The sequence below is a fragment of the Panthera tigris genome, chromosome A3 (assembly GCF_018350195.1).
Source record: "Panthera tigris isolate Pti1 chromosome A3, P.tigris_Pti1_mat1.1, whole genome shotgun sequence".
Taxonomy (NCBI): Eukaryota; Metazoa; Chordata; class Mammalia; order Carnivora; family Felidae; genus Panthera; species Panthera tigris.
The window spans coordinates 85,097,776-85,241,954 of NC_056662.1; the positions used below are offsets into that span (position 1 = coordinate 85,097,776).

General features: G+C 38.3%; 3 protein-coding genes and 1 non-coding gene across 7 annotated transcripts in view; 2 read left to right on the forward strand and 2 right to left on the reverse strand.

Moving 5' to 3' along the window:
• Positions 1–15,901: 15,901 nt before the first annotated feature.
• FBXO48 (F-box protein 48) lies at positions 15,902–20,058 on the reverse strand. Of its 2 annotated transcripts, none has more exons than XM_007083383.3 (3): positions 19,971–20,058; positions 17,543–17,884; positions 15,902–17,062 (listed from the first exon to the last, which is right to left on the reverse strand). In XM_007083383.3, exons 2-3 carry the CDS (start codon positions 17,846–17,848, stop codon positions 16,901–16,903), a joined length of 468 nt encoding a protein of 155 aa, XP_007083445.1. In that variant the 5' UTR covers positions 17,849–17,884; positions 19,971–20,058; the 3' UTR covers positions 15,902–16,900. The 2 variants fall into 2 exon arrangements, with proteins under 2 accessions (XP_007083445.1, XP_042837539.1); XM_042981605.1 differs by lacking the exon at positions 19,971–20,058 and adding an exon at positions 19,182–19,952.
• Positions 20,059–20,276: 218 nt separating this feature from the next.
• APLF (aprataxin and PNKP like factor) lies at positions 20,277–105,371 on the forward strand. Of its 3 annotated transcripts, none has more exons than XR_006215785.1 (10): positions 20,278–20,596; positions 34,407–34,478; positions 45,071–45,243; positions 54,761–54,908; positions 55,233–55,365; positions 62,864–63,009; positions 74,633–74,991; positions 75,645–75,770; positions 87,578–87,746; positions 93,752–93,798. XR_006215785.1 is itself a non-coding variant. In XM_042981603.1 (10 exons), the coding sequence occupies exons 1-10, from the start codon at positions 20,501–20,503 to the stop codon at positions 103,456–103,458; spliced, it is 1,506 nt and encodes a 501-aa protein (XP_042837537.1). In that variant the 5' UTR covers positions 20,284–20,500; the 3' UTR covers positions 103,459–105,371. The 3 variants fall into 3 exon arrangements, 2 of the variants coding, with proteins under 2 accessions (XP_042837538.1, XP_042837537.1); XM_042981603.1 differs by lacking the exon at positions 87,578–87,746 and adding an exon at positions 103,253–105,371 and having other exon boundaries at positions 20,284–20,596; XM_042981604.1 differs by lacking the exons at positions 87,578–87,746; positions 93,752–93,798 and adding an exon at positions 77,276–77,373 and having other exon boundaries at positions 20,277–20,596.
• Positions 52,989–53,112, reverse strand: LOC122237524. Its single transcript, XR_006216126.1, has one exon. It is a non-coding gene; the product is annotated as a small nucleolar RNA SNORA28 (small nucleolar RNA).
• A 23,108-nt stretch (positions 105,372–128,479) lies between the features above and the next one.
• PROKR1 (prokineticin receptor 1) overlaps positions 128,480–144,179 on the forward strand; it is an 18,071-nt gene continuing 2,371 nt past the window's right edge. The window contains exons 1-2 of the mRNA XM_042979768.1: positions 128,480–128,611; positions 135,900–136,542. Coding sequence (XP_042835702.1) covers positions 136,058–136,542 — 485 coding nt within the window. The 5' untranslated portion in view covers positions 128,480–128,611; positions 135,900–136,057. The remainder of the gene's footprint in view (positions 128,612–135,899; positions 136,543–144,179) is intronic.

The following is a 144,179-nucleotide window of genomic DNA, read 5'->3' on the forward strand; positions in this document are numbered from 1 at the left end:
AAGTCGGACGCTTAACCGACTGAGCCACCCAGGCGCCCCGGTTTTTAATATATTTTGATGATTGCATTTCAATATAATTGATATCCTTTGTAATCTTATGTATTTTATTTTTGACATTTTAAACCAATATTGTGAAAAAAGGCTGGTTCACCACCTTTCCCCAGACTGCTGAAGGGGTTCATGGCATGAAAAAAAGTTAAGAGCTTTCTGTATGTGTATAGACACATATACCAGAGCAAAAATACAATAATAATAAATAATTTAACCTTATTAAATTAAATCCAACAATGATCACTGCATTACTAAAGAGTAGCATATGTCTCGTTGTATATTTTTTACATTGATATAAAGCCTTTTTAGACACCATTTACATGCATACGTGTATACACAAACACACACAAACACCCCTTACACCACACACACACACACACACACACACACACACACACACAGTAGTCTTCTATAATTCCAGCTAGTGAACATAGACCTCTAGTTTGGTGAAATTATATAATGTTAATTTGATCTTATAATTTCACGACCTTTTCAAAGTGAGGAAATTCCACAGATGTTGAAAAATTCAATAAAAATGTTATCTACGTGAGGTAGTTTCTACTGTGCCCTTTAAAATCTAGATATCACATTGAAAGGCTATTAAAAGTGATTTTTTCCCCAAATTTGGATTTGCTTCTTTCTCAATTCTTACTAGTTAGAAACATTTGAACAATTATCTACATTTTATTACAGAATTATACTTCATATGAACATGGCTCTATATTGTTTTTAGATATCCCTGACTTATTTTTAAAAATCTACATTATATGATTAATTGTTATCTGGTAAAACACATACATAGGTGTTTGTGTTTATGTGTGTATGTATATGTGTGTGCCTTTTAATTATGGTATTATTCAACCCACCTTTTTTTAATATTCTCCTATCATGTTAAAATGTATTACGCATATTACTGTGATATTTGCAGGATATCTTTGGAACATTTGTATGCTCAGAAACTAATATGAAAATCAATACAATCTCATTCAAATGAAAACAAAAAAAAGAAAAAGATCATAGACAAGAAAGTCTGGGGTAGTGGCATATGGACATAATGGGAGTGGGCCTGAAGTCTGAAGGTGTTTGTATCATTTGTTAATACCCCGCAAAAAGCATTCACCCCAAAATTAGTTGGCTATTTGATGTTAGCCAGTTCCTGGTCTACTCTAGAACTGGCAGAACAGGGACATGAATAGAGTGGTCACAGTGGCAGAGATGGAGGCTATGCCTAGTGCCAACAGTATAGACTTCCACTCTCCAAGGCTCATCTAGCTACTTCCTCCTGGGAATGCGAAACCTGTCAGTAACAGAGCATGATGCTCTGAGCTCTCTGTATGGCACTGTTCTTCAAGGAAGCTAACAAGTCATTTGGCAAGTTGACTACATTGAACACCTTCTATCCTGGAAGGGCCAATGATTTATTCTCATAGGAATAGATGTCAGTTTTGAGTGTGAATTTTCCTTTACTGTCCAGAGTCCTCAGCCAGAATCACTATCCAAGGGTTTATAGAGTGCCCGATCTAAGGCATGGGACCCTATACAGCATAGCATCCAAATAGCCGACTCATTTCACAATGAGGGAGGTGAGGAAATGAACCTGTTACCCTGGGGTCCATTAGTCCTATGACATATGGTACCATCTAGAAACTTCTAGAATGGTAGAACATTGGAATGGCCTACTGAAAGCACAGCTGAAGTGACAGTTCAGAGCAACACTCCACAAAGATGGAGACTACCACCAAGGACGTGGTGTTATCAACTGAATCAGAGACCTCTATGTGATACTGTGTCTGAGAACCAATGGGTAGATGCAGGAGTTAGCTTTACTTACCGTCATGCCCAATAACCCACCAGATGACTTTGGGCTACTGGTCCTTGCAACTCTGGACTCTGCAGGTTAGAGGTTCTCATCCCCAGGGAACACATTCTTGCTAGAAGGAGCAGCAAAGTTCCCACTAAACTGCAAGTTGTTGCTGCCACCTGGGCATTTGAATTCCTTGTGTCTTGGGACCAACAGGCAAGAAGTGGAGTCACTAACTTCAAGCAGAATTAGTATGTATTTTTTGAAAACAGCCTTTCCTGTATTTCAGGAAGTGTTCTTATATATATCTTACCCGTATATTTCCTTAGTGTCTAGTTAACTTTCAAATGAACTCTATCTGGTCCTATAGCTTTGGCTCAAGTGAACATAAAATTCCTTTCTTCTCTCAGTGAAACCTAGCACTTGCTAATTAAAACATCGATTGTCATAACTATTATCTCTAAAATAAGTATCAAAGCTTAGTTTGGAACTAAAATCTGAACACTGTTTCCTTTTTTGGTGGCTGGGTTTTGTTCACCCCTCTGAAGAGGCTAAGGGGGCAATACAAATTACCAGGAATAAAAAGTGCTTCTGATAATATTTCAAATTATTACCCTGCATAGATTCATCTCATGGATGCCACATGAAAGAAACCAGCCCCCAAAGACTACATACTGCATGATTCCATTTATGTGGAGTTTAAGGCCTGGCAAAATTAATGTTTATAAAAGGGAGAATATATCGTTCACTTTTGGGGGCATAGTATAAAATCTGTAAAATTGCAGGAGAGAATCTTTAAAAAAATTTTTTTTTAACGTTTGTTTATTTTTTTGAGACAGACAGAGAGAGCATGAACAGGGGAGGGTCAGAGAAAGAGGGGGACACAGAATCTGAAACAGGCTCCAGGCTCTGAGCTGTCAGCACAGAGCCTGACTCAGGGCTCGAACCCACGGACTGCGAGATCATGACCTGAGCCAAAGTCGGACGCTTAACCGAGTGAGCCACCCAGGCGCCCCTGCAGGAGAGAATCTTGTAGGATGCTGGAATGTTCTATAACTTGACATAGGAACCGTGTATTAATATGTGGAATGCTATCCTGTTACCTGTACATTTTGCACACATTTGTGTGGCTATCGTTATGCGTTCATGCATCAGTACTGAATGTTCTCTCTCTCTCTATGTGGATGCTACTTCAGGGCCCCCAGTCTTATAAAAAATTGGAAAAATACCTTTCCAGTTGATTCCCTCCCACCTTCTCTAGATAGTCACTCTTCATGTGCATTTGCCTTTGGGGACTGGTTTCTTGTTGTTGTCAGGTGAGTCAGCAAAGATGCAAATGTCCCCTTACTTGATTTGTTTCTTGTGTTTCAAAGGTGCCAGGAATGCTGTTCCAAAGTCCGTGGTGTCTGTGCATATGGCAAAGCGCACACAAGTGAAGGCATCCATTTATCTCCTCTACTCCATCTGGACACCTGGATGTCAGTTACAAATACTAATTGGTTGAATGGCTTGTGTACTTTCTCTTACAAAGCCTGAAGTTTTTTTAAAAAACTGAAATTTCTTTTTATTTTTTGAAATTATTTAAATTATTTTTATTTGAGAGAGAAAGAAAGAGAGCATGAGCAAGGAAGAGGGTTCAGGGGAGAGAGAGAGAGAGAGAGAGAGAATCCTAAACAGGCTCTATGTTCAGCAATGCCACAACCCTGAGATCATGACCTGAACTGAAATCAAGAGTCAGATGTTCAACCGACTGAGCTGCCCAGGTGCCTCAAAACTGAAATTTCTAAAATCAATAAAAGGGTTAGTTAAAAAGTGAAGCCTCGAAAGAAAATGTAGTAATTACAGTTTATTAAAGAGTTAACTTAGGCAAATGATTCAAACTGGAAGTAAATTTAAAGTAATATATAGGCATTATTGTGTGATTTTCTATTAACAAAAGCTTCTATAGTATATATTTTTCTTACTCATTCAAAGTGAAGTCAAAAACTTCAGAAGCAGTTGTTACTGAAGGGTACTCAGAGAATAGGAAAGAATACACTACTGCTTTAAAGAGAATGCTCTTATGTAGCCATTTATATCTTATTAGATAAAAGTATATGTGTGAGAGTATTTGTAAGACATTTGCCTTGTAGATTATAAAAATATGTCCCTTAACAAAAGTTCTCACCCTTCTTGGGAAGTAAATAATTATGCTGCAACTAGTTACTGTGAAAATATTCTGACCAATTGTTTTTCATTCATTTCATTTCATTTATTTATTTTATTATTATTATTTAAAAGTTTTAAAAAACTATTTATTTTTGAGAGGGCGAGACACAGAGAGAGAGACAGAGTGTGAGTGGGGCAGGGGAAGAGAGAGAGGGAGACACAGAATCCTAAGTAGGCTTCAGGCTCTGAGCTGTCAGCACAGAGCCTGATGTGGGGCTTGAACTCACAAACTACGAGATCATGACCTGAGCCAAAGTCAGAAGCTTAACTGACTAAGCTGAGTAAACAAGTTGCCCCTGTTTTTATTATTTTTTAAAAAATGTTTATTTATTTTGAAAGAAAGAGAGAGAGAGAGAGAGAGAGAGAGAGAGAGAGAGAGTGGGGGAGGGGCAGAGAGAGAGGGAGAGAGGGAATCCCAAGCCCGTTCCACATGGAGACCGTCACAGGGTCGATATCACTACGGTGAGATCACGACCTGAATTGAAATCAAGAATTGGACGTTCAACTGACTGAGCTACCCATGTGCCCCTCATTTCACTTATTTAATTAACATCCAATAGAAATATTTATTAATTAACTACTATGTTCCAGGCACTGTTTTAGCTGCTGATCTCATTGAGTTTATATTCTTGCAAAATAGATAAATTATAATGTGGTAATAGTTATTGCATAAAGGTTCAGCTAATAAGAATAAAGAGTTGAGGGTCAGTGGCTAGTAGTACTCTTTTAGTGAAGGTAGTTAGGGAAGCCTTCTCCAATAAGATGACACTGGAGCAGAGACCTAAAGGAAGAGGGCGAGCCATATTGATATCTGGAGGGAAAGCATTCCAGATAGAACAGCAAGTGCAAAGGTCCTGAGGTGGCAGTATGCTTGAGGAACATCAAGGATGCCAGAATGGCAAAAGCAGAGTATGAGTGGGAGGTAGAAAAAGGTACTGAAGGTAAGATAAAAGCATCAGCGGAGTCCAGGTCATATAGGACCATTTAAGATAATACCACATATGAGTAAAAATTTCTATGGAATGTGTTCTATAAGTTCTCTGGCATTTTTTAAATGCCTGAGCAACAGTATCTCCAGTTAGATTTATATATGCAATGAATTGCATCTGTCAGCCTATTGGATACTTAGATGACCTCCACATAGTTCAAACCAATGGTCACAATCACCCTATTATTTCACCTATCAGTGGCATCTGATGTCATCGATCCCCCAACCTCCTTAAAGCATTTCACTTTACTCCCTAGTTTTCCCTCTACTTCACTTCTCAGATTCTGGCTCCTTTTCATCCTCTTCAGCCTCTGAATGATGGAGTGTCTCAGGGCTTAATTCGTGGATCTCTTCCTTATCTAGTTAACCCTGTGCTGTGAGAAGTCTTGAATTTTTTAATGTAAGATGATCAAAATGATTATGCTCCTGTATGGTTGGTGTTAATGCTGAACTTGTTATGAAACTTAAATTAAAAGGCAAAATACTTTGCAAGGTTACAATGCATGCAGATATTCATTAAAGAGTCATCAAGAATACTCTGTCCTTAAAATCAAATATGGAAAAGACTATGGATGTATTGCTGTGAACTTAATATGGCCCCATTGCTTAACACCCAGACAGTCCTATGCTCTGCTTAATAAATTGGCCGCATGATGTGGTAGCAGCAATTGAATGGGTTAGTTCTGCAAAATGTTGAAGAGATTGTTTGAAATGTGAAAATGAAACAAAACAACCAACTTGTTTTATGCCATAAAAAAAATCCCTGCCTTAGATAACCAGCAAGCTCAGATCAAAGACTTGGTCATTTGGTTGACATTTCCACTCATCACACTGAATATAACCTTGAATGGGCATTCATAGGTGGTGACATAAACATATCATGTAATCTACTCATTCTTCATGAAATAGTGTCTTGAGGAAATTCAACTGGTGGAAAATAATCTGACCCACTTTGCTACATTGAAGTCAGTTTCCAAAAATAGAAATCATAGAATAAGGCGTAATTGTGAAGCTAAGAACTACATTTCAAAAAGTTCTCTGGTTTCAAATTTATGAAAACGAGCTAAGTTTATTATTTTTGCCATCTAACTGAGTACTGATACTGTGGAAAATTGCTACAAAGGAAAGTTACCAAATTCAGTTCATTAAGAGCATTAAAAAAAAAAGAAATAAAATGATTTCACAAGAGCAGAATTTTACAAGTATCTTAAGAATGGTAAGTCTAGGTATAAAAACCATGGTGCAAAGACTGTATCCATATTTGCAAGTACCTATATTTGTGATCAGTTGATTTCACTATGAATAAAAATAAATCTCTTTCTTACCTAAATGATTTAAGGCTAAATTCTGCATTGCAAACTATAACAAGAAATGCAAACCTGACAAGGACAGCTTAGTGAGGAAGAAAATCCATGATATTTTAGTTCCAAATTAAAGAAGTAACCAATTAAGGGGCACCTGGGTGGCTCAGTCAGTTGAACGTCTGACCTCGGCTCAGGTCATGATCTAATGGTTGATGAGTTTGGGCCTTGCGTCCGGCTCCGTGCTGATAGCTCGGAGCCTGGATCCTGCTTCAGATTCTGTGTCTCCCTTGCTCTCTGCCCCTCCCCCGCTCATGCTCTGTCTTTTTCTGTCTCAAAAATCAATATAACCATTAAAAAAATTAAAAAAAAGAAGTAACCAATTAAAAAAGGAAAATGTAATTTAACAGTGGTGATATTTAAAGAAAAGTTATTGTTGTGCCTTTCCAAGTACATGACCATTTTCCCGGTTAGCCTTGGAGGAGATTTGGATCTGTTACGGAAGCAATGTGAGAGCAAGAATAAGGTAATACTCCTTTCTCGGCATTCTTTGGGATTTACAGAAAGACAATATGCTTAAAATTCAGTTAATGGGAGACTGAGAGGGCTTAGGTTTTTCTAAGTTTTGAAAACTGAGGTCATAGTGTTTATGTAAAGGAGAGACTCTGCTGGGACAGCCAGCTGGGGAGGCTAGAGCACAGAAAGGGATGGTGGTGGTCAAAACCTGCCCATTCTACTTCTGGGGTTGTGGGACAAGGCAGAGAGAGAGAATCAGAAGGAGTAGAAGTATGTTGTGGTTGTCCATCTTTGGCCCTTGGTGTAGAGAATGGGAAGTCAGATAAACGGAAGGGAGAGTGGCTTTCCCTGCGCTCAGGTCAAGATTCTGGAGGAGACTCCTGTGTAGAGGCTCCGTGCCAATATGGGTGAACCAACACAGCCTAGAGAGCTGTTGGGTGTGGCCAGGAAGAGAGCAGCTCTCACTTAGACACCAAGCCTCTCTTGGTTCCATACTGAGAGCCAGGGGGCTTCTCATCAGGCCTGCCATTGGTAGGAGTAGGTTGCCCCACAGCAGATATTGAAGGGGGAGCTACTTGGCTGTGAGACTGCATGGGACACCTGGGGGGGGGGGGGGGTCAGGTCTACAGCCAGGCAATATCCAAAGGCAGGCCTGGTTAGCATGACACAGTGGAGAAAAGCCCATGTGTGCATAGATGTAAGTCAGCAGTAGAGGCCAGTAGAAAGCCTAGGACAGTACCAGCCAACTATGCTTCAGCAGCCACAAGATCACATGATGGTAGAAGAATAAATGTCATATGACTTCTGGTGCAAAACCACATGAATCCTCCGCCCCCAGTGTCTTCACCATTTTGAAGGAGAACAGGGCAGAGAGCAATGGAAACACAAGATAATGAGCATTTTTCTCAAAAGTTTGATATTTAATAATTCTTTATGTTACTGGGTTGGTCTAAGGCTTGAAATGGATTGAACGGTAAACCTTCTTTCCTCTGCTGCAGGAGGAAGGTTGTAAGGGACACCTGGTCAGGTACACGAGTTAAATAAAGGAAAAACACTTTTCTATGTGTATGCAAGTTGTATCAGAATAGCTATGACAATATTCAGGATAATTCAGTATCTATATTTTTCAATTTGTATTCCATTTCATTTTCAAAATAAAACCTCCAGTATTATATGAATGTGTTTGAGATTGTGTGCTTAAGCCACAGTTCTGTAAAAATAAGGCAAGGTAGGGGGCGTCTGGGTGCCTCAGTTGGTGAACTGCCTGACCTCAGCTCAGGTCATGATCTCACGGTTTGTGCATTTGAGACGAGCTTCAGGCTCTGCGCTGACAGTGAGAAGCCTGCTTCAGATCCTCTGTCTCCCTCTCTGCCCCTCCCCAGTATGTGCTCTCTCTCTCTCAGTGTAAATAAATGAACATTTTTAAAAAATAAGGCATGTTTGGTTATCTTTCTTCACTTGACTTTTCTTATATTCAGCTTGCTACATTCCTGTTTATTGCCAGCTTGGGCCTTGAAGGCATTTGCAGTTTAGGTATTTTTGTATTTAAAGAAATCAAATGACTCTTTAGGAACTCCTTGGCCCTAAAAGGAACACAAAGGGAGGAGAGAAAAGAAAATTCACACACTAAACTCACACATTGAAAGGAGCTTTTAGTAATTCCATGAAAAATGAACACAAATCCAATTAAAAATACACAGAAGTAGGTTTTTGAAGAATGAGTTTGCCTTATTCCATTTGGGGTTTAGGGGAAGGCTAAACACTATATGGATCCTTAAAAAGTAAGACTTTTTTTTTTTTTTTAAACCAGGATGGAGCCAAGAATAATTCAGAAAATTAAAGTAAGAGATTTGGTTTAAAAAAGAAAAAGAAAAGAGTAAAAGGGCTATAACTAAAAAATTAAAGAAACAAGGATTACAGATAAATATTAGAGCTAAATAAAAAAAGGATGGAAAAAGGGTAAAATATACACTGTGAAGTCAAGAATAGATAGGGTGAAAAGTAAAAATGAAGCTAAAATAAATAAGCTGAAGGATAAATACAGAGAATAAAAATAGAGAGGTGACAAAAGACTAAAGGGGGAAGTGCACAAAATCAAAATGTTAAACCTTACTAAATTTAACTCCAAATCCCAGGGTATTTGTGGAATTAAGTTCTGGAAAAATAAGCTCCCATTACTTAAAAAGAAACAAAGCTGACAAGTCACATGAGTAACTCAGAGTGACCTCTGGGCTAAAGTAACTCCTAGGGGTTGGGGTCCTCAGCAGAACTTCTTAAGGGCAGAGATGGCCCGAATTTCCAGGGTCTGCAGTCTCTCAAGTGTCTCTTTAATGCCAACAGCAGGCCTGTTCATCAACAGGAAGTAATCAGCCTGGAGCATCACCACTAACCAATATTAATATTTCTATTGCCTTATCTCTGTTCCTATTTGTTACTGTACAAATTTATTATTTATTAGATACTATTTATTATACTGTACTGTATAATACAGAAAATACCAGAGGAACAATATATCTTGACTATTAATGTATTATTAAATGCCTTCTGCTACTTTAGCTACAAAAGAGATAAACTCCATGCTGAAATTGGCAGAAAAGACAGCCCAATCGCCCAGAAGTATTTTTTTTTTCTGGGACAGTTTTCGCTCTCCTCCTTATGGAACACTCCCCCAGTTAAGGTAAGGTTAAAAAAAAAAAATTCTCCTGAGACTCAGAATAGGCAAAACAATCTTGAAAAAAGAACAAAGTTAGAGGACTTAGACTTCCCAACTGCACTTAATGCAAAGCTACAGTAATCAAGACAAAGGGGTACTGGAGTTAAGAGTAGATAGATCAGAGTCCAGAATGAATCCATGCATCTATGGTCAAGTGACTTTCAACAAGGGTGCCAAAACCATTCAATGAGGAAGGAACAGTTTTTTTCAACAAATAGTTCTGGGACAAGTAGAGAGCCACATGCAGAAGAATGAAGCCCTACCTCACAAATTTGTAAAAATTAACTTAAGTGAAAAGAATAGGCAAATTTATAGAGACAAAGTTGATAAGTAGTAGCTGAGGCAGAGAAAAGGATATGAGGAGATGGAACATGACTGCTGATCTTTGTAACAGTTCTATGAGATGAATCCTTTTGTAAACATATTACAGATAAAAACTAAGGCATTGATAACTTGCCCACACAGTTAATAAGGGGAAGATGCAGGAATGGACTGTCCCTAATGGTTGTTGGAAAGGTATCTTGTACATGGTAAGCACTTACCTTAGCGTAGCAATTATTATCCATAGGCATTAATCTTGAGTGGTGACTCTAATATCATAAATATACCATACTTTAGGCAGGGCCAGTAAAATAGAATCCAAAACAAGTGATATGAAATTATACATTGTACTTGAGCACATTTTCCTTTCCATTTTGAGATGTAGATATTGTATATATAATAAGATGTGTAATCCAGGAGATGTATTTCAAAATGTACATGTGACAGGTTTATTTTTAAGTGAAATGGGATCTTGCACATGAATTTTGATTACCTTGCTCAACTCCTCAAGGCCCCTGACCCATTCTTTCTGCCCAAATGAGTTTCAAATGGAAAGAATAAAAACATAATTCTAGAAAAGTCTTCACCTCTGGGTGAATTCTTTTTATAGTCTCTTCATATAAGGGCATAGAATTTACCCACAAGGTTGGTAAAAGGGTGAGAAATTTCTTGACACCTAAAGATTGTTTAACCATAAATGTCTAATTCTAAGCTGTTGAAGTCAACTTCAGAGCTCACATCCGTTACTTCAGAAGAATATACTCACACTAACAGCTCAACCTCATAGAACTATAGCATCCATGGACACTGAGCTGAAAATTTGGAGAGCAAACCTGTGGACAATGAAATAATACCCTCACGTAAAAACATCTGCACAGAATAATGATGTGGACATATTTTTTGGGGAAAAAAACTGCAAAACTGAATTCATATGTTCTTTATTGTGCCTTTGGAAACATAGATAGAACTCTATTGGGTGGTGGAGACAAGAATGAAAGACAGAGTGGGATAAGAATTCTCTTCATTGGAGGGTTATATTCCCTGACATCTTAACATTCTAGCTAAAAAGGCTGATTGTGATTTTTAAGTTATATCCAGTCTTCTCTTCTTGGAAAGGCCCAGAAGATGGGCAGGACTAGTTTCAGTTCTGTCATTTACAACAAAAGGGTTTGTACAAATTCTGACTCAGTCTGAGATTTTCCAATCAGCTAACATGGCTGAAATGTGGAACTCCCACACGCAAGCTCTTGTCAGTTTCAATAGAAGTATTGCTCCCTCTCCTGGCAGTTTATTAGCATTTACTAGGTCTCAAGGATGGTGTAGCAGAAACAGCTTCCTGAACCAGTCCTGAGGTCAGGGTCCTTTCCTCCAGGTACAAGCTGCTTGACCTTACTCAACTTACTTTGCTTCCATGAATCTCAATTTTTGCATTTCAAAAAATTAGTGATAAAAAACTAACTTTCAAGATTATATGATTCAAGTACATGTAAAATGTACTCAATCATCGGAAGATATTATTACTATTATTATTATTATAAGACAATTTGAAGGGAGAAAGCTAGCCTGTTCATCAAATTTTTCAATGTAGTAAAATATGATTTTCAATATTGTTGGTTTTCTGGATGTGAGAAAAAATGCACATGTTATAGCAACCTAAGAAGCTATTGTCACAGCATGTAGAATAATAACAAAATATTTGTAAAGTTCTTAAAAATTCTTAGGTGTATAACTTAAGTCGCAGGTGCCAAACACTCCTTTTATAGAGTTCAATATCCATTGTTAATAAAAGTATTAGAAAAAAATTGAAATTAATGGATATTCCTTTGATGTGATTAATCTAATCTAAATTGCATAATTATTATATATTGTCCTATAACTATATACATAGTTATATATATTTTGTAGCCTGCTGACTACTGAATTATTTTGTTCATATTAGTGTTATCATTGATTCTATTGGGTTTTGCAGATATATTATCATACCACCTGCAAGTGGAATTTTACTTCTTTTCCAATTCTTATGCCTCTATTTTTTTTCGCCCTTGAATGAATACAGCGACTAATGCATCCAGTATGGTGTGAAATAGTAATGGAGATGGAGATTGTGGACATTTGTGCCTTGTTCCTTACATGGGGATGCTTTCACTGGAGGAGAATGTTGAAATAAAGAAACACTGAAAGTATCCCATGAAGGTAAGGAACAAGGCAAAAATGTATTCATCTCTCAGTTGGTCTTGCAGAAATTGGCAAATGCTCCATGGCAAGATTAACCTCAATCATGGACTTACCTCTCTGGTTCTCTTTCTTTTCCCAGACACTGGTCCAATATTTTTTTTTTTCTCAATATATGAAGTTTATTGTCAAATTGGTTTCCATACAACACCCAGTGTTCATCCCAAAAGGTGAAATATTTCTTTACTATTTGTTAGCTCTATCTACAGGGAATTAATTTTTGTTGCCCCAAGTTTTCAAGTTGTCCTAAGTAGGAAGGCTTGTCAGAATTGCCTGATCTGCTATTAGCATAAATGTCAAGTTCTATACATCTCATACTGATTTCCTCTAGATATTGATTTTCTAGATATTTGTATTGGGAGGTGTTCCTTGTTAGTCTTAGTCCTTTATGTTGCCTTAATGTAAGGACTGTCAAAATTATAAAACGTGCTCTACTCTAGTGGTTAAAAACTTGGTCTCTGAAGTCAAAGAGAATTGGGTTTAAATAGTGATTTTGCATCTCCTTATGTTGATATGGAAAATAACTTGGAGATGATTTCCTGTGTTCTTTGAAAGTCTAATTATGAAGATGGAATATGAAAATGTTATAAAGCATTTATCATAGGGTTTAGTCAACAGGAAATACTCTAGAAATGGGTTCTTGAAAAAAGAAATCTTGACTCTATAAGAAAATATTCTTTAAATGGAGAGATTTGAGGATTACCACCTCAATCAAATAATCAGACTTACCTGGTCACACAGACATGTGCCTCTTAATGTGGTGCATTAAAAAGCATATTACATTTATCTATGTAGTATAATTGCTAAATATGTTTTACCTGAATCAAATCATGAAGAGATAATCAGACAAATCATTTACAGAACATTCTGTAAGAAAACCAACCAGAATTCTTAAAAAATCCAACAAATCAGGTTACCTGGGTGGCTCAGTTGGTTAAGCTCCCGATTCTTGGTTTTGGCTCAGGTCATGATCTCACAATTTGTGGGTCTGACTGAGCCCTGTGTCGGGCTCTGCAGCTGGAAGCATGGAGCCTGCTTGGGATTCTCTCTCTCTCCCTCTCTCCCTGCCCCCCATCCACTTGCGCTGTCTCTGTCTCTCTCAAATAAATAAATAAACTTAAAAAAAAAAAAAAAAGAAAACAAGTCAATATCCTGAAAAAGAAAACCAAGGGCAGAGGGATACTTCTGGTTCAGAGAGATTAAGGGGACATAAAAAAATGACATGCATTCGAAACCCTGTTTGGATCCTGAATTGGAAAAAAAAAAATCCACATATTTTTGAGGCCATTAAGGAAATTTAAATAGGGATTACAAATTATATTATTGAATCAATATAAAAATTTTATATGTGATAATGGTATTGCACATAGGAGAATGTACTTAAGAGATGCATGTTGAAATATGAGGGGTAAAGTATTATCGTGTCTGCAACTTAGTTTCAAATGCTTCAGTTAAAATAAGTAATAAATAAAACAAATGTGGAAATGTTAACAACTGGTCTAAGTGAAGTATATACATAAGAGTTTTTTGTCATGTAGTTTTACTTTTCTGTGTGTTTAAATCTTTTCAAAATAAAAAGTTGGAGGCTCAGTTGGTTAAGCGTCTGACTTCGGCTTGGGTCATGATCTCATGGCTCATTGAGTTTGAGCCCCACTTCGGGCTCTGTGCTGATAGCTCAGAGCCGAGAGCCTGCTTCGGATTCTATGTCTCCCCTACCCCGCTTGCCTCTGTCTCTCTCAAAATAAATTAACTTAAAAAATTTTTTTTTAAGTGAAAAATAAAAAATAAAAGTTGGAGGAACATTCTTGGCTTTTTTATTCCAGTTACTCATTCTCAGATAAGCTTTTAATTCATTCATTAAAAATGTATTGAGCACTTACTACATGTTACATACTCATAGAGGTGCTGGGGAGTGGTGATGAACCGATAGGTAAGATCATTCTCCAATTTTCAGTTTCCTCATCCATAAAATGGATATAGAGTAATAGTATCCCCCGCATTAGCACTGTGCTTGGTTCAGAGTAGGCACTCAACAAATGTTAGCTATTATAATTCACCAACTTTGTCCATTGTTGATCTAATTTAATCTATTTGATGATTTTGGTCTTTTAATTCTGCTCTTCCATCTATTCTTCCCAATCTACTTCCTGATGTTACTGCTCATTGTTAATATTATTAGGGTATTTGAAGTTTTGGAAAGATTATATGAAGTCAAAGCAAAGATGAAATTAAAGTGGTTAGGGTATATTTTTCAAATTAGGCTTTTATATACTTGAGTATTCTAAGATCTGAAGTTTATATTCATATAGATTTTTACTGATGATTATGTCCTGGCTTAAGTAAGATTGTGTTATAAACTAGAAGCAACTAAAGAAAAATTTCTAAATTAAAAAAGTATATATTAGATCTTGAACTGATTAAATAATAAACAACACTAGAAACTCAATATTCTATTCCAGTAATCTTGCCTTTTTTACAAACTGTGTATATGTAACATGTTATTTTATCTATGAGTAAGAGTACGTCTTCTCTCCATTCTACTCCACCCACTCATGTTCTCAGATGCTAATGGCTCGGTCTGATAAATGTACAGTTCATTCTAAGACCATACCATAAAAGTTATCATTAAGTTTCCAAACTTTCCTTTCTGTAGACTGTGATCATAGCTTATAGCTTATTATATAAAAAATTATTTTAATGTTACAGTACTAAAAACAACTAGATTGTTCATATAGCTTACAAAGTATTACTGAAAACTCATTGGAGTGACCCAATAATTACAATTAAGTGATATTTTTGGGTTGTTTATTTTCAAGTGTTTATTCAAAAACATAAAACAAAACATTTCTATTTCCTTATTTTTCCCTTATAGCTTTTGAGAAGACTAAAACAATCATTCATATATTAGCATTAATAGTAAGCATCCCATCTATCTTACAGGTTTATATTGCATTTCAATACAGTTTTGTCCACTAACGGTAATGTAAATTATTTTTATTATACATTCTGGGTAGGATTAAAATAAATAACATAGGAATAATTTAACAAATCATTAGGGAAAAACTACTATATTCCAGGTTTTGAGAACACATAAATAAATAAATGGTCCCTGCCTTTAAGAAGCTCACAGTCCTGGGGTGACTGGGTGGCTCAGTCAGTTGAGGATCTGACTCTTGATTTTGGCTCAGGTCATGATCTCACAGTTCATGAGATAGGGCCCCGCATTTGGCTTTGAGCTGACGGCATGGAGCCTGCTTGGGATTGTGTCTCTACCTCTCTCTCTCAAAATAAATAAACTAGGGAAAAAAAAAAAAAAAAAAAAAAAAAGAATCTCATAGTCCAAAGCGGCAGTGGGGGCAAGGGGGACAGACAAATAAGACTGACAATTTAATGCAGTAGACAGCTTTGAGAATGGTATGTACAAAGAACTATGGGAACCTTACTTAACGAGGGCCACTTAATCCAGAATGGTGTAATCTAGGGATGGTTTCCAGGTCCAGAGAATAAGTTTTACAAAAGAGTTTGCCAAGAAGAGAGTTAATGGTGGCTGAAAGGTATTCCTCTAAAAGGGATTGTCAACTAGTCCTAGAGAATGATGCCTGGTCTTTAAGGTTCCTTCCAACAGATCCTCACCTGCTTGATCCAACACAAGGAATCTGCATAGAGTAAGGCATCTTTCCAATATTGTGCCTATTTGTTAAATACTGGTTTCCCGGATTCTTATTTTTTGTGCCACAGAGCACAATTTAAGAAGAAAATGCCACACTGACTAAAATGTTTCACAGACACTTTTTACTATGGTGTTGACCACAGATTCAGAATGAACAATCTGGTATAGTGAGTACTATACCATCTACTTTTAAGAAAAAGAAAAACAAAAGTTAAAGATTCCTGGAAAGCTATAAATTTAAACAAGTCAGGTATATAGCGTACTCTAAAATAATACAGTTCTTCTCCTCCTCCTTTTTTTTTTTTTTTCCACATTTTCTTTTCTTTTAAATGTGGGAAAACAAAAAGGATCTAAGTCCCTTGCCTTGGTTATCTACAAGTAGTACACTAGATGGTGCTGTAAGGCTGTTGGAAAGCATTTGCCAAGAAAAACTGGCAGTGCTGATGGCTGTCCCTGAGAGCAGTTCCAGGTCTGCAGGCAAGTAATGAGTATCATGATCTCACAAGTTTCAGCCTTCCAGTCAGATTAATTTTAAACTAAACCACAAGTTTAGCACATTTTAAAATGGGCTCAGTGTTTGACAATTCAATCTGATGCCACTGAAATGGACATTTCAAAGTTATCAAAATATAAATTTATTATATTCTACATTTCAACATGTTACTATTAATTTCATTTTAGGTAGTCTTCCTAATTATGTCTACTTGTAGTTATAAGCCTGGTTATGTCTACTACTTAATGAATCACTAATCAGTTTCTTCATATGGTTTCCTGAATTTTTGAATTACCATTAAGCAGGAAATACCAATCAAACTCCTTTGTCATTAGAGTACTGCAATATACTAATATAAATACATGAAGCAATACATTTAAAACACTCTATCAGTATAGTATTTCTTACATAAATAACATATTATGATTTTTCTGCATTACAGTAAAGCCAGAATTTTTATGAAAGTGCAGAATAAAAACAAAGCTGGACTTTCACAATATTTTCTTTTGAATGTTAAACATTAAAAAGGCGAACAAAAAAACAAACCTAAGAGTCATTTTAGTTTTAAACTCTCAAAGTTACAAGATGTGTTTGTAATTTTTCAGCTTATCTTTCCAGTTCTGCTTCTAGAATTTCCCCCCATGTATCTACATCCATTGGGTACATGATTTTTTCTGGTAGGCTAAGAGGAGAACATATGTTGCTGTATCTGCCACTTAGCCATTCGTGTTTCACTTTACTCTTCTGGTAATTCCTCAGTAGTATTACCTGAAAGAGGTAAATCATCATTGTTAAAAAATGGAGTAGGTGGTTGGTCAGTGAGTTTGTTTAAAACTAGAGAAGCTGAATGACAGGGCTGAAAAGAAGATTAAATATTTACTTTGATATACACATCTACTATTACATTTGTGGTAAGCATATGTGTGTGGGTGGGTGGGTATGGGTGGGTGGGTGTATATGTGTATACACACAGAGTGAGCCACAGAGTTTGCTGTGAGTTGTGGAAAAGGTGGAATGAAGTAGCTAACAGAGGAATATGCCTGAATTTAGTATTTAAAAAATGTAAAAGGATGGATGGGATGATGTGGTTTGCAGGAAAGTACTAATTCAACTTCAAGGCCAAAAGCCAACACACTCTGTATGTCACTCTGTATATGAAATCCTACCTCCTCTGTGCAGAAGGCAGAGTTGGCTCAAACCTATCACCATATTGTCAAGAACACCACAGACTTCAAAGACTAAACTTACTCTCCAGGAATATCCACTTTCTAGATCATCGTCTACTTCTCTTTGGCACACAGCTCTTAAGGTCAAGCAATGAGGTTTCCATAAGGAGTCACTGTTTCTTACTGTGTAATTCCAGCTCCTGCAAGTTATGGAAGCCCTGCACAAACTCCGAATGTCCAGCTGACTGAAAATTTTAAAAGTGACTTCTGGAGGCAACAGTTCAACAAAGGTCTTTTGACTCTCTTTCTTTTCCTTCTCAGCATCCACAGAATTCAATTTTATGCCAGAAACTCTTGAATTATTGTTCCTCTTGAGGCTTTTCTGCATAGCTTGATGTTTTAGCAAATTATCCACATATGTAACCTAAAAGGCAAAGTTTAAACACGCTCAGTCTCTTCAGATCAGACTATAGAACCTACTCTGAGCCAGATATTTTCTGGGTATGATTACAAGAACCTTAACTTTCATGACTTGAGGTTTTCAATCTGTAAAATGGGGCCAATGATGCTCCTTTCCTGTGTGTTCTTACAAGGATTAACAGGGATAATGTGTAAACCATCTAGCTTCATCTAAATTGCACATAGGAGACACTCAACACATGTTAATTCCCTTTTAAAAAAAATTTTTTTTTAATTTTTGAGAGAGAGAGAGAGAGAGAGAGAGAGAGAGAGAGAAAACAGAGTGTGAGCAGGGGAGGGGCAGAGAGAGAGGGAGACACAGAATCAGAAGCAGGCTCCAGGCTCTGAGCTGCCAGCATATAGCCCGATGCGGGGCTCGAACCCACAAACCAGGAGATCGTGACCTGAGCCGAAGTTGTACACTTAACCGACTGAGCCATGCAGGCGCTCCCTGCTTCTCTTCTTTTTAAATGTTTTTGGTAAATGGGTTTGTTTCTAAACATTTATGTTTCTGCTCCCAAAGAACATTATCTAAAAAAGTGAAATGATACCTCACAAACGATACTTTGAGTTTAGTAGTAGAAATAACTATTGTGGGAACACGTTTGACTCCACGCATTTGCTGAAAATACTTTTGAAAATGTGTATGGTTCAATCTCTCGAACTCCTAAATACTTGTCTGTGGGAATTGATGACTTGTCATTAAGTTCTTCATCTACAGTTTGTGACTTAACCACAACCCTGATGGACTTTTGTAGTTTATATGATAATTGTTATCTACTTGTACCTAATGGGTAGGTGCTCACAGTTGACACAATGGAAAAGAGGTTGAAGTCCAGGTTATAACAACACAAAGCCTCACATTTTCAATTCAGTTATTAGATCAGTGTTTTAGAAATGGCCTCTTGAAGGTATCCTACATGCATAATTATGAATGAAGAACACTAGGTATTGAGGCCATAAAGCAACAGTAACCAGCAATTATAAACAATGTTTATAATTCAGTTAGGTATAGCATATAATTACAGACTGAAAGTCCAGTTTTGGCTAATTTACCTAAAGTGCATGGTCTAGGCTCCAAAATCAGTTGAAAGCATGAACTATTTTTGCATATAAAGACAGCTCAGATTACTCAAAATCAGTTTACTCCATGTTGCACTTCCTTTTATAATGGGGGGTGGGTTACAGTGCAGGAAGAAGGGTTTGCTAAATACTTCTTTTTAACTCAGCTAATGATTCCCCTTTCTAAACATGCTACTTACCTATGTTTCTGCACTTCTCAAGGCCACAATTGCTCCCATTCGTTTGATTGTTTATGATCCAAACTAGCTTTAGTAAGAATTTTAATGTCTGTGTTCAACAGACATTAGGACTTCCTCTCGAAGTTTTGGGGAAGTAAGAAAGCAAACTGATAGAAACAAGTTCATGAGTCAAGAGCAAATTTTTATCAGGAGCTCGTCTCTCTCAATATCAATACAAACCAAAGCCGAACTACTGTATTTCTGGGGGAAAAAAAATCTCACATTAATGTGGAGAACGTTACTGTTGCATTTAAACATTTGTTACTTCTCCCAGAATCTCATTGGGGAATAAAACGCGTCCTCTCGTTACAGTTCTTTCCCAGGAGGCAAACGAATTTTTGAGTTTAACAGTTGGGGGGTGCCTCGGTGAGGTTCCTAAATTCCCGCTAGGCATCTTCTTCTAAGGCCAGTTTTGCCTGGATACCTGGAAAACTATCCCTCTTCTGCCCCTTCTTTATGAACCAAACTTTGCTGAATTATCTCTCGAGTTAGGGAAGAGCTCGCCCCCCCTTTCAGGTGTCACAGGAAGGGAGGGATCGAGAGGCGGCGCAGACACACCCCGCAGGTAACTCCACATCCCATCTGAGTGCCCTCCTCGAGGATCTCGCGCAGTCTGCAGCTGCCCGAGTCCAAAGAACACGGAGCAATGACAAAAAAGCGACAATAACAACCGTCAGCACTGACTGTCACCGCAGCTCCAGGGGACTGAGCTGAGGCTGCGTAGTCCAGACGTCAGCGGGAACTCCCTACCTCCAGGGCCGCGGTAGCTTCTCCGGCAAATTAAATCCTCCGGAATTCGAATCCTTCGCCATAGTCCCTCCAGTTCCGCCCACTGTAGTCCCGCCTTGCTGACGGATTTCGCACAGGCGTAGAGAGGAGCGCGCGTTGCCTTTTGGGAGTGGTAGTTTTATCTGGGCGTCTCAACTCAGCAAGAGAGGAGAAGGAGGGCGCCACGGACTACAAGGCCCGACGTCCCCTGTGACGGGTGGGCGGTGAGAAAGCGGGGTGGTGGGGTGGTTAGCCGGGGCTTTTAAAAAATAATTTTGAGGCGGAGTGTTGGAGGAATCCCGGAGCGCGTCACTGGCCGGAGAGGAGAGGCGGGGCTCCTGCTGCGGCGCCAGAGCTCCTGCCGTGCCAGGCCTGGACACCCCCGAGCGGAGCTTGTGCTCCCCCTCCCCCTGCATTTTTCCGAGGGCCTGCCTAGGCCCTGTGCGTGTCCATGGAAGGCGGAAACGGCTGCGGGGACCGTCTCCTTGCCAAGGGGTGTAGTCTTCGCCGCCATGTCCGGGGGCTTCGAGCTGCAACCGCAGGACGGCGGCCCCCGGGTGGCCCTGGCGCCCGGGGAGACGGTGATCGGCCGCGGGCCGCTGCTGCGAGTAAGTGTGGCAGGGGGCTCGGCCGGACCCGGAGAGCCGTGCGAGATCCTGGCTGTCTCCTGAAGCCCCGTTTCTGGCTTCCCTACCACCCGGCCCTGCCTGCCTGGATTTTAGAAGCTAGGGAGCAGCACGGTTTTCAGTCAACTTTAAACAGCTCACAAACGTTTTATAGTGGTGCCCTTAATAAGCACTGATTTGTATGATCATTATAATCTTATCCAGGGGTCAGCAAACTATGGCCCTGGGTCCAAATCCAGGCTGTTTTTGTATGGAGCCATGTACTAAGGATGGTTCTTAAGTTTTAAAATGTGAAATGTAAACAAACAAACAAAAAACCTATTAGCCTTTTAGGAAGAACAGTTGGCGCAAGAGTTGAGGATATTGCCTCTTGGCCTGACAAGCCACAGTATTTACAGTAGAATTTGGCCCTTTACAGGAAAAGTTTGCCAACCCCTGATCTTCTTTCCTAGAATGATTTCTTTTAAGCTCTTGGCCTCTTGTGGGACTGTATGGGCCTTACTTTTATGGAATAGTCTTTTTCAGTAATATCAGCAGCTAACCCTTAAAGTAGAGTGTAGTGTTCCGGACATTGATCTAAGGACTTTACGTGTCCCAACTTTTTAATCACTTCAAAATCCTAGGAATTAGGTGCTCTTATTATCTTCATTGTTCAGAAGAGAAAATTGAGCCATAGAGCGGTTATTTGAAGGGTGCAAATAAGCTTTTGGACATGTAGTGCCACTAAGCTATATATTCTCCACCCTCTTTGGGATGTTTAGGAGTCAGGAAATTTTCCTGTTGCATTCTTAAATTTTATAGATCTCTACCTAAAACAGATATATTATTTTTTGTAACATTCAGCATATTTTGTTTAGTGCCCACTTTGCGCAGCACCTTTGCAGATGGTAGCACTGTGGGGTTACAAAGATGAATGAGATTTAGGTCTCTGCCCTCTAGGAGTTTTCTCTTGGCCTCTGGAGACAAACCTGTGTCAGTGAGCTAATGCCAGCAAGTGAGGAGTGTGGACTGTTATCCTGGCTAGCCTCCAGTGTCTACATGGAACCATTGATATTATTAGCCTTAGGCTCCCTCTTGGCGCAGGAAAAGGAGTGGTACTTGGGGGTTCTGATGCAGAGGTCAGTCCTAATCGATGTGCATGTGTGTGTGTACATATATGGATATGCAGTAAGGTTATTGAGACAGTTGAAGTTCACCTGGTATTTATTTTTTTTTACTGGACAAGTAATTACTTAAATGTTTAAATAACATTGTTACTTTTCCCCATAGTTTGTTAGTTTACACAAACATTTGAATTTGAGAGAACTACCTGAGAGATTTGTTTCCTTCTTCCCTCCCTTCCTCCTTTCTCCATATATATTTAAATATATGTGTGTGTGTATACATATATATACATATGTATATATATACATATGAAATTTAACAGAGTATGTGCTTCATCTAGAAACCTTATGTCTGTTGACAAGTGAATTTTGATTTGCTTAACAAATTGTGTCACCCATAGAGTACTGTGTTTCTGGTTAAGGGTCGATGAATTTTAGGCCTGTGTTTTATAAACATGGCAACAGGTTGCAGACTCTTTCATTACTTGAGCTTGATCTTTGTATTATAGGCTTGCTGATGTGAGATGAGCCTACTTGGTTCCTGTCTTCAAATAGTAAGGAGTAGAAAGTTAGTCTGTCTGGTCAGAATTTTGCTTCTCCTTTTCGAATAATCATTCTGTGATGACATTCTCTTGCCAAGTTTGGCAGATATTAGAAGTGGTTATGAACAGTGTCCTAAGTGTGTTAAAGGAAAAATTTGAAGAACAAATCAGCTTGTGGTTTTTTAAAAAAGATATTCTTTCTTTGCAGTGGTTAAAACTCAACATGAAGGTGCTATTTCAAACAGCAATTATTCCAGTGATGCTTTTTTTTGTAGTGTGAGAGAGCAAAGACTTACTTCAAGTGGGAAAACTCAGGATGTTCATTGTAAATTACTCATAATGTGATTATTAATCATTAATATTTAATGATTAATAATGATTTTTGAACTCATTTAACAGGTTATGTTTTTTTGGAGACAAGTTTCACAAGCGTTCATGGCCACACAAACATAAAGGTTTTTAATTCCAATGTGTAAAATGGGCTTGGTGGTGAAACAAATTGATGAGAATGTCTTTGTCTTTACAGTGGCAGGAGAGCACATATAAAGACCACTTATAGATAACAGAGTACAGTGAAATTTAATGTTCTTGTGACATTTACTTTAGTGGGAGTCATCAGGGAACCTGAGGTCTTGGTTACTTTACCAGGTTGTAATTGTGTTTTATGATCCCTACCAGTTAAAGGTTTTACACCAAGATGAATCTCCATGGAATTATACTGGCTGAAGTCAGCCAATCCCAAAGGTTACATATTGTATGAAATCACTTACATGACATTATTGCAATTACAAAATTGTAAACATGGAGAACAGATTAGTGGTTGCCAGGAGTTAAAAGAAGTGGCGAGGGGAGCAGAAGGAGACTGGTATGGCTATAACACAGCAACATGAGGATTTGTGTGGTGGTGGAAATATTCTGTATCTTGACTGTATCAATATTAGTATCCTGTTGTGATACTGGACTATAGTGTTACAAGATGTTACTGCTGGGCAAACTGGAGATATGGTACAAGAGATCTTTGTGTATTATATCTTCCAACTATATGTGAAACTATAATTTATCTTAAGTAAAAAATTTAACTTTAGTTAAGGTTTTACAGTATAGCATCTCAAGAGTACCTTTAGGCCAAATTATTTGCTTTATAGTTTTTCTCTAAAGCTGATTATATGCGCTTTTTAAAAAGCTGATTATACTCTTAAATGAAAACCACTGTTTCTAATTTCAAATTTCCCTTTTTCTATTTTGATGGGGATTATATGACACATTCGTTTCTAATCTGTTTCCTCCAAGGAAAAAGGACAATGCCAGCTATCTTAGTGAGTCTTAACGGCAGGTGTAATAAAATCTACTGCTTTAATTGAAAAGAGAAGAGGCCCTTGGTTGTGGGTGGGGATAGTCATGGACTCTAATATAGACCTTCCCTGGTATCAGTTCACCATTTCTAAGAATGCTATAAGTGTCCTACAAAGTTTATACAAAAGTAGCCAGTAACCACTCCCTGGCCTGGCAACTCTGTATTGTTTGTGCCTTTTGCAGAATCTCACTGGCCTTTCTGGAACCTAGTCCTATCTGGTCCCTAGGGATGTGCCAAGCACTCCTAGCTGCTGGGTATCCCCTCCATCTCCTGCACCTTTTTAGTCTAGTACAGTCTGGCACATAGTAGGCCTTCAAAGCACATGATGTCTTCCTTTTCTGTGTCTCTGCTTCTCATTCTTCCAACCCTCAAAAAGAGCCTACTTGTAACTTAGGTTTGAAAAGGATATAGAATTTTGAAGTGAATTTAAGCATAACAAAGAAGCAGTGCTACCAACTGCTAAAGCTTTCAGAGCAACATTCATGATGGATTGAATGTTAGCATTTTTTTCTATTTCATTTCCTATTTCATTTTCATTTAGTGAATTCAGAAAATAGTTCAATATATACTGTAGTCAGAATGGAAGGATGAAAGAGAAACAAGTCATTACTCTCAAGAAACTTAGTTTCCTAGGTATGAGAGTCAGAGAAACAAGTAACTAAATAGCATTTGCAACCTCAAATGGGAACTGGAACCAGGCAGGCACCTGAGTGAATGAAATGGGACTGTGTGGGAAAAACAGCGCAGGGATGATGGTAAATAAATCACAGCAGTGTCATAGATGACAGCTGCCTTAGTGTTGGGAAGGCCACAAGGAAAATGACCTGTGATGTGGTCCCTGCCACTCACCCCCATGCCCACCTGGTAACAAAGTCCTATGGTTATTTTCAAGATTAGTAAGAAACATGAAAAAAAAAAAAAAAAAGGAGAGTAGTAAGAAATCTGGATTTTTAGATATAACCTCCAACTTCTGAAAGGTCACATTTAATTAAAAATTTTGTTTCAGTACTATGAGCCAAACAGAAAAGGATGTTACATGATACAGAGAGGTATAGGAAGGAACCCACAGTTAAGATGAGGGGTTAGGGAAGGCTTCCTGACTCAGTGACATTGAGTTGTCTTTGGAGTGTCAGAACAGTTAGCTGTTTGGTAGGTGGAGAGTGGGTGGTAGAGAGGGAAAGGCCCTTCAGGCTCAGTGGATGTATGATTTCCCAGGTCCGAGACAGAAAGTGTATGACCGATTGGGTGATTGGGTAAGTGCTGACCAGGCTTGTGGGATAATCACATTACATCACTGATCCCCTTTTAACTTTTATGGACTTTGCTTTTACAGTATTTATTTTTCTTCTTTAAAATAGGCTTTATTTTTTTCAGCAGTCTTAGGTTCATGGCAGAATTGAGTACAAAATACAGAGAGTTTTCATCTCTGTTCCTCACCCCACCTTTCTTCGCTGTCGATATCTTGCACCACACTGGTATATCCAATGAACCTATATTGACTTGTCATTATCATTCAGAGTCCATGGTTTAGCACTAAGCTTCATTCCTGGTGCACATTGTGTGGGTTTTGACAAATGTGTAATGACACATATCAGGTATTGTAGTATTACACAGAATAGTTTCACTGCCTTAAAAATCCTCTATGCTCTTTCTGTTCTTTCTTCCTTTCCCAACCTACTGAACTTTTTACTGTCTCCATAATTTACCTTTTCCAGCATATCATATAGTTGGAATTATACAGTATGTAAATATAGACTTTTTTAGGCTGACTTCTTTCACTTAGTAATGGTATTTAAGGTTCCTCCATGTCTTCTCATGGCTTTTTAATGATGGGTAATATTGCAATATCTGAATGTTCCACAGTTTATCCATTTACCTGCTGAAGGATATCTTGGTTACTTCCAAGTTGTGGCGGTTATGAATAAAGCTGTTACAACCATCCATGTGCAAGTTTTTGTGTAGACATAAGTTTTCAGTTCATTTGGGTAAATACCAAGGAGCTCAATTGCTGGACCATATGTTAAGAGTGTGTTTAGTTTTGTAAAAAGCTGCCAACTGTCTTTCAATGTGGCTGTACCATTTTGCATCCCCACCATCCATGAATGATTTCCTGTTGTTCCGCAACTTCACCAGCATTTGGTGTTCTCAGTGCTTTGGGTTTTGGACATTATAATAGGTGCATAGTGAATTACTTTTCATATGTATGTATATTCCTGTATATTTTACATATATTTATTTCTAAATCAATCTCTCCAAATTATCTCCCACGTACTACTCAGCCTGAATATACCATCTTCTCACATGCTTTTGTACCTCTCTCTATGTTCCTTCCACTGGTATTTTGATTCTTGTAGGTAGCATTTGGGTATCTGTATTTTTATTTACTTATTATTATTTTTTTAATGTTTTTTATTTTTGAGAGAGAGAGACAGAGTGTGAACTAGGAAGGGGCAGAGAGAGGGAGGCAGAATCTGAAGCAGGCTCCCACGGCGGAGCTTGAACTCACGAACCGTGAGATCATGACCTGAGCCAAAGTCAGATGCTTAACCGACTGAGCCACCCAGGCGTCCCTGGGTATCTGTATTTTTAAAAGCTCTGAAGATGATTCTGTTGTGAAATCAGAGTTGAAAACCACTTCTGGACACACTAAGAATGCTTGGCACAGAATAAGTCTTTTAAGACATTTTTGCTGAACTGAATTTTATTGAGAAACTTTAATTTATCGAAGTCCCAAGTGGAGATTTCAACCCAGTTTTGTCTTCCTAAGCTCTGCTTATGTTTTTACTCATTGTATTGTCTCTATTATGATGCCATCTATCATATCATTGGTGAGGATAATGTTCTTATGTTTGTATAGCATTCACTTCACAAGTAGCATTGCAAGCCAAGCAGGTTGGGTGAGTTGAAACCTCAGTGGCATTAAGTCAGCCCAGTTTTATCATATTGGCTGGCTATTCAGCAACCTTGAATTAGGAGCTCAGCAGGTATTGCATTTTACTTTTTAAAATCTAAGTGATCCATATTTCATCAGTATTGTGGATTAAATAGATAGTTGTGAGGTAACCTGATAGCCTAACTACTATTATACCATTGGTCTTATGGGAAAGTGTTTCACAAGTTCAAAGACCATTTCACATCCAGTGTTTTAATAACCTTTTAAAGAGAGCTTACTGGAATCTCTCTAGAGAGCCTATGTTTGTTTCCTCAAACTTGCCCTTTGTTAATATCAGAAAAATGAACTTTGGTACATTCCAAGTATGGTAACATTAAACACCTTGTGTCAACTAACTTTTGCAATTTTGAGGAATAAGATTGACTTATCTAATGTTTTGACAGAGTCTCAAGGTAGATTGAGCTCTGGGGAGTGGATCTTGGATCTGGTAACTGGGAAGCACTCTAGATACGAAACTTTTATGCTTCATCAACAGGTTTGTCAACAATGAGTCTGTTTAATTTGGGTCTTAATTTTAGGTTTTATGTACTTGCCACATATACACACAAAAGTTTGAGGAAGATATTTTATGCAAACTATGCCTAAAGTAGAGCCTATGCTTCTTTAGGTTTATGCATTTTCTCATGATACAGATTCAAATCTCCTACCAGATGGGTTTTTTTTTTTTAATTTTTCTCTACCGTGGAAGTTTGAATTTGCCTATTTTTTATTTGTCTGTTGTTAATAGAGCAAACTAGACAATCTTGTGTGAAAGCACTGTAAGTTATTAAGTATTGTACAAGAAAAATTTTATTACCTTACCCTTTGGTGTCTTCTGTAATTCATATTGGAAAAAGCAAATCTTGCCTCTTCTCTGTTCTTGTGTTTATAGGAGCCAGGCTACATGGGGATATTATATTTACGAGATACATTATACTTGCCTGTGATATTCAGAAATTTCTGTAGGAAAACATTTTAAGAAAAATGGACTGTTGTTGGTTTTTTAGTAAATATATATAGGCAAAAATGAAATGAAAGGTACCAGTCTATTCTATTTCAGGGTCCAGTAACTTTTCTGCTTTTATTTTATTCAGGTTTGTTTTTTATTTTTAGAATTTTGGAAATAATAAACAAATAGGTCAGAGACCTTGAGTCAAAACATCCAAGCATTTCTGCTAGTAGCGTAAGAAAATCTTCATTCTGTGTGACTTCGGTAGATGTCAAAAATAAGTATTTGTCAAACAACTCACAAACAATTCTTTTATGTTTTCATGTCTTTATCTTTTCTTCTAGCACAAACTTCATGTCTTAAAAATGAGACATGAAGACAAGGCGAAAGGACTTGTCCTTATCAGGAAACATTCAATTCAGAACCAGAAAATCAAAGAGAAGGGATCCACATTGTATCAATACAAAAGACAGAGTCCTGTCCCCATTCAAGAAACAGTATGAAGAATTCAAGTAAAAAACATTTGTTCTGTAGTGTCTGAAGGAGAATTTCTGTCATTTCAGCTGTTGTTAACAAAGGATAGGAGTGATTTCAGCATTACCCTGTAGCCTGCGTATGCTTCAGCTCCTGCTGTATGCTGTGCAGTTTTTTTAATACTAAAAAAAATTCTTGTGCTTGAATGCACAGATTTGGTTAGCTTCTCTGTTTTCTACTATTCCTTCTCTGACTGGCTGAACATAAATAAATTTGTTATTAGATGTCCAGTATTGTTGAAGTAAAGGATATTAATCATAATTGCTTTTGGCTGCAGGTAACCGAGATGTGGCAAACCAAATTGATTTTTCTTTTGTAAGAGAATCTCAGGGGCAGTCAGCCCGGGGCTGTTGCAGATACTCAAGGAACCGGCTCTTCTGTGTTCCTCCTTGGTCATCCTTTGCACGTGATTCATGCCTGCAGTCGAGATGGCTGCTGTACTTTGAAGCGTCCCATTTAAGCAGGAAGAAAAGAGAAAGGCACAGGGCAAAAAAAGGTCCACTCCTTTCGAGCCTGTTCCTTGTTATCTTGAAGACAATAATCTTTCCAGAAGCTCCACTGTTTTAAAATGGAGATTTTGTTGTTTTGTTCAGGAATGGTGAAGCCAACAGATCATGAGATGATTGCCACTGAAAAGATAATTTATTACTCACAGTTCCCAAGAGAAAGAAAGGCACACCATGCCATGCAGGGCCACGTGAGATTGGTGGGAGGCAGAAGGCAGAGAGAGCTAGGGGAACTGCAGGAAAGCCTTTCTCACAACTTTCTTAGGAATGAATGGGCAAGGCAAGATAAACAGGTGTCGGGTGGTCTAGTTTTGAATAATTTTATGAGCTCTGAGCTGTATGGGCTGTCCCTAGTTGTCTGATGCCTAGTCCTGGGGTGATTAGCACAGCATAAGAGCGAGGTAAAGCCATAATTGGGGGTACAGACTTTAGATTGGTTATTTTGCATATGAAAGGTATACTTGCAGGTGAGTCATTTACTGTCTCTAAGAACCTGATAACCCTTGGGGTAGTCCTTCCTTAGTTCAAGGTGCCAGATATTAAAACATCAGATACAGAAACTAGAAAACGTCGTTAATACACACTCCCTCTCATATCCTTTCCTAGAACTTGTCGTTTGGCTATCCATAGCTATGAGGAGTTCTGGGCATTTGGATATTTTTAAATGGGTACCTTGTTGGCCTAAACAAAAGGAGAGTAGATATTAGTATGGACGAAGAAATGAATAGCTATTGATCAAGCGACTAGTAGCATCTGGTATACGATGTCACATGTGAAGAACTGGCATCTGAAAGCATAGGTGTAGTTTTGGGGCTGCCAAGCTGGTTAGCTGGGGGAACGTGCGTCTCTTGGATCTCAGGGTTATGATTTCGAGCCCCATGTTGGGTATAGAGATGACTTAAAATAATATCTAAAAAAAAAAAATTAAAATCTTAAAAAAGGTGTGCCTCAAATCATAAGTTGCAAATTCAAATGCCTGCAGAGGCCAGGCATACACTAAAGAGTGAAAGGTGTTCGGTGGGAGATTGTACGGGTGCTGAGCGCTGTGGTGCGATGGAGGGTGCATACACTTTTCAAAACTTGAGAGAAAAAAACCAGCCTGAATGATTTGTAGCCAATCGGCTACCAGTTTGTGGTACCCAGTCTCAAGCGAAGAAGTTAGAAAAATTTACTATAGAAAGAGTCTTATTAATTTTACTGAGATGGTGTATTTATGTCATTTAGCAATCATATACTACATTTTCTAGGTAATTTGATAATAAACCTTTTAGGCACCAACATATTTGAAAATTTAACTATTTTTCCCTCAACTTTTCATTTTGAAAGATTACAGACCTGCAGAAAAAGTTGAAAGAATAGTACAATGAACACTTAATATGTCTTTAGCAGATTAATGGTAACATTTTGCCATATGTTCTTTATCTGTCATATATACACACTCATATATATATATACATATACATATATAGATACATATATATATATATATATTTGTTTTTTTCTCATATATGTATTGTTTTCTGAACCCTTCTGAAGGTACATTGTATGGATTTTGGCTCTTCATCCTTAAATATGTCAACATGTATCACCTAAGAGCAAGAACATTTTTATATAAAATGTATATATACATACATAAGTATATATAAACTGTTATGTACATACATATAAACTTACCACACTTGAGAAATTTATAATTGGACAGTAAATTTTAATGGTCCTATATTTAATTTTACACAACTTTTCCAATAATGTCCATTTTTGGCATTTAAAAAAATTAGGATCCAATCAAACGTTATCTTCTTTAATCTAGAACTATTCTGTCTTTCATGGCATTCATGTTTTTAGGAGTCCAGGCCAGTTGTTTTAAAGAAGGCCCACAATTTTGATTGTCTGATTGTTTCTATATAATAGGATTCAGGTTAAACATTTTGGGCAAGAATATTACATATTCGATGTGAAATTGAAGCAGCTTATCACAAGGCCCAGCTAGGAGTTTGTGCTGTTGTTGGCGATGTTGGGTGGTCACTTGGGAAAGGTGGTGTCTATCAGACTTCCCCAAAAAAGACACAGTTCCCTTTGTGAGTAATCTGTGCAATGATGCTTTGAGACCTCAGGAATATTCTTTTTCTCATCAAGCTTTCACCTGAAAGTTAACATCCACTGGTCCGTTACTGAGTCAATTATTATATTTGTAGTTGCAAAATAGTGATTTTTCTGGTTCGATCATTTCTTCTTCATTAGCTGGGATTCTTTTATGAAGAAGGGCTTTTCCTCCCAGCCCTAGCCCCAGGCCCTTTTTTTGAGTTCATTGTGAACTCATGGATTATTTTTGTATTCAGTGTTTGTATTCCATTGTTACCATTATTCCTATTGATGCCCAAATTGTTTCCAGTTTTGCTGGACCACTGAACTGCTGGATGTGAGATGTGTTTTATTTCCTACTCAAGGCGTGACTATTTCTGAGAGTGATACTATCTGTGCCCCACCACCCCTAGGTTCTCATTCCCTCTCTTCTCTTCCTCCCAGTTATCACTTGCCTTGAAGCTTGATCTGCACTTGGTGTTTCTTTCCCCACCTATATGTAAAGTTTGTGGTAATCTCTGTCTCCTAGTTGTGCTTTACATATGGAATGTAGGTGGTTTTATGTGTTTATTTGTTGATCTCTGATTTTTTTGTATGGTATGATTAGTATTTAGGTGACTGCAGTTATTTGCTAGGAAATGGGAATTCCTCTATTTTAACTATTTTTATGGCTTTCTTAAGATGTGAAATGTCTGACTGTCAAATGAAATTTTCATTTAAATAGGGTAATCAATAAGTAGACCCTGGTAAGTGTAAGTAGTACTTTTTGAAGTATGCTGTGCCATTTGTCCCTATTCTCTGTAGCTTCTAGCCAGTACATTCTTTCTGAGTCTTTGGGTTTCTTTGCTTTTCCATAGCCTTTCTCTTTCTACTTACAGACCAATAGCAATCATTTTCCCCCAGTGTTAATGCACTGCCTGTTAAACCCTATCCACTTTATTGTTTGCTGTGAATAGAGAATTGCAAATTCATATAACACAGCTTGTTAGATTTGGGTATGACATTAGAATAAATGAATAAATGGAAACCTGAAGACCTTCTGGAATTTTTTTTTTTATTAATTTTTTACTGTTTATTTATTTTTGAGAGAAAGAGAGACAGGATGTCACCATGGGAGAGGCAGAGAGAGGGAGACACAGAATCCAAAGCAGGCTCCAGACTGTGATCTGTCAGCACAGAGCCTGATGTGGGGCTTGAACTCACAAACTGTGAGATCGTGACCTGAGCCGAAGTCAGACGCTTAATCGACTGAGCCACCCAGGTGTCCCAAGACCTTCTGGAATTTCATTTAGGGCTTGATTTTCTCAGAATGTCTACTTGCTTGTTAAATAGTCATTCTACCTTATTTCCAGTTCTTTGGTATGTTCTAGTTTAGATAGTTAAGCTGATGGTAAATAATCTAAAAAATTATATTTTATGTAATGATAATGAGGGAGGCAATACAGTGTTAAAAGCAAGAGTGTCCTGTCCCTAGAATCAGATTCCTTGGGTTCAAGTCCTGGTCCTGCTGCTTATTGGCTGTGTAACTATAAGTAGTTGCTTAGCCTCTCTGCACTTATATTTCTCACTTACAAAATGAAGGTAATAATGTCTTCTCCTCAGGTTTTGTGAAGACTTAAGATAATACATGGAGTGCCTGGGTGGCTTAGCTGGTTAAGGGTCTGACTCTTGATTTTGGCTCAGGTCATGATCTCATGGTTGATAGATAGGTTCAAGCCACGTGTCATGCTATGCACTGACACTGCGGAGCCTGCCTGGGATTCTGTCTTCCTCCCTTTCTTCTCCCACCCCCCATCTCTCAAAATAAATAAATAAACATTTAAAAACAAAAAAAAAAAACCCCACTTTTTTTGGTATACTATAGAAATGCACAGCTTGCCATGTAATTACACTGTTGTGGAATCATGTGTCCACTAGAGGTCATGTTAGGCTTTTATACATTTTTTTCATGCTGGGGTCTGGAAAGCCTCCTTCAAAGAAAGACTGGGATAGGAAAAGTCCATTATTGCTTCCTGCAAAAATATGGTTTGAAAAATAAAGAAACCCAAGCTAGACTATTACAGGAACCATCATTGCTTGCCATGATTTTATATTTGGCAGTCTGTTACTCAGTCGGTTAGAAAATCGATTTGTATTATTGCAGTTCACAATGAGATCTTACTACCCAAGTTAGAATTAGAAATTTCTTACTCCCTGACGCAGAGTAATTTTCATTTCTTGAAACTATTTCTGACTGATTATATGCAGATGTAGAGTCATATACGACTCTCTTTCTCACATATTTATTTTTATTAATGAATATGGATTTGTAGGCCACCTACTCGAGGAGTGGCCTACACAAGTTACTTAAATTCTCTAGACTTTCAATTCCCAAGTTCATAACATGTGAACAATAGCTATGACAGTATTGTGGTGAATCTTAAGATTTAAGGGAAAGTTCTATGCAAATGATAAATCATTTTTATAAATGGTAAAGTGCGTTATCACCTGATAATGTCCACAAGGCACATTATGGGAAAGAATACAGGAACCTCTGAGTTTCTTCTCCCCTCTCTGGTAGATTATTAGTTTAATAGTGTATATATTTTAAATGGGCTACCTTTAAGATACTTCATTTTAGAAAATGTTCTAAAAATCAACTGTAGCGATCAAAAATTCACATATGTGGGATTCATTCCACTGTGATGCTTGATGTTACTACTTTTATATAGTCATAGTCTTATATGTGAAACTGCTCTCTGGTTAAAAAAGATGACTACTGATTCCTGGCACTTTGACATTTTTGCAAGTTTTTGCGTAACTAAAGAGTTTAATTGAACTGGGCATGGCTGTAGTCTGTTTTTACTGATAATTTTGGTACTGATATGATTAATATCAGAGTTGAAGTGATACAGATACTAAGGTAATCAAAAGATGGGCCACATAATTATGATGTTAAGTAAAGTTGGTGCTTGAAACATTTTCATTATGTATCAACCACAAATAACAAAGGCAGTCTTAACCATCATGTTTATAGTTCTGCAGGGAAGACTCAGTTGGCAATTTCAAGATTTAAAGTACAAGCCATTTCTAAACTTTGGTATGCAGAAGTGCTTGTGTGTAACTAAAGCATGTTGACTCAAAAGGGGAAGCAAATATATGTATTTTACCTTTTAAAATTAACATGTGTATGTATTGTATTATACACACACACACATACACATAAATGATAATCTCTTATTCACTGTAAATATTTGGTTTACACCACTCCCCCTCCCACCTTCCTGTTCTCTTAACTACTGCTGATGGCCCCAGAGCTCCAGTGCAGGTGGGCCTGACCCCAAACCTGGTCGTCACACCTTTATATTTAACCAGACTGCTGCTCTTTAAAACCTTTGTCATTGTAACATGCTACATATTTCTTGTACTTGAGAAGTTTCCTAATAAGTACACATTGTATACATTTTTTTCTCATTTTATGAGTTTTATTGATGAGAATCTCCACTAAATGTCTATCTTGAATGGAAGCCATCATGAAAATTTTGGGATGTGTTAGATCTCAAGCTTGAGTCTCTGGTCTGCTATTTATTCTTCCTGTTATCTTGGGCAGGTCCCTTAATCTCTTGAGTTGTTTTGTTATCTGTTCAATGAGGACAATCATTTTAATATACAGTTGCTGAATGAGTATTTGATATGTAGCCTACTAATATCAGAAACATTGCTGTGGGTTTTTGTTGTTGTTGTTACTGTTTTTTTTTTTTTTTTTATGGAGGTAGCTGCATTAGAAATGTTTATTTTTTTCCCCCTGTAGATAACAGACAAGAGAGTGTCCAGAAGACATGCAATTCTTGAGGTGGTCGGTGGCCAGCTTCGAATCAAACCGGTAAATATGTTATTCATGACTCATTTAAAAAAAAAAAAATTTTTTTTTACCATTTATCCATTTTTGAGAGACAGAGTGTGAGTGAGGGTGGGGGCAGAGAGAGAGGGAGACACAGAATCTGAAGCAGGCTCCAGGCTCCGAGCTGTCAACACAGAGCCCAATGCAGGGCTTGAACCCATGGGCCTCAGGAGATCATGACCTGAGCCGAAGCTAGACGCTCAACCTACTGAGCCACCCAGGTGCCCCTATTCATGACTCATTTTAACTCTTTGTCTCTCACCTTTTTCCAGCTCCTGGTTAGAGGGCTTATTTTCTAAGGTTATGCAAATAGAGAATCAATTTCAGAATATATCCTTCTTATTTCCAGAGGATAATTGGGAGATAAAATCTAAACTATTTAAAGTATTTTTTTTCCCATAAGACAGTGCTACATTTACATAGTTAGAATTTTAGCGAAAGATGACCACCAGTTCATGTATAAATTAGGATTTTGTTCATAACTGGATATTACAAATAAGATCCTATAAGGAAGCCTGTAACTATGTAATGGTTTATTTTTGGGGAGTGGGGTAGTGACCAGAGTTACTTAAATGTTACCGGATTGGGGGTGCCAGGATGACTCAGTTGGTTAAGCATCTGACTCTTGATTTTGACTCAGGTCATGATCACACGGTTTGTGAGACTGGCTGACAGTTTGTACTGCTTGGGATTCTCTCTCTCCCCTCTCTCTCTCTCTCTCTCTCTCTCTCTTTTTTTTTAATTTTTATTTATTTTTTTAAATTTACATCCAAGTTAGCCTGTAGTGCAACAGTGGTTTCAGGAGTAGATTCCTTAATGCCCCTTCCTGTTTAGCCCATCCCCCTCCCACAACCCCTCCAGTAACCCTCTGTTCTCCATATTTGAGTCTCTTATGTTTTTGTCCCCCCCTCCCTGTTTTTTTATTATTTTTGCTTCCCTTCCCTTATGTTCATCTGTTTTGTATCTTAAAGTCCTCATATGAGTGAAGTCGTATGTTATTGGTCTTTCTCTAATTTCACTTAGCATAATACTCTCTAGTTCCATCTGTGTAGTTGCAAATGGCAAGATTTCATTCTTTTTGATTGCCAAGTAATATTCCATTGTATGTGTATGTATGTATATATACATATACATATGCCATATGTGGCATATATATATGTATATGCCACATCTTTATCCATTCATCCATCGATGGACATTTGGTCTCTTTCCATACTTTGGCTATTGTCGATAGTGCTGCTATAAACATTGGAGTGCATGTGTCCCTTTGAAAGAGCATCCCTGTATCCCTTGGATAAATACCTAGTAGTGCAGTTTCTGGGTTGTAGGGTAGTTCTATTTTTAATTTTTTGAGGAACCTCCATACTGTTTTCCAGAGTGGCTGCACCAGCTTGCATTGCCACCAGCAGTGCAAAAGGGATCCTCTTTCTCCGCATCCTCACCAACATCTGTTGTTGCCTGAGTTGTAATGTTAGCCATTCTGACAGGTGTCAGGTGGTATTTCATTGCGGTTTTCATTTGTATTTCCCTGATGGTGACGGATGTTGAGCATTTTTTCATGTGTCAGTTGGTCATCTGGATGTCTTCTTTGGAGAACTGTCTCTTCATGTCTTTTGCCCATTTCTTCACTGGATTATTTGTTTTTTGGGTGTTGAGTTTGATAAGTTCTGTATAGATTTCGGATACTAACCCTTTATCTGATATGTCATTTGCAAATATCTTCTCCCATTTTGTCAGTTGTCTTTTAGTTTTGCTGATTGTTTCCTTCACTGTACAGAAGCTTTTCATTTTGATGAGGTCCAAGTAGTTCATTTTTGCTTTTGTTTCCCTTGCCTCCAGAGACATGTTGAGTAAGAAGTTGCTGTGGCCAAGGTCAAAGAGGTTTTTGCTTGCTTTCTCTTCAAGGACTTTGATGGCTTCCTGTCTTACATTGAGGTCTTTCATCCATTTTGAGTTTATTTTTGTGTATGGTGCAAGAAAGGGGTCTAGGTTCATTTTTCTGCATGTCGCTGTCCACTTTTCCCAGCACCACTTGCTGAAGAGACTGTCTTTATTCCATTGGATCTTCTTTCCTGCTTTGTCAAAGATTAGTTGGCCATACGTTTGTGGGTCCATTTCTAGGTTCTCTATTCTGTTCCATTGATCTGAGTGTCTGTTCTTGTGCCAGTACCATACTGTCTTGATGATTACAGCTTTGTAATGCAGCTTGAAGCCCTCTCCCTCTCTCTTTATCCCTCCCCTGCTTGTTCTCTCTCTCTCTTTCTCTCAATATAAGTAAATAACCTTTAAATAAATGTTACAGCATTGTATTTTAATAGATTTTTATATATCTGTGTGTAGAGTGGAATATTTCTAAAATTTAGACCTTGTTCTTTAGGGTTGTATTTTAATTTGAAAGTTCTTATTGAGGGCTAAAATTTTAACAGCTTGCTTTATAGTTAAGTACTGATATATTGTAGGGATATCAGTTTCTGATGTTTCATTTGAAAAATTAGTTGTGTAGGAGAATAAAAAATGTGTATGAGAGTCCATCTATTTTGGACTGCATGCTGTGGCAGTAAAATTAATATGGCATGAAATTATGTGTCATATATTATATATAAAAATAAATATATATTATATAATAAATTATATAATAAAATATATAACAATATAAAATAAATTTATAACATTTAAAATTTATATGTATTTTCATCTTATATGTACAACTGCCTTTTGTATCATCAGTGCTTTCTTTTACACATAAAGTACTTTTATTATCCTATGTTGAGCTATTGAGATTGACAAATGCCCATGAATTTCTTTTTTTAATGTTTATTTATTTTGAGAAAGAGAGAGTATGAGTGAGGGAGGAGCTGGGAGAGAGGGAGAGAGAGAATCCTGAGCAGGCTACAAGCTGTCAGCTGTTCTCACAAACCATGTGATCATGACCTGAGCCAAAGTCAGATGCTTAACTGACTGAACCATTGAGGTGCCTCCCGCCCCTTTTTTTAATATTTGTTTTGTGTTTGAGAGAGAGAGAGAGTGTGTGTGAGCAAGGGAGGGGCAGACAGAGAGTGGGGGATAGAGGATCTGAAGCAGGCTCTGTGTTGAAAGCAGACAGCCTGATGCAGGGCTTGAACTCAAGAACTGAGAGATAAGATCTGAGCTGAAGTCAGATGCTTAACTGATTGAGCAACCCAGGTGCCCCAAGTTAAACTTTATCTTTTGTGAAGTGGGTCAGATTTCTGCATGGGAGTTGAGCAATTTTCCATTAAAAGAAGATATCTTTTAGAAAGCATTCTTCATCTTTACTTGGTCTTTAATTAGATTATACTCCTGTAAAACAATTGTTTGAAGTCAACAAGTGTCTTTTGAGTACCAAACTGTGATAGATACAAAATTAGAAACTAGAGAAAAAAATTCCTCATTAGATTATAGGTATAAAACTAAAATTTGGTGTAATAAGGTTTTTTAAAATTATACTTTTGTTCTTATTTATCTTTCAAATATTATTAGTATAATTTATGAACTTTCTAGTAAATATGACCTTATATACATGGGAGAAAGATAAATATTTTTTTACCTTTTCCTTGGCAGGATTGTTTTTGACAATTTAGAATATCAGGGCCCTGTGGAGAATACCTAATTGTACAAAGTCGGCAAGTTGTTAAGTGGGAATTAGAACTCAGGTTCTTTGAACCCTATGCATTATTATTATTATTTTTTCATTATATTTCCCAAGTCAGGATTCCTTTGCCGTTTGATATTCTCTTCTTTAAAAAATTTCTTGAAGGTAAGACTAACTGGTGAGTTTTCTTCACAAGATGATTTGGTTCCTTCAGTTGAATAGAAGTTTACAACTGAAAGCCCCCTTAGATCCAGTCTTATGTATGTGGGAATTTGATTTGGGCCAGAGCTGGCACTGCTATCAGTGGAGAGGGGGAGTTTTCATCAATAAATGGTACTGGGATAGTTTGTTATTTGTTTAGGGGAAAAAAATTAGACCCCCTGCCTCAAACCATACACACAAATCAGTTTTTGGTGGCTTAAATGTGAAAGTCAGACGGTAGAACTGTTAGATTATATAGGAAAAAACCTTTGTGACATTATAGTAGGGAAGTTTTAAAATGGCTATAAAAAGATTAAAAAAATCCGATTACATTAAAATTAAGAAACTTTGCTTATCAAAACACTATAATGAAAATGAAAAACATAGCAGGGAAAAGTTATTTAAAACACAAATAGTTAAGCGTCCGACTTCAGCCAGGTCACGATCTCGCGGTCTGTGAGTTCGAGCCCCGCGTCAGGCTCTGGGCTGATGGCTCGGAGCCTGGAGCCTGTTTCCGATTCTGTGTCTCCCTCTCTCTCTGCCCCTCCCCCGTTCATGCTCTGTCTCTCTCTGTCCCAAAAATAAATAAAAAACGTTGAAAAAAAAAAAATTAAAAAAAAAAAAAAAACACAAATAGTTGACAAAGGAATGATATCCAAAATATATAGCAAATGCCTTCAATCAATGAGAAAAGATAAACAATCCAATCAAAGTATTGGCTAAAGACTTACTTGAGTGGCACATTATAGAATTGGAAACCTGACTGTTTAGTAAACGTGAGAAAGGTACTCAGCCTTCTTATTAAGCAGAAAAATGTAAGGAAACTGCAGTGAGATACCATTGCACACCCAACAGATTGACAAAAATGAAAAGTCTAACAATTTCAAGTATTGATGAGGATGTAAACAAGTAGAACAGTTATAAACTTTTGGTGGGAGCTTAAATGTTGTAGCCACTTTGAAAAATAGCTTGACGTTAATTTCCTAAAGATGAAGGCGTGCATTTCCTACAAGCCAGATCTCATACATGCATAGATGTGTACAAGAACCTGAAAAGCAAAGTTATTTATATAATAGCAAGAAACTAGACACAACATAAATTTCTATCAACAATGGAATTGATAAATATATTGTGATATATTCATTTAATGAAATACACTACAACAGTGAAGATAAATTACAGTGAAAGCATGAAAAATATAGATTAGAATCAGGAGCATGACATTGATAAAAGCAACATTGAAAGAATATATACAGTATAGTTTCATTTATATAAGATTAAAAATTCTACAAAAATAAACAGTATATTCATGATCATCAACTTGAGTGCCAAAATAATAAAGAACATTAGGTAAGTGATAGGTACAACAGTCAGTATAATAATTACCTTTGAGTGAACTAAGAAGAGAATGGGATAGGGGATGACTCAAAAGGGACATCAAAAGTTAATATTCTTGGAGCGCCTGGGTGGCTCAGTCGGTTGAGCATCCAACTTCAGCTCAGGTCATGACCTCACAGCTCATGAGTTCGAGCACTGCGTTGGGCTCTGTGCTGACAGCTCAGAGCCTGGAGTCTGCTTCTGCTTCTGTGTTTCCCTCTCTCGCTGCCCCTTACCCACTCGCATTCTGTCTCTGTCTCTCTCAAAAATAATAAACATTAAAAAAATTTTTTTTAAAAAGTTAATATTCTTTTTCTGAAACTGGGTGGTGGATCCACACATAATATCTAGCATGTATTATGTCTTTAAAAATTATTATGGAACACTTATGACATGAAAAAGGTGTAGTGAATAATAGTACAATGTGATGCAGCTACTTTTGTAATGCCAAACTACTAAACATGAAAGGACATGAAAAAAATGTATTTATTTTTAAGGAAATGTACAACTCTAGTACTTGAATTTGATTTTTTAGAATAGTATTTAATTGGGTTTTGAATTTTATTCTGAGAATTATTTACACCATACCATTCGAAGGAAAGTTGCTTCTTAGACTTGGTGATATACATATAGGTCCTTTGCTTTATATAATGCTTGATTTCTTGTTTATGTTAATGTAGTTGCAACAAAATGCCTATCTCCTTGAAATAGGTGTATTTGTTTATTCACCTGCTTAATGTAGCTGCACCATCAAGGTGTGATTTAGGGAAATTTAGAGAAATTCTAAACTGACCATAGTTGTTAATAGAAATGTTAAGGTCTTGAAAATAAAGAGATAGACAAGTAACTTCTAATTCATTCATTTAATCTTAACATGTGCTAAATATCATTTACCTTCTGTTCTGTAGTCAATCACAAATTGATCTATTAAAGCAGGTTATATGTACAACTGAAATAAAATTTTGAAAGAGAAGCCATGGTTTAAAAGTTTTTTGTAAAATTGTGTAAATGAATTATAACAAATGTTTTATTATGATCCTTTCTGTATGCTCTATACTCCAAATTATGTTTAAGTGATTAAATTTTTTTCTACTTTCCTTCAAATTAGAAATCCAATCAAATAAAAACATAACTTTGACAATGATGAATGAATGCAATTAGTGCAATTACTAATTTGTACTTTTAAATTGGATGAATTTGTCTTTTTTTTCCCCCCTCTAATATTTCCTTTTAAAAAAGACTCTAGCTCTCAGCAGTTCTTGGAAATAGTGCATGAGGAGATAATGTTAGCTCATAGGAGATGATGTTAGCTTATTTGTGAGTCATTTAAATTTAATCTCCAGTCTGGTATCAGCAGGGAGAAAATGTATTATAAAGGCAAAACGACAATGTTCTCTGTAAATGACTATATCACCAGCAGTTAGATATGTCCTCTGGGTAAATTCATAGCTGTCAATGCTTTTATTTCATTTTAATAAAATCGTACTCTTTTTGGTTCTTGGATGACTGAGGGAGTAGTTCTAAAAGTACATATAAATTGCAGAAGAATATATTTTTTTGCCATTTGGTATTAATCCTTAAAATATCCATCTTTAGGTGACTGTGTTTTTTCTTTTGTGCAATAAAATTCCTGAGCTGTGATTGTTTTTCCTCCTATGAAATTATGAGTGTAGTTGGAAAAAAGCTATAAAATACTACAATAGCTTTTCCACAGCTCATTTTGTAAACAAAAAAAAAAAAAAAAAAGAAGGAAAGAAAAGAAAAACAAGGCTTCCCAAATTAAAAAAAAAAATTGAAAATGAGAGGAACTTTTTTTTTGGGTGTACACATTAATCTTTCTTTAATGTTTATGATAATTTCAAGAGAAAGCTGTAGAAAACTGCTTTGTATTTTATTTAGTTCCATTTCTTCAGGGATAATGCATCCTTTGCACCACTTCTAAAATTATAGCATAATATATTTAAGTTTGCACTTATACTCCCATGGATATTTTAAAAGGCACTTACCAAAAATATGCTTCTCATATAGGTAGCTCATATCTTTTATTTACTGTGAGTTTGGGTTTGCCGGTATTTTGCCTGCCCTTACCCACTTTTAGAATCAAAGTAAACTTAATCTTATTAAAGGAATTGGAGAGCTTTCCATCTTTTTCCGGTCTCGGGAAGACTTTGAATATTCAGAAAATTTTTAAATCCATTTGGATCTTGTTTAGGGAGAGATTAGAAAGATTTTTAATTACTGATTATATTGTTAAAACATTATAGGTCTAATCCAAAAGAAACACACACACGTGCGTGCTTGTTTTTTTTTTTTTTTTTTAGTCAATTGGTGTATACTCTAAGATGATTGTCAGTTTTGGCCTTCTTTACGAATATATTGGCATGAAGTATTTGCAGTATTCTACTAAGTTTTGTGTGTATTTAATGTCATTCTTTTCATTCCAAAATGTATGTGTGTGTGGTGTGTGTGTATATGTGTATCTTCTCCCTTTTTGTTTCTTAATACTGCTAGATTTTTGTCTACTTTATAACTTTTAAAAAACTACTGTTTGTTTTGGACTTCATGTCTGTGTAGCTTTTTAGTTGAAGCATATGTAATTTGACATAGATTTTAAAAACCTGGGTCACCTGGGTGGTTTAGTCAGTTGAGTGTCTGATTCTTTAAAAAAAATTTTTTTTAAATGTTTACTTATTTTTGAGAGAGAGAGAGAGAGAGAGCAAGTGTAAGCAGGAGAGGAGCAGAAAGAGGGGGAGACACAGAATCCAAAGCAGGCTCCAGGCTCTGAGCTGTCAGCACAGAGCGCTATGTAGGGCTTGAACTCATGAGCCTTCGAACTGTGAGATCATGACCTGAGCCGAAGTCGACTGCTTAACCAACTGAGCCACCGAGGCAGCTGAGGGTCTGACTCTTGATTTTGGCTCAGGTCATGATCCCAGGGTTGTGGGATCAAGCCCTGCATTGGGCTCCATGCTGAGCATAGAGCCTGCTTAAGATTCTCTCTCCCTCTGCCTGGCTCATGGGCACACTCCCTTTCTCTCTCTCTCAAAGCCGTTTAAAAATTTATTCAATAAGTAATATTTAGTTAGGTTTAATTTGTAGGACCAAATATTAGATTTCTTGGAATGTCGTTTTTGCTCTTGGTTCTGGAATCCCCTGTATGAACAATTTTAGGAAAAGAAAAAGATGATCATAGGCCACATACATTGATCCACTTTCTCTATGACTGGATTTGCTAAATACCTGATATTTGACCACTTGAAATTTAAATGTTAAGTGCATATCAACAATAGCCAAATTATGGAAAGAGCTCAAATGTCCATCAACTGATGAATGGATAAAGAAGATATGATACATATATGCATTGGAATATTACTTGAAGATCAAAAAGAATGGAGTCTTGCTATTTACAACAATGTGGATAGAACTAGAATGTGTTATGCTAAGTGAAGTAAGTCAGAGAAAGATAAATATAGGATTTCACTCATGTAGAATTTAAGAAACAAAACAGATGAATATAGGGGAAGGGAAGGAATAATAAGATAAAAACAGAGAGGGAGGCAAACCATAAGTAACTCTTAAATACAGAGAACAAACTGAGGGTTGTTGGTGGGGTGTTGGTTGGGGGAATAAGGAGGGCACTTGCTGGGATGAGCACTGGGTGTTATATGTAAGTGATGAATCACTAAAATCTACTCTTGAAACCATTATTATACTATATGTTAACTATCTCATATTTAAATTAAAAACAAACAAACTTTAAATAAAATTTTAAAAAATGTTAACTGCATTCAACTGAGTAAAAAATACTGAAAAATGAATGTTTGTTTTGACTTTGGGCTTGTGATGTCTTATTAAAGGAATGTAATTAGTTTCTTTTTCCAAAAGTATTTTACTTTTTCTACTTTTAGAATATTATGCCTTTGTATTTAACATCTTAGCCTTTGAAAATTTAGAACTATGTTATTTAAACTATGTTATTTATTTAGAACTATGTTATTTATTTAGAACTATGTTATTTAATGTTTAGAGATTCACTTGAATGTTTAAGATACTAATGAATAAGAGCATGGTCTTATCTTAGCCTATTAGAAGCAAACCTCGTTTATAGAATATTTGGGGTTCAGGCAGAAGCTATTGATATTTCTATCCTGATTCTTGTCCTTGCTACTTAACATCCCTGACTCTGGTGATCATGGTATACTCAAGGAAGGGGAAGATTCATTTAAAAGTCTGAGGAGTAACAGGGAAGAATTTCCAAGCCCAGCAGTATGTACAAGCTCAGAATCTGGTGGCTTGTCCTCGCTCAAAAACCCTAGCCATGAGCCAGAGCCACTTTGAGAGATAAGTTAGGGGTGGTTGGTACTGTAATGAAAGATTTCTAAACATAGTTTAAATTATAACTTGATTTTTAAAAATGAAGCATTCACAACTCTTTTTAGCGATATGGTGTTGCATAAATAGGTGTTACATTGCATGTCCATTCTTATGAAGTCTTGTATATAGTTTGTAAAATAACTCTGACCTATAAGATAATTGCCTACCAAATTTGTATAGTCTCTGTGTTTAATTTCTACCTCTAATCTTTATCTCCACGTTTTATTTCACGGCATTCTTTTAACAGATTTAAAAGAAATAGAAATCTTTTCAATTGCAGATACATATAGGAAGGTCTTATGGCCACATCCTCATGAAATTAAATTGCCAGAACTAGATAAATTATATTCATTCTAGCTTTCAAAGTTTTTTTTTGTTGTTGTGTGTTTGTTTTAATTTGGGCATGTAGGCAACAATACTTATTTATTTATTTATTTGTTTTTGGACCTTTTGTCTTAATGCTTCTTTTTCTGTATTAATCTATGTTAGAAAACTCCTCAGTGAGGAGCAAAACCAATCAAAACAAGCTATGTTGTTTGCTTGAGAGACTTGATCAAAGTCTCTCTTTTCATAGTAGCTCACTTTTTAATCATAGTAAGAAATTACTAGGAGAAAATAAGTGTAAAAGAAGCTAGCCATTTCCAAGAGATTAGTGAATTACAGATATGAAAGTTAGGGGACTCAGTTTCCATACTGAGAATTATTTTTCATGTTTCTCTTTCCAATGTCTGAGTGCGCCTCTTAAGCAAAGCAGAAGTAGTTTTTTACCAGGTAATTGATAACTTTGCTTCTTTCTTTGATTCCTAGGGAAATGGGAGGTATATTTTAGTTCTCTTCCCTTTTTTATGTATAGATAATGATTATGGTACTTACAAGTGCCAAATTTATTAGACTTTTAAGTCTAAGTTTGTACCGAAATTGTTTTGATACTGAAATTTTGGACCAGTTTGTATTTAGCTGTATTTTTCTCATAATTTAGAGTTATTTCACTATATTCTTTTTTATTTGTTAGATACACACAAATCCATGTTTTTATCAGTCTTCTGAGAAGAGCCAGCTCTTACCATTGAAGAGAAATCTATGGCGCTGGTTGAATCCTGGGGACAGTTTTTCTTTGCTGGTCGACAAATACATTTTTTGTGTTTTCTCTACACACTCTGAAACAGAAATGGAATGTACTTTAAGGTAAGAATGCCTGATGAAATTAAGTAATGGTATTTGTAATCTAATTCCTCAGCCATCCACAAATGCTTCAGTAGAAACCATATTAAGGTTAAACTATATTGGCAATATAGGAGTTACATGGTGTGTGTGTGTTTGTGTGTGTGTGTGTGTGTATTTCTCTAGAAAACATTTGACGCTGGAAACTTAGGTCTCAATAGTGATTGCTCACATGCAGTGTGTCTTTTGCCAATGTGTTCAGAATGTATTTTCCATTTAATAGTAACTAGGATAGTTAATTTGAAACCAACTACATTTTCTTAATCTTTTCTTTTAGCTTTTGAAATTTTATTAACGAATTAACCTCTGGCTTAGACTACACTCATATAACTCCTCTTTCTTATAAAAATAACAGAAAAATGGGGTGCCTGGGTGCTCAGTTGTTTGAGCATCTGACTCTTGATTTGGTCTCAGGTCATGATCCCAGGGTTGTGGAATCAAGCCCCGCATTGGGCTCCATGCTGTGCATGGAGCCTGCTTAAGATTCTTTCTCCCTCTCAGGGGGTCTGGGTGGCTCAGTCGGTTAAGCATCTGATTCTTGATTTTGGTTCAGATCATGATCTCACGGTTTGTGAGTTCAAGCCCGAAGTAGGGCACCATGCTGACAGCTGAGAGTGCAGGGTCTGCTTGGGATTGTTTCTCTCCCTTTTTTTCTGCTTCTCCCCCGCTTGCGCTCTCTCTCTGTCTCTCTTTCTCTCTCTCAAAGTAAGTAAATAAATTTTAAAAGAGAAAAGATTCTCTCTCTCTGTCCCTCTGCCCCTCTCCCAGCTCTTTCTCTCACTCTCTCTCTAAAAAAAGAAAAAAAAACCCAGAAAATATAGAATGGAGAAACTGAGGAAATGAGGTATTACAATAAACATCTGATGTAAAGTTAAAATTAATGCACTACTTTTGTTCAGGCAGTCATTAGCAGATTATTTACTGCTGTTTCAGCTTTTATAGAGTACATAAACTGGACTTATAGAAGTAAATGGACAGAAGTATAGAGTGTGTGTTGTGATCATAGTAGTATTAAATTAAAAGTCAATAACAATACAGGGGCGTCTGCGTGGCTCAGTTGGTTAAAGCGTCTGACTCTTGATTTCAGCTCAGGTCAGGCATGATCTCACTGTTTGTGAGTTCAAGCCCTGAGTCAGGCTTCATGCTAACAGTGTGGAGCCTGCTTGGGATTCTCTCTCTCTGTCTCTCTCTCTGTCCTTCCCCCACTGTCTCTCTCTTAAAATAAGTAAATAAACTTAAAAATTAAAAAAAATCAATAACAATAAAATAGAAAAATCTCCCCAAACTTAAAATTAAAGAGCATACTTCTGAATAACTGACATGTGTAAGAGAAATCACAAGGAAAATTAGAAAACATTTTGGGGCACCTGGGTGGCTCAGTCAGTTAAGCATCCGACTCTTGGTTTTGGCTCAGCTCATGATCTCATGGTTCGTGAGTTTGAGCCCCGTGCTGGGCTCCTAGCTGACAGTGCAGATGGACCCTGTTTGGGATTCTCTGTCTCCCTCTCTTCCTGCCCCTCCCCTGCATATGCACACACACACTCTTTCTCAAAAATAAATAAACTTAAAAAATAAAAAAAGAAAAGATTTTGAACAAATACTGAAAACAGCATAAAAATTTGTGAGGTGAAGTAGAGGGAAATTTATATTAAATGCCTGTATTAGAAGAGAAGAAAGTTATAAAACCGATGATGTGTGCTTCTCCTTTAAGAAGATAGGCAGACAGGAGCAAATTAATGCCAAAGCAAATAGAAAAAAGGAAATAAGAGTAAGACTAGGAGTCAGTGAAATAAAAATAGACAAATAACAAAGAAAATCAACAAAACCAAAAGTTGGTTCTTTGAAAAGATTAATAAAATTGGTAAACTTAGGCTTCCCAAGAAAAAAAATGAACAAAATGAAAAAATACAAATTATCAATATCAGAAATAGAATAAATGTATCACTAGTGATTTTACAGGCCTTAAAAAAATAATGAAGAAATATTATTTAAAACTTTATGCCAGTGAATTTGACAGCCTAAATGAATGAATGCATTCCTGGGAAAACATAATTTACCAAAATTAATACAGGAAGATATAGAAAATCTAATGAATTTTATATTTATTAAAGAAATTGAATTTACAATTTAAGAATTTGCCACAAGGACCTTCACTAGTGAGTTCTATGAACTTTCAAGAAAGTAATACCAATACTATACTCTTCTCCTCCAAATAGAGGAGGGTATACATTCTCACTCATTTTAGGAAGCTTCCATAATCCTGATACCAAAATCAGACAATCACATTACAAGAAAACTAGACCAATATTCCTCATAAAAATATAGAGAAGTCAAATCCAGCAATTTGTAGAAATGGTAATATACCATAACCAAGTGGAATTTGAAGACCACAAGGTGGATTTATCATATAAAAATCAATGCATTTCACTGCGGCAGATTGAAGAATTGTCATTTCAATTGATGCTTAAAAATAGCTTTGACAGAATTCAACACCTGTTCATGATTTAAAAAAAAAAAAAAACAGAAAAAGAAGGAAACTTCTTTGTATAAAAAAAATTGTATTTATTTACAGATGACATGATTGTGGATTTAGAAAATGCTGAGGTATCTACTCTAAGAAGCGAAACAGTACCTGCTGTATGATTACATTTATATTACGTTCTATAATAAACTAAACTATGATGGTAGTGGTTATTTCCAGAGGCACAGGCAAACTTTTTGGTGATGAACATATTCTGTGTCTCAATAAGAGTTTAGGTTACATGGATGTATGCATTTGTCAAAAATGACCAAATTGTGCACTTCAGATCTGTGCATTTCAGTAAATATAAATTACATCTACAATTCTTAAACTAGTGAATGAAAAGAAATTATGTGAGGAAATGTTTTTTGATTTGTTAAATTCAGTAACCTTTGCTTGCCACTTTACATATCTTCCTATTCTTTTTCTCTTATCACACATGTAGAAAGAACATTATTTTTAACCAGCTGTTGACCAGAGAAATATAAAGAACTAATTTTTTTGTTACAGTAAATTTCCACAGTAGAATTATACGCTTTTTAAAATAATTTATTTTATTTATTTTTGTTTTAGAGAGAGTGCAAGGAGGGAGAGGGGCAGAGAAAGAGAGAGAGAGAGAGAGAGAGAGAGAGAGAATCTTAAGCAGACTCCATGCTCAGCACACAGCTTGATGTGGGGTTCCATTTCACTACCCTGGGATCATGACCTGAGCCAAAATCAAGAGTCAGACACTCAGCCGACTGAGCCACTCAAATGCCCCTATATACTTTTTTAAAAATCTGGAAAATATTGCACATCTGTGTAAAACAAAATACAGTCATTGCCTCATACTTAAAGTATTATATGTCAACTTTAATTTTATATATATGTCCATTCAAACAGGCTTGTCCCCTTAACGTGAAAGACCAGTGCTGTAACTCAGATAAATCAGATTGTGGGAAGAGTGAATTTTGAATGTTTGTTGTGGGGCGCCTGGGTGGCTCAGTTGGTTAAGCGTTCGACTTCGGCTTGGGTCATGATCTCACAGTTCGTAGGTGTGAACCCCACATCTGGGCTCTGTGCTGACGGCTCGGAGCCCGAAGCCTGCTTCAGATTCTGTGTCTCCCTCTCTCTCTGCCCTTCCTGCACTCGTGCTCACTCGCGCTCTCTCTCTCTTTCTCTCAAAAATAGACAAGCATTAAAAACAAATAAAAAAAACTTTGAATGTCTGTAGTATTGATAAAAGTTAAGAATACAACCCACTTTAGCAGCACAGTACTTTTTGTAGGCTATTTATTATGAGTAGTAGTATCTGGTGTACTGTTGGTATCAAGCTATGTGTTGAAAGAGGTAATAAGTATTTTGTGTATGCTTTGGTAATCGTGTGCCTAGGTTAGGGTAACCAAATTAATTGTGTTATTTTATATTTGAAAATTAAATGTTCTGCTTTTAGCTTACTAGTGCAAAATTTCTTTCAGGGTGTTTTCACTTTTAGCTTTTTCCAGTTTATGATTTAGAGTTTTCAGGTACTTCCATAATACATTGGATTTCTGATGTGTAATCGTCATTTTTAGTGTTTTTTATGATGTTTACAATTCGTATATGATTTCTTTTTTTATTTTAGGGAGAGAGGGTGGGAGATGGGGGAGAGGGACAGAGGGGGAGAGAGAATCTTAAGCAGGCTCCACACTCCGTGCAGAGCGTGACACAGGGCTCCATCACACAATGCTGGGATCATGAATCAAGAATTGGATGCTCAACCAACTGAGCCACCCAGGTGCCCCTGTGGTTTCTAAAACTTATTTCTAAATCCAGCTCATTTATGTTAGTAGCATATTTTATATTAAAGATGAAAAATACATGGTTTATATTTAACTCTAATTTGGAGTTTATTTTTAAGATTTAAGAATAAATTGCTAAAACAGGCTTTAAAAAGAAGAATAGGGGCACCTGGGTGACTCAGTTGATTGAGCATCCAACTTCAGCTCAGGTCATGATCTCACAGCTTGTGAGTTCAAGCCCCACATCAGGCTCTGTGCTGACAGCTCAGAGCCTGGAGCTTGCTTCAGATTCTGTGACTCCCTCTCTCTCTGCCCCTCCCCTGTTCATGCTCTCAAAAATAAGCATTAAAAAAATAATAATAAAGAAAAAAAAAGAAGAATAGAGCTTTTTGTGCTACCCAAGGAGGGGTTCATACAGTGTTGTTCTGCAAGAATGCCCTTTGGGGTCCCCAGCATCCCCCAAAGCCGCCGGAACAAGCTTCCTGCTGGAGTGGGGGATTCCTGTCATTATTTAAAGGGAAGCTTTCACAATATCTGGAGCCCTTGATGTCCTACAAATGAAGAAGAAGGATATTCTCAAATTCCTTGTAGCAGGATCCACTTTGGTGGCACCAATCTTGACTTCCAGATGGAACAGTGTATTTACAAAAGGAAAAGTAATGGTATCTGCATCATAAATCTGAAGAGAACCTAGGAGAAGCTTCTGCTGGCGGCTTGTGCCATTGTTGCCATTGAAAACCTGGCTGATATGTCATATCATCCAGGAATACTGCCCAGTGAGCTGTGCTGAAGTTTGCTGCTGTTGCTGGAGCCACTCCTGTTGTGGCCATTTCACTCCTGTCTTCCTAACCAGACCCAGGCAGCCTTCTGGGAGCTGAGACTTCTGGTGTTTACTGATCCCAAGGCTGACCACCAGCCTTTCACAGAGGGGTCTTAAGTTAACCTGCTTACCGTTGCTGTGTGTAAGACAGACTCTCCTCTGCACTGTGTTGACATTGCCATCTCTTGAAACAACAAGGGCGCTCACTCAGTGGGTCAGATGTGGGGGATGGGAAGTTCTGTGCATGCCTGGAACCATTTCCCATGAACAGCATTGGGAGGTTATGCCTGATCTGTGCTTCTACAGAGATCCTGAAGAGATTGAAAAGGAAGAGCAGGCCACTGCTGAAAAGGCTATGACCAAGGAGGAATTTCAGGGTGAATGGACTGCTTCAGCTCCTAAGTTCACTGCCACTCAATCTGAAGTTGCAGACTGGTCTAAAGGTATGCAAGTGCCTATTCAGCAGTTCCGTACTGAAGACTGGGCCATTCAGCCCTCCCCTGAAGACTAGTCTGCCGCTCCCACTGCTCAGGTGACTCAATGGGTAGGAACAACCACCAAGTGGTCTTAAGCTACTCTTCCACAAAGGCAAACAAAATGGAAATAAGGTTAATGGAAAATAAACAGTTCCTAAAAGTTGGAAGAAAAAAAGTTGGAGGATTCACGCTTCCCAATTTCAAAACCTACTACAAAGTTACAGTAATGAAGACAGTATGATAGTAGCTTGAAAAAACACATGTAGATCAGTGAAATAGAATTGAGGGTCCAGAAATAAGTCCTTATATTATGGCCAACTGATTTTTGACAAGATTGTTAAGACAATTAAATGGGGAAAAGAATAGTCTTCTCAACAAATGGTGTTGGGACAACTGGATATCCACATGCAAAAGAATGAAGTTAGACTCCTACCTCACACCATATAAAAATGGACTTAAAATGGATCAGAGACCTAAATATTAGAGCTAAAATTATGAAATCCTTAGGAAAAAACACAGGTGTAAATCTTTGTGACTTTGGATTAGGCAGTGATTTTTTAGATACAATACCAAAAGCACAAGCAAAGCAAACGTAGATCAACTGCACTTCATCACAATTAAAAGCTTCCTATCTTCTTTTTTTTTTTTTTTTTTTTTTTAAATTTGCATTTCTTTTTTTTAATTTTTTTAATGTTTATTTTATTTTTGAGACAGAGAGAGGCAGAGCATGAACGGGGGAGGGTCAGAGAGAGGGAGACACAGAATCCGAAACAGGCTCCAGGCTCTGAGCTGTCAGCACAGAGCCCGACGCGGGGCTCGAACTCACAGACCGCAAGATCATGACCTGAGCTGAAGTTGGCCGCTTAACCGACTGAGCCACCCAGGCGCCCCAAAGCTTCCTATCTTCTAAGACACCATTAAGATTGTAGAAAGACAACTCACAGAATGAGAGAAAATATTTGCTAATCATATGTCGGATAAGGAATTTATATCCAGAATATATAAAGAACTCTTGCAATTCAACTGTAAAAAGGCAAATAAACCAATTAAAACATACATAAAGGATTTGAGTAGACATTTCTCCAAAGAAAATATCCAAATGGCCAATATCCAAACTCATGGGAAGATATTCAACATGATTGGTCATTAGGGAAATGCAAATCAAAATCACAATGAGGTATTACTTCACGTCCACTAGGATGACTATACTTAAAAAGATAATAACAAGTGTGGGCAAGGATGTAGAGAAATTGAAATGCTTATGCACTGCTTGTGGGTTTGTAAAATGGGTACAGCCTCTTCGGAACATATTCTGACAGTTCCTCAAAATTTTAAATATATAATTACATGTGGTCCAGCAATTCCACTCTGTCCATACATGGGACAGAAAACATCTGTCTACACAAAAACTTGTATAGTTCCACTTATATGAAATGTGCAGAAAATGTAGATTCATAGAGACAGAAGGTAGTCTAGTGGTTGCCAGGGGCTGGAGGGAAAGGGAATGGGAGGTGACTACTCATACACACAGGATTTCTTTATGAGGTGATGAATATGTTCCAAAATTAGATACTAATGATGGCTGCATTACAGATTAACTTTGTAAATATCCTAAAAACCGCTAAATTTTATGTATGCTTTAACAGGATGAATTTTATTGTTATGTGAATTATGTCTCAATAAAGCTATTTAAAAAGATAACTCAGTTACCTTTATTATACTGTATTTAGATAAGTTTCCAAGTTTTAATTTTTGCATGTAGCAAACTCTGGTAACCCTGCATTATAAATCCTGTGATAGTTGATTGCTTGTAGAAGTCTTTGAAGATAAAATAAAAATACAGTTATATCACCAGTTATATCACAGTGACAGTGTTTGACATTTAAATAAAAGTGTAATAAAATAATTTGTACTTTGACCTATTTGGAACTAAATGTTAATTACAATTTTGTTCTGGGATTGAATTTTTTTGTTGTCACATTTATTCTTGGTAAATATTAAGAAAAAATTATCTGTGATCCATAGGGTGTGTTTATGTTAGTCTTGAATTTATGCCACAATAGAAAATAAATGAAATGGAATGGATATTGTTGCTTAATTTCTTTCTTTCTTCCCCCCCCCCACCCCCCCTCACTGTTTAAGTCTGTATAACAGTTGGTCTCATGGAGGAGAACAGTGGAATAGGTTAGACTTTCTTGCTATAGCAAGCTCCAATTGTATCAGACAACTTCAATCATCTGACACAGAGTGTCACAACTATAAATTGTGAAAAGCTATTGCGCTAGTGAATTTTTCTTAGTATTTTTCAGATTAAATATGAAGAAAATTTGGGGAAAAATCGTTGTTTGGAAGCACACCTGTGTCCTCTGAGTAAAATGGATCTGGATATTAGAAGGGGAGTGAGGTATCATAGATGGGATAATCATACATTTTCAGTCTTTATCTCCAGCATCTGGCACAGTACCTGACACACCATAGGTGTTTTTAAAATATTGATTGAAAAGGCACAGCATAGGGAATACAGTCAATGATATTATAATAGCATTGTATGGTGACAGACAGATGGTAGCTACGCTTGGGATGAGCATAGCAATTTGGAAAAGTTGAATCACTATGTTGTACATCTGAAACTAATGTAACATTGTGTGTCAACTATAGTCAAAAGAATTTAAACGATATTTATTGAATGAACAAACACTGTCATGTTGCACAGTGATTTAATCTGTTTTTCTCTTTTGGCTGATTTCTGCCATTGAAATTCAAGTCTGCCTTTGAAAGAGATTATTCCCGTATAAGAAATACTCGAACAAAACAAGCCATTAACTGTTATCTTCTCAGCTAGACACATTTCTGAAATCTTCTATCTTCTGTTTTTATACGCAGTGAAATCCATCCCTTTTAAATGTATAATTCAGTGTACTCTGATAAATGTATGTGGTTATGGAAGTTCTACCACAGTGAGTGAGATAGAGAACATTTCCATTTCCCCCGAAAGCGCCCTCATGCCACTCTGTAGTCATTCCCCTCACCCCATGCTGGGCCTGGGCATCCAGATCTGACTTCTGTCCCTGTAGCTTTACCTCTTCAGAATGTCATATGAATGGAGTTATATGATATGTAGCCTTTTGTGTCAGCTTCTTTGACTTAGCAAAATGCCTTTGAGATTCATCCATGTTGTTGTATATCAGTTTTCCTTTTTATTTCTGAGTAGTATTTCCATCTATACTTTCAAATTTTCAAAAAATACGTTTGTTGGATTGTCTCTAAGCATATTTAATGAATAATGACCCATCAGCTTTGGATGATCTTCGTGCACTTTGCAGCAAGCGCGAGGTAGTTGGTTCTGCTAAGTATGTTCCACATATGACTGTAGATGCTCCTGTGTCAGAACATTTAGCTTCCAGTTGGACTACAGGTTTGGGGAGATTTTACAAGTGGCTGTCCTGTCCAGAACTCCAGTAGTAGCCATATGTGAACATGACATTAGGATTTTATTTATTTTTTTCTCCAAAGCCAAACTAGCTTAGCTGATATTTTTGCAGTTTGCATTTTGTCTTTGGATGCTGGGTGCTGATCTTAACTTTTATGGGCTATCTGACAAATACTAAGTAAATAGCTCTTAAGCTTTAAGAGAGATGGCCACTACCCATCTTCATAAATAGCTGTGCTACTAGGCCCATGATTCAGAAAGATAAATGCATTTTATGCTGATACAGTGGGCAGAAGATGAAGAACATACTTTCATCTATATATTTTATTCTAGTATACTATGGTCTGCTTTTTTGTCTTGCTAAGGCCAAGAAAAGGAACACAATTCATTAGTTAGATGTCCTTGGGAGAATCACATTTATAATGATGTGGTATAATAGAAGTGTTTTAAATGACTTTTATTTTATTTTTATAGAAATAGTCAGATGCTTGATGAAGATAATATTCTAAATGAAACACCAAAATCATCCTCGGTTAATTCGCCTGATGAGAGAACTGGTAACCCACAGCTGGAAAGAAGCACAGAAATAGTTAAGACCCAAACTGCCACTGCAAATAGTGAGGTGAGAAATTTAAGACCCCATCCATTTGTAACATATTCCTTACTTCAAGAAGAGAAAAGACACCTGAAATTAGCCATGTCATGACAATATTACTGGCATTGCCATTTTTAGGTTAAGCTAAATAGAATAGCTCAGAATAGAGCTTAGTCTAACACATCAACTAATAGAGATAATGAATTTCTTTCTTTGTGAAATTTGACTAATTCAGTCCACGGTTGCAGATAGGTTTTTTTTAATGGTAGTTTTCTGCAAAGTAAATAATCTTACAGTTTCACTAAGGCTGAATGATTATTTTTAGTAACTAATATATAGATGCCTTTTTAGTGTTTCCTAGGTGAAGGTAGAGACATCAGTAAGCAACAGTCAAACCCTGCCCAGAGGAGAAGAATCCTGCCAGCATGGATGTTAACAGACAATCGAAGTGACCAAGACCTTTCAGCACCAGCCAGCAGTGGGGGTAGGTTTTGTTTAGAAAACAGTAAGCAGAATTTGGAACTTTTTCTGAACTCATGGAGATAGACTAGTGGTTATGTTAGTATATAACTTAGCCTAACGTTTTTAGACGCGTACATGAAGTCTAATTTAAAACATAAATTATTATTTTATGCCATTTATCATATCTATCATATACCATCCTGCTAATTACCATTTGATTTAACAAGTGCTATTTATCTTATGTGCTAGACTTATGTTAATATAGATTTTCAAACATACCTGTTGTTGTTGTGTCAACCATGACAGGACATAAAAGGCCAGTACAGTAAGAGCTTTCTAAATTAATTTAATTAAATAAAAAACTGCCGAGCACACAATATTATGAGCAGGAAAATTCAAAGAAGAGGGCACCTCTGCCCTGGCACAGTTCACTGTCATGGCAGATACCACAATGATTTATGTCACCTGCTGGGCATTTCCATTGAATCAAGATGATTAAAACTAGATCTAGTAGGATTAGAGTGACTTCATGGGAAAAGTAGGTTATATATTATGTATTGTGGGAGATGTGATCTGGAGAATTTTCATATCTAAATCTAAGATTTCCTGGTAAGAGTTTTATAGTGGTTTTCAATCTCCAAGACCCATCATTACATATGTAATATGTTTTTATCAGTAACATTTCTCATTAGGCGTGGTCATTCCTCAGTTGGCAGGAAGGAAATGGGGAGTGGGGAATGGTACTGGAGAGGGGGCAGGTACTTTCTCTCAGTAGAACAATTTCTCTAATATAGAAAGAATAACTTTACTTGACCAAAATTTGGACCGATGTGAACTGCCTCCCTGCAAGCAAGTCCTTTTCTTTCAGAGTTGTTTTGCATGGTGCCTGCTTTTGTGCTGCCACTATTATATTGCCTTTAATAGTCCAAAATATAGTTGGCTGCAAATTAAAAATAGCTATTAACTTTCACTAGCTAGATGTACCATGTAAAATCTGAAGCACCTTTCTGAGTACTTCACCTTAAACATGCAAAGGAAAACAATTTGACATTGATTTGGATAGGAGTATTATATAATACACAGTGTTCTTAAAACGCTAAAGCTTCAAAATAAGATAGAAAAGTGTTTGGATTCTGACATGAATTCTTTCTTGTAAACAGACTTTGGGGGTAGTTGTAAAAACAAAGTTAGGTTACTTGTTTCCTTCAGAGACACGAAGATTTAGAAGTACCTGTAGGACAGTTTAGTACTTGAATCCAGCTAATTAAAAATCAAAATAATTTGACTTTCTCTGCTGTGTAGTTTATAATTATCATTATTGTTGTTGTTTTATTTGTTTAAGTAATAAATCATTCAGGTCAATGTATCAATGCTAGAGATTTAAAAAAATCAATTTCTAGGATGCATTTTGGACTCATTTAGATGTCGGTTACTTTCCTAAGTCTTTTGCAGGTTTAGTACTGTACTTTGTTCATTCATATCTCTTTAGATGGTCTGATTAACGTGATGTTTTAGAGCCTTTTGTGTCATTAGGTAGAGAACAGATGATGTACACTGATGTTAAATGACTTCTCCAAGATCACGTAATGAATCCCAGAGCCGTAATTGAGACCTAGCTCTGGCTGAGAGCTTTAAAGCCCATGCTCTGAGCAGTGTCACTAAACTGCCCCACAAATTTACCCTCCCTATGTTCTGGTGTTTTTATTCTTTTCTTTTTTAATGTGCTCTTGCATCCTCTCCTAGATCTTTTCTCAGTTTAACTCTTGGTTTAATCCTTAAATGTACCTGAATGTTTGCTGTGTTCAGGCTGTCCTTTTGTTTTTTGGCCACAATAGTTCTAGATTATTTTCTGGGTCCCCAGATATTAGCCCTTGGAAATTATCATGAGTTTCTCAGGCCTGGGTTAAAATTTTTTCTGTGTCCCTTGGTAATTGGCAAGTGAATAGATTTGGGCATGGCTGTCAGAGCCTGCCCTCTCCTGACTGCCAGTCATCTCTGTTCCCTCAGCCTTCTAGGCTCTAGGAGTAGTCACAATTCCTGGGCTAGGGTATTCTTGCTAGATTGAAAAAGGAGCTTTTATAGTTTCACTGGTGTCTGCTACTCTGCAGTACCCTTCTTCTCCCGTCTTCTAACCCTCCAACATGGAGTCATGAAAGGTGGCACATGCTGAAAAAGATTGAAGTAGTCCCCAAATCATCTGGTTTGCATTTAATTTTGTACTCAGAATATTTTCCACATGACTGCTCAATGCAGACTGTAAATGCTGGACTGACATTCTATTAATTCGACTATAGTTTAAAATTTACTTAAAGTGCTAGTTATTCTGTTTACTTTATTTCCAACAGCCCTGCTAAATTATCTAATTAACTCTAGTAGTTTTGTAAGTCTCTCAGATTATCTAGCTGTATAGTCATATCTACAAAATTATGACAGTTCTGGCTCTTCTGCTCTACTGCCTTTAAAACATTTTTAGTTAATGAACTAGACCCTATAAATTTTGAATAAAGTGGATAAAATTGGCATCTCTATCTTATTCCCGATTTTAATAGGAATTCTATTAGTGTATCAGCTTTAAAATGATTGGAATTCAGTTCTGATACTCTGTCATTTTTAGGATGTTTTATTTCTTTATTTTTCTTTCAGGAATAACTGTTGAATTCTTTGACAAATTTTTTGGTATAGAAATAGTCCTGTCAAGGGGTGGGTGGGGACAGAGAAAGGGGAGGGCATAGGTGAGCAGTGGGGTCAGGGCAGGGCTATAAACAAAAAAGAAAAAACAAAAAGAAATAGTCCTGCATTTTCTTGTGTCAGTGTAGTTAGTGATGTTGGTAGATTTCCTAATGTGCCATGCTTGGTTTCCTAGAATAAGTTTAATTTATCATGATGGCTTATTATTTTTAAGTTGTGTTAGGTTAGAGTTGCTTAGTTTAGGACATTTGTATCTATATTCCTAAGTGTGATTAGTATTTTTCTCCTTGTGTGCCATCTATGTCAGATTTTAGCGTTGAGCTATGTCAATGTTGTACAAAATGAATTAGGAGATTTTTCCATGTATGCTCAAGGACAGTTTGAATAACAGAAATACCTCTTCCTTTAGAGAACCTTTTTACATCACAATCTGGGTCTGGTTTCTATTTTAAGTAGCTGATAATTCCAGAGTAGGAATAGATAAGTTAGACCAGTAAAAAATGAACAGAACACTGAGAAACAGACCAAAATAACATACAGTTAATATATTCAAAATTATTAGATCAAATTGCTCGGGAAATGATGCATTGTTATTATAAATAATGTTGGGAAAATTAGCTTTCTATTTGGAAGACAACAATATTAGAGCACTACCTCATACCATGTTCTTAAATAAATTTTTATTGAGTTAATAATCTTAATGTAAAAATTAACTATTAAGGCATTTGAAGAACATATGGTGACAATATTTTTATTACTTCTGGGGAGCTTTCTTAAGATGGTAGGAAGCCCAGAACCATCAGGGAAAAATTGACAGTTACATTTAGATTAAAAATGAAAAAAAAAAAATTCGTGTGCATAAGACACTTATAAACAAAGTTAAAGGGAAAGAGCAAAGTGGCAAACCTACTGGCAGATATTATCTGTCACACTTATAAAAGGTAGAAGGTTTTAAATAATTATTTAGTAACAAAAAAGAAGGTAAAACTCAGAAATTTGGGGCATACTACAGAAGAATCATTAGGCAACAAATATATGACTACTTTGGCAGTATCTCTTACATATTTAAGTATACAACACTCTTGGATCCGGAAATTCCAATTCTGTGTCTTTATCCCACAAAAATGATTGCATTTATTATTTTAGTCATGTGTGTGTTTGCACATATGTATTTGTATACTTGGTTAACCTTAGGAAGTTGGGAAGGATACACTTCAAATTGTTAATGTAACTGTTACGGTGGTTCTTTTGGAGGATAAAGTTGGATGGTTGTAATTTTAATGACATCTGCATATAGCTGTTAGTATAACAGCTCATACAAGTAAATGAAACTAGTAATATTAAGAATAATTTGTTTTAAGTTATTTTCTTTTAGATTGTGATCATTTAACTGTACCCATTTGGGATGTAGAAAAGTATTTGCTATGCCAGATATTATGATTATTATGAGCTAATTAAGCTGTTTATTTTATATACTCTTTGTAAAGAGCATTTTTACAACAGTATCAAAGTGGCTTCTTCCTATGCAAAAAGAAATTAGCTCTGGTCCTTAGAAGAATATTTGTAGTAGAAAATTTGGAATTTTGAAGAATATTTTAAATATATATTTTTTAAGTTTAGGATTTTATGTACATGTGTGACACTTGGAATGTGGTAAACTGCCATTTGGGCAGATGTTGTGTCTTGCTTAATTTACATTTTTGGTTCTTAGCATAGTAAGCAGTACCATTAGTTGATTATTTCTCTTGATTTGACTAATTCTTATCTCTTGTAGCATTTAGACATTTGCTGCATGAAGCTGTGTAGTCTTATTTAGTCTTATTCCTCACAGTTTCTAAAATGATATGAAATCTTCCTAATTTAGATTCAAAGCAAATATTTAAGTAATTTAGGCAGTTCAGTTATTGAAAAGTTTATTCATAAATTTCTTATATAAATACATTATATTTATATTGGTTCAATTGATTTTCCTGTTAAATAATATGGACAGTATTTCTTTCCTTACTTAATGAAGGAGTGTTATTTCAGACCACTTGAATATCCTTTAGTTCAGATTTGAGCAAACTACAACCCATGAGCCAAATCTGGCATGCTGCCTGTTTTTGTCAATAAAGTTTTACTGGAATACAGCCATGCTCATCCATGTGTGTTTTGTCTGTGGCTGATTTGCATTCTAAAGGCAGAGGCTGGTAGTTGTGACAGACACTATATGGCCAATGGAACTTAAAATATTTATGTCTGGCTTTTTGTAGAAAAATTTGCTAAACCATGCTTTAGAACATTAGAATAGTCACTGTGGATTGCGTTACAAAACCTCTCTTCAGGCTCTCAAGGGAACCTTTGGGTCAGTTCTGTCTTTTTTTTTTCTTTTAATTCTCAGAAAATAATTTATTAAAATGTATCAATCACATGGTGAGTACAATTTTGTAGTAGCATAGACACACATTCACAGATTTGTTACAAAGAAAACTGAACAGGTGTTGAAGTGAAGACACTTTAGTTGTGGAAATGGAGAGCAAAATACTTTATTTTTTAAATCCCAGAGACTGGAATGCTTAAAGATATGTGTGCATTAAAAAAAAAAAAAAAAAAAAAAAAACGTGTTATCACCTTGAAGAGTGTGCCTAAACCTGCCTATTTCTAGAAAGAGTGATTTGAAGCTGAGAATAACTGCATGAATGGAACATTGACTAATACACTTAGAGGGGGACTGCTGAAGAAAGGTGACATTTTTGCTTCACATGTCTTCCAGTGGGAACAATGGATTCCTAGCTTCCTAACTAATGTCATCATGAACATAAAATCGTTATGCCACACTGACTGAAAAATCATTACCTCATGGTCTATGTTCACTACATTTGCAGTTATGTTCCCATATCATTATTCTTTTTTTTAATTTATTTTTTTAATTTATATCCAGCTTAGTTAGCTTATAGTGCAACAATGGTTTCAGGAATAGATTCCTTAATGCCCCTTACCCATTTAGCCCATCCCCCCTCCCACAACCCCCCAGTAACCCTCTGTGTGTTCTCCGTATTTAAGATCTCTTACGTTTTGTCCCCCTCCCTGTTTTTATATTATTTTTGCTTCCCTTTCCTTATGTTCATCTGTTTTGTCTCTTAAAGTCCTCATATGAGTGAAGTCATATGATACTGGTCTTTCTCTGACTAATTTCCCTTAGCATAATACCCTCTAGTTCCATCCACGTAGTTGCAAATGGCAAGATTTCATTCTTTTTGATTGCCAAGTAATACTCCGTTGTATATATATACCACATCTTCTTTATCCATTCAACCATCGATGGACATTTGGTCTCTTTCCATACTTTGGCTATTGTTGATAGTGCTGCTATAAACATTGGGGTGCGTGTGCCCCTTCAAAACAGCATCCCTGTATCCCTTGGATAAATACCTAGTAGTGCAATTTCTGGGTTGTAGGGTAGTTCTATTTTTAATTTTTTGAGGAACCTCCATACTGTTTTCCAGAGTGGCTGCACCAGCTTGCATTCCCACCAGCAGTGCAAAAGGGATCCTCTTTCTCTGCATCCTCGCCAACATCTGTTATTGCTTGAGTTGTTAATGTTAGCCATTCTGACAGGTGTAAGATGGTATCTCATTGTGGTTTTGATTTGTATTTTCCTGATTGTGAGTGATGTTGAGCATGTTTTCATGTGTCAGTTGGCCATCTGGATGTCTTCTTTGGAGAAGTGTCTATTCATGTCTTTTGCCCATTTCTTCACTGGATTGTTTTTTGGGTGCTGAGTTTGATAAGTTCTTTATAGATTTTAGATACTAACCCTTTATCTGATATGTCGTTTGCAAATACCTTCTCCCATTTTGTCGGTTGCCTTTTAGTTTGGTGATTGTTGCCAATTCTGTTTATGTTCACAATTCATTTAGTCAAACATTTACCAAGCACCAGTTTTATGCTAGGCACATTTCTAGGTGCTGGAGACAAAAGGAGGGAACAATGAACAAAGCACATAAAGTTCCTGCCCTCATGAAGTTGCCATTTGAGTGTAGGGGAGACAGATAATTAAGCATGAAGATTGTCCTCTTAAAAAGAGCAGATTTTTTATTTTTTCTGATTAGAGGGCTCATGGATTTATTAACAAAATATGATACCGACTTAGGTTTGCCAAATATGTTGCACCTTGGCTAAGTATTATATGGGATACAGTGTCCATTGTTATTGAGACTTATTTTCTATATTGGTGAAGTTTGTAGAGGTCACTCTCCCTTTTGGGTAATTTTGGGTTCTTAATCTGTTATTAAGTTTAATTTCTCACTGTGGATGTTAGGGGCTCAATAATTATATGTAAAATTCATTGGCTGACTATATGTTAAATTTTCTGTTAGGAAATTCAATGCTAAAATAAAAAATAAATATTTAACACATCTCACATAGTATCACAGTATCTCTCATAGTATCACAACTATGTACTGTGATACATAGTTTATATATCAAACCTCATTTACTCGTAGTAACTCTGAGTTATTATTATAATTCCCTTTTTTGGGGTGATAAAACCAGCGTTCAGAGAGGCAAGGTGAAGCAGTTCAAGGATAGCACCTGTTCATATTAGCATCTTGGCCTGACTGTCTCCAGGGCTGGAGCTCCTGGCCAAAGTGCTGCTTAATACTTTTTTGAGGTTTGCAAATAAGTGTTTTCAAGTTGGCATTAATATAAATGGACTTTTACTTTTAATTGCCCTTTTATCCTTTCTTTCTTTCTTTCTTTCTTTCTTTCTTTCTTTCTTTCTCTTCTTTCTTTCTGATTGACATTTGAAGATAAAAGATAATTTTTTCTTTTTCCTTCTGTATATGTTTAAGGTAATATAATCCAGGGAAGTGGAAAAGAAGGAATCTGCAGAAAGCGATTAAATTCATCAGGAAGTTCAAAAAGTACATCAGCAGAGCAAGACACAGGGAAAAAGTGCAAAAATGCTGATCAGGAAGAGTCTATCATTTCATCCAAGGTGATTTTTTAAAAAATTTATTATTTGGGGGCGCCTTGCTGTCTCATTTGGTAGAATGTGTGACTCTTTTTTAAAAAATTTTTTAAAACATTTGTTTATTTTTTGAGAGACAGAGACAGAGGGTGAATGGGGGAGGGGCAGAGAGATAGGGAGTCATAGTCCAAAGCAGGCTCCAGGCTCTGAGCTGTCAGCACAGATCGTGACGTAGGGCTCGAAGTCATGAACCGAGATCATGACCTGAGCCGAAGTCGGATGCTTAACTGACTGAGCCACCCAGGTGCCCCTAGAGTGTGTGACTCTTGATCATGGCGTTGTAGGTTTGAGCCCCAATATGGGTGTAGAAATTATTTAAAAATAAAATCTTTAAAAGAATTTATTATTTGATCATTTGTTTTCTGTATCAAGTGTTCTAGGTAAGAATTAATTATATGTTGTATGCAGCAAGGAAAAACCCAAACTGCTATTTATTACTGAGTTTATGAAGATAAAAACTAGCCCAGATTTTTTTTGGCTTACAAAAACTAAATTTGTACTTGCTTTGTAGAAAACATATCTATTTAATTTAGAAATTTTCAGACTGGAAAGAAAGTGGAGACCACTAGACTCTGGTTGTAATTGGCACCTCCATTCTGAAAACCCGGTTTCTTCTATTTCATTGGTCATCCTCAGACTGCATATGTAGCCACTTTTTTCTTGATACCTGTGAAGAACAACTGATAGGCTGGTTCTTAATAGTCTGTTGCAGGATTATTTCTGGGCTAATTTACAATATTTAGAAACTTCTCTTTCCTCTTTCAGTTTTTGCTAACTCATTATAATGGTTTGGCTGACTTAAGCATTCTTTAACACTGGGTACTTAATGAAAATGGGACCTATTATTGGATGCATTTAAAATGAGAGAATTAGAGAAAGAGAGAAAGCATGAGTGAGCGAGCAAGGCAGAAAGTTCAGGTATTTTTCCTCTTCAGAAAAGGGTGGCTTTAGGTAACAGTTCTCGTGATCTGTAGTTCTGTGGCTAAGCCCTGTGGGTGTCCATCTTTTTAGTCTTATCAGGAGCCAAAGGAGTAGGATTGGTTTTAGAATAGTGTATGCTGGGATGATTGAAATGCAATCAGGTCTTCCAGAGGGTCAGGCCTTTTATAGTACTCACCTCACTCCTGCCTCCTCTCCCATTAGAAAAGATCTGGCTTCTCACTGGATCCTTTCTTCCAGCTAGGGAAGTGAGGTCTAATCCCCATGGGCTCAACTCCTTTGCTTACTTATGGAGTGAGGTTTAATAAATGAAAACAAAATGTTTTCTAACTCACATGTATTGACCATAAAAAGCTATTAAGATAAAACTTGTTTACTTTGAGCCCTAATATGCTCTATTCTCTGAACATATTAATGTGACTGCCTTTTGTTTCCAAGAAGAAAAATTACTTTTTTCAGAAGAAAATTTGTAGTATACATATTTTGCTATGTTTATCCCAACCCATTACCCAAGCTTGGTAATTACAAGTAAAACTTAAGAACACTTTCTTAATTGATAGATTGCAGAGAGTAGCGAGCAGTAAACAGATCCGAGATATTTGAGGTATTTGTGAGATTTTGAAGACACACAAATTAGACTGTCTGCGAGTTTTGTGACTCTAATAATGTCTGGTCATGAAGATAATTGCTCTGAAATTGTCCATATTTCTCATTAGTTCTTACATCTTCCTGCAGCTCCTTACGGGTTATATAATTGTCCATTTTGGGAGTGAACATGAGGGTGCTTGAATCTAACTTTAAAGAAATAATCTATCTACCTAATTCACATAATCTAATTAGGGCTCAGTTATAAACAGAAGGAAGCCTACTTGAAACAACTTAAGCAGGTGGTATTATAAGGCGTGTTAACTGTTGCTGGGGAGCCAGGTCCCAGGAATGCTGGAGCATTACTTCTCCTTCCTTAGGGTTTCTGAGGGAGCTTCATCTCCCCTAGTACAGGAGAAATAAGCCTCAATTTTCCATAACCTTTTCATAACACTTTACGCAGGGCTCTCTGGTAAAGTGGGGCCAGAAAAAGTGACTTAGACTAAAAAGCCAAGCAGAGCCTTTCCAAACTCCATGCTCTGTCCCTGTCCAGTTTCAGTTTTAACACTGGTTGGCAGCTGCTCCTGAGGGGTTTCTATAGCGTGGAGCAGGGGAGGGAAAAAGTTAAAAGTGAGAGAAAACAAGAGTCTGGGCCCACCTAGTTAGTCTAATGGCAGGAGATTACCAGTTACAAGAGACTAAGAATGGTTTGGCCAGGACTATAGAGTAGACGTAGGTCAATTTACTTAGAAAGGATCACATTCTCTTGGGGAGAATTGGAGAGAAAGGAAGTGGAAAGAAGGGACAGAAATCACCTTCACCCTCTTGGGCCCTATTCCTGAGATTCTGATTCAGTTGATCTGCAGGGCCTGTGCAACAGTATTATTGTAAATAAACTCCCACAATTTTAATGGCACTGAAAGGTGAGAGCTACTGATGTACCATCATTCAACACCTTAGAGGAAACTGTGGACCAAGGTCATATTGCTAGAGATCTCGGGACTCAAATGTAAGTCTTTCCATTTGGGGTATAATGGATTTCTCTACCACACAAATTAGACTGTCTACAGGCTTTGTGACTCAATGTCTGGTCATGAAGATAATTGCTCTGAAATTGTCCATATTTCTCATTAATTCTCTTACATCTTTCTGCAGCTCCTTACGGGTTATGTAATTGTCCAATTTGGGAGTGAACATGAGGGTGCTTGAATCTACTAACGTTAAAGAAATAATCTACATGATTTACATAATCTAATTAGGGCTGTGTTACAAAAAACAGAAGGAAGCCTAACTGAAACAACTTAAGCAAATAGTATTATAAAGCGTGTTAATTGTCTGTTCCTGGTAAGCAAGCTACCCTAATATTTAGTGACTTAACAGTGTTTTATTATTTCTGATAATTCTGTGGGTTGGCTGGGCTCAACTAGGCAATTCTTTTGTGACACCTTTTTGGTGTTGAGCTGGGCTGCTTTCAGCTGGGAACTTAGCAGCGGCTGGAACATCCAAAATGGCTCTACTTGCATGAATAGTGCTTCCATAATGGTTGACTGAATGACTGGCTGCTGGCTGGGCCTCCCTTTCTCCACTTAATGATTAAGTAATCTAGGCTCAGCATCTTTACCTGACGGCTGGTTTCCAAGGGAGTGAAAGTAGAAGCATCCTTCTCTTAAGGCCTACATTTGGAACTGGTGCAGTGTCATTTCTGCTGCATTATTTTGGTCAGAGCAAGTTACCACCAGCCTAGATTCAAGGGGAGGGGATAAGGACTCCTCTGCTTAATGGATAAAAGGATGGAAGGAATTGTTGGCAGTCATCTTTGATGACTGTCACACAAAGATGAGGAATAACTCAGTTTCCAGAATGGAAAGGAAAATACCAAGAACTATGGATCATAAAGACCAGCTGGGACAAGGGGCTTGATCACAATCATGTTGGTCTGTGGTTTTCCCATCTTTACCTCTTGAATCGTTCTTCATTGTTGTCAGCAGGCTTGTTTCACCTGGAGTACGACATGGTCACTTGTAGCTCCAGGCTCGTGTCGTCTAGTTGTTCAGCTGAAGAGGAAAAATGAGAGTTTCTCTGTGGTTTCTTCTGTGTTAAGTTCTAGGGACTTGGATCATGAAATCTCCACTTAGGTCCTTCATAGTGGTTGGGGAGAATGAAGTAGTTTAATTACCCCTTTCTGAGTCATATATGCACTCATTATCAGACAGATGGAGGAAAGGGGGTTGATAAAGAAATAAATACTAGGCATTGTATTTTTTTTGCGGGGGGGATACTATAGTTAGATCTGGATAAATTCAGAGGAGGAAAACTGGTAGTTTTTAAGTTGGTCGAGATCAGCCTAACAAATGAGATTTGGAACAGTTGGGAACACTTGGGTTATACCATAAGGTGAAAGAGCAGATATGAGGAAGAAAGGGCTTTCAGAATTTCAGTGTATCTAGAGGGGATTCTCTTGTTTTGACTTGGCCTCTATTGAGCAGTCAGGTGTCAAGGTGGTCAATTAGGACAAAGAGCTGAACTGAAAGTGACTCAAGCCTTTCTTCACTTAGTGCGACGATGCAAGCCAAGGGGGAAATGAGTTGTCAGCTTCCCAGTGTTCCATTTTGTCCCAAGGAATGGCACTTGGCAAGGGTCAGGTAGAAGAAGGTATGGAGAATCTTCTAACTGCTGAGGAGCCCTGAACCAGAGGCTTCTGCCTCTTTCTAGACCAGCAGGAAGAAGAGGAAGAGCTAGGAGTGGAAAGGTACAGAGTCAAAGTAGAGAAAAGTGCCTGTGCCTCAGCCAAGGCCCCCCATAGGGAGATCTCAGTGGAGATCCCAGAGAAGGGCCTTAGCCAATCACCCCCTTCCCCCACACACCTCTCCAAAGAGACCTCTGGATGGAGGCACCTGGGCAAGGAATGTCCCATAAGTATGGCTGGTCCAGCACGGCTTGAGTCCCTGCTTACAGCTCCTTCCAGGAAACTGTAGCATACTGGCTGTGTACCATGTCTGATGTGGGGAGGGCAGCTTCCCCCATGAGGCCTGCCAGTCAAAGCCTTGTGATTGTCTAAACTTGCACTTGAAAGATCACATATAGAGTTTTGGCCTAGAGCCAGACTCCTCAGTCTGCACCTTGCTCTACTGACTGCTGTTTCACATGAGTTCCAGAAAGACCAAGAGGTCTGAGCGTACTCCACCCAACTGCTGTCTATTCCTTTTAATCCGAGTTAGGGCTCCCACATTGAATCCCATCTCCTTTTCTGTTTGATAGGCTTGACTAGACATCGTAGAATGTGGCATATTAAGCTAACAATTTACAATAATGTAATCTTACCTCCATTTCCACCCCCCCCCAACCATATTTGTCTGACCCAAATCTAACTTTCACATTTAAATCTTTGAGTACTTCTAGTAATATATGCCCTTATTGAGCCTTGGGACTGATAGTAATAGGTGATACAGCAGGTGGAATGATATTGACCTCTCAGTCTAGCTACAGGGGTCACAAGTTCCTAAGTCATAGTGGGAGTCTTCGCCAGTTAACCCTGAGCATCCCAGAAGTCCATTCAGGCGGTAAGATATTAAAGAGATATAAAGAGAACAAAAATACCCAATTGAGAGCATCCTGAAGATAAAGGCTATTCTGCCCTATCAGGATGCTTTAGTGATTTATTTGGCAAAACCAACAATTTGACAAGTGTTTATCTCAGAAAGTGTGAATCTGAACAACTGATCATAGAGTGTAATGTAGGCCTATTGGTAGTTTGGATGTATCATTTTTCCTGCCAACTTGAAGACTGCAGTCAGGGTTATTCAGAAAGAATTTTTTAAAAAGTCATCCAGAATATCGAAAGGTCCAAGTATTCAATAAAGTCTTTAAGGCATTACCAAAAATAGGTTGTTTATTCTTGAAAGCTGGTTGGGGGGGGTGGGGTGGTATTTTGAAACTATCTTCATTTGTCTTGAGCACATTAGATACGTTGGCTTGGCTGCTTATATTATAGTTTGTTTGGGGGGAGGTGTATGTTTGGGGGGAGGAGAAAGATGCTTATTTAATCTCTTTGAAGGAGATTTTGTATTAGGTGTTGAAAGATGGCTGGCATGCTAGCAAGTGGGCATGACAGCAAGAAGTGTCAGTGAACGGCACAGTGTGAGCAGAGGCACGGAGGGAGGGAAGCATGTGCGGCCCGTTAGTGTACATGTACACTGGAGTGTCACCTGCATGCTTGCATGGACGTGTGTGCGGATGTGGGTGGACGGGATAAGGGGAGGAAGCCACTGCAGTAGACTGGGGAACAAATCAGGATGGCGCTTGACACCAGACTGAATAGAAATCAGGACTGTATCGTATGGCCTCAGAGACTTTGAGAAGGAGAGTAAGATGGTCAGGAAGATGGCTATAGCAACGGTATGTAAGATGGAGGTGGGAACCTCCTAAGAATCTGCCATGGGAGGCCATAGGGAATGAAGGCCTGAGCTAGAATGGTGGCTTTGGGACCAGAAAGGAGTGAGCGATAGGAGACACATTTTGGAGAGAGAACTAACAGAACCAGATGACTTAACGGCATATCGAGGAGAAGGTATTGAAAATGTTCTCAACACAACAGAGGAGTAGGTTTGACAGTTGGGGGAGGGAAGGGAGTAGCTGCTTGCAGTGAGGCAGTGGTAGCATATCTCTGAAAGCTGTCTAATAGACTGAAATGAAAGTCTGTCTCACGGAGGAGGTAAAAATCAGCACTAAGGAGAGAGTTCTGTTATATCTGTGTTATTTGGAAGCAGACTTGGAAACAGAGCATTTAGAGTATAGGAATATATGGAGGTGGAGGCTTTGGCAGTGAGAGCCATTTCTGGTTTCACTGCCTGTTCTGTATGTATATGCAGCTTCCCCTGTGCTAATAATTGCTGACGTGAGTATGCTGGCTGTTAGGTATTTCATTTCTCTGTATACAGATGCCTGCTGTGGAGTCTTACTCCTATTTCTTTACGAAAATAGCAGGGGAGATGAAGAATGTAACTCTTATTGTGCAGCCATCTCTTAAGTAAGGCTATATGCCCCAGAGCTCCTTGATACTGGTTTAGTACATCAAAGAATCCTACATCCTTTGCTTCTGACTAGCCATATAATGCCATTTATGGCATGGCTCTGATGAGCCCCGCAGAAACATCTTTTTATTCATTCATTTATTCAGTAAGCATTCATTAAACAAATAGTGGTAATATAATGGCATTGATAACGGCATTGATAAAAACAACTTACACACACACATACACACAAGCATTTATTGGGCCCTAATTATGGGCTAGACCCACCATTAAGATATACTTATTTCATTTAATTTTTAGAAAATCCTGGGAAGTTGATTGATAATATCCCCAGTATACAGATCAAGAGACCTGAAACTCTGAGAGTTTATTTTACTGTATTTTTTTAATGTTTTTATTTATTTTTGAGAGAGACTGAGTGTGAGCAGGGGAGGGGCAGAGAGAGACGGAGACACAGAATCCAAAGCAGGCTCCAGGTTCTGAGCTGTCAGCACGGAGCCCAACATGGGGCTCGAACTCCTGAACCGTGAGATCATGACCTGAGCTGAAGTTGGACACTCAACTGACTGAGCCACTCACGTGCTCCAAGACTCTGAGAATTTAAATCAACTTGTTCATATTCAAAAGTTAAGAAATGGCTAAACTGATAATCAAAATATGATTTTTTACTTCAAAGACCTTTCTAATAATCATTACACCAGCAGTCTTTCTGTTATATGCAAGGAATGTAGGATAAAAAGTGAGTAAGATAGCTGATAAGTAGTTCATAGTCTTGTGGGGGACATACTTCAAAATCATGAAATAACGTGACACCACATTGATTTTTCTGGGGGCCTTGTGGACTGCCTAAGCCAACTTCTAGGGAAGGGATCCTCGCATAAGTGATCTGAGTTGAATCTTAACAGAAGAGGAGTAGGCATGAACCAGGTGCAGAAGAGGTAGAGGTAGGACTCCATCCAAGTAGATGGGTAGCAGGTACAGGAGCAAAGAGGGTACAAATAGTATGCTGGGAACTGTTGTTCTTAGAATTCTCAGTGTAAAGCTGGGCAATAATGTGAGATGAGGTTGGAGCTGGCAGTGGGGACCAGTTGCAGAGGGAAGACCTTGAAATGTTTTTGGCCACGAAGATAATCCTGGCAGCTCTTTAGAGGAGAGATGGAAAGAAAACAAAATAAAAGACAGGGGGGGCGCGCCTGGGTGGCTTGGTCGGTTAAGCGTCCGACTTCGGCTCAGGTCATGATCTCACAGTCCGTGAGTTCGAGCCCCGCGTCAGGCTCTGTGCTGACAGCTCAGAGCCTGGAGCCTGTTTCGGATTCTGTGTCTCCCTTTCTCTCTGACCCTCCCCCGTTCATGCTCTGTCTCTCTCTGTCTCAAAAAATAAATAAACGTTAAAAAAAAAAAAGACAGGGGGATGAGGGAGGAGATCAGGACATCTCAGTCAAGAAATTAAGAGAATGTGACCGAGGTTAGTAGCATTAAGGATGACACAAAGCCGTTGGGTTAGAGAAATCTTTAAGAAACAAAACTGCAGGACTTGTTGCTTGGATCTGGGCAGAGTGAGGGAAAGGAGTGAAAGACAGACTTCCAAGTTTCTGGCTAGAATAGATGGAGAAGTCTTGTTGGCAGAATCTTGGGTACAGAATTCAGGGAAGGATTTCAGTTTTGACATTTTGAGTTCAAAGTATGTAGGAAGGATATTGAGGAAGCAATGTCTAGCTAGTGGTTGAGTATAAGTTTGAAGTTCAAGAATGAATTTGGGACTGGAGATTGGGACTTTTTTTTTTTTTTTTTTTGAGACACAGAATGAGCAGGGGAGGAGCGGGGGTGGGGGGGGGAGGGCGGAGGGGGAGAGAGAGAGAGAGAGAGAAAGAGAAAGAGAAAGAGAGAATCCCAAGTAGGCTCTGCACTGTCAGCACAGAGCCCAATGTAGCACTCAAACTCATGAAGTGTGAGATCATAACCTGAGCTGAAATAAAGAGTTAGATGCTTAACCGATTGAGCCACCCAGGTGCCACTGGAGGCTGGGATTTTTGAATCCTTAGTATGTGGGTGCTAATAAGACTAATGCAGGACTTTTAAGGCAGCTTAATACAGACATTCTTTCCAAGGGTAGCAAATTACCTCAATGAACTTGAATTGGTAAGAAGTTCTTTATCCTGTCTCTTCTGGTACATTAAAACTTCAGATGGTTTAGGGGCAAGGGAGGGCATGCTGGATTAACAAGACTATTTTAATAGCCTTAATAGTACATTCCAACCACCTCCCAGTCCAAGATCACCTTACACTAACTCCATGCTCCTTGATCCCTGAGGCCTCTAGTGTATATTTTTATAGCAAAGGGAACCTGGGTTCTCTATCATGAATCTTCAGCCTCCCACATTTCATTCTTCATATTTTCATCAAATCTAAGAAATAAGCAGTGTGGGTTCTTATAACACATGGACTTCTCTGCCTTTCTTCTGCTTCTTCCAAGTACAGAGTACCTTCCATCTTTCCTATCCCCTCCCCCGCCAGTTCAGTGACTCTGGCTCCTGAGCTCTGTAACTGGCACAGGTTGAATTTGTGTCTCAGCAAACTTACAAATTACTGCATGTAATGGATTTTGGGGATCATTTATAAATAATTGAAATCATGAATGTTAAATTCTTGAATGCCAAAAGTCTACTGAGTATCAATATTTCATGAAGTTCCATAAAGAACATTATGAATTCCAGCTTTTGTGCCTCTTCAAATATATTTGAGAACACCTGATCCATAGTATTGATATCTGTGTCTTTATCACTCCTTTTTCTTTTAGAATAAATTATCATGTTAAACTTATTCTTTGTGAAGATTTAAGAAACAGTGGGGACAGTTGAAATAATGTTAAACATTTCATATCTTATATTTCATTTTCTTTGGTTTGTTTTTTATTTTTTAAATGGCAAAAAATACATGCTATTGTCAAAAAATAGAATGTCAGAGCATGTGGAGTATAAAGTGAAAATCTTGATTTGCCTTATCCTTCAGTCCCATTGGCCTTACTAATATTTTGGTTTGTATCCTTCTAAACCTTTTATTTGGATTTGTACAAGTAAGTATACACATAGGTATATAGGGTTTTTTTTTAAAGCTAAATGGAATCATAACATATATATGTATATATATATGTGTGTGTGTGTGTGTGTGTGTGTGTGTGTACATATATTTAATTTTTAATTTAAAAATCCTTAGATACATATAGAGAGAGATCTATTCATTTTCCACCTCTGCACGGTGTTTCATGGTAAAAATGGATTCTAATTTATTTAACTACTTCCCCAGTTGTGTCCTTTTTTTTCCCTATCATGACTGACAGGATGTTGAGTGGGATTTTTTCCCCTCTATCATCTGAGAACTGCTGCTGAGGCCCAGAGCTGGGGACAAAAGTACTAAGTGTAGGTATCTCATGTTTGAAAGGAGCCCCCAGCAGTGGTAGCCAGGCCTTTCTTTGTGAAGCTTATTGAAAGATTTGAGAAGTGTCCACTACCCAACCCCCAGGCTTTATACAAACAGAACTGAGAGGCCAGAAAATTTTAAGATTTAGGGAGTGCTGTGTTTGTAGGGAGACGTTACGTTCTCTCTTTTGAAAACCCAAAGTGCAGGAGAATTCATTGTGGAATTTAGAGATGCCAACAGGGAATAAGAGACTGGCATTTTATTGAACATCTGCTAACCTGCCCTGCTTCTACTTAAACGGGGAGAAAGAAAATTGGTGAGTTGACCCAGTGGGGAACTGCCAAGTGGGGAGGTGGGGCAGGATTGCCCCATTCCCACCCCAGAGTTCTAGTCTCTGGCATTTGTCAGTTGGTCCTGTACTGGAGGGAGAGGAGATTGGGTTGTAACTGAGCAGCTTGGGAGAAAAGAGTGTGTGTTATAGACAGGTGTGGCATGAATGCCACCAGCTGAGGGTCAGCTCCAAGAGGTACCCAAACAATTGCCTTTCCCATGGGTTGTTTATTATTATACAAGAAACATAAGAACTAGGTTCCTTTTGCAAGGTCTTTAGTCAGTTTGGATTGCATTTTAAAGTTACATACTATGTTTCTTAAAAAAGAAAAGACTATCAAAACATTTAAGTAATTAGTCCCAAAAAAGTCATGCTAATTAGTATCTTCTCAGGAAATTTGAGCCATTGGCTATTAAGTAATATTAAAACCAGCTTTCTCCAGATGGCAGGCCAGCATACATGAGTCCTTGGTTATAAATTGGTGTGAACCTTCATATATACCTGTTATGTTGTCATCACATCCTAGAAGTGGTTACCAGCAAGACCGAAGTTTATCTGACAATGTTTCCACTCCACAGGATGTATAAGTAATTAAAAAGTTGTTTTTAATAGGATATGACTAGGTTTAATGTTCCTGGTGGTAAGTACAGATTAAAAAGGTTCTGCAGTGCTAATGAGAATATTTACTTGGTTCAAAACACCCTTTGGTTAAACTGAAACTTTTGTTCAGACCACTTCAAGGGAGTCATATTTATTTTCTGAGTCTTTCATGACACACCTTCATACCAATTTTTCTGTGAGGGAGGAGCAGTTTTATTTTAGCTAAAGGAAAAAAGTCATGATTATATTTAGAGGGCAGAAATAAAGTATTGCAATAACTTAGAAATTATAAAGACAGTTCAAGTTAAGAGCATGACACATTATTGAATGGGGAATTTAAAAGACTAGTAGTTTTGGGGGGAAAGATTATGTTCAACTGGAAGCAAAGTTGTATTTTCTTATGTTTCATTTGTATTTTTCTGGTTATTTTTCAGTGAATGTTTGACATAATTGTAAAGGTTTGATACAGCTGTGTATTCCTTTTCTAATAACTGTAGATTGTTTTAAAGCTACCAAATTAGAGACATGGAAAACAGCATTTTAAATAATTTTAAAATGTGAATCTTGAAGTTTAAAAAATATAATATTGAATGAATCTTGCAATTTCATGCCTTTTATTAAGTTTACATATTTCTTTTAAAGTACGTTTCATTTATTTCTAGTATCTTCTTTCTGATTTACCTTGTAGGAAATGCCGCAGTCATCTTCTGCAATCATATTAAATAATGCAGAAGTAAATAATAAGAAGGCTAATACACAAAGAAGTGAAATCCCAATAGAGGAACGTGGTAAGGTTCCTGAACATAAGATTATTATGAAAGGAACACGAGGTAAAGAAGGCAAGATAAAGAAGGCAAGTTCTGAGGGTTACTTGACTGCCCAGGACAAGTCCTTCCACGAGGAGTCTCAAGGATCTCCTCCTGAGTCCAGTTCTGATCTCTCCAATCCTGAAACTTTGCATGCAAAGGCAACTGATTCAGTTCCACAAGGTTCTGAAGAAAACAAGATCAAGAGGACATCCTGTATGTATGGGGCAAACTGCTACAGGTAAAATGAAATTACAGGTAGCACGAAATTCTGTTGTTTCCATAGCATGTAGCTATGTGGTACATGTGTGTTAAAAGCCTAATAAAATACATTGGCCTAAAGGTTAGGAGCTTTATCATGTTTCTACTGGTTTGCACTGTCTCAGTATTCATTCCTGCAAATCCTGCTAGAGACTTTCAAGATACTGTGAGGGAATTAAATGTTTCCTATGTAGACATGCTGATTAATGCAAGGACATGAACTAGGCAGTCCAGACTTGAGAATTTAATCACCCAGACCTAAACACTTGCTTATGTAATGTCTTATTTAGATATTAGAAAGATGACTTCATAAACAGTTGTAGTATATAATGTAACTATCAAGAGAATTGTAAGTTGTGTTTAAGGCATTCTGCTGGTGCTTTTTTCTTTATATTTTTCTACTTGTGTTTGTGAATCACCATGATACTTTGTTTTGGGACCAGGAGAGCTCTGTACCGAGTAGATGTCATGAGTTTTGTTTTTAACAATGTAGCTCATTGATTCAATTTCTGGAATAATTAGATGTGTATTGCTTGGTTTCCTGCCATATCTTACAAATTATTTTTTGTAGTATATCTAGAACTCTAGTACACCCTATTAATTATTTTTTCTGTATATTTGCCACCCTCCTAGGAAGAATCCTGTCCATTTTCAACACTTCAGTCACCCTGGAGATAGTGATTATGGAGGCATACAAGTCACGTGTCAAGATGAGGCTGATGAGCGGCCTGAATGTCCCTATGGAGCATCTTGCTATAGGTATGTACACTTGAAATGTTAGCTGTATTCCTTTTCTCCTTAATCTCTGTTCTATGTTCAGAAGCAATTGCAGGCAACTTCTCACTTCAAGCCTTTTACTCTTTAAACGTCCATAGATAGCAGCTTTTCATTTTGTTCAAAAGTAGGATTATAATGTTTCTTTTAGATAAACATAAATTGTTGAAGTTATTAACCTAGTAAGTGCCTGAATTTGTTCCTCATTTCTAACTTTCCAAAACGCAAATCAGGTATTTGAAAAGCTGTCGATGCTACCCCATTGTACACTCTATCCAGACTCCTTAGTGTGACATAAATCAATTCAGGATGTTATCTCTGCCTTCCTCAACTCCTGCCACTCCACCATTCTTGCCAACACAGGAAACTCGATCCTCATAGAAGAGTGCCTTCTTCTCTTTCCTTTCATAGCATCTTTTGCCTGTCTGTATCAGGCACAGTAGAATTTACCTTATGAGATTGCATTTGTTTCTTTACTGGAATGGCATCTCCTGCAGACAATAAGTTTCTCAACAGCAAGGACTATTTTATCCTTGTGTCTGCAACTTTGTTTAATGAATGAATGAACTAGAAATAAATCAAACTACCAAAGAAAGTAGTAGTGATTCCAATCTTAGAGAGCTTTAATTCCAAACAGCTATCTTTCTTAGATAAATTTGGAACAGTTTACAGAACCTACAGTTCTATTTGAAGTTGTTACTGTTTCTATGATTGTGGTTTTCAGTTGGAATGCAGGATAATCCTCTGAGGCTAGAAAGAAAAATCAGAAAGCTTATGCCTTATTATTTGAAAATTGCTTTGTTTCATTCCAGCAGAACATCTTGCAGACCTCTGCATATGCAGGTGACATATTTATGAAGAGGGGCATTGCAGGCATTGATAAAAGTATGACAGTTTAAAATTAATTTTATTGCGATAAGGGTATCTATTTAGAGAGAGAAAATTGGAATCCTAATTCACACCATAGTCAAAAACTGGATTCCAGATGGATCATAGAACTAAAACGTGAAAGAAAAAAACAATAAAGCTTTAAAGATATGTGTAAGAACATTATTTCATAGTCCCAGACTAGGAATTGTTTTCTAGAACAAGATAAAAAAGCAATAACTAAAATGGAAGACATTTAATTATTTGACTACATTAAAATTAAGATTTTTTTTTATACATCAGTAGACACTATTAAGTGAAGATAAGCTACAAAATGAGAAAAAAAAAATTGCAACCACATAATTGATAGTTGGTGTATATCCAGAGTACAGAAAGAGGACTTAACCAATTGCTACTGTTTTTCTCTTAGTGACATGTACAGGCTTTTTGTCCAAAAGGAAATCCAAATAGTGAATAAACTTATGAAAAAGTACTCAGTATCATTATTAATTAGGGAAATTTCACACAAGCATGTACACACATGTGCATACATGCACACACAGACACACACACACACACCCTTGAAGTAACTAATTCCTTGCTCCCTTTTATTCATTCAACAGATATTTCCCAAAGAATCATTAAATGCCAAGTACTGATGAAACAATGTTGAGTGAGATGACTTGTAGAAGAAATGTGTGTCTGTCTGTCTGACTATCTATCTGTCTATCTTTAGAATAAAATACCTTTCACAGCTCATGGTGCCATGGTGATATTCCTTTTCCTTTTTAGGGAACTTTAGGGAATATTTTAGGGAACTTTTGTAATATAGAATTTTATTCATATCCATAAGTGGGGGAAATGTAGAACAAGTTCCAATGAAGCCATAATTTATTTTCAAGTATTCGCCAATATTGTTGCCTCTATACTTCCCTCTCCTCCACCTGCTATCCCTACCCCTAGATTATTTTGAAGTTAATCCTTGATGTTGTATCTTTTCATCCCATTTTATTCATAGGTATCTTAGGGTATATCACTAAAAGATAAAGACTTTATAAAAATGTACTACAACACCATTATTAAATAAATATCATTTAGATCCTATTAGGTATCCCAGTTCTCTTATAGTCTGTCTCACTCTCTCTCTCTCTCTCTTTTTTTCTTCTTTGATTTAGGAGCTAGTTAAGGTCCATATATGGCGAAAGGCAGCCGTGTTTCTTAAGTTATTTAATCAATACGTTCCTCTTCCTTTTTTTTCCTTGAATGTATTTGTTGAAGAAAGCTAACCATTTTTTCTTAGGAGTGTCTGATTGTCTGGATTTTGCTGACTGCATTACCAAATTGTCATTTATTATGTTTTCCTGTATTTCCTAATAATTGGTATTTAGAGCTAGAGACTTGATCAGATATCAGTTCTAAAAATTGTAAAAGTTGCCTGGTCCTATGAATATCATGTCCCTCTTAGTCTCTAAAATGCTTCTTGCTATAAAGTCTCCTTTGTCTAATACTTACAAATGTTTAGGGGTTGCTCTTGATATACTATTATTATTAATTTATAATTTAGTTTTGTGGTCATACATTTTTTAGAATTTATAATGTATTGAAATTTGGTTTTGGCTCAGCATATGGTCTGTTTTTGTTGAACATATTATGTGCACTTATATATGCTGTGATTTGGGGGAATAAGGTTCTGTAAGTGTCAATTTGGACAGGTAGTTATAGTGTTGTTCATGTATTTATTATCTTTGCTGATTTTTTTCTGTAGTTGTTCTATCAGTTACTGAGAAAAGGATGTGAGAATCTCCACTGTAATTGTGGGTTTGTCTACTTCTTCTCTTAATTCTGTCAGTTTTAATTAATGTACCACCTGTGGTCTGTCCTCAGTGGAAAAGCCATAAAAATGGGAAACTCACTCAAGCTGCTCCCTTTTTCCATGTATTGACTCCCCTCTGCTTTTGGTAGCTTTCCATTGGCTTAAGATTATGGTTTGTTTGTTTTTTTTTTTTTTAAGGTTATTTATTTAATTTTGGAGAGAGAGACAGAAAGAGAGAGAGCACGAGCAAGTGAGGGAAAGGAAGAGAGAGGGGGAAAAAGAGAATTCCAAGCAGACTCCATGCTGTCAGCACAGAACCCGACATGGGGCTCGAACCCATGAACCCTGAGATCATGACCTGAACTGAATTAAGAGTCGGACACTTAATTAACCAAACCACCCAGGCACCCCAAGATTATTGTTTTTATATTTTTAACAGAGTATAATTGTTACCTGCGGGAGGTTTAGTCTGATATGATCTCCTCTGTCATTACCAGAAGTAGAACTTCTATTTTGTGTAATATAATATAGCCACTCCAGCTTTCATTGCTTAGTGTTTGTGTGATGTCATTTGTCATCCTTCTACTTTCAACATGTGTCCTTATGTTTATTTACTTTTTATTTTATTTTTTACAAAATTTTTAATGTTTATTTATTTTTGAGAGACAGAGAGAGACAGAGCACGTGCAGAGAAGGGGCAGAGAGAGAGGGAGACACAGAATCAGAAACAGGCTCCAGGCTCTGAGCTGTCAGCACAGAGCCCAACACGGGGCTTGAACTCACGAACTGTGAGATCATGACCTGAGCCAAAGTCGGACACCTAACCAACTGAGCCACCCAGGTGCCCCCCTCTGTCCTTATATTTAAAGCCTGTCTCTTGCAAATGACATATAATTGGTTCACTGGTTTTATTTTTAATCCAGTCTGACAGTCTGCTTTTTCAGTGGATTGCTTGTCCAATTACATTGAATACAGTTGCTGTGTGTGTGTGTGTGTGTGTGTGTGTGTGTGTGTGTGTGTGTGTGTGTTTTGAGAGGGAGAGAACATGCAAACAGGGGAGGGGCAGAGGGGGAGGGAGACAGAGACTCAAGCAGGCTCCTCACCCAGGGCAGAGCCCAACACATGGCTCAGTCACACAACAGTGAGATCATGACCTGAGCCCAAATCAAGACTTAGACGCTTAACTGACTGAGCCATCCAGGTGCCCCTAATTATAGATATTTTTAAGTTTAATTTTATCATTTCACTATTTGTTTTCTACTTGTCCCACATGTTCCTTGTTCCTTTATTCTTTTCCTGACCTCTTTTGGATTGAACAAGTGTTTTTCATTCCATTTTTTTCCTCCATTAACTTTTTAGTTATATATTCTTTTTTTCTTTCTTCATTACTTACATTTGATTTTAATAGGCATCATTGACTTATTACAGTCTACTATACAGTTGGTTCTTTTACCACTTCCCAAAGAGAACAGTAATCCTACGAGTCAATTTAAATTCATTTACTTTCTCTTTTGCCCTTTTTGAAAAAATATTGCTGTCATATATTTCCACCTCTACATGTGTCAACTTGTAAGGCATTGCTATTATTTTCTTAAGTTTTAAGCATTAGCATTCACTTCCATTTATTGACGTATTTATCATTTTGGGTAGTCTTCATTTATTTCTGAAGTTTTATCCTTTTATCTGGGACAATTTTCTTAGTTGTAGGAACTTCTTTTCATATTTCTTTAGTGAAAATCTTATGGAAGAAGATTCTTTCAGCTTTGATGGGTCTGAAAATGTCCTGATTGATTGATTGTTTGATTGATGACTCTTCACTGGGTGTAGAATTTGACTTGACGGTTCTGTTTTCTTTCAGCACTTTGAAGATGTTGTTCCATTGACTCTTGCATCCATAGATTCTGTTAAAAGTTGATCAAGAGTCACATGTTCTACTGACTGAGCCACCCAGGTTCCCTTCATTGCTTTTACTTTCAACAGTTTAATAATGTGTTTCTAGATATGATTTTTTTTTACATTTATCCTATTTGGGGTTCACTGAACTTTTTTGAAGGTTGATGTCTTCGTTAGTTTGAGGAGATTGCTTAGCTGTTACCTAGTTTCTCAGATATTACTCTGCCCCATTCTCTGTCCTGTCTCATTCTTCTACTCTAATTAAGCATGCCCCATATGTCTCTTATACATTGTTTTATTATTTCCATTCTTTTTTTTTTTTTACACTTCTGTGCTTCAGATTGGATATTTGCTATTGATTGTCTTAGAGTTTAGTAATTCTCTCTTCTTTTGTGTCTAGTCTGCTAATAAACCTATCCAAAAAGTTCATAATTGCAGATATTGCATTTTGTGCATGTTATCTTTCATCAGTGAGGGCCCCCCTCTGTTTGGGTAGGAGCTAGTCATCTCTGTCCAGTTAGAGATTTAGATAAGTAATACCTAGGTTGATATTTTAATAAAACTCAGTCTGCCTTTGGTTTGTCCCTGTTCCTTTGGCATAACTTTTCTAGACTTTTGATGGAAAAGCAGGTTTCTGTCTTCTCAGCTCTGAAACTTCCCTTTGGAGATTTTGAGCTTAGCCAATTAGGCTACCACCACCCCATGCATCCTAAATTCTGACATGTTTCTTGAGGGGAGACTAGTTATGTGTTTGTTGCCAATCCCTTCTCCCTAGTGGGACTTTATCTGTGAAGCACAACATGAATTAGAGATTTCATTCTGCCTTTTTGAAGTTTCAGACACAGACCTTAAACCTCTCATACTTCCCAGGAACTTAGAAAATGTTTCTTAGGAAGAATCAGCCTTGGGGCGCCTGGGTGGCTCCTTCGGTTAAGCGTCCGACTTTGGCTCAGATCATGATCTCACACTCTGTGAGTTCGAGCCCTGCGTCAGGCTCTGTGCTGACAGCCCAGAGCCTGCTTCAGATTCTGTGTCTCCTTCTCTCTCTGCCCCTCCCCAGCTTGTGCTCTGTCTCTCTGTGTCTCTCAAAAAAAAAAAAAAAAAAAAAAAGTTTATTTATTATTTAAAGAATAAATGATTCTTTTTTTTTTTTTTTTAAAGAAAGAATCAGCCTTGTGTTTGGGGTTCTTTTAGTTTTCAAGGTGTCATGACAACCCTGTGAGGCCATGAAAAGCTCTACTCGTTTATCTTTTCTCAACTAGAGTGCCTCCAGGTGACTCAAATCTTATTATTCAGCCCACACTAAGAATTGGTAAAGACCTCTAGGGAATAAAACAGCCAGTGATTGTCAGATAACCTTGGAAGGGTTTTTTCTCTGTGGAATTTAAATAGTCCAAAATTCTCATTGTTCCCACAGTTCCCTCATAAAAATAATTTTTATAGTTTGTCAGTTTTTTCCTACTTCTTAAGAGTATTGGCCTGTGATGATGTTCTATATCCTTCTCAAAATCCAAATGTGCCTATTCTTGAGAAGAATGAACATAAAATACAAAACCTTCTTAAGAATAATCAAATGTCAAATACTGTCAAAAATAGTGTCAAAAATTGCTACCTTCATGTCATCGGTCTCTTTAAGAGAGGTCAGAGGAGAGAGTAGTCAAGAGAAAATACTCCAATGCCAGTGATCCACATATGCTAATAGAAACTTCCAGATCTATGTCTAAATATATTTATATATTCACAGAGTGTATTTTTTTCATCTGTTGAGCTGCTTGGTGTCTTGATTTAACTTAGAGATAAAATCTGAAGATTTTTTTTTTCCCTTGTTAATTTTAATTACAGTACAGAGAGACTCTTGGAGAATGTTAGATCTGATTGCTTACTCTGACTACTATTTTACAAATAAGGGAATGGGAACTAAGAAAGGTTAAGTGAGTTACCTAAGACTCCAAAGCCAGTGAGATCAAAACCAAGTTTCTTTCTTCTCTCCTCTGCTCCAGCATTTCTCTTGGCATGGCCTGACTCCACCATTGTAATGCATAGCTTTCTAAAGTTTTAAGTAGACTCCACACCCAGCACATGACTTGAACTCACAACCCTGAGATCAAGACCTGAGCTGAGACCAAGAGTCGAACGCTTAACCAGTTGAGCCACCCAGGAGCCCCAGTAGTGGTTATGTTTTATTCAAATGGCAAAGTATTATTTTGGACTTGGAAAAAAAAAACTCCAGATAAGGTACTTTGAAGAAATTGTAAGTTTGTTGGATCAACAAAAATTTTTTGGATCACGCCTAGTTACTGAAGCATGATATATATTTATATACTTTTTCTGGTCACATTATTACTATTAGGCAAAAAACACGATGTAGTAAATATGTCATTTATCATAATATAACATCACTTTAGTTTTGCAATTTACTCTTTAACAGTCTTGATTTTCAGGAGTGTATCATTGTTAAGCTGTATACCATTTAGTGCTATTAAAAATGATTAAAGAAGACAAGTAGGTAATACAAACAAATTTTATTTAACACTTCATGAAGCAGATGGTCTCCATTCAGAGAACTGCAAAATGGGTTGGAAGGTGGGAAGCTTTTAGAGGATAAAGAATAAAGAACAAGGAAGAGAAAAATTGAAAATATCTGATTGGCTGGGGCCACTTAGTCAACCTTATTTGAGGTGAGAAGAAACAAGGAAATAAGTATAGAGCCCAGACAGAGTTGGTATGGCATTTGGGGATTGGCAGACTGGATATATTGTGTTTGTGGTCAAGCAGAGCATTTATAGAGACATGAGCATTATCTAAATGTTGTTTTGCTGACGTGATACCTCAGGCAGGAGCGGCACCGTCTCAGGGCTCCTTACTTTTACAATGCTGGAATAGAAGCCTACTGTATCAGAATGATAAAATGTTCTAATTTAGTTTGCTTGAAAGCAAGTTTTTATGTAAATGCGTGCTAGATTTTTTCCTAGAGCCACAGAAGAAAAATATTGAAGTCTCACAGATCATAAAATAACCCACAAAAATCAGCCAGAAATTATTACATTTAGAAAATTATATATGTATGTTTTCTGAAAGTAGAGCTGTGATAAGCCTACATTTGGGAGATGAAATTTACAAGCTGAAACATCTTTGTTTGCTTTTCAATCTTTGAAAATTTGCCTTCACAAAACAGGATAAGAATTATCCTCAAGTAAAAACAATCAGTCTCTCAAGTGAAATACTAGGTTGATTTTTTTTTTCTTTTTGCTTTCTAGTTTTTCCTTCTAATTCCTTGAATGTGTGCAAGTCAGTTTCTCTTTCTGATATTCAACTGCATATAATACACTAAATAATCTTAGTGTATAAGGCTAAATAATATTAGTCTTATAATATTATGTCAGCTACCTAAAGTTATGTGGTATTGTATTGTATTTCTAAGTATTGTTGTCTGCAGCCAAAGTTTTTATCATGATAGAGCAAATATGAAAACACCAAAATGTACATATATGGGTATATGTCATTTTCAACCATTTCTATCCCATGAGTAAAACAGAAAAACCAGTATGAATCACATATTAAATGCATACTACAGTAAAAATAAAGATTCCTAAAGCCTATATAAGAGGTTGATGTTTAAAAAAAGATATAGGGGCCCCTGGGTGGCTCAGTTAAGTGTTCGCCTTTTGATTTGGGCTCAGGTCATGAGCTCATGGTTCGCGAGTTGAGGCCCTGCATCAGGCTTTAGATAGTACAGAGCCTGCTTGGGATTCTCTCTCTCTCCCTCTCTCTCTGCCCCTTCCCCACTCGTGTGCTCTCTCTTGCTCTCTCTCTCTCAAAATAAATACACTTTAATAAATAGATAATTTAAAAAGATACTTAATTATTAAATTTTACTCTTTTCTAGACAACAGGCATTACTAAAATTTTGTTTGACATTCTACTTTTTTAAACCTCACAAAAAGAACTAGTTGATGTTGTTTTAAGTATCTTGCCCATTTAATCCGATTTATTCCTTTTGAGCTGTTTACTACAGTCTGTCAGAAGACTTGCTCAGTTTAGTGTTTTTGATTAGGTTAAGGTACTTGTCTGAATTAGAACATTAGATACTTAATATCTAATATAACCTAGTGATTGCTGCGTCTGCCTCTGACACATTCATTTCCTCTGGTGTGTAATAGGATTTAATGCAGTGCATTATTCCTGTTCTCGTTTGTTAAATTAAGCACTAACCTTAGTGTGTGTGTACACACACACACACACAGACACACAAATGAATAGAGTCCATCTTCAGTCAGTTTAGTACAAAACTGTAAAGTCAAACTCACATACATTAACTTAGATTTACAAAACTTAAGGCAGGTATGTATTATGCAAATGAAAAAGTCGGTGCCTTGTTTTTTGGAAGCCAATGACCTACTTCTAATTTTTAAAATTATAATACCTTCTAAGAGGGATGATGTAAGGAAGTGTATTAGTTATCAACTATAAGTGTTCTCATTGTAATGAATCTACAACATGATCTCTATAATTGAAAGAACACAGTGTTTTGCAACAAGCATAAATCATTGTTAAAAAAGTATATTTGAGGGGTGCCTGGGTGGTTCAGTCGGTTGAGCATCCGACTTCGGCTCATGTCATGATCTCACAGTTCATGAGTTCAAGCCCCACGTCGGGGCCTGTGCTGACAGGTTGGAGCCTGGTGCCTGCTTTGGATTCTGTGTCTCTCTCTCTCTCTCTCTCTCTGCCCCTCCCCCACTCACAGTCTGTCTCTGTCACTCAAAACCAAATAAATGTTAAAAAAAAAAAGTATATTTGATAGTAAATTCATTATCTTTTGTTATTTGCTAATCCAAATTTATAGGTATGCTCTAAAATTTCATTCTATCTCCTGTTTTTGAAAAGTGTCCCAAGTTATTGCAATATTACCTTAATTGATCATGTATGCAAACGTATGCTTTAAACTAGGAGATACTGATTTTGGGGAGTTGCTTCATAAAAATTAGGAATGTGTGTTTAGTGTAAATCCGTTATTATTTTATTTGAAGCAAAATGAATAGGTTTTAATAAGGAAAAACTCAGTTGTCTGGTAGTTGAGATTTCCAGAATCAATCATGTGAGACCCGTCAATCATTTTTAGTTAATAATCAAAGTTGATAGTGTCTTATCCACTTTTATAGGATCTGCACACAGAGGGAGTAACCTGTTATTGTTTGTGATGCTTGCAGTTCATTAATCATGTGTAAGAATATAATCTTAGAAGAAAGTATCTTAGACTAAATACACTGCTTAGCTGTGCAGTGTTACATAAGACATGGCTATACTTTTTTTTAAACTTCATTTAGAAGTAGCAGTAACCACATCAATTATATTTATGTAGCCTTGAAAAAATGTACTGGAATGTCTTCTGTGACTTTGTTTTTCTTGGTCCTTTATTTGAATATGCATCTATTTTCATAATAAGAAGTTTGATTACCTTTGTTATGTTTAGTGTTAATTGCACATATATAAGAATTTCAGAGTTCTTTTGGCACAGATAGTAAATTGTAATGATATTCAATTAACAAATTGGCTACTTTCTATTATCTCATGCTGGTTACTCTCTTTTTTTGTTTAATGAAGACTGTATTTGGTAACTCTTTTTTTTTTCCCTAAATTTTGAGACTTGATATTTGGTAACATAGGATTCATGTTTTTGCTTTAGGTTTTAAAATAGATGGTGGCTTTCAAAAATGCAAGATAAATTATTTTGTAATGAAAACAAAAATAATAGTATGATCACTTATTGAGCAAATATTGAGCATCCGATGTACTAGTCACTATTGTAGAAGCTGATGTAAAATAGTACTTCAGGTTCATTTAAAATTTTTGGTATTAAGTTACCAAATCTTTGGAAGTAAACAAAAATAAACAGTATTATTCTGTTTTTGTTACTGTTGCCTAGTTAATCTTTAGGTATTGCATACGGTGGAGAGATAATGGGTTTTTAAGTCGGCAGACTTAGGTTGTAGATGGTTATGCTAACTCTGTGGCATAACTTTGCATGTCATTTGATTTTCCTGGGCTTCAACTTCTCATGAAAACATGGAAAACACAGAGGTTGGATCATTTGTATTCTGGGGTCCTGCACTCAGTAGTGGGGTTATCCAGAAGACAGAGCAATTTATTCATATTCATAAAGCCAGACCAGTTATATTCCTGGCTGCTCTTCCTTAACCTTCTTTGCTGTCTCTTCTTTTCCCTACCTGTAATTATCACAGGGCCACAGGGCTCGGTTCTCTGATTGCAACCCTTCTGTATTCTGTTCTTACTCCTGAGAAGATTAATTCAATTTAATGACACCAGACTCACACTTTGGTAATTCAAACTTACTACATCTGAAACAGAACGGTTGATTTTTATCATTAGTAAACAACTCTTCCCCAAGTGTTCACCTGTGTAAATGACTTCACCATTCACACAGTATTTAGGCCTCAAACCTAAAAGCAGCCTTGATGCTTCTCTTTCCTTCACATGACTCATTCAGTCCATCAGTGGTTTTTGCCGTTTCAGCCTTGAAAACATATTAAGACCGTGACCATTTCTTACTTCCCCTACCTCTACTATTTGAGTCATAACCACCATCATCTCTTACCTGAACTACTGCAATAGCTTCTTAACAGATACCCCTGTTTCTCCTCCTGACCTCCAATAGTTCATTTTCCAAGCAACCAGAGTAATTCTCTAAAATTAAGTCCTGTCATGTTTTCGTACTCAAAATCTCCCAATACTTTCCCACAAAACTCTTTATCATAGCTTACAAGCCCTTCTCTGACTTCATTTCCTGCTGTTTTCTTTCTCACCCATTCTCTTTGAGCTACACAAATCTGTGTGTTTTTCCAGATATCCTAGCTTGTTTCCTACCTCAGGGCCTTAGCAAATTTACAGGCATTTTCTATTTCCTCTTCCTAGAGTGTTCTTCCTTCCGATATGTATCAAATACCAATATCATAAAAAGCAAAATTTTTTTTCGAAAATGTGTATTTTAAAATATAACAGCTCCTTAAACCCAGTGTGGTTATGGGTCTATAGTTTTAGGTGTAGAAATTAAAGATTACCATTAATAATTAATAATAATAAAAAAAATCAACTCAGAGCCTCAGGATTTTGAGGCCTGCTAAGTTACAGAAAATGCCATTTGTGAATAAGATGCATGTAAATCTTTTATGAATGAACTCTAAGTATTTCCATTCATTATTAGGAAAAAGTCCTAGTGGAACTTGGCATTATTCTTGAAAGTTATTTCAGATGCTCAATATGTCCCCATGGAGCTGCACAGAATTGCCACTTAGCCTCAACCCAGGGTTGTATGAAAAAGACATTCTGCTTTGTTATGAAATGACTGATTTTTGAAAATGAGATATGCATAGGTAAGTGTTAGAAAATATTATATAAGTGTGAGAAGTATGGGGAAAATATTCAATCATAATAATATGTATTATTGAAAGCCAAATCAGGTATTTAGTATTAATTGTCAATTACTTTTACTAACACATAGAGTTTCCAAACATTGTTGGCTATCTAAAAGCAAAAGTAATTTCTATTTCTTGTTTTTAATTTTTAAAAAATGTTTATTTTTGAGAGAGAGAGAGAGAGAGAGAGAGAGAGAGAATGAGTGGGGGAGGGGCAGAGGGAGGGAGACAGAGGATCCAAAGCAGTCTTTGCACTCACAGCAGTGGGCTCAGTGTGGGGCTTGAACTCACAAACTGTGAGATCATGACCTGAGCCAGAAAGGTCGAATAATCACCCAGGTGCCCCGTTAATTTCTATTTCTATAAAAATAGCTGACACCTGGAATATGCTTAATAGCCTACAAGTGTTTATACATATATATACATATTTAACCCTTGGAACAAACCCGTGTGAGGTAAGCAGTATTATCCCTGCTTTACAGATGAGTAAATGATGGCTTGGTTTATAGGACTTGTCCTGAATCACATAACCAGTAAAAGGTATAGTTCAAATTCAAAATCAGCTCTTTTGATCCTGAAACCTGAACCCCTTTCATAGCAATGCCAGTGATCCAGCGTTTAACAAGCCAGGTCAGAACAGGTCCAAGACACATGGCGTCCATTTCTTAAGCATTTGTGACTCTGTGTTCCTGTGTTCCTTGCACAGTTGATTGACCAGAGCTAAGTGTCTTATGCTGAGCAGTCGGTATCTCAGGAAACTGATTACAGTGGAGTCTGCTTAATATGATTGTTAGATTTTCATTGTTTCCTGGGGAAGTAATATGAATTGTTAATGGCAGGAAATTCTAACACATTGTAGGCTTAGGTTTGTACAAAAAGGTTCAGTGAGTACTTGGATTGTTAACTTTGTGTGAATGTAAAGCAGTTTCAGCACATTGACACTGTTTCCAACCTAATAGAATAGGCATTCTCTGGGATCTTTCCAGTAGAAAAACTGCCTTTCAAAACTGAGGTCTGAAAACATCAGGATCCATCGGTTAGGATTTATTTTAAAAAAAATTAAGTATGAACATGAACTGAAAAAACTTATCAGTTTAGAAATTGCTAGAAACTGCTTTTTGTATTCCAACCAATTAGAATTTTAAACTTCGATTTGTATTGCAAATGATTCTTTCACATTCTTTTCAACAATTATTGTCTTAAAATAATTTTTAAGTTTATTTATTTTGAGAGAGAGAGCATGTGCGTGCATGCGCATCAGTGGGGGAGGGGCAGAGAGAGACAGGAAGAGAGAGAGAATCCCAAGTAGGCTCTGCACCTTAAGTGAGTGAAGAGCCCGAACGGGGCTCCAAGCCATGAACCGTGAGATCATAATCACAGCCAAAATCAACAGTCGGACACTCAACTGACTGAGCCACCCTGGCACCCCTCAACAATTATTTTCTTAAGAAATAATAGTAAAGCTAGCAAAAACAAGTTTCTTTTTTTCTTATAAAATAGAAAAATATAAAATATTCCATCATTTTGGGAACTCATGTAAAAGCTTAATTAAAAAACTTTTTTCAAAGAAAAGAGTTGATTATATTCTAGTAGATAAATTTGTTAAGATTACCGTTGAATGCCACCTTGTAGAAGGTGCTATAAAAGGTATTAAAAGGTATAAGAAAAACTCTGTGGCTTCCAGTGACTGATTTGATGGATGATAGAGATAAAACATACACATGCACACACACATTTGTGTTGAAAATTTAGATGACAACATAAGAAATTATGTAGTGAGTACCAAACAGTAGATATAGACGACATATTCTAGGGCTGTGTCCCAGTGATTATTGGCATTGCCTTTCTGAGGGAGGTGATTTTAACTTAGGTAATGTATACTTAGAATATTCTTGGCAAAAAGGCTGGGAGCAAGTATCTATCAATGGCAAAGAATCAAAAACTACTTCCCCAGAGTAGAAATGAAGGAAGGGTTGAGCTGCAGATAAAGGTTGGGACTGGGATTATGGGGCACCTTGAAGAAGAAGAGAATTTAAGAGTTTAACATTCAGAATACTTATTTTTTTTAACATTTAAATTGCTACATAAACAAAACATGTCTAAAATTTGTTTTTATTTTGAGTATGTACTTTTGCATGTGATATACTATCTTTTCTTTCTCGGCTCATTTTCCTCCTGAAGTATGTCTATTCTGAGAGTTATATTTATCATCAACGAAGAAAATATATTTGGAAATATATCCTAAAGTTCCTAAACAGGAAACTTTTGAACTTATCACAGAGGATAGTTTCTTTGTTTTCAAGATAGAGTTTGGCCTCTAAATGTGGAAGAGTACCAAATCAACTAGTTGCTTCTGGCCTCCATTGCAGTCTTACACTTGTCTTAAAATAGCAAGTTGTGTGAGAGGGTGGAAACTATTATCAGAGCCTCAAAGAAACATTTCTCTCTCTAAGGCAGATGAAAATCTGTCCATGGAGCTGAAAATCTTTTTTTTGTTTTCTGAGTACAAAGTTTCATAATACATTTTTCTGCTCTTTTTGGAATATATAAGTATTAAGCTTTTTTTTTTTTTTTTTTTTTAGAAATCTTTCATTCTGAAATGGTTTGCCTAGGTAGTATGTAAGGTTAGATTATGTAGATGGGGTATATGAGTGCAATTATGGATGTGTTTCAGGATAATAGAGAAGACAGGGGGCGCCTGAGTGGTTCAGGGGATTGAGTGTCCAACTCTTGATTTTGGCTCAGGTCGTGATCTCATGGTTTATGGGATCGAGCCCTGCATTGGGCTCCATGCTGATGGCGCAGAGCCTGCTTGGGGTTCTCTCTCTCTCCCTCTCTCTGCCCCTCCCCTGCTTATGCGCTCACTCTCTCTCTCTCAAAATAAATAAAATAAACTTAAATAAAAAAGATAATAGAGAAGGGGAACCACCTTCTGCAAACTTGAGGTTGAATCACTACCTGCTCCCCACCCGCATCTGCCTTTTAAAAATGTTGTTTTCACTTTCAGTCTATCTGGCATTGACAACTGTTATCAGCAGTCTTTTCACTGGTATTTGGTGCGTAAACTGTACTTGAGTCTCTGTTAAGTCCTTGGTTTCATTTCTGTACTTTTTTTATTTGAGTGTAATTGACACACAATGTTACATTAGTTTCAGGTATACAACCTAGTGATTCAACAAGTTTATATATGCTGACCACAGTGTAGTCGCCATCTGTCACCATCACTCTTACAGTATCATTGACTATATTCCTTATTTTGTGCCATTTATTCACATGACTTGTTCATTCTATAACTGGAAGCTCTCCTTCACCCATTTTTGTCCATCCCCCAGTTCCCTCCCCTCTGGTAACTGTCAGTTTGTTCCTGGTGTTTATAGGTCTGATTCTGATTTTGTTTGTTTGTTCATTTGGTTTTTTTTTTTATTCCACGTGAGAGTGAAATCATATAGTATTTGTCTTTCTCTGTCTTATTTCACTTAGCATAATAGCCTCTAGGGCCATACATGTTATTTATTGCAAATGGCACAATTTCATCCATTTTTATGGCTGTGTAATATTCTGGTGTGTGTGTGTGTGTGTGTGTGTGTGTGTGTGTGTGTACGTATATACGTATATATACACACATACATATATACACACACACATATATATATGTATATATACACACACACACTACATCTTCCTTATCCATCTGTCTATCGATGGACTCTTAGGTTGCTTCCATATCTTGGCTATTGTAAAGAATGCTGCAGTAAACATATGGTGCATATATCCTTTGGAATTAGTGTTTTTCTTTCTTTGGGTAAATACCCACTAGTGGAATTATTGGATCATATGGTATTTCTACTTTTAATTTTTTGATGAACCTCCATACCGTTTTGGAAGAGGCTCTGGTGGCAAACAATTAAGACTGTATTTAACTTTTTAATATTTCTTTTCTTAATTATTAAAGGCAAAGTGGGAAAAGACAGGACTGCTTAAGACCTGAAAAAAAAAATACATTTTAAAAAGAAGGAGAGGAGTTCTTGGGTGGCTCAGTTGGTTGTGTCTGATTCTTGGTTTCGGCTTGGGTTATGATCTTGCAGTTTTGTGGGTTCAAGCCCTGTGTCAATCTCTGCACTGATGGCATGGAGCCTGCTTGGGATTCACTGTCTCCTCTGTCTCTCTGCCCCTCCCCTACTTGCACTGTCTCTCTCAAAATAAATAAATAAACTTTTAAAAAATTTTTTAAAAAAAGAAAAAGTTTTAAATCTCAAAAGACCATAAGTAGTAACAACAACAACAACAACAACAACAATGGAGCATCTGTGTAGAGGGTTAACATTGGAAGAATCTCGATGAAGGTATATGGAATTTCAGGGTACTAATCTTGCTACTTTTTAGTATGTTTGATATTTTTTTTCAAAACAAAAAGCTACCAGTGTGTTTAATTTTAACACACACACACACACACACACACACACACACACACACACACACACACACAGAGTTTTTAAAAGGTTACCCAAAATAATCTCAGATGACCAACGGTCTTTTTCTAGATTATTGATGAAGAATAATTTTGGTATTAATGTCCCTCATGTGTCTGTTCTTCCTCCCCTGACTTGTCCAGCATTAATTGAATTTTAATTCAGGCTGAATTAAACACGTCAGTAAGGAAAGGTCTTCCCACAAATCATCACAGCAGCTTTGTTCATTTGCACTTCTCTTCGCCGCATTTAAGTTGTCCAGTTTATTTCTCTCAACTTTGAAGTTTCTTTTCCATTAAAAGGTCACATTTAGGTTAATTATCCCAAATACACAGTCTTTTGTAGAATCTTTTTTCCACTTTTCAAAACTGTTGAGTTATGGCCCTAATTAACTGTGTGGTTGCAATCTTATACTGTATTAAATGCTATCCTAAAAAGAAGAGATATTAGCAATAAGCAATGTCACTGACACTTGACACAGAGACTGACATGCAATTAGTGCCCCATGACTATTTCTGGAACCAGTGATGGATGTGTCAATGGCTAACATTAATTACTTACAACTTATTGCGTCCTTAGACTAAGGACTTGCTCCATATTTTTCATGAATTCTCACAACAGCTTCGTGTGAGCGGTGCACCTCAGCACATACCTATTGTCAGTGTCCCCCAGCTCTCCCACATTAGCCCACCATAGAGAGGTACTCATCAAGCTGGTAATGATGGACCAGTTACTGCTTTGAATTTTGTGCTGCCTGGGCAGTTTATTAGCTAAATGCTATTTTATTCGCGTTTAGCTAATAAAATAATAGAAGAGATCATGAGTACGTATAATAAAAAATAGATATCCAAACAGTAGTTTCCGTTTGACTTTGGAATATGTCATATGAATTTCTCAATGCAAATTAACTTTTCTGTATCCTCATAACAACTGAAAATCTTTAGAGATATGACTTAAGTGCTTTGGTCTTTGGATTCAAGAAGAGCCTTAAAGGTATCCTCTTAGACATTACATGCATACACACATAGACACACATATTTGATACTTTGTGTTCTATGTTTTATACACTACTTTACATTATATTTTTATATATGATATATGGCATTGACATTTTAGAAATACAGTATTGTATTTTGGGAATATGATATGTTGTATTTTATTTGTCTTATACTGTTTTTCTCTAGTAAGTCTTGAGGTAAAAATTTTGGTTCAACAGGATATCTGCCCAGAAGATATTTCCCCAGAAATATGCCCAGCATGTAGTAGGCACTTATTAAATGTTGTAATTAAAAAGCAGATGCTTCATACAACATAGTGACTATAGTTAACAACAATAACAAAAAAGCAAATGCTTTTCAATAAAACACTTATTGGGACCTAATTTTTATTTGTAGGTTAGTGAGTGTTCTAGTTTAATTTAAATAGTCTTTACTAATATTTAGTGATTGGAAAAATCTTATATTTGCCTTTTTTTTTTTGTTTGTTTTGTTTTAGGAAGAATCCCCAGCACAAGATAGAATATAGACATAGTACACATCCAGGTAAGTAATTTTACTTGAGTAAACTCAAAATGAAACTGTCAAATGATTCTCTTGTTGAACCTAGATGTAGTTTCCACTTATGTGAATTTTTTTTTATCTCTGCCTCCATGAATTTGCTGATTTTAATGATTTTTCTTAGATGAAAAATAGTGATAAATTTTTTATGTAGCAGAGGTTTTCTACAATCACTGCATAACAATGTATATGTATCCTTGTATCTGTTTTGATTCTTTTGTTTGCCAGTACCTGAAAACATGATCTCAAGCTAGCCCAAATGGTAATGAGAACTTACTGACTTCTTTAAGTGAAAAATCCAGAAGTAGAGATGGATTTAGATAAGATTTACTGCTTTGACTCATTAGTAATGTCAATATTGTCACCAATGACCCAATATCCTTTCATCATTCTGTCTTGAGAGGCGTCATTATTATCCTAAGACTGGCTCCTGTCCCAACAAAGGAACTATGTGCATCCTTATTCAGCACCCATGTTTATATGTGAGGAGAGAGAGAGGATGAATAACTTTAGCTCTCACTGTTCCTACGAAGAAGCAGGAAATTCGCTTTTTTTACTGGTTTAGATCACATTCTTACTCTTGGACCAATCACTATGACCACTGATTAGTTTGTACCATCCCTGGAACCAAGGTAGGGTCACTGCAGGGATCCCCAACAGAAACTAAAGTTTTGGAAGAAGGAGAGGGAGGGAGGACAGATACCAGAGAAACAATGATCAAGTGTCCTTCAGTCCTAGGTACAGCAGTTCTATTTTACCTTCTCTTTCCCCTGCTTCCAAACCCTAATATTTTTTACCTTTAACAGATTCTGGCTTCTTCATATCATTTATATAGTGCAGAGGCCAATTCAGCATACAGTATTTCTGCTCACAGAGTGAGAGAATAAAATGCATACTATACAGGCTATGACCCCATGCACTTGTGTGTGCGTAAACATAACCACCTTGTAACCAAGTGATGAAAATAATGAATTTCGCCATAAGAGAATTCCACTTGAAATTTCTCATTGAAACACACTTTCATGCTTTAGTACTCCAGACACAAATAACTCATTTTATCTGAACTAATAGGGTACAGAGGTTATATGTTACACTTTTTTTTTTACTGGGGCTATATCTAGTGATATAGCATGTATGGTGGTTAAATGAACTTTCCTTCCAGGAGTCATGTAATGTATAGCAATTAGAGCTATATTTCACTGACAAAGTTTAACACTGTCCCATGAAAAGGCATTTGACACATCTGTATTTTTATAGAAATGGGAACCATTTTCCTAAAAGTTATCAATATGCATCAGATGGCATAGTTAAAAATATCTGAATTTTCTTTGAAAAGTCTCTTTTAATTATTATTAGAGAATCTTCTGGAGGAAGGCATATTTTTGCAACAGCTATAAGAAAAACTTTTCATTGGAAAGACAGTTTTTTTAAAAAGTATAGATAGTTTTATTTTTAATCTACTTTCAAGGGTTGTTACATGGCAATGTAGTCAGAACATTCCTCCTGTTCTAAAACTTACAAATTAGGTTGTCTGGAGTATTTCAAATATTAAATTGAATGTTGGGGGGTCTCATTGTATTTCTTAACTTAGAGATATTTAACACTGAATTCTAACATCCTTGTTTTTCTCATCTCCCAAATCCTTAAAGTTTAACATCGCCCAAGTTCTTAATCGTGTTTGTATACTAATTTGTTGTACACTTACTTATTCATTTATTATGTCTTCCAAGTGAGCAGAGTTACAGAGATCCATGAGAACCAGTTCTGGCTCTATATGCTTGTGATGAGATGGTCTAAAATCTCCAAGGAAAGGGCAGGAGCACTTTCTAGTGGGACTTATCAGGGCAGACCATGATGTGGGAATTTATGCTAAGTTGTTCTTGAAATTGGTCTTGGTTGTATTTAAATCATCTTTATCTCTTAACTTTGTGGTTGGTAGGTATAGGACATCCCAGTCAAAGTTAATAATAGATCAATCAAGGACATCTAGGTAGAAATGGTAAGTTGTGTGTGGAGTTAGTAAGTGGATCAGTTTAACTAATGTGGAGAGTCTCTGTAGTTACTGTGTATGATAATGAAAAGATATATCAAAGCCAGATTATAGAAGCTCTTGAAAGTTAGACCAAAGGTGTGGGTGCATTGGCAAATAATGGTGAGGCAGTATTTTATCCAAATCAAGCTTCTGAGAATGAAGAGTCTGAATTAGAGTGGGAGAAGTCTTCTGGGTGTTAATTAGGCAATTGAATAAAGGGCCAGAACTAGAGTGGCCACCATGAGAATGGAAAAATAGAATTGGATACAAGTGAGAGTTTGAAGGAAAAATCAGATCTGCCAACTAATTGGTTATGGTGTGGGGGCTGGGATGACATAAAGGAAATAATGATGACTCAGAATTATGATACAGTTTATCAGGTGACTGGGGATGACATTTACATATCATAGAGATCAGGAGGAAGAACCAGGTAGTTTTGTTTTGTTTTGTTTTTTGTTTGTGTTTTTTTTTTTTTTTTTGAGAGAGAAAAAAAGAAGGGCAGAGTGAGAGAGAAAGAGAACATCAAACAATCGTGAGGTCATGACCTGAGCTGAAATCAAGAGTTGGACACTTAATCCACTGAGCCACCCAGGCACCCCGTCTCTTTTTTTTAAAGTTTAAGCATGTTGAATTTGAGGTGGGGGTATCATAACTACACAATAAGACAATAAAATTTAATATAGTACCACTATTAAAATAACTGCGTTGAACTCTTACTATTTAACTTCTGATTTGTAGCACTCCTAGAACATTTCTGTCTGCAGAGTTCTTCCACACACGTAACAATTTATGTAGTGCATTTTGTTTTCTGTAGGTTTGATGCTACCATGTGTTAAACTTCTTACATATCTAATTGGCTTAAAATTTCACTAACTTCCCACACTTTTTTAAAGTGCTGGGGTTTTGGCACAAGATACTGAATGCAAGAGTAATCAGTGCCAGGAAAATTTTATTTTATACTTTCTTAGTTAACTTACCTGTTGAGATATTTAAAAGAAATTATCATTAGCATTTTGTCATCTGATTATTGAAATCATTCTGGCTTTTATCGTTATGTGATATGCATTATTCCGTGCTGTCAGTACCATTCATGCCTGGAAATTTAGAATTTTCTACTGATAGCTATTTTAATATTTCTCTAGTTCTGCCACTGTATGCACACATTTGCTTATATATGCTTTTTTCCCCAGAAGTAGAACCCAAAAGCTCTAAAAGCTATTGTGAAAATTAATGGAACTTAAATGAGATTATATAAACTGCTGCTTAGTGTGGGGAAAGCTGAGAGATTTGGGGATATGAAAAAGGCTAGTGCAATGGTATTTAAAAAAAGAAATTCATATATAATAAAGTAGATCAGAATGGTAAAGGAAAATAAAATCTGAAGAATTATTGATGTTAAGCTGTAAATCTGCTATGAGGCATCTTAGATCCTAACACCCGAAATCTGTGTGCAAAAATCAGCAGTTTGGAACAATCTTTTCTTTCTGTAAAACCAGCATTTCTTCCAACATGTATTTGACACTGTACTCTTCACTAGCTCTTCAGACTTATGTTCTTGGGGTAAGAGTTGACAATGAAATTTTAAACTGTAAAAGAAAGATTAGATACAAATTTAGGAATTGTCATTTTCATATCACACATTCCTCTGCATAAATAGAAAAGTCAGAAATTGCTGTAGCCTAATTCCAACCAGTTAATACCATGTTGTTTTAAACGTGTTAAGAGTTTGTTTCTTCCCTAACGGTGGTTATTTTCCATCATGGAAGTCTGATGTTACCCATCAATTTTTAAAAATAAGTGGCAGCCTATTTCTCTTGTACTGCTTCGTGCAGTCAAGCTGTCAGTTCATTCCTACATTTCATATTACTCACTGATCTATAGAGAAAATGAAGATTTCTACTTTGGCCTTAAAATTAGAACTTCAGTTTTAAAATCAGAATTCAGAAAGGATTTTTGAAGTAATTTAATCAACATCCATTGACTCACAGATAAAAACATAAATTCCATTAAGCCATTAAGTTAAATGACTTGTTCATTTTTTATGGGCTTGTTGATGACCCAGATCTTTGGACTTCTACCCTCCCATCTGTCTAGCCTCTTTCTCTTACCATGCTGCTTTTTAAAGAGACTTTTTGTTGAATGAAGGGGATGGCCTATCACATAAAAACAGAAAACTAGCAGCAAGAAGCTTCTAAGTGAAGGTAGGGGAAAAAATGACTTCTGAGTTCGCCTTGATTTGGAAGAAACAACCTCACTTCTTTTTTTTTTTTTTTTTTTTTTTTTTTAAATATTTATTTGTTTTGGAGAGAGAGAGAGACAGAGCGTGAGTAGGGAGGGACAGAGAGAGCCAGAGACACAGAATCCGAAGCAGGCTCCAGGCTCTGAGCTGTCAGCACAGAGCCCGACGCGGAGCTCGAACCCGCAAGCCATGAGATGAGATCATAACCTGAGCTGAAGTCGGACGCTTAACTGACTGAGCCACCCAGGAGCCCCTAAACAAGCTCACTTCTGATTTCTCAGACACACTCAAGAATTATATTTCAAATCAGGTAGTTGTAATACAAGAAAATGCTACATATAGGCACTTATTTTTTCAAAAATGGCATTATGCTATTTAATTCTATGGAAATTTAACTACAAAAAATAACACTACAAAAAATTATGTTTTGTTGTAGAGTAAACAGTTAAACAGCTACTGCTGTATCTCCTGTTAGTTTAGTTTAGTTTAGCATGTTAATAAGCTTTTCACCAACCACAGCATTCTCTGGACAATACTGGAGTCTTGGCTTGGGATCTTCTGTGATGGGATTCCTCATCGAATGTTGCCTGGTTCTCTAGTATCAAGCTTCCTTGTATGAGAAGCTTTCTTTGAAATTTCTGTATAGCAAACAGTGCTACTAGCAAGGTTTATGTGAATGTGACTACTTGCATCACTTTAAATCCAGATATCCAGATACTATACTGTGTTTCAGCTTGCCCAGTTAGAGAGTACATGCATGGGATTTTTTTCCTGCCTTGATTTCAGTGTTCTTCATATCCCTTTTGTATAAAAACTTACTAATTGTGTGGTAAAGATAGGCATTTTATTCCTAGGTTAGGTGGTAGCCATGTTTAGTTAAGAACCGGGCTTGTTGAGATTGTTTCCATGATTCAGGAAATCATATAATAATTCACATCAATAGGTGTGCTGATTCAGAGCATTTTCCAAATAAGTAAAGTTTCACTATCTGCATGGTTACATCAAAAGGCAGAAACTGTACGTTTTCTAAAAACACCTTCAGCAATTAAAAAAAAAAAAAAGTAGGTGCCCATCTAGATGGCATTTACACTGTAGAATATTTATTTTTATTTGTTTTTTAGATGTCTATTTATTTTGAGAGAAAGGGAGAGAGAGCATGTGTGCAAGTGGAGGGGGTGGTGAGGCAGAGAGGGGAGAGATAGAGAACCCTAAGCGGGCTCTGAGCTGTCAGTATGGAGCCTGATGCAGGGCTGTCTCACAAACCATGAGATCATGACCTGAGCTGAAATCAAGAGTCAGACACTTAACCAACTGAACCACCCAGGTGCCCCTACACTATGGAATATTTAAAGTCATGCATTAATTGGCTAAGGAGGGTCCATTATAATTGATTCCAGAAAGATAATCACATGTCAGCATTTAAAACCCTGTTAAGAAGTATGGACATGACACTACTAACAAAGGACATAGAGCTAGATTCTAGAGCTGAGTTTGACTCTTCAGGTGCTTTTACTTAAAGCACAAAATACCTGTTCATGTGAAGTAAAATGGATGAAATTTGACTACCAGCTACTTGGAGTTCTGTTATAGATTTTTTTTTTTTTTTTTTTTAGATTCTGAACCTCCTATTAAAAGAATATGAGTGTAATGTTTATGTAAATGACAATTTGATAGATGTAAACAATTTTTTGAGGAAACAAATAATATGGCCTATTGCTCAAGAAATGAGCCTGCCCAATAAGTTGCTAAAGATTTCCAGGGTTCATTGAAGCTTAAAGTCCCTTCAATTAGCAGGATTTAAATAAAAGTCTTTATTGTAATTCATTGTATAGACAGGTTAGTGATAAAAGTGTAGGTTATAATATGAAGGATTTCTGTAAAACTAAAGGTGTTCAGCAGTTGATTTGTTCATTCATATATTCAACAAATATACATATTAAGTGTCTTCTATATGTTAGGCACTGTTACAAGAGCTGAGGATACAATAGAGGCAAAGTCTTGCTCTTGTAGAATTTTACAAAGGTGGGCAATGTATATGTAAATAACTATATGATGTCACGTAGTGGTAACTGCTAAGAAGAAAAGTTATGTAAGAGGACAGACAGAATGACAAGGGTATGTGTGGTGGGAAGCAGGTGCCATTTTGGGTAGGATGGTAAACAGACTCTGAAAATTTGATATTAGAGCAGAGACTTGGAGGAGAGAGTAAGAGAGGTGATTATCTCGGGGAAGAGCATGCTAGTCAAGGGGAAGAGTGACTCCAAAAGCCCTGGAGATGATCCTGCTTGTACTATTCAAGGAGCAGTAGAGAAAGGGTAGAACTCAAACAAAGCGAGTAAGTGAAGAGTGGCAGATGAGATCAGAAAAGCTAGCTGTGGGCCAGTTGTGTAGGGTCTTAAGGCCAGGACCTATACACTTGATCTTAGTCAAAAGGCCAAGAAGCAATAGAGGCCAGGACCTATAAGTAAGGACTTCGGTTTTAATTCAGAGTGAGATAGAAAGCTATTGGAAGGTTTTCTGGCTCCTCTGTGGAGAATAGACAAGAGTGGAAGCCAGAAACCAGTTGGGTGAACATTGGAACTGGTTGAAAAAAGATGATGATGGTATGGGGACCAGAGTATGGAGTAGATGTAGTGAGAAGTGGCAGATAGATTTTGATGGCAGAGTCAATAGGATCTCTTGACATATTGGATATTGGGTTTTCAGTGGGGGATATTCAAGGATGACTCCAAGATTTCTTGGAGAAGGTCAAGGTTGGAGAAGTCATATACTAAGACTGATAAGAGAAAGGTTTTGGGTGAAGCACCTCAAGAGTTGTGTTCTGGGAATATGTTTCGGATGCCTGTTAGTTATGCAAGTAGAGAGAGTATATAGGCAGTGAGATAAAGGAGTCTGGAATTCAGGTGTTGGTCAGGGCTTAGGATATACATTTGGGAATTTAGGATATAAGACTGGAGTATGTTAGAGAAGAGGAACAGCCAATAAAGCAGGAGGAGAACTTGAAGTTGTTTCAGCTTTATGTATGTTTCTCTTATAAATCTTCAGGGTAATTTCTGAATCTGAAAGGAAATGCTTTGCTGAGATGTCACTAGTTATGTATATGAAATACTTCCAAAGCAGAATGGCCAAGAAGAATATTGATGTTCTTCCCTCCTCCCTCCCTCCTTTTGCCATCTGCAAACTGCCCTCTAAATGTTTTTTAAATGTTTTCTGTCATAAAAGTTATATGGGGAGTTGAGATTAGCTAGATGTAAAACATGCCCTCAGGATACTTACAGGAGATGAGAAATGTATACAAATAAATACAGTGCTACATTTCCCTTAAGGGACTGGTGTGCTTCTTATGCTAATGAGCACTGTGCAAATCATTATGTAGCCTTTTTAGCCTTGGCTACCAAGAAACTTGGGGAGAAACCTGATGCTCAATTTATAATAATTATGTTAAAAATGAAGGTTGACATGTTTACATTCTGGTTTTTATGTTCTTAGTTTCTACTTTCCTTTGTATTTTTTATGACCTCATTAATATAAGCTGGCTCAAATCCTCTCTGGAAATGAATAGCGATATTAAGAAAAATGTAAATGTCCGGACTATGGCAATTAAGAGGACAGATAAATTACCTTACTTTTTTGTGTTTTTTTTTGTGTTTTTTTAACTGTCTATTGCATGTGAACATTTTAGGAAGAGGTGAAGTAAAGCATATACAGAAGTACAAACAATAATATTTTTAACTCCTACATTTGGTGTTCACGCAGGGATTGTCCTCTGCCATTCATAGATTTCCAGAGAGAATCTTCCTACTTGTTTCTTAAATGCTCCACATCATCCTAGGGAGCTTATCTTAAAATAAGCCTGTTGGCTTGCAATGAAAATAAAAAAGTGGGATGAGGGAAGAAATGGATTTCGAGATGGAAAAACTCTATTATAATTCCAGTATTATTTAGAAACCTATAAATTCTAATGGTGTTACCATAGTCATCCTGATATTTTCAGTAATCCCAGTCACTGAAACATGAACTGGAAGATCTATAAAAACTAAACTTTACAAAATGTGTAGACTCATATTTTCTTATTTGATCACAGATTGTGCCAGCTTTACTGTGATAACAGTCCCCAAATTTCAGCGCCTCACAACAATAAATAGGTGTATTTCTCCTTCATGTGTCCCATGTGTGTTCTCATCCTGGAAGCCAAACTAAAGGATCAGCCTGTATCTAGGATGAGGGAGACTGTGGCAGAGGGAAAATGGCTGCAGCAGAAACTACAGAAAGGCTCTTAAAGCTTCTCCTTGGAAGTGACACACACCATTTCCACCTACTTTTCTTTGGCCAAGTCTGATGTCAGTGGGGTGGTTAAATATAATCATATGACAGGGACGGATAGTAAATAACTGGGACAAAAATACATTCTACCGCCCCGGAGGGTAGGAGAGCATAAATATGATTATCATATTATTATTTTATTTACTTATTTATTTTGAGAGAGAGAGACTAGGGGAAAGGCAGAGAGAAGGAGAGAGAATCCCAGGTAGGCTTGTGCTGTCAGCATGGAGCCCAGTGCAAAGTTCGAACTCACGAACCATAAAATCATGACCTGAGCCGAAATCAAGAGTCAGACACGTAACCGACTGAGTCACCCAGGCACGCTTGATTATATTATTAAGGAACCATTATTAGGAATCTCACAGGACATTTAAAATTTTTTTAATTTATTTTTTAATTTTTTAATGTTTATTGAGAGAGAGAGAGTGCAAGTGGGGAAGGGGCAGAGAAAGAGGGAGACATAGAATCTGAAGCAGCCTCCAGGCTCTGAGCTGTCATCACAGAGCCCAAGGTGGAGCTTGAACCCACGAACTGTGAGATCATGACCTGAGCCAAAGTCGGACGCTCAACTGACTGAGCCACCCAGGTGCCCTCACAGGACATTTTAGTTTCAGGATCCTCTTGGTAGGAAGAGTTAGAATTAAACAAATGTTTTTTAAAAAGTTAGAATTCTAACAAAGAATAATTTTAGCCCTCTTTCTAGAAATTTGTGGTGGTTAGCAATGTCTTAAGTAACAATACTTCTTGTCAGAGAAAGACATTTTATAGTTAGATATCTCTACTCTCAGGTTTGAGTGGTGATTGATCTGTTGTGTACCGAAAAAAAAATTTTTTTTTTTTTCCAGTGAGGAGCATATCAGATGAAGATAGTGATAATGTTGGGCAATCCAATGAGTATGACCTCAATGACCATTTTCTAGATGATGAGGAAGAAGAATATGAGCCAACAGATGAAGATTCTGACTGGGAACCAGGGCAGGAAGACCAAGAGAAGGAAGATATGGAAGAGCTTTTGAAAGAAGCAAAAAAATTTATGAAAAGGAAAAAGTAACTTTTTTTCTGTGCTAATATATAGCTCATATTGTTCTTTCTGGAAAAAATTCAGGAACTAAGGAGGCACTTAAGCGATAATTGTTTTCCTTCTTTTTATAGTTATGACTTTATTATTGACTCTTTGCAAATGAAACATTGATAGGTCAACCTTCATGTAGTGGATGGAATTTGTTTTGTTGCCTTGCTTTTTCTATCCTATTTAAAGCATCTGGAAATAGGAAGCCGAGAGTTAAAGAGAAACAATTGATATTTTTTTCATTTACTTTGTGTGTTGGTAATAAAAAGTAAAAGCCATAGGTTGCACAAAGTTTGGCCTTGTTTCTTTTTTCCAAAGATTCTATCTTTATAGAATACTAGGCAAGCATAACTAGGCAAATTACATCATGGGTGGGAAAGCATGCCTCTTTCATTGCTATTGCAGTAATTCTTCAAGCAGAACCAGGCTTTAAAAAGTGACAGCCATCATATAATGGCTGTTATTTTTTCTGGTACCCTGCATATGAGCTTTACAATTTCATTTACTACTTTTATGCTTTGAAACTTGGGGAAATTAGTACCAAATGGATACTGAAAATAGATTCAACTAGACTATCGAAATGTTCACCATGCAGGAAATGTTATTTTGTCCCCCATATCTGTAATTTACTGTATGTCTGAACTTGAAAGTAGAAAAACCCAAAGGATTTGACAGTTTTGGGTTTTTTTTCAAACCTGAAGTCCTGCCTGATTATTTTAACTCTCAATGTTCTTTCATTACATTAAAAGATATAGAAATGATTTTTAACCATAATTTTCTCAGATGACGTTAGTTCTTTTTCCTCAGATGAAAGCAGCAAGTTGTCTGCTAGTGTTCAAGATTCTGGCCTTTTATTTCAAGAATAACCCCCTTATTCTCCAGTTTTATGAAGTATATCTCTGTTCTCAAACGACTTTAAGCCCTGTAGTACTCTTCATTTTAGGTGACTTAGAATTTTTGAAATACAGTTTAGAATCTTTAATAGCAGGTGGGTATCCGAACACAGCAGTAGGCTTAGTATTGAAATCATAAATCACTAAACCAAAAGTATCCTTGTTAAATACTAATGTTTTCTATTCTAAAAGAACCTAGAAATTTATATCTTAAAAAAGCAAGACAGATTTATAATTGTTCTTAGTGTTTTTGAATGTCTTTCCAAGTTAATTATGTAATATTAAAATTAATTTAAACTGACCAGGACAAGATAAATGTTTCTTTAGGCTATTATTACCTATTATTCTGACTTTGCCTTTGTTATTTAATAACTCATTTTTCCCTTCTAATGTCCCTTTAGTCTCGGGAGCTTGACAGATCTGTGAAAAAAAACCTTTTGACTTATTCTCATCCCTGCATTGACTCAATCCTTAAAGTGTTTTTTAATCCACTCATAGATAAATCCCAAAGGAATTGAGAACGTGTTCACATAAAAACTTGTACGCAATGTCCACAGAGGCATTATTTATAATGGTCAAAAAATGGAAACACGTAAATGCTCATCAGCTAATGAATGGATGAACAAAATGTGGCATATCTGTATAGTGGAATATTTTTTGGCTATGAAAAAGAACTGAAGGATTGATACATGCTATAACATACCTGAAAATGTTGTGCTAATTGAAAGAAGCCAGACAAAAAAGGCCACATAGTATATGAACTTGTTTGTATGAAATACCCCAAACAGGCAAATCCATGGAAAGTAGATGAGTGGTTGCCAGGGGCTGGCGGAGGTGGGGACAGAGGGTGACTGCTAATGGGTACAGGGTCTCTTTATGGTTGTTAAAAATGTTCTAAAGTTAGTGTCGATGGTTGCATGATTCCATAAATATACTAAAACCCACCAAATTGTACACTTTCAAAGGTGGATTTTATGGTATGGGGTTTATGTATTTCAATAAAGCTGCTATAAAAAGAGAATGTAAGAGGTGACACTAGTCTTTCAGAAAGAAGAAAGCATTAATGTCAGAATGTGTTCTTGGCAATAGTGTAGTAGCTCATGGCTGTTTTTTAAGGATAATTTGATGTGGCTTACCTACTCATCCTGAAGACACTATTGAGTATAACATATCTCTCTCTCTGTCTCTCTCTCTATCTATAACTCAGTTGACTAGAGTGTAGTGTAAATTTGACACTCGCAATTGGATTATATTTAAATTTGTGATTTACAAAATAGAGGGAAAACTGATGACATTAGCTTGTCAGTGGGCTCAGGAGCAAGAGCAATGTTAACAAAAACTTGGTTCTTTAAAAGTAATTGCTGTCCCAGGGCTCCTGGGTGGCTCAGTCGGTTAAGCGTCGGACTTTGGCTCAGGTCATGATCTCGCGGTTCATGAGTTCGAGCCCCATGTTAGGCTCTGTGCTGACAGCTTGGAGCCTGGAGCCTGCTTTGGATTCTGTGTCTCCCTTTCTTACCATCCCTCTCCTGTTTGTGCTCTGTCTCTATCTCTTGCAAAAATAAATAAACATTAAAAAATTTTAAATAAATAAATAAATAAATAATTGCTGTCCCAAACAGTGTATAGGAGCTAACCCTCTCTATCATGTGGGTTCACAGAATTTAAACTATATCTGTGTCTCACATTATACATTTCTCACCAACGTGCTTAATTCTAAAAGCAAATGTTTTCTGTTGATTTCTTGGTGAGGGTGGGGTATTTCTGGGACCTTGGGAAGCTGAGACATGAAGATTTTCAGTGACCCCTGGACACTGATTCTGTTTTTGCCCCAGGTAGAGGATGGCCTTGTTGATACTATTGGTTTCTAGAACTAGAAGATCCTAGTGGTTGTAAGCATTCATTACATGTAGTGAGAGCAAATAGATTGTGTGAGCATAATTTTCCAGAATGATGACATAAAGCTGAGAATAAATGGGTGATGACTTTCTTCCAGTGGATGTGTGCAGAGTTCAGTGTCACCAACATACCCCATGGTGGGAGGAAATGCATACTGACATCCTGCATCCAGCCCTGCTCTGTGGGACCACGTTGTTCCTATAAAGTTCTCTTTCTTGAGTAGGAATCTCTAATGGGTGTGTGGGTGCGCGCATGTGTGTGCATGTGTGCGTGTGTGTGCGTGCTTCTGCCAATCTGCAACCATACTCAGCTCCTCTACAATAGATATTGAAAGAAAATAAAGATTCATTACTGCTGGCATTATTACTGGCTCTCCTAATATAATGTACCTAATAAACTTTAGTGTCATAAAGAACCGCAGTTGTGCTCTGTTGGGCCCAACACCCTGTCTTAGGTGTTGGTGATTCAAAGAAGAATAGCATAGAATCCCTATTTCAATGTGCTTACCATTGGTCTATTCGGAAAGATAGAATATACTCATTCAGTAATGACTACTGAATAATATGGAGGTTACAAGGGAGAAAAAGACCATGGGGTCTGCAGTCACAGAGCTTACAGAGGCAGTGAGACAATTACCCAAAAAACAACAGAATGCGACTAGTCAGAGAAGGGCATGCTGCATTACAATTTAAGCATCCTGTCTTGCTGCATATTGAAATATAGTCTCAATCTTGAAGAAAAGCCTTTGTATGATGGAGTTGCAAGCTGAGTTGGTAGATTTTTTCATGGAAAACAATTTTTACTTGAAAGAATTATAGGCAGATATACTACAATTATTCAAACTTGAGTATTTGACAGACATTTCCTCAAAAATGTACTAAGTGGGCCTGTTTTTCAAGGAAAACAACCAACAGTATTGGTTATAATTGTAAAATATGAGCTTTCAAGCAAAAATTAGAAATTTGGAAAATCTGTATTTGTCACTATGAGCTTGGTAGCTTCCCAAAGCTTTAAAAACTGTTATCATGGTATTGTTAGTAATGTAATATCATATAATGCTCTTAAGGCATTAGAGAGATTTACAAAAGTGTAAAACATTGCCACTCATCTTAATAAATTAAAAAATAAACCTAATTGTTTTTCATAAAATACATTTCATAAAATACATTTTCATAAAATACATTTCATAAAATACAAAATAAATAGGTTTGTTATTTTCAAATGAATTAGTAAATGTTTTAAATTTCTCAATTATAATTTCCAAAATGATATATAACTATAGGTATGACCCTCATAAACAAAAGCTCTTTGGGGTCCTTACTAATCTTTATGAGTAAAAGAAGTCCTAAGGCTCAAAATTTTGAGAGCCACTCAATTATATCAGTGTACCATTCAGTTATGGTGGGATAATCCTAAAATCTCTGTGCTTTAACAAAAGGTGCATTTTCTTATGCCCAGATTTCCTGTGTTGGGTGACTCTCCGGGGCATGGACTTCCATGTGGCAACTTGGTAGCCCAGGCTTTCAGAGCCTCCATCATCTTGTAGTTGTACCATCTGGAACCTGAAACTGTCTTAACCACGACTGCAAGGGGAAAAGAGGAAGTTGAGGCTTGTGCCTGCTAATCAAATGCTGCAGGCTGAAAGTGAACTCATTACTCCTGCTCGTAGACCATTGGTCAGAAGTAGTCACATGGCCCTGCCCACTGAAAGGGGTGCCCAGAAAAGATGAGAACCAGATAGAGTGAAGACTAGTCCTGGCCACCACAGTCACTAAAGGAGTGGGTGATATTAGGGAAAAGAGATTTGGGAACAAGAGCTTGAGTTCACTATTTAAGGAGTAGAAAGATAAGATTCATTGAAGGAATAAGAGAAGAGAGATGTCAGGAACTTGCCCTCTGTAACTCACAGTCTGTGATGCATAAAGTCTCCTAAATGATCACCGCTTCCCTGAACATTCTCATGACATGCTCCTTCATGATGGGCTCCTGCCTACCTCTACTAAAGGGAGAGGTCTCTTACCCTTCCTGGTCTCCTGTCCTTCCTCCCCATCTTGCTCATTCTACCTTAAGACTCATGTTTCTGGAATTCCCCAAGCTCCCCCTCCTGCCCTGTGGCCTTTGTACCAGGTACCTCTGTTGGGAATACTCCTCCTCTACATCTTCACATGGCCACTGCCATTCACTCTTGGCCTCTACTCAAATATCACTCCACAGGGAGCCTTCTCTGACTACCGATCTAAAATAGCCACTACCTCAAGCCCCCACCCCACTGTCTCTTTTTCCTGCTTTATTTTCATAGCACCTATTATAGTGCCTTCATTGTCCCAGTTGTTTGTTTATTTGCTGTCATCCCACTAGAATATAAGTTCCATTTGGGAAAGAACATTGTCTTGTTTATCTCTGCATCTTCAGTGCCAAGAACAATGTCGGCCATGGGTACAGCTACTCAACACATATTTGTTGAATGAAAGAGTGAATGAATTTTGTAGAATTTCCAGGATGCTCTAGGGAAAAAAAAATCATGTTTATATAAGCTTCAGAAGCCATAAATACTATAAACCCAATTTTGAAGATTCACGGTGCAAATTTGCTTATCCAAGGCTATGCCATGTCTCCCAGTGAGAAGCACATTTAATCCAGCATTTCACAAACTTCTATCACCACTCTACTCCTTTTTGAGCCTCACCTAATAAACATCCTATAAAATCAGAATTCCATTTGGGAAAGGCTGCTGTTGGCTATGGAAATCTCTTGAGGATATTTTAGGAGGAGAATGACATCTTCTGACCTCCAGGCAATCCCCTGCTCCCTTTCTTTCTCCTCCTGCCTCCAATTTGCTAAAACACTCTCCACAGTCTGAGCATCTGCAACCTGGACTCCCATGAAAGAAAAAAGTCTGCTGGTGGCCACTCAGGAGTGTGTGTGTGTGTGTGTGTGTGTGTGTGTGTGTGTGTGTGTGTTTATCTATTTTGAGACAGAGAGAGCAGGGGGAGGGGGAGAGAGAGGAAGAGAGAGCGACTCCCAAGCAGGCTCTGTACTGTCAGCTTGGAGCCTGATGTGGAGCTTGAACCCACAAACTGTGAGATCATGACTTGAGCTGAAACCAAGAGTCAGATGCTTAACTGACTGAGACACCCAGGTGATCCTCAGTTGGGAGTTTTTTACCCCAAGAGCCACATGGTAACCAGCTATGTGACACCCAAATTTGTCTCACATAGATCACAGAAACCTCCAGGACAGCATCATCCGATCTTGCCCCATTCCAGCTTCCTCCCAACACCAAGCTGTCCTCCTCATTGTAGGATGTGAGGGTTGGAGGACACTGTTAGGAGTGAGGATGTATCTGCTTGCCACTGCAACTTGTTACTCCCCCCCCCCCCCAAGATCATTGTGCAGTCTTCATTCCAGGGAACACTGCAGCCAGAGGCTGAGGCCAGGGGAACTGTGTTGTGGGAGATATCTTGGTTACATTTCATAGATTCCAAATTTTTCCTAGACAAAGTGAAAGTCTTGGAAGGCAGAGAAATGCAGTCTAGAGAGCTCTCTCCATCTTTACTTAATCTTGGCACAGCCACAATGATAACTTCTGATGTTTAAGTGCCCCCCACCCCCACCCCGCCAAAATGCCCTCAATCCTGATGGAAGCCTCCCTAGCAAATCCTAATCACTTTGCTTACATCCTCTCTGCTCGGTAAATCGGCAATGGGATTATTTTACCTACCTTGGTAGCAGTTTAAAAGTTGACCTGGAAACATGAGAAATTATAGGCATGGCAGTAGTGTCCAAATATTACTGATGCACAGTACATGAGCAAGAAATTTTGAGCATGCATATTTCTTTATATCAAGGATTTACGTAAATGTGAAGTATTTATGTAAATCCTTATATAACAAATTTATATGTGCCACTATATTAATATATTATATACACTATAAAACACAAAATAAAAAATTTAAAAGGATGAGGTCAACTCGAAATAATATTTGCTAACATAGGATTCTTTTCAGATTAAGATAGAGCTATTCAACACTTCCTTTTAAGAAATCTTTTTTTTAAAGAAATCTTTTAAGAAATTATCCCCATGTTCCTTTTCCTTTAAATTGTTCTAATATTTTTAAAGGAAAATCTCAAAAATGCAGAAAGTTGAAATAATAGTATGATGAGTATTTGGATACTCACCAACTAAATTCAAAATTAACATTTTTACCATATTTGCATTATTCTGTGTGTGTGTATGTGTGTATAGACAAAGCCATTAGAAAATAAGCTAAATTTATTATGCCACTTCCACTATAAATACCTCAGTGTATATCTCCTACAACTGAGAACATTCTCCCTCACAGTCCAAATACTGTTATCATAGCTGAGAAAATTAACAATGATTTCCTAATATCACCTAATACTCAAATTTAGTTCATATTCAAATTTCTCCAATAGTCCTAAATATATCTTTTATAGCTGTTTTTCTTTTCTTTTTTTTTTTTCACAAGGATCGAATCAAGATTCATGCATTGCATGTGGTAGTTAAGATTCTTTATGCTAGTTCCAGAGTGGTCCCCACCTATCTTTTTAGAATACTGTCTTTTTAGAAGAGACAAGGTAGAATGCCCCACATTTTGAATTTATCTGGTTATCTTATTGTGGTGTCATTTACCATGTTCCTCTATCCACTATTTTTTGTATCCTGGGAGTTAAATTCAAAGCTTGATTAAATTCAGTAAAACATTTTTGGCAAGAACATTGAAGCACATGTCAGGCTATCCCACTATTGGTGGGTGGCACCTGGCATCTCCTTTATAAAGTTATGTTTTCTCATGTGTAAATTATCTGTGGGAGGAGGCTTTTCAGGATCTATTGATGATCCTTACCTGAATCAATTATTACACTGGAGGGTTAGATAATGGTTATTTCCTAATTCTCTCATTCCTTTCCCATGTATTAGCTGGTATCCTACTATAAAGAAGACATTTTTCTCATGTACTGGAGATGAAATATAGTTCTTCTCCAAAGGCAGAATAAGTGTTTCTTTAAATTTCCAGAGTAAGAAGTTAGTGGAAATGAGCTTTTCCTTTCTTTCTTTTGCTTTTTAAAAATACCTATTTAGTAGTAGTAGCAGTAGTATCTCTAGGTACTCAGATTTGTATTTATTTAATGTTTCATAATGAATTACAGCCCTTAGTGTTTTTTTCTCCAAAAAAATCAGGGGTGCCTGGGTGGCTAGCCAGTTAAGCATCTGAGTCTTGATTTCAGCTCAGGTCATGATCTCATGGTTTGTGAGTTGACAAACCATGCCGACAGAGTTTAGCCTGCTTGGGATTCTCTCTCTTCCTCTCTTTCTCTCTGCCCACCATCCCCCCTGCTCACTCTCTTTCAAAATAAATAAATAAAACTTAAAAAAAAAATCACAGAAAATAGACAAGCAGAAAGAACAACAGAAAAGTCACCCATAGCAGTCACCACCTTCAGACCATCACTAGTAATTCCCTTTTTGAGTATCCTACTCCTGCTTTGCAATTGGTAAATTAAAGATTAGAGAGTTTAAGTGAGTTCTCCAAAGTTGCAGAGTAAAAATTAGTAGCAGCAGTGGTTCTAAGGGGGATGGCAGGTGACTGAGGCCTTCTCCACATTTACTCTACGTCAATAGTTCAAGAACTCCCTTCCAACCTACCGAGTCCCTTCTACCTTCTGAAGCTGCCCCTAGTTAGTAGTGGTGGGTTCAAGGATAGAACCAGTTCACCTGATGCCTGGACTAACTCTCTCAACCCTAAATTTATAAACAAAACAAAGTGCCAAGTGGTCTGATTTTTATCTCCTGCTTCGATCTTGCTTCAGGGCACTACTTTAGAATGGATAATCAATGACAGCATATTAATACAAGGACCAGCTGTATTGAATCCCCCCTTCCAGTGAACTAAATTCTTATTTGCTAGATTTGCTATTTAGAAGAATGAGAACTCAGGAAATAAATCAGGAGAGAAAATACATGCCAAATGGTGTCATTCTTTCCGTGATAAAGTATTTCTGAAAGAGGAGTTCATGATTAAAGATGCAAGGACCTTGTCATGTTAATGTTAGCTCATTTCCTGCTTCAAAATGTCTTCCGGCCTCTGTCACTGCCAGTGACTGACAGCTGGCTTACTAATTAAATTCAAGCTGTGTTTGCATTCCTTGACCTTTACTGAGAAATGGATTTTCAAGCTCTGGACATGAATAAAGTGCTTTAATTTGAAGAGAATAATGTGTTTGCATCATCCTAGCAATCCGTGGATCTGATTACCTGTGTTATTTCTACATTCCACTTCACAGCGGACTTTTGCAGGATGCCTGGTAGTTACAGCCCCACTGTAATTAGTGCCCAGCTTTGTCTCTCTGTGCACGTGTCACCCCGAAGGGGGCATGTTTGTTTCTGATGGAATGAATGAAGGCTCTAGCTGATCGCTGTTCTCAAGAGCCTCCAAAACCTATTTATTTTGAACCCCCTCGATTTTTCATATTGTGTTAAGGTCTTTGTTGATGCTGGTTCACATGAACAAGTAAGTCTGTCAAGTTGTAGCCTTGATTTTCTTGCCTTTCTTCACTGGCCCTTTTGTTTCCTTGTTGCTCTCTATCCCCCTCTACTGGGGAAGACTGGGTGGTGCAGCAGCTCCCTTCCATGCAGGGGGCTGCCTGGGGAGGAGTGCCAAAGGGGTGCGCTCAACCAAGCAGGTGGGGAGCTGCACAGAAAACAAAAGTAAAAACTGGAGAAATTGGGCTACACAAAAATGTAAAGCTTCTGCATGTCAAAGGACATAGCCAACACAGTGAAAAGTCACCCTGTAAAATGAGAGAAAATAATTGTTAATCCTATATCTAATAAGAAGTGAATACCCAGAATATATAAAGAACCTCTACAATTCTAACAGAAAAAGCAAATAACATGATTAAAATATGTGCAAAGGACGTGGATAGACGTTTCTCCAAAGAAGATTTACAAATGGCCAACAAGGATGTGAAAAGATGCTCAATATCTGTGATCACTAGTAAAATGCAAATCAAAACCACAGGAAAACATTGCCTCACACCAATTAGGGTGGCTACTTTCAAAAACCAACAACAACAAAACCTAGAAAATAAGTGTTGGTCAGGACACAGAGAAATTGGAACCTAATGCACTGTTTGGTGGGAATGTAAAATGGTACAGCTGCGGTTGAAAACATCATGGTGGTTCCTCAAAAAATTAAAAATAGAATTACCATATGATCCATCAGTTTCGCTTCTGGGTATCTGCCCCAAGGATTGAAAGCAGGGTCTCAAAGACATTTTCATGGCAGCATTATTATGCACAATAGGCAAAAGGTGGAAGCAACCCAAATGTCCACTGACAGATAAATGGATAAACAAAATGTTGTATTATGGACAACGGAATATTATTCAACTTAAAACAGAAGGAAATTCTGACACCTGCTACCACATGGATGAGCCTTGAAGACATTGTGCTGAGTGAAATAAGCTAGTCACAAAAAGACAAATACTGTAAGATTCCACTTCTATGAGGGAGTAGACTAGTCCAATTCATAGAGACAGACAGCAGAATGGTGCTTGCCAGGAGCTGGGAAGAGGTGGGAAATAAACAATTGTTGTTTTATGGGTGTAGAGTTTCAGTTTTGCGAGATGAAAAAGTTCTGAAGATTGTTTGCAAAACAACGTGAAGGTATTTGACATTACTGAAATGTACACTTGAAAATGGCTAAGGTGGTAAATATTATATGTAATTTATCACAATTTAAGAAAAGAAATTCTTCTGACAAGTGGAGATGTTCCAAAGCACAATTAGAGAATATCAATTAAAGCTCCTATATAAGTTTTTTAGATCCTCTAGCTTTTATAGGGATAAATTTCAACATTTCTGCCTATAGGCTTTGTTTTTGATAAATCCAATTTTCTAAAAGCTTTAAAAGTTAAGTTGTTTTGGTGTTACAGTATTGAATACTTTAGCTGAAGCTCTGAAATGTTTATGCTCAAAATGCAGCCAAAGTTTAGAGGGCCTATTAAAAAGGTTTTATGTAATTGTAAGACACTTCAATTGACAAAATTGTTTTTCAAAGGCACAGACATTTCTAAAATCTGATTGATAACAGGAAGTAAACAGAGAAATTCTACCAAACTAAAGGGATTATTTTTGTATTTAACAGTAAATTAATTTTAAAATTTTGTTATTCTGTGTATATAATGTTTATAAATGTTGACAACTATAGTGTCTATGTGGTTTTATAAAATATTGAAGTTTGAGAACTATGAATTATACATGCAACAAAACTAATTCTAGAGATAGAATTCTGCTCCATAAGTTTCTTTATTTAATAAGAACATAGTTTTTATCACAGTACTGTGCTGCATTGAAGTTCTGATTATCAATACACACACACATACACACACACCCCAAATAATTTTATCATCAATGTTGAACTTACTACTTGGATTTATAATAGCATTTACTATAATGTCAATGTCTACCAGAATGAACTTCCTCAAGTTTTACTATGAGTTTGTAAGTATTGAAAAAAACTGATCAAACCATTATTGGAATCAGCTCAACTGACTTTTAATTAGAATCATTTGAAGACACCAATATGAAATGTTTATATAGAATTTTTCTTTTATAAATGGAGCCAGAACACTAATGGCTATTGCTTCATTTGTTTGCACAGACCAAAAGAACTGAACTAAAGCAGAGTTAATTAACTTAAAAGAATGGTCATTTGAGCTAAATGGAAAGTCCTACTTCACAGAATGTAACTAAATGCACCTTCTGCATTCAGACAGAAAATTCCACAGTCTTCTTAAAATAATTTCTAATTCTCATAGTAGATGCTGACGCTTTCTGGCAGATGTGTATCTTCTTGTTTTCATGTGGTCAGTGATATCACCGTGAACCCCAGAGTGGACATGTATCATCAACTTCCCTTAAAAAAAATGAGAATTAGTACTTTCCTTTCTGTAAGTTCATTTCTACCAAGAGGATGATTGCACAATGTTTTTTTTAAACTTTATTGTAAATTTTTAAAACTTCATATTTTTCTGATGCCTTAACATTACACAAACTGGCTGAGGGCAGCCTGCCCAGGTGACCAGTTGCACCAGCATGAGAGCACTGGTCCCTGCCACAGGTTCCCCTTCTTGCCCTCCCTGTGACCTGGTGGCATTCAGTTGCATTGATGAAATCCCCTCATGCCTTTTGCTTGTGTACTTCACCTTGACCCCAATAAAGTCACTTGTCCACATGTCCTCACTCTCTCTTGGCTCCCCACTTGCTTGGTTGAGCCCATTCCCTAGACACTCCTGTCGGTGGCCCCCTTCATGGAGCACTGTGCCTTTCTCTTTTAGGACCTGTGAGTATAATAAATCTCTCTGACTTTCATATGTCTTTCTGTCATTCCATATCCGTAACAGACTGATTATCCCAAAACACCATTTTAAATAACATAATTATTCCGTATAATGCACAAACATTAAAAATAAATGGGCAAATCTAGATTTACACAGGAAATGATCAAAGCACTGTAGCACAAGCATTCAGTCTCCTCTATATACTCTGGCAGGGCAGCTCAGCCTCTGCTCCCAGCTCCTATCCTATCATTTCCCATGTTTCCCAGGAACCCTGTCAGCTGCTGTCTGGGAAGCTTGGAGCATCTCACAGGCCATGGCACTGGGGCCGTGGCACCACTGGCTGGCTGCTTCACCAAGTAGCCAGCATGAACAGAAGCACTGAAGACTTCCGCTCCCACCAGAAAAGCTGAAGAAGTTAGGTGACCTTCAGGTCTGGTTTTATCTGCCCTTTGAGGCTTCACTTAATTACACTGCATTCCAGGCAGACATTTGACTTTGCATTCCCTAGTTCTAAAATGGTTTTGCCCTCCAGCCTTGTTAAGGTGTATTTTTGTTTATAATCCTTGGGGTTCTCTAGATGATTACGTAACTAGATTTGTCTAGCTTTTAAATTTTATCTACTTTTTTTTATTTGGCATATATTTAAAATATATTTGACATATAACATTGTGTAAATTTAAGGTGTACAGCATGTTAATTTGATATATTTATGTATTGTAATATGATTGTCATTGTGGCAATAATTAGCACCTCTAACACATCACGTAATTATCCTTTCTTTTCAGCAGTTGGAATAATTAAGTTCCGGTCTCTTAGCAAGTTCGATGATTATAACATGGTATTGTTGTCTATGTTTACTGGATGGTGCATTGTATTTCTAGGGCTTGTTCGGTACTCATTGCATGTAGAGGATTTCAAATATCTCTGTTCGGCATCCTCTTACTTTCTCAAATACCTCTGACAGAAGCCAAGTGCCCCTCCCATGCCTGCAGTGCAAGTTGAAAGTACAGCTAATAAATGGCAGCACAGGAACTGATTCCAAGGCTTGTGCTCTGTCCAAGACTCCTCACCGCCCCTCTTGCACCTGCGCACTGGTGGGAACACAGATGATGGATGAGTGCGATTGTCGCTGTTGAGAGCCGCCAGGGTCTGTGGTAAGCATTTTAGGTTCTGGAGCACTTCAGTGTCTCAGTGTTGTTGCTTTAAGCTGCTAAATCAGGGTAATTTTTATGTAGCGATCGATAATTAATGTAATTAATGTTTAATTCGATTCCTTTAACCAACTAACCAAACTTAATTTAGCTTCCACTGCCATCCAAGAAACTAACCCAAAGAGAGATGATTCCTGGGGATCTGCTTGTCCGAGATCCCATGGGAGTTAGAATTCTTTTCTTTTCTTTTCTTCTTTTCTTTTCTTTTCTTTTCTTTTCTTTTCTTTTCTTTTCTTTTCTTTTTTTTAATGTTTGTCACTGAAAGTGTTGACTTTATTCTTCTGTCTCACCTGCTGGAAATGATAGGAGTCCACTTTTAAGAGACGGACCTGCCCTTGTTTTGGCTGCGAAATCAGGTTGGTGAGCCCATGAGGCTGCTGGCCATACCCTGAGTGGTTGTGAACATGGGAAGTTAATGATTGCCCTGGGAGGGTGGGACAGCCTTCAGAACATTCCTTCAGTGAATGCGCCTGCTTTTTGACATAAAACTCTTCAATGTGGCAACCTGGGAGTAAGTAGGAGTCTTGAGGAGCCTAACTTTCATGGGGTTGGGGGGAACCTTGAATCCACAGAGCCCATGACTCCTCTGTTCTCTGTTTTAAGTTTCAGTAGAAGCTGAATGAGATAGAAGTGGTGGTGGTTAAAGAAAGGAATCAAATATTTATAGGTATATTATTATTGATTACTGCCCAAATGTTACACAAAACAACAAACATTTATTTCTCTACATTTCTGTGGCTCAGAAATCTGGGTGTGGCTTAGCTGGGAGCCTCTAGGTTAGGATCTCTCACAAGAAAAGCTGTCATATAGGGCTGGGTTTGTCTCGATGCTAAGATGGGGAGGATCCATTTCCAAACTCATTCGTGTGACTGGTTGCAGGCCTTAGGTCCCCACCGGCGATTGGCCAGAGACATCAGTTCCAGGAGTGGTTGGGGGTCATCATAGAAGCTGCTTACCACAGCCCTCCGTCTTCTTTTTTGAAATTGCCACAGCTATTCTTGCAGATAAACTTTAGAATCAAATTTCCAAATTCAATACGGAATCTAAAAGATTCTGTAAAAATCTGAAAGACTGTTAATTGGAGTACACCACATTATAATTCAACTTGGGGACTGCTAACATATTTACAAAATTCAGTCTCATCCAGAAACATAACAGCCCTCTACCTATTTTGTTCTTCTTTTATGACCTTTAGTATTAGTGTTTTTCTTAATAGGCCTTGCATATTTCCTGTCACTTTTCTTTCTTTCTTTCTTTCTTTCTTTCTTTCTTTCTTTCTTTCTTTCTTTCTTTCTATGTTTATTTATTTTTGAGAGAGACAGAGCATGAGCATGGGAGGGGCAGAGAGAGAGGGAGACAGACACAGAATCTGAAGCAGGCTCCAGGCTTTGAGCTGTCAGCACAGAGCCCAACGCGGGGCTCAAACTCATGACCTGAGCCAAAGTGGGACACTTAACCGACTGAGCCACTCAGGTGCCCCTATTTCTAAGTACTTCATAATTATTGTTGCCTCTGTGAGTGGAATATTTTTTTTCTTTGCCTTTTCTTCATTGGTTATTGCTATCGCCATAAATATGAAAACAACTCCATTTCCTGTGCTGCTCTTTTATCAGACCAATCTAATGGACTGTCTTATTAGTTTTAATATTTCTTTCAACATATTCTAGAGATTTTCTAGTCAATGATGTAATCTGCCAGCTATATATATTTGTACTTCATTAATTTTTCTTGCTGTATTGAATTAGCTAGAACTTCCAGGATAGAACTGGTAGTAGGAGTGACAGCCAGAATCCTTATCTTGTTCCTGATTTTTTTTTATGTTTATTTATTTTTGAGAGAGACAGAGACAGAATGAGAGTGGGTTAGGGGCAGAGAGAGAGGGAGACACAGAATCCGAAACAGGCTCCAGGCTCTGAGCTGTCAGCACAGAGCCTGACGTGGGGCTTGAACTCACGAGCTGTGAGGTCATGACTTGAGCCAAAGTTGGATGCTCAACTGACTGAGCCACCCAGGCACCCCTCTTGTTCCTGATTTTAATGGGAGTGCTTCTAATGTTTCACCATGAGGTATGGAACCTGCTGCCATTATAGAAAAAAAATCACAGCATTAGAATTTTACAAATGGAGCTTTTGTCTCTTATCTAAAGAATTGTACAGAGGAAGAAATGAAGCAAATAAAAACAATAGCTTGGTCCTTTATGCATTAAAACCACAGGGTCTTTTTTTATAATGTAAGCATAATCTAAGAGCTCATCAAGAATTGCCTCAAGGGACAGGAAACCATCAAGACCCTAGAGGAGAAAGCAGGAAAAGACCTCTCTGACCTCAGCTGTAGCAATTTCTTACTTGACACATCCCCAAAGGCAAGGGTATTAAAAGCAAAAATGAACTATTGGGACCTCATGAAGATAAAAAGCTTCTGCACAGCAAAGGAAGCAATCAACAAAACTAAAAGGCAACCAACGGAATGGGAAAAGATATTTGCAAATGACATATCGAACAAAGGGCTAGTATCCAAAATCTATAAAGAGCTCACCAAACTCCACACCTGAAAAACAAATAATCCAGTGAAGAAATGGGCAGAAAACATGAATAGACACTTCTCTAAAGAAGACATCTGGATGGCCAACAGGCACATGAAAAGATGCTCAACGTCGCTCCTCATCAGGGAAATACAAATCAAAACCACACTCAGATATCACCTCACGCCAGTCAGAGTGGCCAAAATGAACAAATCAGGAGACTATAGATGCTGGAGAGGATGTGGAGAAACAGGAACCCTCCTGCACTGTTGGTGGGAATGCACACTGGTGCAGCCGCTCTGGAAAACAGTGTGGAGGTTCCTCAAAAAATTAAAAATAGATCTACCCTATGACCCAGCAATAGCACTGCTAGGAATTTACCCAAGGGATACAGGAGTACTGATGCATAGGGGCACTTGTACCCCAATGTTTATAGCAGCACTTTTAACAATAGCCAAATTATGGAAAGAGCCTAAATGTCCATCAACTGATGAATGGATAAAGAAATTGTGGTTTATATACACAATGGAGTACTACATGGCAATGAGAAAGAATGAGATATGGCCCTTTGTAGCAACATGGATGGAACTGGAGAGTGTTACGCTAAGTGAAATAAGCCATACAGAGAAAGACAGATACCATATGGTTTCACTCTTATGTGGATCCTGAGAAACTTAACAGAAACCCATGGGGGAGGGGAAGGAAAAAAAAAGAGGTTAGAGTGGGAGAGAGCCAAAGCATAAGAGACTGTTAAAAACTGAGAACAAACTGAGGGTTGATGGGGGGTGGGAGAGAGGGGAGGGTGGGTGATGGGTATTGAGGAGGGCACCTTTTGGGATGAGCACTGGGTGTTGTATGGAAACCAATTTGACAATAAATTTCATATATTGGAAAAATAAATAAAAACTGAGAACAAACTGAGGGTTGATGGGGGGGTGGGAGGGAGGGGAGGGTGGGTAATGGGTATTGAAGAAGGCATTTTTGGGGATGAGCACTGGGTGTTCTATGGAAACCAATTTAACAATAAATTTCATAAAAAAAAGATAAAATGACATAAATAGAAGCTCTCTAGAGTGCAATAAATTTTTGTTTAAACATTTTTAATTAAAAAAAAAGAATTGCCTCAAGGTAAGCAAGGAGGAGAGGGGTCTTATGAAATCAAGTGGGAAAGAGATGACACATGACACTCAAAGGGGGGGGGTGCTTGGGTGGCTCAGTTGGTTAAGCGTGGGACTTTGGCTCAGGTCGTAATCTCACGGTTTGTATGTTTGAGCCCCTCATGGGGCTCTGTGCTGACAGCTCAGAGCCTGGAGCCTGCTTGGGATTCTGTGTCTCCCTCTCCCTTTGCCCATCCCCAGCTCACTCTCTGTCTCTCTCTCAAAAATAAATAAACATTTAAAAAAAAAAAAAGGTCATTGATAACATACATGATATTTATCCAGGGAAGTATTTGAGAGGCACCACAACATCTTTTCTAAGGGAGTCAAACATGGAAGATCTATAAAGAGATCCCAGAGTTGGTCCATAGGAGTAAAATATTAAGTAATCCTTTGAGATGTTAACATTTAGAATATGTGACATGATATTTTATTGATTACTGGGTCTGCTTTCTTCTGCAAATAGGTTTCTAGTTAAATAAGTTTACTTTTATTCATACCTTATAAAGAATTTTTTTTAAAAAAGAATGGTTTTGAATATATCAAATTTTTTAGCATCTACAACATATATTTCTTTGCCATTCACGTATTAATGTAATGAACTGCACAATATATTTCTAATACTGCACTATGCTCGTATTCCTGGAATAAATCACTGTTGATGATTCTCCTGCTGCATTCTATTTTGGTAATATTTATGAAAAGTTTTTGATCTTTGTTCATAAGGGTGATGGGCAAATATTTGGGGAGAATTCCCTCATCTGTTCCTCAACAGTTCAATGGACTTTTTGCATAAATCTGGGTTTGGCACCTTTACAAGAGGAGACCTTTAACTACTTTCTCATTTATCTATAATTACTGTGATTTACACCTCTTCTTGAGTCAATTTTTACAATTTCCATAAAATCAGACATTTCAAATTTAGAAAAATTTACTTTCATATCATAAAAATCTCCTATGCAACCATATTGATATCCTTTTTTTGATTGCTAAAGCTACTCTTTACAACTGATCTGTTTATTTCCTTCAGAGGTTTCATGCCTTTGAAACTTTGCTGTAGTAATAGTGGATGGAGTTTGTGGTGATCCGAGTATGATTGTTGTTTTTGTTTTCCTGCCAGTACCTGGCTACTTACTTTCTTCTTCTTCTTCTTTTTAATGTTTATTTATCTTTGAGAGAAAGGGGGCCATAGGGAGGGGTAGAGACAGAAGGAAACAGAGGATCTGAAGCAGGCTCCGTGCTGACAGTGCAGAGCCATATGCAGGGCTCGAACTCATGAACTGTGAGATCATGACCTGAGCTGAAGTGGGATGTTTAACCCACTGAACCACCCAGGTGCCCCTATTTGCTTTATTCTGTTTGCTTTGGCTACCACCCTGAATCACTGGCCACTAAAATGGCGGGTTGGAATGGGGGAAATGTTCTAATATCAAGATACCAAGATCATCCTGGTTCCAGAACTTCTAAGCCCCAAACACATATCGTGCCATGAATAGTTCACTGCTCTCAAAATGAGAATCATTACAATAGGGGCCAGTGTGGCACCAGGTGGGGAAGGTAAGCCATAGTGTTATCCGGTCTCTTTTCTTCCCCTGATTCAAGGAGCACAAGTATAAAAAGCACTGTTAAGGATTGAGCTGTGTCCCCCCAAATTCATATGTTGAAATCCTAATTCCCAGTCCCTCAGAATGTGCCCTTGTTTGGAAACAGGGCCATTGCAAATGTAATTAGTTAAGATGAAGTAATGCTGGAGTAGAGTGGGCCCCTATCCAATAAGACTAATATCCTTATTAAAAGATTTCATGCTTATTAAAAAATTGGGGCACAGACAAGCACACAAGGAGACCACCATGTGAAGATGAATGCAGAGTTTGGGGTGATGCTTCTACAAGCCAAAGAATGTCAAAGATTTCCAGCAAACCACCAGAAGTGGGGAGAGACATGGAACCGGTTCTTCCTCACGGCTCTCAGCAGGAACCAGCTCTAACTACACCTTGATCTTGGATTTCTAGCCTCTAAGATATAGAAGACAATATACGTAAGACAAAAATTTCTGTTTTTTGAAGTACTCAGGTGGTGTTTGTTACAGCAGCCCTAGCAAACTGACACAAGCACTGAGCTCAATGGTATCTCTAGGAGTATCTCTGGATACTCCAGCATTCCATGAGTCTGGTCTTTGTGAACCGTTACAGGCTATATTAATCAGCCTTTGCTGCAATAATGGTGCAATAACTCCAAAACTCAGCAGCTTAAACCACAAACATTTATGTTTCACTCATGGGTCTGTGGCTGTGGCTCTGTTAAATGCTGCTGAGATGTGTTGGACTTGGCTCCAGCATGTGGGAAAGATCCAGGTCTGCTCTGTCTTCTCATTTTGGGACCAAGACTGAAGGGGTTTCCAGCACACTGTCAGGGCTTTTCTCATGGGCATTCCCATCATCCGTTAGGACAGTGGAGGAAGAGTCTAGCCACACGATCATCTTGCCTCTTTAAAACCAGGGCAGAATGGATAAAGAAGATGTGGCTTATATATATAATGGAATACTACTTGGCAATGAGAAAGAATGAAATCCATGCCATTTGCAGCAACATGGATGGAACTGGAAGGTATTATGCTGAGTGAAATAAGTCGGTCAGAGAAAGACAGATATCATATGTTTTCACTCATATGTGGATCTTGAGAAACTTAACAGAAGACCATGGGTGAAGGGAAGGGTGAAAAAAATAGTTATAAACAGAGAGGGAGGGAGGCAAACCATAAAAGACTCTTAAATACAGAGAACAAACTGAGGGTGGATGGGGCTGGGGTGGGGAAGAGGGAAAAATAGGTGATGGACATTGATTGAGGCGGACACTTGTTGGGATGAGCACTGGGTGCTGTATATAAGCGATGAACCACGGGAATCTACTCCCAAAACCAAGAGCACACTTCACACACCTTATGTTAGCCAATTTGACAATAAATTGTATTAAACAACAACAACAACAACTAAATGGAGGAAAAAAAAGTTTGCTCTTACAAGCCTCAAAAAAATTTTAAATAAATAAAACCAGGGCAGTTCACTACTACTACTGAATCTTCCATACAGCCTTTCTGTGCCTCCCCACCACCCATTCCAAGAAGTCCTTCCCTCCCACAAGCCGAATGCCCATCCATTTCCTGCCTGGGTATGACTGAATTGCAGAATAACTGAATTATTGTCTTGTTCTCTTGGGTTCCGAGAGACAGTCTCCCTGGAGGGAAATAATCTGAGTTGGAAATTCTACCAAAGCACGGATTGTTCAGTTTTCCATCTAGTTTCTTTGATATGTATACATAGAGAGTATTCTAACAAACCACATATACCATTAGAATGTTAAATTAATGTCCTGACGGGGTGCCTGGGTGGCTCAGTTGGTTGAGTGTCTGACTCTTGATTTCGGCTCAGGTCATGATCTCATGGTTTGTGGGTTTGAGCCCTGGGTCAGCTCTACGTTGGCAGTGTGGAGCCGCCTTGGGATTCTCTCTCTCCCTCTCTCTGCTCCTCCCCTGCTTGTGTGCGCTCTCTCTCTCTCTCTGTCAAAATAAATAAACCCTTGAAAAAAAATAATGTTCTGACACTGAGGCAGGTACTTTGAACATTTGTGACTTTATAGTCTATCCTATTTGTTAAAATATACATTAACATACAGTAATATCACATTAATGATTTTGTATATGGTTATTTTAAAACACTCTATATTTAGGAAAATATCTATATCAAATTGCTAATAATGGGATTAGGGATAAAGGTAAATGTGAGAGGGGCGCCTGGGTGGCGCAGTCGGTTAAGCGGCCGACTTCAGCCAGGTCACGATCTCGCGGTCCGTGAGTTGGAGCCTCGCGTCAGGCTCTGGGCTGATGGCTCGGAGCCTGGAGCCTGTTTCCGATTCTGTGTCTCCCTCTCTCTCTGCCCCTCCCCCGTTCATGCTCTGTCTCTCTCTGTCCCAAAAATAAATAAATAAATAAATAAATAAAAAAATAAATAAATAAATAAAAAATAAAAAAAAAGGTAAATGTGAGAGGTTTTGCTATCTATACTTAATATGGTTTAAAAGCTTAAAAAATTTTCTTTAATGTTTATTTATTTTTGAGATAGAGACAGAGAGTGAGCGGAGGAGGGGCAGAGAGAGAGGGAAACACAGAATCTGAAGCAGGCTCCAGGCTCTGAGCTGTCAGCACAGAGCCCGGCGTGGGGTTCCAACCCACAAACCACGAGATCATGACCAGAGCTGAAGTCAAACGCTTAACCTACTGGGCCACCCAGGTGCCCCAGTTTAAAAAACTTTTAATGGCAACACACGTTACATTTGTGATCAGACAGAACTTAAAGATGTTAAAAATATATACTTCATGTACTATTCCTAATTAAACATTATATATTATATATATAATATATATTATACATTAAATTAATATAATTTATATATAATTAATATAATTAATTATATTAATATAATTATTATATATAATATATAATATAATTAATATAATTAATATATAATTAAACATTATATATTATATATTATATATAGTAGTATATATATAAGATATATAATATATAATCAGTAGCTGATATATATATATATATATATATATCTATCTATCTATCTCCTCTTGTTATTGAGAATAGTATTTGATTTGAGGGAGGGAGAGAGAGATTGAGACAGAGAGCAGGTACAAGTGAGCACAAGCCCAAGACACATGCCTGAGCATAGGTGAGGTGATGTCATCAATGGGGAAAGGCTGATGTGGAGGCCAGGGAGTCAAAGAGAAGGTGCTGCCATACAAGGTGGCATTTCTGTCTGAGCACCTTCAACTCTTCTAAAACCCTGCTTTACTAAGTGGTAGCTTCCATTCTACTTCAGCTGCTCTACAGAAAGTCCTAGTCCCTTGTCTCCATATTTGTCCTCCTCTCATTGCCCCCTCCCCCAGTGTGCTTTAGGTTAATCAACATTAAAAGTGGTTTCATTAGGTCCATTGGGTCACCACAGTCTGGCCTTTGGCTGGGGATAAAGTGCTTCTGGGGCTTTGCCATGCATATCACTTGTCTCCCACTGTCTAACACACACACACACACACACACACACACACACACACACACAACTTGGATATGGTCTGAATATAAGACAGTGTTGTAACTCTTTCAATAAACCATGCAAAAGATTGATCACACATTTTTAGGTGTAATTTGAGTTCAAACTTCTCCTGTGGGTTTCTCTATAGGTATAGGGGGCACAGAACTCTGACACTTGACCTTACTTCGAATGACATCATCTTCTTGGCCCTGTGCCTGGGTCTGTTCCTGGCTGCAGCTCAAGTAAATGTCAGGCAGAACTAAAATCAGAAGAGGAGAAAATGGTTATGTGAGATCAACTGAATAACCCATATTCATTACAAAGCAACTTGACACAATGCAGTAGAGGCTGAAGAATCTCAGAAAGCTCAAGATTCTTCCAAAGTTAGAGAGTTTATTTCAATTTTTAAATTCAGCTACCGATTCCATTTCAATTTTTACAGTTTGCGATCTTGGCTTATTTGATAGGCAAAATGGTACCTCATTGTTTTAAGATAACATTTCTTTTTTTGAATTACCTATTTGTGTATCTGTCCATTATTCCTCTGAAGTACTAGTGTTTTTCTTATTACACCATAATAGTACTTCATATATTAAGAATGTTGACCTTTTGTTTGCAATATTTACCATAAATATTTTCCCTGGTTTGACATTTATATTTTAGCTTTGTTTATGATTTTTCTGACTTTCAAATGTTTTGAGTTTTAATGTAGAAATAAATATCTATTCATCTTTTCCTTTGGGATATCATCTATTGTGTTTTTTGTTTTGTTTTGTTTTTGCTTAATAAAGCCTTTACTACTCTGAAATCAGATAAATTTTATCAATTTTTTTTAGTTTAAAATTTTTTGAATTCAACTCTTTAATTCTTCCATATTGCATTTTAGAATGTAGTATGAGATAAAGATCTAAATTAATCATTTCCCCTAAGAGTTGAATCTATTCATTATTATTGATTAATTCACTCTTTTCTCACTTATAAAATTTAAAGTGTCATGTAAATAATATAGTTTCATCCTAAAAAATCAGAAAATAAAAATAATTGAAATAAAGGGAAAAAACTTATATTTTCTTTTTACTCTGACTTGAATGTTAGCAATTTACTTTGATCCTCCAGATATTTCCTATATATTTCCCCTCCAAATGGAATCATATTGCAATATGGTTTTGTAACTTGATGTTTTTCCATTCAGTAATATATCATGACTATCTCTCCATGTCAATCAATATACTTTTACAGCACTGTGTCCTAATTAACTTTTCACTGAAATGTGCTATACATTCAGAAAAGTGCATATTTCATAAGTGTACAGCTGGATGAATTTTTACCAACTGAACACAGCCATGTATCCATCTACCAGAACAAGAAAAAGAATATCACTGGGCCCCCAAAAGCCCTCCAAATGGCTCCTTCCAGTGATATCCCTTCCCTGAGAGTAACCATTATCCTTCTATCCTGACTTCTAACAGCATAGATTCATTTCACAGCCCATTTTTGATAGCTACCTAGTATTCTGTCACGCATAAATGTATCATAACATGCTTGTTTTGAGTTAAATTGTGACCACCCAAAAGATAGGTTGAAATGCTAACCCCCAGTATGTGATGTAATTTGGAAGTAGGGCCTTTGCTGTGTAATCAAGTAAAGATGAAGTCAGTAGATGGGTCCTAAACCAGTATGACTAGTGTCCTTATGAGACGGACATGCTGTATGAAGACAGAGACACACAGGGAGAACAGCATGTGAGGACAGAGGTAGAGACGGGAGCGACATGGCTTAAGCCAAAGACACCAAGGGTTGTGGGCCGCCAGCAGAAGCTGGGGACAGGGTAGGAATGATCCCACCCATAGTCTCAGAAGAAGCTGGCCCTGTTGACACCTTGATATCAGACTTTAGCTTCTGGCACAGTGAGAGAATACATTTCTGTTGTATTAAGACACCTAGATTTTTGGTAGCCCTAGGAAACTCATAGACACTTAATTTTGATGGAGTTGGAGTCTTTTAACATTTTATTATTTTTATACTATTATGAATATTCCTTTAATTTTTTTTTCTTAGAAGAAACTACAAAAGTGAACTCTGTATCAAAGAATATTAATAGGGATTTAAAAAAATATTTTTTTAGAGACAAAGAGAGAGAGTGCATGCACAAGCAGGGGGGAGGGGCAGAGGAGAGAGAGAGAGAGAGAGAGAGAGGGAGAATCTCAAACAGGCTCCATGCTCAGCATAGAGCCTGACTTGGGGCTCGATCCCATGATCCTGGAATCATGACCTGAGCCAAAATAAAGAGTCAGATGCTCAACTGACTGAGTCACACAGGCACCCCTAATAGGGAATATTAGTAAGACAGTGGCTATGAACCATCAAAGCACTCTCTTTAAGTGTTGTACTTGGTGATATGGTTGATACGGACTGCTTCCTTTGTAACGTGTTCTCATGTAACTCCAGTTTCACCAGGATTCCCTAACTTGTGGGTACAACTGGCTCACATAACAATATAACTGACTCCATCTGCGTAAAGCAGAAAATCCCAGACTCTTATTTCTAGAAGTCTCTGGGGTGGGGAGGTTCTTGAATAATCCTCTCCCATGCTTCCCCTCTTGCCCAACCCCTCAACACATCCACCCATAAAGACTTTGGGGGCCTGGCTGTGCTACTTCTCTTGAGAGGGCACCATGTTAATGGAAAAGACCCATTTAAGGGTCTCAGAACCTGCATGGTGCCAGGCCATTATGACATTCTATGTGGCACTCATTGCTTTAGAACCAGGCCACATTTCTCCAACAAGGAGAGAAGGCTCTTCTCCCCACTCCATATCAGGGGTCCCAAGCCAGCACTACCAAAGTCCCCTGTTTTCCAGAGTCCCGTTGCCTTTAGCCCTGTCACCCTGGGGCTTAGTCAGGAAGACCAGAATCTGAGTTAGATACCATGCATCAGCTCCATCCCTGCCCTCAGCTCTCCCCTCTCCATCCCCATGTGAAATATGCCAGACTGGTGAGTCCACTGAGTTATCAGACTTCATGTCAAGACATATCCAGATCTCAAGAGTGGGGATGACTTATGCTCAAACCCATTGTGTGCTGTCTTCTTGAAACTCCATAGTATTTTATTTTATTTTATTTTATTATTATTTTATTTTTTTCCATAGTATTTTAATATTAATAAGTCAAATTTCCCCTTATTACTCTTCTTTTTTAAAAAAAAATCCATGTATGCTATTACCTGTTTATTCTTTCAGATAAATATAGGGATAGTTTTGTCAATCATTAAGAAATTGTTAGCAAAGGTGTTAAACCAATGAAATTAATGAAAGAATTGACATCTTTGAAGTGTTTGGGTTTCCATCAAGCATGAGGTCATGTCTCTGTATCTATCTGAATCTTCCTTCACATCTCCTCCACAGGGATTTGGGGAGGTGGAGAGGAATGGCAAAGAGCAGTCCAAATGACCCGCTGAGTGGGCTTTGGTAAGCCCATCAAACACTGCTTGGCCTGAGTGCTACAGAGGTAATTGGAAAAGGAAGCAGATGGGTTCTGAGCCAGCTCTGGCTATCTTCCAGGAATCCTTGATTTTTTTGTGTAGCGATGGATGAGAGTGTGTGCAGAGAGAACAAATCTGATGAAAGCAGAAAATAAGCTGATTTGGTAAATTTTCCAGCCAGGGGGAATTGTGACTGGAGCCAAGGACCCATGGTGCCAAGGATCATGGAGAGAGGGGCAAATGAAGACAGGTAGCAATAGGTGTTGTGAGTGTGGCTGCCAGAGATGGAAGGCGGGACTAAAAGTCAGACTTGGATTCCAGTCTGGACTCTGAAATCAGCCCTCTCTGTTCTCTTCAGTGAGTGGGCTCCCTCCTGAGCATTGCTCGACCTAAGACTGCTCACTGAGCTCACTGAGGCCTTCTTGAGCTGAGTTTCTATGTGGTATTTACTAGAGCATCACAGGAGTTGCATGACTGAAAAATGCCCCAAGATGTTACAAACGTCCATGTCTAAACCGAAGGACATAAGTATAGAAAATGATGAAAAATTGAGAATTTGGAGTGTGCTTGGGATGATTCCTGCCAGTGGAATAGGAAAGAAAAGAAATCTAAAGTAGCCTAAGGACATTATTTAGGGCTGAGGGTTATCTCCAAAGAAAGTGCTTTATAAATGAGATTTTTGATCTTGTTTGGTGAGGGTCCCTGGGATGGCAAATTCTCTCAGATATTATGGCTTCCTTTGTAGGTAGGATGAGGCCAGGTACTTTTGCTCCTCCTGGCGGTAGACATCACAGGAAAAATTTTCCAGGCTATTGGCATTCTTGGGGCTAAAGTAACCCTGGTTTAACTCTGTCACAGAGATAAACTGTTAACATAGGGCATCTGGTGGATGTCTGCTTCTCAGATGGAAGGGAGATCTGTTGAAGTCTTTGGCAGAAACTGGCATGTAAGGATCCGGTTCTCCAAAAGAGTGCGAAACATGACGTGCCAGACTGTATCTACTTCTGTTATTCCATTTCTTTCGTGGGGGTCTTGGGCCAGTAAATCATCCTACTATGCCCTCCAACTTCACAGGTCTTGCAGGACCTCCCTACTCTGAAGTTCAAAAATTTCTTCATTGTGGCTAGCCTCCTTGGTTGCCTCAGGTACCATCTTTTGTCAGGTCTTTGAAAGGAAAAATTCTAAGTTCTATATGGCAGCCGGTCCCTAAATGGCCTCCAAATCAGTCCCCGGTGATCCCTCTTGATATTCACACACTTGAGTGGTCCCTTCCCATATTGTACCAGGGTTATTGTTGTTGGTGGTGAATTATATATAACAGAAGCATTTGGGAGAGTCAGCGACCACGTTGTGAGGTCACTCAGGCAGCCTACGCTAGGTTCACATGATGAGGAACCAAAGTCTCCAGCAATAGCCAGGGAAAAACTGAGGGCTGACAACAACCTCATGAGTGAGCTTGGGAGTGAATCCTCCCTGCAGCTGAGGCTTCGGATGAGACTGCAGCGTGGCTGACAGCTTGACTCCGATCTCATGAGAGACCCTGAGCCTGGATCCACCTAGCTTAAGCCATTTGGAGACTCCTGACCCTCAGAAACTCTGTGAGATAATACATGTTTGTTATTTTGTGGTGCTGAGTTTCTGGGTAATTTGCTTTGCAGCAATAGATAACTGTGGGCTTTGCTTTTTATTTTTGAGTAGAAATAAATAACATCAAGAAGACATTTGCTTATATGGAATGACCGCATATGCTGTGTGGAATGACAAATCAGTATTTGTCTATCTTGTACCAGGCTCTGTTCTAGGTCCCTAGATCCCCAAATTTATTTGATAGTAAGAATCACCTAATTTGTAGAATTATCTGGGTTTGGGGTGTGACCAAAGAATCAGTATGTTTAGGACCCCACATAATTCTACACCAGGCAAGTCTGAGAAGTATTGCAAGAAAGGATTCAAACATGAACAAGACATAGCCCTTCTTCAGGTAACAGTGTAAGGTGGAAAGCAAATTGGTTGGTTAAGATCTCATGGAGCAAGGTACAGAAAGAATCACAGAGTGATAGTAACAGCTGACATTTATCAGGAGCCTGCTAAGCATCAGGCATTGTGCCAAATACTTTACCTGTTTTATCTTATTTAATCTTCACAACAACCTTATGCAATAGGAGCTATTGTCATCTGTAATTTACAAATGGGAGAACTAAGCTTTGGTTACCACACTGCCCAGGGTCACACAGCTCCTCTGTACAGAGCTAGGTGGAAAAAAGGCAGCTGATTCCATATGCGATGCTCTTAACAGCTATCATGTTCCGTGTCCCAGGGGACAGGAGACTTGGAGTTGTGAAAGGGCTGTGACATCTTTGTGAATGATAGGAGTTTTGTGCAAATGATAGGAGTTTTGTGCAAATGATAGGAGAAGGTGTTCAGAGAGGGATATAGGCCAGGGGAAGATACCGCATGAAGTGCTGGAACCTGCTAGTGACTTCCTGGTGTAAGCTCAACTCATTTAGTAAATGGAGAAAGGTACCCTCAGAAAGGTTTTGTGACTTGCCTGAGGTTTGAAAGTAGCAAAGAGGAGTAGAGATCCAGAACCTGAACTCCCCCTTTCCATTGTGGATAATTGGAGGCCAAACTGGGATTGACCTTAGATGCCTTGCTAAGGGAGGTCTGAGCTATTCTGTAGATCATTTTAACCATTTTAAGTGGATAGTTCAATGACATTAAGCACATCCATACTCAAAACTTTTTCATCATCTCAAACAAAAAGTCTGTATCCACAAAACAATAGCTGCCCATTCCTCCTCCCCTGGTACATAACATTCTACTTTCTGACTCTATGGATTTGCCTGTTTGAGCTACCTCATATACATGGAATCATATAATATTTGTGTTTTTTTGTGTCTGGCTTATTTCATGTAACATGTTTTCAAGATTCCCCCACACTGTAGCATGAATTCATACTTTATTCCTTTTCCCTCATTTTTTATTGTGGTAAAATACACATAGTACTTACTATCTTAACCATTTTGAAGTGTACAGTTCAGTGAATTAAGCACATTCACATTATTGTGCAACCATCACCACCATCCATCTACAGAACTCTTTTCGTCTTGCAAAACGGAAACTCTGTGTCCATTTAGTGATAATTTCCCCTTCCCTTATCCCTCCCACCCCTGGCGACCAACTGCCATTCTTCTTTCTGTCTCTATGATTTTGACTACTCTAGGTACCTAATATAAGTGGAATGATACAGTATTTGTCTTTTTGTGCCTGGCTTATTTCACTTAGCACAATGTCATCAAGATTCATCCATGTTGTAGCATGTGCCAGGACTTCCTTCCTTTTGAAGGCTGACTTATATCCCACTGTATGTATATATCACATTTTGTTTATGCATTCATCTGTTGATGCACACTTGGGTGGCTCCTACCTTTTGGCTATTTGAATAATGCTGCCATAAACGTAGGTGTACAAATAGTTCTTTGAGAGACGGCTTTCAATGACTTTGGGTATATATCCAGAAGTGAAATTGCTGATGACATAATTCTATTTTTTAACTTTTGAGGAACTGCCATAACGTTTTCCACAGTGGCTCTATCATTTTACATTCCCACCAACAGTGCACCAGGGGTCCAATTCTTCCACAGCCTCACCAACACTTGTACTTCTGTCCTTTTTTGAAGGATGAGAACTATTCTAAGTTATGTATATATCACGTTTAAAAAGACCTGTTCATCAGTTGATGAACCTTTGGGTTGTTTCCATCTTTTGGGTATTGTGAATAATACTGCTATGAACATCGGTGTGCAAGTATCTGGGTTCCTGCTTTCAATTTTTTTTTTTTTTTAAAGTGGAATTGCTGGATCATAGGGTAATTCTATATTTAACTTCTTGAGAAATCTAGACTTGAAGGAGATCTGTGCTCTGTTAAGTTGGCTCTGGTCATCCTAGCCTTCCTCTGAACAGATATCCCTGGTGGGCGGGGGACTTCTCCTTCTCTCTAGCATCCACACTGTCCGTATCCCCTCACTTCATTGCTTTCTGGAAGTTCGTTCTCTGAGCTTCTTTTACACAAAGGTCCAAGCTGCTGAAATGAAGCTGACCCTGGCGTCCAGCTGGGCTTGCCCGAGGGAGCGGGGTTTGGGTCGGTCCCAGCGTGTGGAGCGAGGGCGGTGCTGTGGGCGGGAGGGGAGCCTCCGCTGGGTTCTTTGAAATCCCACCAGCTAAGCCGGCCGTGTCCGCCCTCCGGCGGCGGCCGGGGCTGACCAGGTGAGCCGGCGGACAAGTCCCGTGCCCCGGGGGCGGGCACAGCGGGCGGGTGGTACTTCGCTCGGACCCGCGCTGAGCCCAGCTTTGAGCGCCAGCGCCCCCGTTCCAGACCGTGGCGGCCGTTCTGGAGCCTGAGCCTGGGGAGCGCGCGCCGCCCGGCGCCCGGCTCCCTCCCGCGTTTCCTCGCTGCCAGCTGCCGCCTCTGCTTCCCCGACACTCCGGCCCGGCGGCGACTCCGGGGTCGCCAGCCGCGCGCCCGCGCAGCGACCCCGACGTGTCCGGCTCCCCGGCCCGAGCACGCCTCTTCTAATCAGCCGCCGGTGCCCAGGGCGCCCCGCGGCCACCGGGGGCGGGGAGCGCCAGTGCGGGGCGGGCCCGGGCCGGGGGTGGCCCTGCCGCTGGGCTTGCGTTCCTGGGGTCTGCGGCGGCGCGCGAGCGTAACTCCCGCCCGGGCAGGGAGCGAACCCGGAGAAGAGAAGGAAGAGCGGGGACCGCTCCGGTGCCTGCGGGCCTCTGGGCGCAAGGGCTCTTGTCTCCGTCCCCGGATAAAAAACCGCACCTGGTCCGCCCGCCGGGATGCCGCAGGTAGGGAGCGCGCCCTCCCGGAGAGATGCTCTGAGGACCCTACGCGGTTCGCGCGGCCACCGGGTGCGGGGGGGCTTTTTGAGTGGGGAGGAGGCTTTTCCAGAGACTCGCTTTCGCGCTCATTTCCTCAGGGGAGCCGGGCGGGTTACCCGTCCCTCTGCCCTTGGAGTAGCCTCCGCGACTCCGAGGAGAAAGCTGGGAGCCCCAGCGGGCTTCTCGGCAGGGGCTGCAGAGAGGCTTCCAGCCTTGGGCAGGGTCTGGCCGCGGGGCGAGCGCTAAACCACAGGGTCCCCAGAGGACACTGGGTGGGAACGGAAGAGAGTTCGTCTTTGAGAGGTGAGAACACTGGAAAAAAGAGCGCTGGACAATTTCTCCCCTAGTGCTAAATTTCCCAACACCCCCGGTGCCCCAAGAAGTTTTTATTACCTTTTGTTTTTAAAACCTGACTTGGAGCCTTCCAGGTACATGCTCGGAGGGTACCCCTCCGGGAGCAGACGTGGGGGGGGGGGCGTGCCTCCGAGATACACAGGGCCTGCAAGGAGTGAGGACTGTCTCACCAGGATTGCAGCTGTACCTGTCCAGACCCCAAGACTTGGCCCCCTCTGACCTTTCAGACCACGGTTGTGCTTCTCACACCTGACAGGGACAAAGGGCAGGGACTGAGAAGGACAGAACTGATGGCTCAGAGGAAGGGATACAAGGGGGAGAAAAATGGGGGTGAGGAGTTGGGGGAGAGAGGCAGGTAGTGGCTGGGCCTCATCGGGGTGCAGAGGGATTTTAGTGCGGGTTCCCCAAAGACAAGCTCTGGCTACGTTGCCGCTGAGGAGTGCGGGGGTGGGGGTGGGGGGCTGCTATGTGTCTTTTGTTCCAGGAACCTCAGGTTTTCCATACTTTCCTGCCCTCTCCAGACTCCAGCCCTCTTACATCCCAGCAACTTGGTCTGATGTTTTCAGGCTCTGGGAGGGAGTAGGACTGCAGGGAGAGGGCAAGGGTCCCTCTTGGGCTTTGGTCTCCAGCAGTGCAGCTAACCACACTCCCACCCCCTTTATGTGATGTGGTGGGGTCATCTGGGTCAGGATTTCCCTCCCCTTCCTTGAAGCTGACTGAGGAGGCCTGAGCACTCCAGAGTAATTCTTTGCAGTCTTAGGGTGTAACAGCCTCCCTCTCTAGGGAGCTCTGCACTTTACAGATGTTATTGATCTGCTGCCTGGAGGATGTTGAAACTCTGAGTGTTTAAGCTCTTTACCTCAGGACACACAACCAGCCAAGGAAGGATTTTGCTCCAAAGCCCCCTTTCTAAGCCACTCAGTGACTAGGCTGTGACTTCAACCCTGCAGCCTCTGCCTGGGGACAGGCCTTGGTAAATGCTGTGCCTGTCTGCCAGGGTCATAGCTGACTTGGATGTGGGGACAGGAAACCTAGTGAGGAGAGGGAAAGGGGGCTACTAGATAGGTTCTGGGATTTTGCCAGAGGAAGTGTTCTGCCAGAGGAGGGAGACTAGCTCGTGGGGAGCAGACAGGGTTGTCTCAGACAGGGTTGCTGATCCTCAGAATAATTTCTTTTAAGTCACAGAATGGGACAATTTCACAAAGACAAAGTTCAAGCTATTAGGACAGGGAGTGACATTTAGAGCAGGTCGCTTGCATTCTCCATAGCTTCCCCACCCTCAACTTAGGTCCTTGAGCAAAATTGCAACATTTCAGATCTTCAGTGGAAATGAAATAAACTGAGCCAGTGCCTGGTTGTCTCTATAGCAATCCAGCCTTCCCTGTATGAGTGGGTATGTGGTTTTTATTCATTTGTTCTCTCTCCCTGGTTCCTTTATTTCCACTCCATCACTCAATGTTCATTCTGAGCAGGTGGCTAATGGGTCTGCTTGGGTTACAGGATGGCTTTACATTTGGCCAAGTTCACTCATATATGTAGCCAACTGTTTGTATGTCTTTCAAAGGCTTAGGATGGAGCTTGGATACTGTACCCCAAGGATGCTGGCAAAGACACTCTGACTCATTAAGGGAGAACTGAGTGTGAGCAGAGAGGGGAGACAGCCTCCCACACATCATCCCAGAGGAATTCTAAGCAGTGTTGTTCAGAGCACTATTTGGCCAGATGGAGATCACCACAGGGGTCATGGATGAGAATACCACCAACACCTCCACCAACTTCCTTTCTGTGTTTCCCCCCCACGGAGCCCAAGCTGCTTCCTTCCCATTCAACTTCAGCTATGGTGACTATGATATGCCTTTGGATGAAGATGAGGATGTGACCAATTCCAGGACTTTCTTTGCTGCCAAGATCGTCATTGGCATGGCCCTAGTGGGCATCATGCTGGTCTGTGGCATTGGCAACTTCATCTTCATTGCCGCCCTGGCCCGCTATAAGAAGCTGCGCAACCTTACCAACCTGCTCATTGCCAACCTGGCCATTTCTGATTTCCTGGTGGCCATTGTCTGCTGCCCCTTTGAGATGGATTACTATGTGGTGCGCCAGCTGTCCTGGGAACATGGCCATGTCATGTGTGCCTCTGTCAACTACCTGCGCACCGTTTCTCTCTATGTCTCCACCAATGCCCTGCTGGCCATCGCCATTGACAGGTGAGTAAGAGGGTGCCGGAGACAACAAGGAAAGGAACATTGGAATTGTGCTTTCCTTTACTGTAGGTGTGGGTTGATGAGAGGTATCTGTATTCCTATAGGTGTGGATGCGTGGAGGTTCAAAAGTTGGTCCATTGACTGTAAGGAGAGTTCTAGTTTTCCAGCTGTGGGCAGGCACAGGTAGCAGAGCTCCCTAGAGTTGGGCAGGGGGAAGGGCCTGTGGTCCCTCTGCTATGGACGTGCTCCTAGATGTATCCTAGATATTCAAGGTCTAGAGGTACATAGGTAAGAAGAAATGTGGAGGCTCAAGTTTAAGTTCCAGGCAAGTACTTCTTGAGTCAAGTTGGGAATTTTGAGGAAGATTTTCTCTACTAAACCGTGAGCACCCTCAACCACAACCCCAAACACCAATTTTTCTTTCTTTTTTTTTTTAAATTTAAATCCAAGTTAGTTAACATATAGTGTAATAATTATTTCAGGAATAGAACTTAGTGATTCATCACGTACATATAACACCCAGTGCTCGTCCCAATAAGTGCCCTCCTTAATGTCCATCACCCATTTAGCCCATCCCCCACCCAACACCCCACCAGCAACTCCACACATGGTTTGTTCTCTGTATTTTAGAGCCTCTTATGGTTTGTCTCCTTCTCTGTTTTTATCTTATTTTTGCTTTTCTTCTCTTAGGTTCATCTGTTTTGTTTCTTAAATTCCACATATGAGTGAAATCATATGGTACTTGTCTTTCTCTGACTGACTTATTTCGCTTGGCATAATACACTCTAGTTCCATCCATGTTGTTGCAAACCGGTTTATTTTAAAATAAGATTGACAGATTTGATTTGAAAAAAAAAGGAAAGAAAGAAAAAGAGAACAAATGTCTACTTGTTCTTTTTGGTTGTTGCATTAATCACTTTGCTCCTTTACATACGTTTGCATGCGACAATGTAGATCTGTTTCTGTGATGGGAAATACACGCAATAAGAGCAGTCTATGAAAATCTTTCTTCTGTTATGTTCAGTCTTTTCATTTAGGACAATCATCTGTGCCAATGAACCAGGGTAGTTTTTGTTCCCTCAGGAAAAACTTTGCAAGCTCCTCTGCCCAAAGTTGACTCTCATTCCAGAGCACCTTGGTACAGTCCAGAGCCAGTTACCTGGAGGGTCAGGGCCTCCGTGTACTTGGATCTGAACAGCACGTCTCTCTCCCTTAACCCAGAGAGCCTGGAGCACAGATGCTCAACCTGTTTCATGGCCTCAGGGCTCTGGTGGAGTCTAGCCTGCCCCCGCAATCAGGACATCCCGGGCAGTGTTCCGGGGAGGAACACAGCAGATAGAACCTGTTTTCTGAAGCCAAAGTCAGAATAACCAGAGATTGGATAACCTGGAAACAGGCCACTCTCCAGGGGAGATTGAGAAGGAACCTGGCTTTAAAAGCATTGTGAGCTGGGGCCTCAGCCTCTTTTCTCCCAGGAGGAATGTCAAGGAGTTAGCAGCTTAAAGAGCCCTGGCTCTGTCACCTGTAGAAGGTACTCAGAGTTGTCACCCCTGCAGAGGGCTACTTTGGCCAGGGTCCTCCACAGCAGTCTGGAAGCCCCACGGTATTTTATCCACCCAGGGACAGACCTTAGGTGAATCAGGAGGGGCCCAGTCAAACAGCTCTAAGTGCCCTTTAGAGCTGTCAAGGAAGAGCTCCAGGAACCCTGTCTCTGACCTTTCTGAAAGTAGAAGCTGAAAGCATAGAGGACCCTTTCCTGAAGTTTCACTCCAGCAAGACATATTTGCAGAGGGGGTGCTCTCAGCCACTAAAAATGGGGTATGGTAGTGTTTGTTCCCTGGACAGGGCAGGCTCCCACTCCTGGGTGCCATCCATTTTACGATGTAGGGGGCCACTTGTCAAAAGGGGTAACACTGCAGAAGGGAGTAGCTTCAAGGGGGACAGGAGCCAGGATAAATTAAGGGGTACTACGTTCTTCTGAACATGTAAGAGGTAATATCTGTGTGAATCAACCTTGTTCTATTGAACTTTTTCACATTAATACACTACTTTTATATCAAACTCAGCTGTCTGAAATCCTACAGGCACTTCTCATGCACTGTGAGTTTATGTAATGCAGTTTAGATACAATAAGAAAGATTAATTGGAGAACATGCTTTGTATCTTGGGACTGCGATTGTTTACAGTGGGGTTGTGATTAGAAACTTGAACCCAGACACTGGAGGAAAGCAGTGTTGCCTGCACAGGCCATCCAGTGGCCTTGACCAACTAACCAGCTGCTCCAAGGTGTGAAGTTCCCTTACTGATGTTTTGATCTTTGCTTCCCACTATTTTTATGTGTTTTTACCACTTAATTTCAGTTTTGCAGTGCAGGACTTCACTGATTTTTGTCTGGCCTCATGTGTTGTTCAGGATTTGATCAGTGATTTTCATGTTCTATTTGGTTAGTTTTGGGTAACTCGTTTTTTTAAAAGTATTTTTCAGTGTTTAGTTATTTTTGAGAGAGAGAGAGAGAGAGAGAGAGAGAGAGACAGAGTGCGAATTGGGTAGGGGCAGAGAGAGAGAGAGAGAGAGAGAGAGAGACGTAGAATCCGAAGCAGGCTCTAGGCTCAGAGCTGTCAGCACAGGGCCCAACGCGGGGCTGGAACTCAAGAACTATGACATCATGACCTGAGCCAAAGTTGGACATTTAATCGACCGAGCCACTCAGGCACCCCCTTGAGCAACTCATATTTATCTCAATATACCAAATACACTACAGTTATAAAAATACCTTTGTTTTTATTTAATGAAATTGCAGGGGTAGCATTAGTGGTTATTTTGCTGGGTTTAAACTCCTGCTGCAGCACCTATTAACCCTAGAACCTCATGTTAGCTCTTTAACATCTCTCTGCCTCAATTTTCTCACGTATACAAAGGGAATAATAAGAAAACCTAATATATTGGGTTGCTTTGAGGATTAAGTGAAATAATATATAATTGTTTAGAACAAGGCATAAGCCAGAGTAAGCACCAAATAAAAAGTGGATAGTATAATTCTTAAATTAATCCTTAAAGGAACAACAACAACAAAACAAACTCAGGTAAACTAATGAATGTTTTCGATTGGCTGACCTCTTCATTTTCACTGAAGTGGTTGTTTTATGATGTGATATTAAAAAACATGATAAAAGTTTCTAAGACATGCAGCTATGAAGATATGGTGCAACAGAACTATTTATCTTCTATCTTCTCTATGTCTGTGACTAGCTCCATGGCTCTCCCTCTGCGCTAACACAGCTCCTTTATAGGACCTGCTAATGCTTATGGCTACCTCCTCCCTGTTCACTCAGGCCTGGCTGTCAGAGCCTCCTCTTGGGCTCCTTGCCTCAGTGTCTCTCAGCTCTGCCCCTCTGCCAAAGCTCCACCCCTCACAATCCATGCTAAACATTCATTCATTCAAACGGAGCATTGTTGTAGAGCAGCTATGATGTGACAGATAGCATTCCAAGCACTGGGGATATGACAGTGCATAAGAAAAATAAGCCCCTTGCCTTGGAGAGAGGTAACAGTCAGGCACACAAACAAAGTAGGTAATTTCAGAGCGTGACAAATACTCTGAACAAAAAAGACAAACATGAGAACATCGAGGATGATGCAGGGTGGGAGTTAACTCCAGGTACGTGTCTCTGTCTCTGAGGAGAAGACATTTGAAGGGAACTCTGGAAAAAAAAGAAAAAAAAAATCCAGCCTTAGGAAGATAGGGAAAATGCATTCCAGACAAAGAAAATTATCAGTGCAAAGGCCCCAAGACAGGAACAAACATGAAGTGTTCTAAGAACAGAGAAAAGGCTCCTGTGGCCTGAGGGAAGAAAGCAAGACTGCAGCTAAATTAATCTTCTGCTTGTCTCCCCACTCTTGCTCAAAAGACCTCTACTAACTCCATTGTCTGCAAAATGAGGCTCGAACCTCTTTACCTGCACTTTCAACCTTTTATTATTGAGCCTCAGACTGCCTCCCAGTCTCAGGCTAGGTAAACACATTTGTGTCCTGTTTCCAAAAGAGGTTGCAATCTTTTTGAGAATTGTCACGATGACTCATTCCATTCCTATTCATCTGGTGCCAAGCACTTGCTGAGAGTGAAGTTTTACTGGAATCCTAGGTGCCCAAATTCACTGACATCAAAAAGTTATAACAGAAGTAAGAGGCGATCCCTGCTCTCGAGGAGCTTACCATCTGGAGGGGGTGGGGGACGGTGGATAACACTTAGGAAACAACATAAAGTAAAGGACAAATTTTAAATAAAATTTACATGGGTGCCTGGGTGGCTCAGTCTGGTAAGTATCCGACTTTGGTTCAGGTCATGACCTCATCATTTGTGAGTTCCAGCCCCGTGTTGGGCTCTGTGCTGACAGCTCAGAGCCTGGAGCCTGCCTCAGATTCTGTGTCTCCCTCTGTCTCTGCCCCTCCTCTGCTCATGCTCTCTCTCTCTCTTAAAAATAAACGTTAAGGGGCGCCTGGGTGGCTAAGTCGGTTGAGCGTCCGACTTCGGCTCAGGTCACGATCTCACGGTCCGTTAGTTTGAGCCCCGCGTCGGGCTCTGGGCTGATGGCTCAGAGCCTGGAGCCTGCTTCCGATTCTGTCTCCCTCTCTCTCTGACCCTCCCCCGTTCATGCTCTGTCTCTGTCTCAAAAATAAATAAACGTTAAAAAAAAAAATAAAAAAAAATAAATAAAATAAACGTTAAAAAAAATTTTTTTAAATGGGATTTACAGAAGCATGAGGTCATTGTATACTGGAGTAAGTGGAGGAGGCTTCCAGGAGGAGGTGAACATTTAACTGGCCTTAAACAAGTGGTAATCAGCAAAGGACAGGAAAAGTTTTCCAGGAGGGTAGTGGGGCAGTGTTTGCAAAAGATAAGGTGGGAATGCTTGAGGTATGAGGTCCCTTGGGGAGATCTAAGGGACCCTTGGGGACAAGGAACATAAGCTGAGTAGAGATCACAAAAGATAGGGTCAAATTTCAGAAGATCTCAAAATCTACATATAGGAAGTCAAACCTGATAAAGCAGGGAGCTGAAAAAGATTATCAGAGGACTGTGTCCCCCAAGGTCTGGGTTTCCCCTTAGATGTGGAGACACATGCACTGGCCTTGATGTGAACCCATAGATCTCAGAGCATGTGGGATACTGGGTGACACTCCCTTCTTTATCCAAAATCCAGGGGAAATGGCTGGTCAGCCTGCCCACTGACCACTCTTCTGTTCTGCTGCTTGGGGCCAGCTAAGGCTTGAGTACTTGTGCTCAGCTTTAGGAAATCACAAATCCTCCCCAGTGAGTTCACTGATGGGGCTGACCAGCCCGAGGAGTGGGTCCTGAATTCCCTGACCATTTCATGACTGGCTTAGAAGCTGCTATAAACACCATTTCCGTGTTTGATCTGGGGTTGGGTCCTGGGCACAGAGGGAGCCCAAATATTCTTTGCTTAATCACCAAGCTCCCCATCGTCACACAATCACTGCCTGGATATTTCTTTGTCCAGCAGCCTTTATTCTTTGTTCTCTGGGAAATGTTGGCTCTAAGTAGATCTGGACCTGAGCCATTATAATGGTAGACACAGGGCAAGCCAAGGGCATATGCATAAGCAGAGAAAGTAGCTGCCAGTTGCCTGACTCCTTCTTGGAACATCAATAAGCAGAAACCAACTGTGATGGAGAGAAAAGAGGAAAAGGATGCGACGATTCTGCTAGGATGCCAGGAAAAAGGGGTATTGCTTGCTCTGATTGGAAAGGGAGGGGACAAATGTCATATTAGAGACCCTACTGGATTTGGAGCAAGATATGGATGATCCTGGACCATGGTTCTGTCAATTTCTAGCTGTGTGGCCTTTGGCAGGTTATTTAACTTCTGCAAACTTCAGTTTGCTCATCTGTGAAATGGCCATCTTTGCTGTATTACCTGTTCAATAGACTTGGGGATATGTAATGAGAAAGTTGATTTGAAAATGCTCTGTAAATTACAAGCTGTTTTACAAACATAAGCAAGTATTACTAATGCTAGAGTTCTGGAGTTCTGATCCTAGCACAAGCCAAGACTGGTGGCAATCCTTGAAACAGTTTTTTTTGCAATTTTCCTTTTGGTAAATGTATTTGGAAGGACTCTTGCACAGCTCTTGGTTCTAACCCTGGGAATGGAGTTGGGGTGAAGGCAGGGAGAGCCAAGATGAAATAAACATCTGATGGGGAGTCACAGATTACCCTGAAGATTAATTTTTATGTAAAAATAAATAGATTCAATGAAATAAAAAGTAGCAGAGAACTTGAAAATGAAGTATTTGCCAATAACAGGTAAAAAAAGTTGCTGTGTATACAGAATAGCTTTGAAAAAATACGTTATTTTATTTTTTTAAGTTTATTTATTTTGAGAGCGAGAGCGAGCGAGCCAGCGTGCTCATGCGCACACGCCAGCATGTGGAGGAGAGGCGGAGAGAGGAGGGAGAGAATTCCCAGGCAGGCTCTGTGCTGACAGCATGGGCTTGAACCTACAAACTATGAGATCATGATCTGAGCCAAAATCAAGAGTCGGACGCTTAATTGACTGAGCCACCAGGTGCCCCTGAAAAAATACATTTTAGGCTGCTAACCATTTCTTGTATGTTAGTAGTCTGTGGTTGTTTATGTGCAGTTAATGCCAGCAGACCAGGTCTGAGGACCCAGAAGGGGTCCTGCAGTACCAGCCAAGGGGGTCCCTGGCTGCACATGGGACAGAAAGCAAATGTGAGCCAGAAGGAGGTGAAAGAGTTTACTAAAGGTTTAGAGAGAATGCAGGTACAGAGTGGGAGACTCAGAAAGGAAAGGAAAGAGAGTCTTTCCTTTGTTTAGGGTCTGGGGTTTTTACTGGGGATGGTGGTCTGCTGGACGTTCCCTGTCAGGCATCCAGGAACTGGTTAGAACAAAGACCAGGGCCCAGGTGTTATTCGAATGATGGATCGGGATGTTTAGAGCCGGTGGTCTGGAATATGTATATGGCTTCGCCAGGTCATTCTCACCTGGTCCTTCCTTAGGTGCTACCTAGTCTGAAGAAATCATTAACTCCTTGTCCCTTACAAGGAGGACATACACTATTTGCATTCTGAGGCACATGTAAAGTGGGGGTGCAGTGTCTAGCAAGAATAGAAGCAAGAAAAGGAGCAAAAGGCAGATTTTTATGGAGTCTTTCAATTTCCCTACCTCATAGTGTCTAATTAGAGCCTTGTAGTATCTCTGTGAGGTTGGCAAGGCCGGTGATATTTCCATATTACAGATGAGGAAATTGAGCCCACAGAGCTAAGAAAAAGGACTCAAATCACATAACAAGTTTGTGGCAAAGCTGGGACTGGATTCATGGTCTTCTGCTAGATTGGCATTCTTTCCTATTTGTTCATTGAAAAAACACTCTGACCTTGAAACATCACAAAGACTTAGGAAGTTGTTATTGGGAAAGGAAGGAATAGAATTAATATAGTGAAAATTCATATGGTTAACAAGTATAAATATGGAAATATTCTTTGACAAAGTAATCAATAGAACATGGCAGGGCAGATAAAGAGGGAGAGAGTGAGTGAGAGCAAAGGTGCTAAACTCTTAGTTTTTGTTATGAGTCTGAGCAAGTTTGGTGCACTTAA

Bases quoted from the DNA above. Each gene is read 5' to 3' on its own strand.
- FBXO48 (XM_007083383.3), bottom strand. From the start codon at position 17,848: ATGCAGAAAAGCCTCAAGAGGAACAATAATTCAAGAGTTTCTGGCATA. The intron at 17,063-17,542 runs GTAAGTTTAGTC...TACCTCTTTCAG, and splicing joins AAAGTGGATATTCCTGGAGA to GTAATACTACTGAGGAATTA.
- APLF (XM_042981603.1), top strand. From the start codon at position 20,501: ATGTCCGGGGGCTTCGAGCTGCAACCGCAGGACGGCGGCCCCCGGGTG. The intron at 45,244-54,760 runs GTAAGAATGCCT...TTATTTTTATAG, and splicing joins GAAATGGAATGTACTTTAAG to AAATAGTCAGATGCTTGATG. The intron at 63,010-74,632 runs GTGATTTTTTAA...TTTACCTTGTAG, and splicing joins AGTCTATCATTTCATCCAAG to GAAATGCCGCAGTCATCTTC.